This window comes from Pholcus phalangioides, unplaced genomic scaffold, assembly GCF_987345545.1.
Source record: "Pholcus phalangioides strain wild (caught in Gottingen) unplaced genomic scaffold, Ppha-v1.0 ptg000004l_1, whole genome shotgun sequence".
NCBI classification, from domain to species: Eukaryota; Metazoa; Arthropoda; class Arachnida; order Araneae; family Pholcidae; genus Pholcus; species Pholcus phalangioides.
Genome location: NW_028301597.1, coordinates 33,313,042 through 33,434,937, shown reverse-complemented (window position 1 = coordinate 33,434,937; position 121,896 = coordinate 33,313,042). Strand labels below are relative to the sequence as shown.

Sequence of the window (121,896 nt, the reverse complement as noted above, 5' to 3'; positions counted from 1 at the left end):
TTTCACATTCAAAGATCACTTAAAGTAAGCTGCGACACAGTTCCAGAACACTTAAATCATCCGTGGCACATTTAGATATCCTTTGAGTGACATGTGGCACAGTTTTAGAGCACTTAAGCGGACCCCAGTGTGGTTCTACGTCTCTCAAGTTACCCACGGAATATTCCCGGATTACTTAAGTGATGCGTGACATAATTACGGATCACTTGAGTGATACGTGGAGCAGTTTCAGAGCACTTAAGCGGCTCGAACACATTTCCAGAGCACTTTAGTGGCCCGGACACATTTCCAGAGCACTTGAAAGATCCGTGAAACATTTAGAGATCACTAAAGTGGCTCTGTAGGGGACTTGGCAATAGGAAAAATTCAGGTGCCGAATAACTATCCAAAGGGTTTTTTTTCCATTTGGGGCCATTTAAGTATTACGTAAACAGATTTTCAGCCATTTTTGACCCCCTCCCCCCATTGTCAGCAAAACACTGACCCTCCCTCCCTGTCAGCAAAATTTCGTCAGCAGCTTAGAATATTTCATATCTTCAAAAAGGGGGGGGGGGTGGTTGATGACGTAAGCAACCTTCAAACCCCCCCCCCCCCCCGCCCCCTTGTCATCAAATCCGAACCCCCCCCCTCCCCCCGATGCTGACGTAATGACGTAATGTTTCCGTAAATACGGGTTACATGGTCACAATTTCAAAGACGATACCCAAGTGTCCCATTCATCACTGAATATATAGTCAGTTTATTCCCACGTGAAAATTTTGACATTGACCATACAAGTGATATGCATTATATGGATTCATGAAAATAATCTTAAGTTTTCTTAAGTGGGTTTAAAGATTCTGCGCGCCCTTTTGAACAGGTATAGTTTTGATTGAAATCCCAAAAAAAGTCTGTTTTAGTTTCCTTACTGTGAAGTTTACGCCGACCTAATGTGTTCAGTCGGTTTCTTCGGAAACGAAGACTGTTTGGCAAGTTGGAACGAGTGCAAAGTGCTATTTTTATCGCCGTTTATTCATTTATTGAGATGGAAAATAATTAATCGTTAGAAAGGTAAACACTATTGAGATAATTTAATTTTTAAGTTTACGATTTAACTTGTTTTTATTAAAAAAGAACCCGGTTCTCCGTTACAATCGAGTCCGCTTGTAACGAAATCGGGTATTACGAAGTATCGGCTATAACGAATTTCTGTCCCAGTGAATATGCAATACCAAAATTGTGTTAAAATATCGTTTATAGCGAATTGCCTTGCTTATGAATATCAGAAGTTTCTGCCGAGAATGTAATTTTTTCTTATTATTAAGTTCCATTAAAATCAAAAGTTCTTCAGAAACAAAGTCTGAATGTGAAGTACTGCTCAATCATTCCGAGAAAGGCTATGGGTGTGCTCTGTCAGCGCCATTTATAGCTAGAATACAATTTCTAGCTACAGATAGAGGTAGTCACTCGTTTGGCTTAGGACAGGCCCGTCTTAAGAGTATCATGGGCCCCCAAGCCAATTGATTTTTCTGAGGCCCTTACCAAACAAATTTTCCAAAATTTCAACTACATCTCATTTTTGTGAGGCCCCTCTTCACTTGAGGCCCTCGGGCCGTGCCTGGGTGGGCCCATGCCGTAAGACGGCACTGGGCAGAGATGGATTTTTCTCAAGTTTGAGGTGGGAATGCATTCTGATTTCCCCGAGTTAAAAGTCTCACCACAAAGAGCAACAGGCCTACAACGGTACAAATATTCAATCATTACACTCCATCCATAGTTAGAAAAACGACAGCAAATGGCAGTGTAATAACATGCATTACACAGAAACTGCAGTTTGCTTCACAACACATACATGCACATTTTCCAGCATGGTCCAGGTCTTTTTCGACCACATGCTAAAATCTCTTCATTGAGGCAAAGCAGCCTCAATGATCTGGTTGAGAGGAGGAGGTAATTTGTGCTGTCCCCAGACTTCAGTTGTTATGAGTAAAAGAAACAAATTTGGTGCCAACGTCAATTTTTTAGTTGCCTTGGGGCCTGGGATTTGTCCAGTCCCGTAATAAAGAATCATTTCAAAACACTGAACAGGCACACACCAGGACAACCTGCCTCTGATATGGGCGACACCCCCTAAGAGCTGTGATGCATACTTTGTTAACTACTGATTTAATATTTCATTCAAACCCTATTGTGAATATCATTAATATTTATGACATACATGAATAAATTTCATTTTAATTATAATTAAATTCTCAAATCTATCTGAAGAACACCTCTAGTCTGCGGACCATAAGTTGAGAGGCAATTTTTTCAAGTATATATACTTGAAAAATTGTCTCTCATGATAAATACTCATGTTTGAATAAGAGAAATATATTTCTCTTATTTAAACATGAGTATTTATCATGTAATGAATATATATGACAGGGTTCAAGCTGCTGATCGCCATTGTGCTAAATCGTACCAAAGTATTTCATTTGGCAAATACATAAAAGATCGAATTTGCCAAATCATGAGTATCCATTTGGTCTCTTTATGGTCAAATTGTCCATTTTACATAGTTGTTTTGGAATTTGAATTTTGTGACGAGGTCAGTTTGGCTTAGGTTCTCTCTAATTTGGCTACAACTTTTTCCATCTAATCTGCTAAATCACTAGAATTGATAAAAAGTCACGGAGAACCCTGATATATGGGTATACATTCTTTATTTGTAATATCAAATAATCGGGCATTACAGAGGTTTTTCACACGCACGCACACAAAAATTTGTTATATCTGGGCTCCACTGTATTAGCTGTAGATGTAGTATGCAATGGGTTTTTTCATTTAAAAAAAACCATATTTATTTAATAATAATGGACATAATACTAAGAAAACAGGCTAGGTAGCATTTCTTAGCATTTCTGTCTTTAAAATCACAAACTAAAGACAGAAATACTACACAAACCAGACGAAACCATAAAAATGACAAAATAATGATTTTTTGGGTGCTTATATCTTTAGTTAGTCACATACTTCATGCCTTTTTTATGATCCCTCAAACTCATTTTTTCCTTCTTGCAAATTTTGCAGGTCTATGATTTTTACTGGGATTTTGTCATGAAGATTGGGCGGTCATTCCATCAGTCCATGCATGACTTAGGAAAAATGAAGAATTCAAAACTAGTAAGCGAAGTCCACTCTCATTAAAACCGAAATCAAGATCCATGGAATTATTGCGTCTAAGAGAAAAAAATGGGGAATAAAGTTGAAAAGCCACTTGTTTGTTGGTTTTGCTGCTCTATATGTCTCTCCTGAATCATCAGCAGGAAGGTTGGTAATCGTTCATGAAATGATAAAATGTCTGTGTATGTGTTTGATACTTTAATTTATTCTCCTACTTTTAAACATTCAGTATGGTTTTTTTTCTTTGACCATGAGGAAAACTCATTAAGTTATGCAATCGAGCATTCTTTTGTTGATATCAGATTTGTAAAAAGTCCTAAAAAAAACAACAGTTAATGCATACTGGTCAATAAACTGCATCAAGAAATTATTCAGATGGCTTTATAACATATGTATGTGGACCAAATATAAGCCAGAATTTCATTTCAGAAGAGTAGGGGTGTTGATGGTTGTCTCTCTCTGATGGTTACTGCCGCTGGTTTGAATATTTGAAATGTATTACCTTTTGTCTGCAGCAATCCGCTTCTGCACTCAGTAGCACAATGAGTGTAAAAGAAGTATAAAAATATGTTGCACTGCACATTATTATAAAAAAAATATTTCTAAAGAAGGCTTAAAACCATGTGAAATTTTAGGGCTCTATGCAGAGTTCAGGGAAGAAACACTCTAAGACAGTGGCTCCAGGGGTGGGAAATCTGCTCAATTGTTACAAGTTGCTACAATTTCAGACATTTGCTACATTTTGCTACAAAAACACTGAAATTCTTCAATTCGGTGCCACCTTGCGAAAAAAACAAAATTTTCCTTGAAGAAACTGAAGTTGCATCACAATGGACGCTGACTTTTCGATAACATCATTTGTCTTCCCCGCAATTTGATTTTTTGGCCCACAAATGAAATTAGATTGAGGGCCCCCCCTCCCCAGGATTTGGCGGCCCAGGCTTCCGACTAAGTCAAATATGAATTCTATGAAGAAACATTTTTTTCCAAACATTGGATATAATGACCTCCTAATATAACATTCATTTTCTGTGGAATGATAGGGCAATGTCATTGTAATGCACATTGCCTGTATAAATAATAAAAAATGGATGATATCTGGTAGAACGTAATATTTTTATCTTAATATGCTTCTGGCAATCATAATATCAAACTATGCAAATTGGGGTCAAACTAAATGAATTGCGGCTCATCTGCAGAACAATGAAAAGCCTTAAATCACTGTTTCCATCTATTTTTTTATGAAAAAAATTGACTCGTTCAATTTGTGCATTCCTTACTTTTATTATTTGTCTATTTTCCCTGACTGGCTGTATTTGACGAAACATTCGTGTATCCTTTAACAGAATAGAAAAGTTTGCAAAAGAATGTATTATCGCACTGGAAAAACAGATCAAACAAACACAAATCTGTCTTCACGTCAGGAGTTGCGATGCAAAGCTGTCGGTAAATTCAGGGTCTGTGATCATGGAAAAGTTACAGAATCCCTGAAAAGTAACGAAATGAGAAAAGGGTCACGAAATAAGTGAATACCTATAATTTTTAATCACTACATTAAATACCTTAGAATTTCTAATACATATTTTAAGAATGACCCCGCAAAACAAGTAGGTAATGAACAAGAGCAAACTCAAAAAGAAGCACTTATCAATTTAAATATGAAATGGGTAAATTATAGTGAAAGAAGCAAGATCAAACGTTCAAAAATGCTTGAAACTGAAGAGAACAAAAGCTCTGCTTAGACTTATATCAGCGGCAAAAACAAGAAAAATAATTACTTTCCTAATGAGTGTTTCAAGTCTCTCCTGTAGTGATTTTTCTTTAAATTAAGGATTACTAAAGTGTTTACTAAGTGTTACTAAAAACACTGATTTTGAAATTATTTTTGAAATCTGAAATACCATGTGTTAAAAATGTGTCTATGTTAAAAGCCTCTCATTTGTTGATATTTTAGAGAATGTAAAAATATAAATATCAAGAAGTCTCTCAAAATTCTTTTATGATTTAAAAATTAAAAAAAAACAAACAAACCAAAACCAAAATTTATTCTAGGGAGGAATCTTTACGCATTTTCTGTCTTGGGGGCCGCCTTTCTTCTGTTGAGTTGAAATAACACTGTTTGTTAAAGTAAAAAGTAATCCTGTGTACGCTACTGCATATATGTGTATAAAAAGTGTATTTTATTTATATGTATTTATAAGTGTTACAAAATTGATAAATGCTGCTACAAAAATAATTTTTCCTGCTACAAAAATCAAATTTTAATTTTTCATCACCGTGGTTCTCAACCTTTGGGAGCCCATGGCCAGTTGATTTTGTTTTTGTGAGTGCAAGGTCCTGTCATACACATGACTAATGGGGAATGAATGTGTAAAAATGAAACAGTGGACAACTCATGGCCTGGTTTGACTGATATCAGGGCCTGGCATTTGAGGAAACACTGCTCTAAAACACTTAGGTGTAGCTTGATATAAAAGTTTCAACAGGACATGATACACAGTAAAAAATGAGCTCCAGCAAGAACATGAAACAAACAAAACTCTGACAACATAAATACGTTAGGACCCACATATACACTGCGAGCACATAATCTGGAATGTACTGATTTGTCAGAAATTCTGCAGAGGAACTTATTCTGAGTGGGAGCCCGAGAGATTCAAAAATTTTATTGTACAGTATTTAATTTCACATCACATTAGGTAACACATGCACAAAATATTCTGGTATGTGCTGACTCATTAGAAAATCCTTTACAGAGGGGTCTTCAATTGTAGGCCATATATTATGACATTGTAGCCATGCCTGCGGGTGACTAAGCTATACAAAGGTTTCTAACATCTGGCTGATGCGAAGGGGAATTCAGGAACAAAAATTCAACTGTATCTCGAGAGAATCAACCCCATGTCCTCTCACATGCCGGTTGAGCGTGCCCTAACCTAGATCACCATGCTACAAAGGCAGCAAACCTCTTTTCTTAGAGCTTGTATGCGCGTAATGGGACTGTACATGAACAGTCAGACGTAATTCCCCAACAGCTCGTAATTGCTGACACTGCCACCAGATGGCTATTTATCTGAAGATGTCACTTTCCGCTATTTATTCAAAAGTTTTTAATATCTGGGTGATGAGAAGATGAATCCAGGAAAAAAAATTTAAGTGCCTCTACACAAGGAATCAAGCCCATAGAGGACACTTCCAATGTTGATCCACATTGTTATCACCTTCATATATCTAAAAAAATCTATTATGATTCCTAACACTTTTGCAGTCACTAAACTCATGATTGACTGAACTCCTATTATCCCTTCACATTTGCATAGGTGTCAATTTGCAAGGTCTCCAATTTTTCAACCTTACTAAAATCTTCCACTCGGAACCCAGATTCTTCTAATCTTTTGGATTTTTATAAAAAAATTCCTAAAAATCTTCAAATTGTGCTTCACTTGAATGAAAAATGCCTAAAAAAATATTCTTTCTGCCCTTGCAACTCCAGGCTGACCACGTTTTCTCAGGAAAAATATGATCAATTTTATTTGAAGTGCAAAAAATCTGTAATTGTCACAAAATATGATGTCAAAATCAAGCAAATCATTGCTAAAAAAAATCTGAACAGCAAAAAGTACAGGAATATCCCAGAAAAAAAGGGCCATGTGGTCATCAAACGAAATCCCAAAAATCCTCAATTTTCCCTCCTTTTATTTGTATGACATGTTTTCTTCAGTGTGAAATCTTTCATCATATGATAAACTACAGATTTTTCATCTGGGAATTGGCACCTATGCATTTGAGCTTATTCTTTGCATGTCTTTTTTTGTAAGGATCCATCACGTTGCTTCACACCATGACTTAAATGCTAATGTTCAATCTGTGTGACAGACAGATCTCTTGGGAGGGGGGCACATTACTACTGCTTCACAAAGAGACCATGTTTGACCATATCCCCCATCGATTAAAATGTAAAATGTCTTGTTTTAAAACTATTCATGAAGACTGCAAACTTAAATTCCAGAAACAGAATCGGGAGGGGGGGGGGGGAAGAAACTTAGTGACTGATAAATAAATAATTTTACTGGTAATAGAATTCTTTTGGAGAATCAGTGCCTTTCTTTTATGTATGTATATTTAAAAGAATTAGTTATTTTAGTCCTCTTTTATACTTCAGAACTTCTGAATATTATTATCTTGTACCATTCTGATACGTGATGTATTTGTTGTGAAATAAATCAATGTGTTTCAGTCTCTTATAATTTTTCTTCAAGTAAAACATTAACAACTGAATATATATATTTTTTCTGATTTTTATTTCAGTGATAATGTCATCGACAATTAACTTCAGAATCTATTTTCCTCCTTCACGGCAAGCACATTCAGAATCGGATCCTATTTCACATGTGCCAAAAAAGATGGCGGCCATGGCAGTTAAACTTGGTTCTTATGGGTTCATTGTGAAAAGTGAAGAAGTCCTCAACATGAAAGATGACAGATCATTTCCTCAAATCACTGGATCTCAAGTTTCTGTAAAGACCGAGACTTGTTTCCAAACAACTAAAAAAGCATATTTCAAATTGATTGATTTGTGGAAAGACATAACAGAGGGCTTCGAAGCTGATGATATGCCACAGCTTGTTATGTCAGTATTGGAAGCTTTTGTTCGGACATGTGTTCCTCAACATCTGGGTGTTCTGTGCGTTACTACTGAATTTGGAGTGTTGCCATTTAGTGGGACCTTTATCACTTACACTGAAAATATTGCTAATAAATGTCAAGTATGCATTGACTTCTATCATGATGAAAAAAAAATAGAAATAAAACTTTACGAACTTAGCAATCGCAAGAAACAATGCAATTCATCTGAATCAAAAGGATGTGAAAAGATTTTATTGCACTATGACAGTATAAACAAGATTATCATAACACAGGGAAAAACTCATGACCACATGTATCTTGTCTTGATACATCCCCCGCTACTCTTCTTGGTGGAGGAGAAACACAGAAAACTGTTTGAATACAGAGTATGTGAACTGAGTTACCTGCCTGCTGGAATCGTTGGTAGATCAAATGTTGTTCACCTCACTCTGCCCCTCAACCATTCTAAAGAAATCATCAGTCGGATCCGTAATCGGTGTTACGAGTTACCTGTTATGTATGGCCAGATTAAGAACAGGGTTTTTGAAGAGTTGCCACTTGTGCCCAATGTAGAGTTTTCTTATTTCTCTTGCAGTTATATGTTTAGCGCTTTGGTTAACAGAAATTTCTTTGTAGCTGAGCAACTTAGGAGAGAATCACTTAGTAATAATGTTTCTGATTGGCACAACCCATCTTACTTTGCGGATGAACAATGCCTCGAGCAAGCATTGACTGATATTTACTTTGCTGTCGATTGCGGAAATCTCATAAATTTTAGAAGTGCTCTCACTGTATTATACAACTTTCATAGCAAAAAGGAAAAAAATGAGAGGGAGATTTTCAAAAGAGACTCCATGGGAAAACTGCGCAAAATTCGAAGAGTTGTTATCACTCCTACAAGACTGATGCTTTTGCCACCTGAACTCATGTTTGAAAACCGTGTTCTAAGAAATTTCAATTCAGAATATGCTCTCAGGGTTGTATTCCGAGATGATAATATCACTCCTCTCAGTTTTTATGCGACAAATGCTGATGAAGCTATTTTCATAAACGCTATCAAGATCCCATTAATGAATGGTTTGAAAATAAGTGATAGAAATTATGAGTTTCTTGGATGGTCAAATTCTCAGATCAGGGACCATGGAGTTTGGATGTATGCTAAAGATGATAAAGGATATGATGCATATGATATAAGGCGATGGATGGGTGATTTCTCTCACATTCGTTGTGTAGCAAAATTCATGTCTCGAATGGGACAAGTTTTCACACAAACTGAAGACACTGTGTCTGTACCCCTCCTCAGCAGTATGGTGAGAACTGAAAATGACATAGAGTATGGACGTGATCCAGGTAATAAGCCATACTGTTTCTCAGATGGAGTGGGGAAGATATCTGAGAACCTTGCCAAAAAGGTAAAATATGTGTTTTTGTTCTGAGCTGAGCATTTTTTGAAAATCAGAACAATGCTAAGCCTTAAGTTCAAGTGCAGTGGAACCTCGACCTGTTATGTACTTTTGCGAGTGGTCCAAGTTAGAGGAGCAAAAAACCTTTGTTCAATAACTTATGAGCGAATATTCAACTCACAAGCATGAAACCATGAGGAAAATTCATAATAGATTCATTCAAATTATAAAAGATTGAGTGGTTTCAACAAGTCAATGCGGAAAGACAGACTGTACTGCATACTATATTTGTCTAATAATTAATTTCCCTTGACATAGTCTTGGAAAACTGTACTGGTACAAGTATGTATTTATCTCAAACTCTACTTTTATTTCACACAAAATACACTTCCCTCTACCATGTTGAATGATTTTTTTTTTCTGTATGTTTTGGCGGTGTGTATGTAGTCTCCATTATTTTGTGAAAAAAAAGTTCAATTCAAGATACAAGAATTTCGTAATGTGAATAACTTTCAGCGTGAATCAATCCTAAAGGTCGAGGTACCCTGACTTGATTATTGTATGCATATATATATGTACCAGTCTTTTACTGCTGTCAATCGTCATTGCACGAAATCACTAAAAAATGTTTCCTTTGACAAGTAAATGAAAAGCATACTTTTTTGGGTGATTCGCCAATGTTTCAAAAGACCTTGTAAATTTTTTTTGACTAAACTTCTCATTTGGTTTTGTGTTTTTTTTGTCTGATTAGCCTAATTGCTACAATTAATTAGTAGCCAGTGGGAACCCTCATATACTCCTACACTGCTTATATCGGTAGTGATTTTATGCAAAATTTTCAAAAACATATAAAAGTTTGAAAATTCAGTTTATCTCTACTTTTTCTTTGAATTTTATGTCCATTTTAACATTGTTCAACTGGAGTGCATCAAAAATCTGTATAATTTAATCTGAATCTTTTTGTTGTTATTAAGGGCATGGAAAGTATCTGAAAGTTCAGATCATAATTCATTAATGGAAGTATATTTTCTTGATATAGCATAAGAATGCAAGAATGATTAGCAAAATTTATAAAAAAGTTTCCATGAGGGAATGATCATGAACTGTTTCTGTAAATCGGGCTTTGGACATGGTCAAGAAATCCTGAAGTGATGCTGATTCCAGAACATTGAAAATCAGTTATTATAATTATTAAACTTTGGTGAATAGTTTCATAACTGATGATAAAGTTTTAATGATTGATAATTATTATTTTATGGATGTTAATGATTATGTTGCAATTTGTAGTCATTTTACTGATCCAGGATATATTAATAAGATTATTTGAATTTTGGATAATTTGAACTTTTTTTCTAGTGAATTTGGACTTCAAATTAACCAAATTTGACTGCATATTGCATCTATAATGACAAATCCTTTATAACTACATTCCTCTTGTCCCTTGAGTATATGTTTCACTGTATGAAAAATAGAACATTCACTATTTGTTTATAGTAGTGAATATATCAACAGTGTTACTTCACTGGTTTCCATAGCTTAAGCATCAAATGCAAAAGCCATGATAACCATACTAAATGTCAATTCAAAAAAAGGAAACTCATGAATGTGTCAAGTGTCTGGAAAAGTTAAGCGGCATGGAGGAATGATATCCAAAAGAATGATGCTGGGATAAATTTCATGATACGACATGATACCAGGGGTATTTAAGTAGCCAGTCTTTCATCTGTGTGTTTAGGTTGATAAAAATAGTTCAAGATTGCCAATTTGTTAGAATGGAATGCTCTCATGCCAACATTCGCCAATGAAGTTACAGCCAGATCCATTAGCTGACTTAAAATAGGCCGGAAGCAGACAGACGTTGTTTGCTCCTTGAAGAGGGAACTTATAAATTTTTGACACACACACAGTCATGTGTGAACTAGATTCAAAATCTGTGAAGGTCTGTACTTTCATGGATGAGCTACTGTTCTGTTTTGTTGAATTGTTCCTGACATGTTAAATCTAAAGAGAGTCAAATACTTGCTAGCTTCCATGTAATATGCAGGAAAGAGGAACATGTATGAATGGAGCAGTATGCTTCAAATGACTTAGAATGTATGCCACCTTAAAGATATATCCTCAGATGGCCACAGTAACCTCTATGATTTGCCTGCCACATGAAACCCTTGGGAAAGTATCAAGGAGATATTTTGGATCCTTTTCTTCGTCTGTATTTGGCCATAGTTGTCAATACATTTGTATTGCTTTTATATAATACCTATCCCTCTCCCCCCACCTTTGACACAGCTCACCTAGTGGAGCTATATGTTAAAAATAGAACTGCAGGGTCCCTTTGAAACAATATTTTATATAGCATGACAGATGCTCTTGAGAGGGGCATTGCTGACCTATAACCCCCCTCCCATATCATTACAAGAGTCTAGAACTGTTTTAAATGAACAGTGGGATGTTCACATGTTACTAACTGACCACTTAATTAACAGCGAGCAAAATTGCTGTAGGTCTTGTATTGCTATTCCAAGGTGATCACACTCCCTGTTGGAGTATCGGTACTACTTAACTGCACCTTGTATATAGCCTATTCCTCTGCGGAATTTACTGTTGAAGTACTATTTTAACTATACATTTAATTTTGGTATCCTTTTTTCAGACTTTTTATGCTTGTGTTGTCAGTGCAAAATTTAATGGTTTGTTTCGCATGTTTTTCTGTTTCCTATAGTGTGATAAAGACTATCATAAACTTTTATCAAAATTGGATGTATACAGTTAGAGAGTTGGGCCTATAATGATTTTTCTATTTGTTGTTCAAGTTATGAAAACCAGTTTAGTCATATATTCAAGTGAATAGTGGGTTAAGAGAACAATTTTTACTAGTCCTTTTCCATTTCTATACACTGATGTGAGAAAAATCGGACATGTAGATACGTTTTCAGTTGAAAAAAAAACTTTTTAATTGGATGCGCTCATTGTTAGTGAAAAAATCTTCAAACACAATCAAAATGACACAGAGAAAACTGAATATTTTCTTGTCCACCTATTTATGTGCAGAAAGGATGTTCCTTGTGAAATTTACATGTAAGAAGCTGTATATGGGTCATTCCCAAAAAAAAAGTGTACAAACCGTTTCCGAGACTTTGTAATTATTTTTACAAAATTTCAGGGTACTCTGGTTGTAATTTTAATTTTCTTCTAGTTCTTCATTTAATTCTTTCTCATGTGGTACTTCTTAATTTGTTTCAGATGGTATCTGACTTAAAAAAAATCATTGTTTGTAGCAAAAACCAAAATCTGGCTGTCCCAGCTTCAAAAAAGTGTTAAACAAAGAACTTTGGAATTTTTTTTTCAAAAAACTTGGAATCGCGTTTTATATATGTGCCATAGATGAATAAAACTGACAATAAAATTTTGAAATTTTTTTTTTCTTATGAAAAACTATTTTATTGTTTGTGTCCCAAATTTTTTTCCTATTTTAAAATGTCCACTCTGTTATGGTCATTCGAGAAATATATTTTTATACTAGATTAAATCTGATAACACTTTTGAACTCATCGAAAGCTTACTTTTAATGCTTAGTCAACAATTTTGGATTTAACTTTTGCAAAATGACTTTGTTGACTTTCTTTCATGTTGTCTTTAGTACCAGATTCTTCTCTGTCAGATGTCCACTCGGTTACGTCATTATCATAAATAATTACAATTTTTTTTCCATCTATATCATCAAAGGATTGTGTATGGAGATATGCTTCAAAATATAAAAAAAGTTTTCATCAATCATTTAAATTTAAAATGAAAAAAAATAATAATTTATGCTAATTTGTCCACTCTCTGTTAGTCTTCGAATAACTCAAGCAATGCAACAGAATGGAAACTATGATTTAAAGTAAATTTTTTTAAATTAAAAGGTTTTTGAAAGTTTAAATTGAATTTGATAAGTTATCTACTCAATGTAAACCCTTTACCACATTCTCCATCATGTTATTTTTTCATTAAATACAAAAGTAAAGTAGTACAGATCGTTAAAAGCACTGAAAGACACAGATCCAGGGAGATCAGTCGTAAGGGGCATTTTAGTATGAGTAAAGGTCGTTATATGACAATACATTCAGTATTTTATGGGACAGAACCATTATCTTCCTATATTATTTTGGTTTCCAGGTTCTACTCTCCATTCCACTCTGGATCACTAATGTGAGAGGCATAAATGCGAGATTTATACCAAAGTCAAATTACTATTCAATTTCAACAAAAAAACTTTGAAATAAAAGAAAAATCATCCTGATGATATAATGTACAGCTGAGCAAGTCCAGTGTCCACTTTGACCAGGTTTTAATAATTTTACTAGACCAAAATTCAAACTACGAGGGGGGGGGGGTGGACGTGTTTTTAGAATTTGGTCATGTGGGTGGGATGTTTTCCAAAGGTCATAAGAAGAGTTTCTGGGTCACCTATCACATTTTGTATATAATTTTTGAGAAAATAAAAGTGAATTTGCATGGCCTATTCGGAATATTTGAAATAGCTTTCTCTCAGTTAAACATTTCTGTGCACTCTTTCTGCAGTTCCACTGTTACAATGGTGTCCACTCTGTTACGGGAAGCATTTTTGCAGTTCACAGGCAGAAAAATTTAACTACACTTTAAACCAAGATGTTAAACTATTAATAACCAACCCATTGTCTGTCAGAAATAAAAGGTTTTGATTTTAAGTAGCTAAATATACAGGGTAATTCAGAAAAGATGGGAAAACTTTTAAGAGATGATAGTACACACCAATATAAACAATTGCCATCAAAGAATGCGTGGTCTAACATGGAAATCCAAAAACGCTAGCATGTTTTGAAATGCCCGCTCTGAAAATATTGAAACCGCATACTGGTTGAAATCTATTGGGAAGAAAAGAAAACACCATGCATGCAAATATATAACGTGGGGAAGAAGAAACTGTGTACAAATCTATGTCACAGTGAACAAGAGGCACAGATGCCAGTCCTGTGAAGTTATTCCAGCGCGCAACCGTTTTAACAGTTGTAATGTATGGGATAATAGCACACTTTAGTAACACTGAAAAAGCAGACATGCATTTTCATTTATGGAGCTGCAAACAGAAGTACCACAGAGACAGCACGAATGTAAGGCGAGTGTTTTTCCCACAGGCGGTTGCGCAATCCGAAAACATTTGCATGCTTGCATCAGCAGCGGTGTGAAATGGGGGTTGGCATCTGCATCTTTTATTCACCATGACACAGTTTTGCATATGGTTTCTTCTGCCCCAGTTACATTTGCATGCATGATGCTCTCTTTCTCTCGATACATTTAAACAGGAATGCTGTTTTAACATTTGCGGACAGCTGTTTGGAAATGCGCTAGCACGTTTGCATTTCATTTTAGACCATGCATTCTTTGATGAAAATTGTTTTTTAGTACTATACCACCTCTCAAAGTTTTTCCAATCTTTTCTGAATCACCCTGTGTGTAAAAAATAAACTTTTCCATTTCGAAAAAATCATGAGAAACCATCAAAACGACAGAAAGAAAAAGTAAAAAAAAATTGTAAACTGCCTTTTTTAGCATATGTGTGAGAAATAAGCTGAGTTCAATATTTTAAGAGATCAAAAAACAGCAGAAATAATAATAATTTTTTTACAGTCATTTGTTTTCGCAACAGAATAGACAAAATCCATGATTTTCTGTCATAAAACCCGAACTATTGCTACAAAATAAAAGTGAAATATATTTATGAAATATTAAGCTTCAAGTCATTGGCTATAATTTGAGATCAATTTAATTTTGAAAATTCAACTTTGAATTTTTCATTTCAAAAATGTAGTGTGTACACTTTTTTTTGAGACTGACCCATATATGCAATTTTATAATGTGTGGATAAGCAATTTTACTGTATTTTTGCATTTTACGGACATACTGCTTTTATACTACGCTTTCAGTTCACTTTCAGAGGTTTGACTGAATTTTACAAAAATTATATAGTCATGTTTTCCATGTTCAATATTTTCTTCCAGGTCCATGATGCCCTAGGACATGATAAACTTTGTAGTGCATTCCAGATTCGTTATGGTGGTTACAAGGGCATGCTTGTGACTGACCCAACATTAAAAGACGCTGATATAGTTTTTCGAAAGAGTATGAAAAAATTTGATTCACCAAACAACACTCGTTTAGAAATTGCAAGAACTAGCTGCCCAGGTATTTAAATTCAATATGTTTTTGTAGTCTAACTTGCTCTGGCATTTCTTTACATGAAGTCTGCGGTTTTTTATGCTTCAACTTCACATTCATTTTTGAATACAATTGAACCTGTATGTGACAGATGTTGTACGAGAAGGAAATATGCAGTTGACTCTGGACTATCCTGCCTAAGTGTGTGCTGGATGACAGAAAAAACAGATAAGCCAAAGTTTTATAATGCTATAATTCCTATCTCCACCTACATATCATCAGAAACACCCTTTTTATAAAAAAACCTGCTTCTATTCATATTTTCTGACCTCGTAGTATAGGCGAGTACTTAACAAATGTTTGTGTTGTTCTAAACTGAATGTACATTTTAAAAATTTATTATAGAATCAATGGTACAAGAATAAACATATTGGACATATTTTAGGTTTTAGGATAAATTCTTTTGTCTACCTTAATTGCAAGAAGCGTAAAATCATATACACTGTACAGTATGAAGTAAAATGCAAGTTTAATTCCTAAAAAATTTATTTAAATATATTTATCGCAAATTTATTTTGCATAATCATTTAATAAAAGTTTGTTTTTGATGAATGATATGAAAGAGGTCTAATATGAAAGAGTCAAAACTCACAGTTTTTAGTTTTTAAAAATCCTTGTAGATGATCGAGGGCTTCTCTTTTTTCAGCCGTATTCCACAACGTAATGAATGTCCTTCCATTTATGGTCTAATCCACGCGGTTTCGAGGTGTGGCTAATGCATTGTGGGGATATTTTAATGGTTGATTTTTCATAGCCACACCCAAAACTGGTTTTTGTTTTGCTTGGAATCACAACAGAAAATTACTATGTATTAATTTTTACTAGACCGGCTAGTACGGAGACTGGATAGCCATGAGCCGCATAGTCAAGAGTCTTCTGTATCTTGAAACAGGCGCAGATCCAGGGAAATGTGTAAATAAGTGGTGTTTAATTGTATAGGTTCATTGGATCATCCAATATTTTATATGGGACCCACCAATTTTCTCCCATATTTTTTTGCTCTTGGGAGGGGCAATCATGCCCCTCTGGATCCGCACTTGTCTTGAAGAAAATCAAAAGATAGTTCCCATAGATGATTTGTGCTTTGATATGTACCTTTTATAAAATGAAAATCTGTCTAAAATGGAATATTATTTTAGTCTCTTCACGTTCAGTTTCATTCATACAGCAGCGGTTCTCAACCGGTGCTCCGCAGAGCCCTTAAGGCTCTGTGTGCACTCTCCAGGGGCTCTGCAGTCGCTCAAAGAAAATATAAAAACAACAGTTAATTTGAAAAAAAAATTAATATTTTTAAATAATAAAAATGAGTAGAAATGAATAAATAAAAAACTGGTCTATGGGGCTCCGCCACAGAAATTACATACCAAAAAGGGCTCCGTGGGTCAAGAAAGGTTGAGAATCGCTGTCATACAGGTTTCACTGTATTTAAAAAACATAAATATTCAAATTAAATAGAGATGCCTGAGATTTCAAACAGATCATAAAATTTTATTAATTTTCAGAAGTTTTTGAAAAAAAAAAGGATAATTTTTTTGAAAATTTTTTCTGTGCATTTTTGAAGATTGTAATTGCAAGAAGAAATATATACACTGAAGAGCCAAAAAAACTGATACACCTGCCTAATATCGTGTAGGGCCCCGCGAGCCCGCAGAAGTGCTGCAACATGACGTGGCATGGACTCGACTAATTTCTGAAGTAGTGCTGGAGGTAATTGACACCATGAATCCTGCAGGGCTGTCTATAAATCCGTAGGAGTAAGAGAGGGTGGAGATCAGACAGGATGCTTACGTACCTGTCACCTGTCAGAGTCGTATCTAGACGTATCAGGGGTCCCATATCACGCCAACTGCACACGCCCCATACCATCACAGAGCCTCCACCAGCTTGAACAGTTCCCTGTTGACATGTAGGGTCCATGGATTCATGAGGTTGTCTTCATACCTGTACACGTCCGTCAGCTGGAAGCAATCGGAACTGAGACTCGTCAGACCAGTCAACGTGTTTCCAGTCCTCAACAGTCCAATGTCGGTGTTGTCGGGCCCAGGCGAGGCGTAAAGCTTTGTGTCATGCAGTCATCAAGGGTACACGAGTGGGCCTTCGGCTCCGAAAGCCCATATCGATGATGTTTCGTTGAATGGTTCGCACGCTGACACTTGTTGATGGCCCAGCATTGAAATCTGCAGCAATTTGCGGAAGAATTGCACGTCTGTCACGTTTAATGATTCTCGCCAGTCGTCCTGTTCTTGCATGATCTTTTTCCGGCCGCAGCGATGTCGTAGATTTAATTTTTTACCTGATTCCTCATATTCACGGTACACTCGTGAAATGGTCGTACGTGAAAATCCTAATTTCATCGCTACCTCGGAGATGCTATGTCCCATCTCTCCTGCCCCGACTATAACACCACGTTCAAACTCACTTAAATCTCGATAACCTGCCATTGTAGCAGCAGTAACCGATCTAACAACTATGCCAGACACTCGTTGTGTTATATAGGCATTGCCGACCGCAGCGCCATACTCTGATTGGTTCCATATCTCTTTATTTGCATACGCATGCCTGTACCAGTTTTTTTGGCTCTTCAGTTTATATATATATATATATATATATATATATGAAATTGCCAACATATATTCCCAATATATATGTATTGGGAATAAATTCTCTAGAAAAAACTCCAAGCATTAACTTAATTGTGCATCTATATGCACTATAATTTCAATTAACTGAGCATCTGTCAATCTATCTCCATTTACTGAGGCGATTGGCCAGATTAAGGTTGACAGGAGTCTCAAATTCGGGTTTTCGATATGCTTGTCAGTGGGGGCAGCATACTTGAGCTGTTTCATGTTGAAAAGTCAGTGAAGCGAAGAGTTTTGCGATAGGTTGTGTCAGTCCGACAAAAATATTCTTCCTTCTCTCTCTGTTTAATTAGTGTAGTAGACGGAAATAGTGAGAAGGGAAGAAGAATATTTTTCAAACTGATACAACATGGCAATACAAAAACTTGTCATAGAAAATTACAAATTTTAAACATTTTATGAATTGGTGTAGATGATTGAATGAACATAGAATTGTTCAACAGTACATTGTATTTATACAGGTACATATAACATACATAAACAATTTTTAAAAATTGTTAAAGGTGAAATGCAATAAACCCTCACTAACTTGACATCTGCTTATGTGGACATGTTTTTCTATAGTCTTAGGGTGGTGAGTTATCAAGGTTTCAGTGTATATAGTGTAGAACTAATATAAATTAGATTGTTATGTGATTTTGAAGTTTTGAGTACATATGTCCTAATTGTACTGCTGGATTTATTTGAATTTTTTATTTTTATATTTTTAATTGTTTTGTAAAAATTACACAGTGGAACCTCTCGATAATGAAAACACATGGGACCAAAATTTTTGTCATCTAACGGGAGAGTCTGTCAATATATACAGGGAAATACATTCAGGCCCTGTTCCATTGGCTTTAAACTTTTCTGTTGACCGGAGGTGTGAGATAACATTGATTGTCTGCTATGGAAGGTTCCACTGCAATTTAATTATCTTGAGCTTGTTCTGCAATTGCTATTTGCTCATATATCCTTCCTATGTCTGTTTCAGCTCCTCTGCAGTTGAATCGCCCTTTCATTACAATTTTGGATCAAATGGGAGTTAAAACTTCTGTTTTTTTGAAGTTACAAGGTGATATGCTTCGGACATTGACTGATATGTTAGTAGATGAAAAGAAAGCTGCAGAATATCTGCATTTCAAAATGCCTTTGAAGGATTTCAGAATAGATACACTTGCATTTTCTGGATTCCACCTTAATACTGAACCATTCTTTCGAGCCCTTCTCCTTGCTCAACATCGGCACAGTGTTTGTATGTACTTATATGTATGATGTTTTATTTGTCATTTTTGTGGTTGGGAAAAAAATACATTTAAACATTTTTTACTCTGCCCCCTTAATTAAATTTTGAAAGTAAAATCTTATTTCTGTTTCACAACATTTCTCAATTCTTTTTAGTCCTATTATTCGATAATGCAAATGAAAAATCATATTAATTTTTCTAAAATTTTTGTAGGAATTGCTTTTTAGGCCAGCCAATATTGTCTACATTACATTAAATTAGTGTAATAACAAGAGTTTGATTCAAAACCATTTTTTTCCTCTTGTTCTTTAGTGTCATTAAAAACAAAAGCAAATATAGCAATTGATCCTATGAGAGGCCGTAATATGTTGGGAGTGCTTGATGAAACGGCAAAATTACATTATGGCCAAGTGTTTGTACAATTCACCACAGATGTGACAAGTGGTGAAACTACAACAGAGACAACAATATTAAAAGGTGAATAAATATACCTTTTTAATCTCGTGCAGGGTTCCTAGCAACCTGGAATGTCAGGGAAATGGAAAATGGTGGGGGAAAGTCCTGGATAATGTAAAGTATTTGACGAAAAGCAGGGAAAATTTCTGTGGAGGAAAGAAACTGGAACTTGAGATACATTTGGAAGGTTAAGATTTTGAATTTTTTTCTTTTTTTAGGAGTTTTGGTCTGGGAAAATAGAGAAATGATCAAGCAGATTTTTCTGGGAACCCTGTAATATCATGTCAGTAGTAAAAATTTATGTTTAATTTATATTTATTTACATTTTATGTGATATAATTTATAAGTTTTAAATATGTTTAATTTCCAAAGGTGACTATACTGGTATCACTACTCAACACTGATTTTATTCTCAAAGATATTTAATGATTTTAGGATGCTGATTTTAAATTTGGCATTGGTTTTGTCAAATTGGCTCCAGTTTTTGGAGATAAAGTGAAAACTAAGTTTCAATGGTAATACCATAAGCAACGTGCAAATCACAATGAAACTATATGTTATAAATAAACAGAGTAAATCATTTGCGCACAAAGATATTTCAGTGATTTTAGAGTTATTTCGGGGCTCTGATTCTGAATTTCGCATTTGTTTAGCCAAATTGACCCTAGTTTTTGAGATAATGCATACTCTCAAAACTGTGATTTGTATGCTGCTTATGTATTGGCATTGAAATTTTCATTTTAACTTTATCTCAAAAGCAACAGCCAATCTTACAAAACTAATGTCAGATTCGAAATCAGCAGCCCTAATTTACCTTAAAACTATTAAAATTTCCAGAAGAACATGAAAATTTTTTTGCAAAAAAATGGTGGGTATCTATAATCTATAGCAGGGGCGCACAACCTCCGGCATGCAGTTCAAATGCGGCCCAACAAGGGGGCTCCATCCAACCTGTGAAAGGTGTTTTGATAGAAAAGTACCAATGCATACAACACTATAAATACCTGGGCTTAGGTCTGTGATTGGGGGGGGGGGGGGGAGCAGGCCTGTCTGGTACCTCAGGCACTGGACCAGAAGGTGCCGAATTCACCCTTTTACTGCTTCTATATGGCAAGGAGCTTCAAAATACCGGTTTGCCCCAGGTGAGTGTAGTTGGTTGTAGCCCTGGCAGGGCTGACCATATTTTTGTAAAAACATGGGAAATCAAGATCCATGCAGAATATCACAAATTATTGCATTTGTCAAATGCAAATAAAAGTGCTAATTACAGCTGAAAAAATTGTCAAAGGTAATAAAGTTGACATCTATTGCTAAAATTGCCAATTGCGGAAAATAGAGGGTTACTGCAACTCATAATGGGCGAAAATATATTTCACCAAAAAAAATTATGTGTTTGACAAATATGTGAGATGAATATATTTATACGACTATATACATAATCAATTTTTCAGCCTACGAGCACTGCATATTTGGTCTGAAGACTGAAAAAGTTGTGTATCCTTGATCTATAGTATTATGAAAAGAAAGATAATATTGTTTTCAATGTACTAAAAAATAGTTGACAATATATGTCAGCGGTCTTCAACCATGCTCTGTGAATGATTTTGCCCAGTTCATGTAGCTGCTATGTAATTTTAGATTTAACCCAATCAATTCTGATTTAAATAACCTGTGTGTAAACACTGCACTAAGATTTGACTTGTATGCCGTGATGTTCACATCCTTTGATAACTATAACTAGGCCTTTCATTTCGTTGATGTGAACGTCATACACCATGTATGAAGTTGTATATCTTCATGTAACTTCTAAGATGACTAACACAAAAGTATTTGAATGTCACATTTTACAAGTTGATTGAGTTAATGAACAAAATACTGCCTCTGAAATGGGTTTTTATTTGCTTAGCTATTAGCAGATTTTGATGTTCTTGCAAATTAATTTATCCCATTTTTGCCAGAGTCTGGGAAAATGTTCAACTATTTGTGTCAGTCTGCTGTTGTAAAAAGGTTGAAGACCACTGGGCTATATCATGTGATATTGGGTGCAGTCTACCCATATTTTTAGATTTGCAAAATTTTTCAAAAACGTCCAATAATCCATTCACAATTTCGCAAAATTGAATGGATTATTTATGTCTACCGAGATGAGAATTTTGACATTTGATCTTGAGTGTGTAATACTTCAGCTTCATAAGAATCTCTAAAAAACATTCTTTTTTAGCATTAAAATCGGAAAAACCGAATGTGTTCGATAGTTTGTGATGAGCTAATCATTTTAATATATGACATGATGTCGCTCTCCACTTGTTAATGCAAGATATACAGAAAACTGGATGTTGTGAAGATATTTATTGTTTGAGACATTGATTTTTTAAGGAAGGAAAACCTCATCTCTGTCTCTACCGGCAGTCGAACCCGGGTCCCTCGACTGACCCGGCAATCGAGGGACCCAGGTTCAACTCCCAGTAGAGGCAGAGATGAGTTTTTTCCTTCCTTAAAAAATCATCATCTCAAATAATAAATATCTTCACAATATCCAGTTTTCTGTATATCTTGTAATCATTTTAAATACCTTTTAGGTAAACTAGGTTATACTTTAAATTTGTGATTCAGTTGTATTTCACCACATTTCTTGGGCTACCAAGAAAACACATTACCAAAGAGCTTGATAGGCCATGCAAAGAAGCTATAAGTCAGGGTTTCAGACTTACAGCTTTTGTTGTAACAACGTGTAATGAATCTACACGACTTGAGGCTTGGGTATTCTACATTACCTAAAGAAAAGTAATTGCTATTTTATTTTGACGCTGAACATTTAATCACCAGTTTTCAAAATTTTATGTTTTAATTTTTTTTCTTCTGTTAGGAACTGTTCTTGTAACAAAAAATCCTTGCATGTACCCTGGAGATGTGAGGAAATTTACAGCTGTTGATGTTCCTGAGCTCCATCATATCGTAGATTGCATTGTGTTTCCCCAAAATGGCCCCAGACCTCACCCAAACGAAATGGCAGGTATGTGTGTGTGTGTGTGCGTGCACAATTTCCACACTTTAAACTTGACACTTTTAAACTTTCAACTAATTAACATTTAGTGGGTTCTTGTAAGTCCCATCCAAGTTTTTGCCTGATTTTTTAAATGTCTCCAACATTTGCATCAGAACCTGTAACTAGTTTCTGTAAAGACGTAATAAGATGATTAATGGCCATTTTAGTAGCTATGAGTGCAGGGCCATAGCCAGAAATTTCTTTCAGAGGGTGACAACTAATACTACTAAACTGCACATGCACCTCATAAATATTCTTCTGAGGAACCTCTGATGAATTTGCTATGATTGCAACTCCCTCCCTTAAAGTATTCATTCAAAAAATCTCACTTCAAATATATTAATTAGAAGGGAACATATTCTATATATGATTCTTTCCCACACTAAATCTCACAATGCACTAATTTTATGTATATCAGATATAACTTGCTGTGGGACAAATAAACAGAATTGATGCCAATATATGAAGACATTCTCATGACATGTTGCCATGCCATAACATGCTTTGTTTTTCAAAATATCTCTGGCATCAGAAAAGACTCAGACATTTACACTTTATTGAATCACTTCTTTCTTTGCTTTCAAATTGAGCACAACTCAGGTCTATCACCATCTATGGGCGATTTACTACCTAGTGAGTTGTGCCAGAAGTGTAACTCTGTGTGTACCTAACAGTCTGAGTGTGTATGTACTGTTGTGTTTGATTTTTCATTGCCGCCATCTATATTTCAGAAGTGAAGTGAGTTATTTTGTTATGATTGAATTACATTTGTACTGTTTGTAAATCTGTTGCTCTCTGTGGCAAGACTTTTTAAAGGGGAGATTGGTTCCCAACTTCAAAGCGCGAATGTGAGCCAAAGTGATGCCAACAGCATGCAGTGTTCCCAGGTGGTCACCCTCCCAAGTACTAATCGCGCCCGATGCTGCTTAAGTTTGGTGATCTCCTGCTGCTGAAATCCAGAAATTACCTGTTTGAATTCAAAACACCCTTTTGATTTTTGGTTTTTAACTTTCGAACTTATGAAGCGTGGCCCGGTTGTCAGGCAGTTTTGTTCAACCCATCAGATTGGCTGTTTGCCGAACAAGGAAATCAAAAGTTTACTCTCTTGACCTCCTTGTGAGAGAAAAAGAAAGAAAGAGAGAGAGAAAACACTTGAGTAGGGAATTCATTAGACATGATGCTCCTTTTGTGAGCTTGTGAGTGCTCGATGTGCCAGGGTTGGTTTGGGGTCTGAACCTTCACGTGGGGGTGTATATCAAAGACGGACTAGGCACTTAGTGAATTGATGATCCAATTCAACAATGTAGACCGGATAAACATCCTCGGAGGTGTGTGACCCAGATGTTATTATTTCTGTGATTTTCTTACTTTTTATGTGCGGGGTGAGTTGAGAAATTATTTAATAATTAAATAATTATAAGAAAATTTCTAAATAATTAAATAATTATAAGAAAAATTGTGGCACTAACCATGTTTTTTTGGAGTATTTAATTGAGTATTGTTTACTTATTTTTTATATGTTGTGTATCTTGGCCCATGAAAAATTGGTGCATAGGGGAATGTCTGCATCTTGTTCTATTATTGAATCTATGTTAATTTATTTACATTTATTGAGGTTCTGATCTTGATGGAGATGAATATGCAGTTATATGGGACAGTGACTTGATATTTGAACGGGACAATGAACTGCCAGCATATTTTCCATCATATCCTGCTCCAGAAAAAAGATCCATATCTGTAAGTTTTTTTAAAAAATCTTATTTTACTGCAAAAACGTCAAAAAAGATGTGTACATGACGAAATAGGTTCAGTATTTTTAAAAGTTCTATCCCCCTGTTTAATTTTGCTGAAATTAGTAATTTTTGAGATGTTTCAGCTATTGATAGCTTGAAAATCAGTCCTATTTCCATCTATGGGAATTTTTTTTTTAAAAGCTGATTTCCTAAATTGCTCATATTTTTTGTATTTGTAGATCATTCTTTATTCTAGGGGGCAACAGAGTTCCAATAATGATGTTTAATTGTATCGATAGTGTAATTGAATCTAGAAACGTTTTCTGTTCATTTTCAGTCTCTATTGAGTTGGCCATGAATTTAATCGGTCAAATTTATTCATGGAATGTAATATGTATGCTTCTTCGTGTGTGTTCTTTTTGTATGCAAAATGTACAATGGTCCATGATTCCTGTTAAAAATATATTTGAAGCAGTTGACGATTAACTTGTTTTTTATACATTATATTGAATCTTTATACACTACAATTTAGAAATATTAACAGCAATAAGTTGTTGTCAAAGAGGTTTTATATTGATGAAATTTTACAATTTTAAAGTTAGTGGAGCAAACATATTGTAAAAGAAGCTGTGGTTTTGAAAGATTCTTGTGGGGGGGGGGGGGGGGAGGCAAGCACAATTTTGCAGCTCTAACCACTTTTTTCTTTCGTTCAAACCAAGCACAACTAAGGTCTATCACCATGGGCAATATGTGAAGTGTAATGAATGAATATTTGTATGGTTTGTAGGCCTGTTGTTCTTTGTGGTGAGACTTTTTAATGAGGAAATTGGCATGCATTCGCACCTTGAAGTTGAGAACCACAGAAAACCAATTCCAATTGACTACCACTGTGTCGATGGTGGGGTTCAATGGGGGACCTCGTGATGCGAGTCTGTCACTGTGACTACTCGACCACCGCAGCGGCTAGCTCTCTCCATTGTAATATTTAATAATTTTATAGTAGTGTGTTTTTCTCCAAAAATTTGCTGTCCTCTGAAATGTGCTGCCTGTTCACCCCTTCTTGCCTCTAGGTATGACCCTGTACACAGTATATAGAAAAGAATGGCTGGTTGAAAAGAAGGGGGAAACCTGCTTCACACATCTTTTTCCTTCTATTTCTTAAATGTTAACAAAGATACCACTTTCTGAAATTCATTTCTGCTATTTCAACTATACGTCATCTGAATTTGTGTCAAATGTTTGTATGTAAAGGAGTTAAAAGTAAAATTTGTGTTTTAGAGATTTAACTTATGAAATATAACTTTCACTGAAAGGCTTTCAATACAAGACACATGGTCCAAATGTGGCCCTTGGAGCTTTTTACTGTGGCTTGCTGACCAAGAAATGTAAAAAAAAAAATTAATACTGTTCATCTGATATATTACCAGGATCGTTCTAGCTAGTTGACAGAGCCCCAAACACTTTTTTTACGCCTTTATATTTATTATCCCAGGAGGGAAAAGTCAGAATCCCAAAAAAGCATGTGTAATTACACAATCTATAGAAATGCTTGAATACCACCTAATGAAAAATATAATTTCAGAATTCCTGAAAGAAAGAAATAATTTCCGAACTGATGACAGAAATAGTTTTATAATGATTAATTATAAAACTATTTCATAATAGTATAAAAAACTATTTCATTAATAGTGATAAGAATGAATAACTTCACAATTAAATAACTTCACAAAGAAATGATTTCAGAATCTCTGAAAGAAATTATTTCAGAATCACAGAAAGAGATGATTTCAAAATTACTAAACTAAATACACTGCTGGCCACCCAAATTGCAACACCAAGAAAGACAAGAGATATCACAACAATATTTATTTTGTAGATAACATGTTGACCAAGCATCAAATGATTAAATTTATAGACTTCTGTGAAGTGTGGTTCCTGCCAAAATCAGTAGCCAGAGTAGCCGCCATTGTTGGAGATCACCGCTGCCACACGGCTCGGCATTGATTCAAAGAGACTTTGGATGTGTTCTTGGGGTACAGCAGACCAAGCAGCTTCCACGCGTTGTCAAAGTTGATCTGGTGTGGCAGCTGGGGATGTAATCTGGGTCAATCGTTGAGCAACCATGGACCACATGTTTTCTATCGGCGAAAGATCCGGAGAGCAAGCTGGCCAGGGAAGCAATTCAATCTGGCGATTGACGAAGAACCTTTGGACAATGCGTGCCACGTGTGGTCGCGCATTATCCTGTTGAAATATGGCTGTGGGCAAGCCCTGAAGGTAAGGAAGGACAACTGGCTCCAACACCTTTAAGATGTAGCGCTGGCTTTTTAAAGTACCGGCAATGCGTACTAGAGGAGTGCGAGAGTGATATCCAATACCGCCCCATACCATAATACCCGGTGCAGGACCAGTGTGGCGGTGCATAACGCAGCTGTTCAGCATCCTCTCTCCACGGTGTCTCCAGACTCGAATCCGACCATAGTGGTGTTGCAGACAGAAGCGTGACTCGTCAGTAAAGACAATTTCATTCCATTGTGCCGTCCACATCCTTCTTTCATCGCACCATTGGCGGCGGAGACGTCTGTGGTTCTGCGTCAAGGGTAGACGAAGCAATGGACGTCTTGCGGACAGACCACTCTCCTGTAAACGGCGTCGAATGGTGCGCGCAGACACTGGATGATGCGGTACAGACTGAATGTGCTGTGCTATGGTTCGTGATGTGGCTGAGCGATCCGTCACTGCCATACGCACAATACGCCTGTCATCACGTGAAGTGGTGCACTGAGGTGCATGTTGTAAATTTCATATTATTTGCATGCTTCCTTCAGGGTGTTGCATTTACGGTGGCCAGCAGTGTAATTTCAGATTTTTTTAAAAAATAGATATTGAAAGACATAATATCTGAATTATTTAAAGTAATTTCAAAATTGATAAATAAATAATTAAAAATGAATTTCATAATTGGTGAAAGAAAATGGTTTAGAATAAATAAAAATCTTATGTTATATTGGGGGTGGGGAGAGGCTACAAGGCTACTACTCAGCGCATCTGTTTAAACACCACTGTACCTTAAATTATTTAGGTCGTTATGAATCATGAATACCGCGGTATGACATGGCATGATGGCCTGCAGGCTTTATGGGAAGTTAGAATTCAACCCACAATGTCTTAAGAAAGGGTTGAAGACTCCTGTTTTACAGAATAAGCTTGACGAGATACAGTTATTTCTGCGCAGGCAAATTCATTTATCAATTCAACTCTTCATAATATTTAGTAATATCTGTGGAGTAAATTCAGAAAAGATATTTTATTTGTGAACTTTTTTTATATTAATATTTGAATATTTGATTGAAGTAAAGATCTAGCGCCATAGCAATTAATTTTTTTCTTCATTCATCAAGGGCGAAGATATCATCAACTTTCTAATTGAGTACATCAAGAATGATCAAGTTGGAATTATTGCAACAGCTCATTTGGCATTTGCTGATAGTGAAGAGTATGGTATATTTTCTAGACGTTGTTTGAATATCGCCAAGAAATTTTCTGTAGCAGTTGATTTCCCTAAACATGGTGCAAGTACCTCACATTTCCATCTGGAGAGGGATGAAAAACCGGAATTATGCCCAGATTTCATGGAGAAAAACTTGAAAGCCTCTTACAGGTCCAGAAGGGCTCTTGGGAAGATATTCAGGATCTGCAAAGACTATGAAACGGAAAATCAGCATGCAAGCCTTAATTACAGTCACGTAGAGGTATAGCATTCTTTTATTCTAATTGCTTGACCTCTTTACGATCATGGGTGTAATATCACCTCCAAACACCAGTAGAAAAAAATTATGTTTTCTTACCTCTCTCTTCACCATCACGATGCTTTATTAGTAACCCTATCTATACAGAAGTTACCCTTTCTTTCCCTCTTTTCTTCCTAAGCATGGAAAGAGAGTGAAGGTGAAAGGTAGGGTGAGGATGAAAAGAGGATCCTAAAAAAAATCTCGTATTTACCTTATCTATTACACTTTTTCCTTATATGTAGTATATATAGTTTTTTTTTTCTTTTTCTAAGGTGCCATTAGGTTAGCACAAGTTTACTAGATTTATTGCTAATTCATCAAATAGAGATAATCCAAATTTCTTTCCAAAACCTTGTATGTGAAGCGTGATTAATACCCTTAGAATGTTATTTTAAATACATATACTAAAATGCAATGTTAATAGTTGATTACTGTGGAATGTATTTTATCATTAACATACCAAAGAAGAATAATTACATCCCATTTATTATGATCATAACATAATTTAATAACTATACAATTTAGTAAATTGTACACATGATATCTTGAATCAGTAACTTCATCAAAAAGTTTGCATATTTTTCTGAACGAGTTTCAAGAAATGTTTTCCAGATAATTCTAGCTTTAATTTATGTAGTGATCAAAACAACAATGATTTTTTTTGTATCTGTAAATTTTGAATACATGGAATGAAACCCTATTTTTTCATTTTGTGCTGTTTACTGAAATTTTGACATTAGCAATGTTGGTTATGAGTCAATTGTTAGTTTCACATCAGCTTCTGGTTCCACAGATTTGCATTTGAATTCAAGTTGGAGCATGAGTATCCACTATTTATTGCCATTCATTCAAAATATGCTCTAAACTGTAGTTCGCATATAAACAAAGTTTGAGCTCCTACATGTACTAGATGTAATGGAGGAATTTAGCGCCTTGTGTCTAGTTGCAATGGGTGATGAACCAATGTACGCCACTAATAGAAAAGTATTTGATTATTATTTGAGTGACCGTAAGAGTAGCCAAGTGAGTTGGTTACTCATATGGTCACGCACTCCCCGTTTGCTCATACTGTCACTCACCTACTCACTTGTCCACTTATAGTCACTCACTCACTGGCCTTTTCAATTGGTCTCTCACACGGTTGGGATAGGTGAAATGTACCGGAGACAAAACATGCCAGGCGCGACATGTTGAAGGGGGAAAAACTTCCGTAGATCGCTACATTCCTTTTTCACACAACAATTATTAACAATGCAAAACTAAAATTCGACACGAAACGGTAACAACACGCATTACGAAATGAAAACAGCACGGCGCATTACTTTCACTAGAATAAACTTTATGGCACTAAAATACAGGAAACAATAAATTTCATCCATCCCATTAATTTTCTGTGGTTATTGATTCAATAAATTCATGTTTGCCCTGGGTAATGAAGTATATATTTGCAGCTTTGGGTCTGAAAAAAGCCCAGACGGGTGTCACAGCATTTTACAATGTAAAGCAATTCTGTGGTGTTTGGTCAGAACATGATATCTCCAAAAAATGGTTTTTTTGATCTAAAAGTAAGTCTTGCTAATTATAACTAATTAGAAGCGAGATAAATGAGCAAATACGTGCCTACAGCAGACAGCATGCTGATGTATGATATTTTCATTTGTATTTGTGTCTATGCTTTATTTTTGATTTTTTAATGACAATGAAAATGCTTATATCTCAAAAATGTGATTTTGGAGTTATGTTCTGACCAAACACCACAGAATTATTCCTGGGGGAGGGGGCAGTGGCACCCGGATAATAGGGTGTATCCATCATTGACTGAAACCCATAGAACTGAAAGATGCCCATCCATTTTTATGGGCGTCTTTTTCTCAGCCACCTCGTTGGGCGTTTTGCCTGTTGTGGCGTTGTTTTTGTATTTGTATTTGATTAAATTTACATTTGGTGAATCTGAATGGTTTCGTTTTATTAGTTAGACACTTTATATATTTAATTACGACAGTATTCTGGATGTCTGTAGGTGTAGTAAGTAGCACAAAGGTCTCTCACAACGATGGTTGCTGGTTCAAATCCTGCTCCGACGCTCTGGTAATTTTTTCCCCCCTCTCTTCCATTTTCAATTTTTTTTGCCAATCCTTGAGTGATTTTTTTTTTTCTGTTATATATATATTTTTAAACAGAAAAGTACTTGAGTGAAATTTTATTTATATGTGCAAAACACAGGCAGAAGGAGTACTTTTTTGTGAGTTTATCAGGCAATATTTGAGAGCATTTTGGTATAAAAAAATTATTTGCCTTGATAAATGAATTTTCCCAATTTTTTTCTCTCAAACTCTCTTTTTTTTTTTCTCAGCTGCTATTCACATAGTCAGTGCTGATAGTTGTATAACCAAAATTTAATAGATACCATAATTTCATGCAGATAATTCTTGGCAGTATAAAATTTGAAAATAAAAATTTTACAACTTTGAATAAAATTATTCATCATGTAAATGCCATTCACCAGCAATGAAAGTTTAGGGAATGAAAAAAGTTTTTTGTCATGTTTTTGTAGGAAAAAAGTTGATCTTTCCATTAGAATTAGAATTTTTTATTATTTAGAAATCGTTGATGATTGTTTTTTATTAACTTATTTTTTAAAATATTTCTCTTCCAACCACTCAGAAAAAAAAATATACAGATATATAATAGGCAATGGTATTTAATTTGCATCAAGAAATTCAGCTTTTTTTAACATATAAAAATTTATTGCCTTATTGCAAAATTATGCAATTTATGCACATTTTCCCATTTATATGTGCATTCAAGCAACTCCACATAGCATTAAAGACTGCCTAATGAATTATTTGACAGTGCTCAGTTTTTTCAAAAGCTCCACCCCTTGTGATGTCTTGTTATCTTTGTTACTTGCAGCAACCAATCACTGCATTCTAATTCCTCTGGTACACGGAAAAGGTAGAAACACTGTAATTATGTGTCCTGGTCTAATAGGAATGTCCTTGATAGCCAAAAATGAAAGTGGTGTGATTATTCATTGGAAGTGACAAATTGAGTAATGCTGAAAGATTCATGTTCAACTCAACAGTTTTTTGGGTTTCTAAACTTACAAAGTAAACTCCTTGAAATAGTATTCAAGCTTGATTACTCTTAATTGTTCTTATAGCTTGAGGGATTCCATTTTTAAATTAAAATTAAGCAAATGCATTATGCAGTATTTTCTCGAGGAAGAGGGAGGGATTAACATTTTTCCTTCATAGGGAAGATTCTTTTTACATAATAAAAAAAAACAAAAACAATGAAACAATAATCTTGAGGGCAGAAGAGAGGTTTGAATCCTAACCCTCCACTCCTTACATACGTCAGTGCATATTATGTACTAGAAAGTAATTACATGGAGATCTTTTTCCTAAATGCGACTTATAGAACCCAGGGACTATATAGAAATTTAAATTTTGTAATTTTTTGAAGGGTTTTTCTAGGATGATGTCCAACAACATGCAGTTTCTTTGAGACTAATATATAGGGGTTACACTTGGCTCGCTAAAGTTGTTCTTAAACAACCATCAATCCCCACAACAAAATAAACATACCAGTTTGCATCCCACGAGCAGTATAATAGCCATGAGATAATAACCATATTTCATACCTGACCGTTGGACTGAAAAAAGTTGTGCACCTCTGTCGTATACGAATCTTTATTGGAAAACAAAGTTATGCCACAAGAGCAGCTTGTAGCACATTGTATGTCTTATTTGAAAGGGGGGTGGGGAGGGATTTTACAGGTCATTTTTATGAGGCTAGACAATTTCAGTTCAAATACTATTTTATTTTTTTTAGGTAGATCAAGCTCTTGTTTTAGATGGTTGGCAAAAATATGAAAAAGATGCCATTAGAAAAAGAGATGAATATAATAACCTTTTGTCATTCATTCTTCAAACTCGTGGTATTCAACATGAAGCTGAAGCTTTCTCTGGTGCTTTCACAACACTTTACTGTCGTGATCTCGAAAGAAAAAACAAACTAAGTGTGGAGCGAAACATTGTTGAAAGTCTGAACTTACTTCGCAAACATATTAAAGGCGAATTCATGAAGGAATTTAAAATGAATAAAATGGCAAATGTCAACAAAATAATAGATGGAGTGCTTGAAAAGGCTTCGGCATGGTATATTGTCACATACAGAAATCCCAATCCAACGTTTCTCAGTTTTCCATGGGTTGTGTCTGACTATCTGGCAAAAATCAAGAGTAGACCAGCAGATTGTGTTCTATTGACAATGTGTACTCCACTTAATGTGAAGCTTGATATTAACATCAGGAGGTGTGTTGAAAGAAATTTGTTACCAAAGTTTCCAAAAGAAGCAGAGAAAGAGCTGAAAAAGTATAATGTCAATAGGAAGTGCCAAATCCAAGTTCTGCAATCCAGCTTTCGTTTTGTTATGCAGTGGGCAATGGACATGGGCATCATTCCAAGAGACCATTACTACAAAAGAGGCTTTATGTTCATTGATAAATTGGCGCAAATATTTTTTGTCATTGCAGAGAAAGAAGGTTTTGTGTCAAAGAGATCTCAAAATGATGTAAATTTGCACTCTGATCGTACTCAAAAAACAGCAGCAGACATTTTCTTGGCTTTCCTGAGATATTGTTCCAAACTTCATTTTTGTGACCAAGAAGAAGCGAGAAACTTGTTGACTTTTGAAGTTTACAAAAACCGACGTCTTGGTAAAACAGCAATGCAGACATACCACCACATTGCTATCACTGGTTCATATCATAGCTCTGATCGTGCAGACGAATATGACATGTATGAAATGAAACCAGAATACATTGAATGCAGCTCAAAAACTCTGTTACTCAGTGATGAAAGTTTACGGAAATTGGAGCAAGCTCTTCAAAACTATTCAGATGCCGAAAGCGTTTCTCTTAGAATTAATAACACCACAAAGAAAATTATAGCAACTGCTTATGGGACGCAAAGATCACTTTATTTATTGAGAAGAGTTTTGAGAAAAGACTCGAACACATTTATAGATATAATCAAGACTGGAAATGTTAAAGATTGACTCTGGCTTGTTGTTCTTGTTGGTTTTTAATATGTTGGATTTTGGATCTGTTATATTTCGTTTACAAGCATACATAATACAATAGTATCTCTCTATCTCTGAACTATTAATCTTGCAAAAACTCCATACGGGGTGGGGGGTGGAAGAGAATTTCTTTCATTCTTTCATTCGCTGTACTTCACATTTTCATATATCTCTTTCATTGCATTTTTTTACAACTTCTATTTCTTCAAGGCCAAAGCATGGTGATGAGGATTAGACATTTTGAAAAGCGATTGTTTTTCATCTTCCAATACATTTGTGAACTGTGTTACTCATTATCCGAATTTTTATCATATTTACTTCTGATTGTCCTCAGTCCATCCTCAGTCTGATTGTCCTTGTCATTAGTTGGGCCTCAACTAATGGGCCACATTCTTCTTTGTCTATCTATAATTGTTCTTTTTATGTGGATAGTGTCAGCTATGGTGGATGGTGTTCATGTTTTGAAACTAGAGAGAGACAGTATTTGAAATACACCCCCCCCCCATTTTGGGAAAGTATAAGAATATGCGAAAAGAGTGTTTCTCTTCGTCATTTTATTGCTTTCTGGGTTGGGGGGGGGGGAAGCTCTATCACCTTCATGAAATTGGAAAAAAAAATTAGCATTTTATGGAGGGTTTAATTATTTCCTCTGTTACAGTTTTAATGCAGATCAGTGAAACTTTAAAAACTGTGGAGAGGGTTAAAAAATAGTTATAAATCAACAATTTGTTTTGAAATCTTGATGTGTTCAGCAACAAAGGCTCTCGAATTTCATCAGTCACATTGTTTGCCATTTCTAAAAGATCCCATTAGTGATCTCTGGGGTTTCATTATTTTCATAATACTTGTCTCATCTACATGCTCTAATCCAACAGTTTTTACCACTTTAGTTTGTAACTTTGATTTTTGGGTTGAAATCAATAAAATCAAACCGCAGGCAAAGTTTAACAGGCTACAATATTTTTAAAATCAACTTTTTAAAAATGCATGAAATTTTCCAAGGGAATGTTTCTGAGCTCAATGTGCAGTTAAGCATAGTACAGTAGGACATCGATTATCTGAATACAGATCAGCCAAAATATTGGTTAACTGAAAACGTTCAGTTGACAAATTCATATTTGCGCGCCACATAGAAGCTCAGCTAGCGGCCCATAGTGCTCTAGTGAAGTGAAAGAAAATTTTGGACTTTTCTTGAACTATAGGCCTACTTTAATGGCTATTTTGAACTTGTCAAACTAAGCTACTCAGATCTCTGTTTTATTTGTAAGAGTGTGATACAAAATATATACAGTTTTATGTTTAATGTGACTATTTCTGTGTTTCATATTGCTCCTATGAAACTGGTACAATTTTTTCCCGTGAATGATCAGTTATACGAAAAATCAGTTATCCCAACACCCCTAGTCCCCAATTCTTTCAGATAATCGCACTGTAGTTGCAATGCATTAAGTTGAATTGGGTAAAGCCATTGATACCTGTACCCCATGTATACAGGGGAGATTTAGTCCACTGGCTTTGAAACAAAAAGGGAAATTTCTGTTTTATTTGAAAATTATTGATGTTTCTTTTTTGTGTATAAAAAAACTCTATTTCCTAAAACTTTCTATCTTAATAGCTTTTTGTTACTTAGTTTCCAGAAGAGAGGATCTATTGTATTTGAAAGTGAGTTTTTTTAAAATCAAGTGTGTGTTTCATGTAATTTTATTGCGAGATCCATTAATGCATCAGTCAGAGCAAGTGAAGGATCTGAATATAAATATATATCTATGTATACAGTTGAATCCCGTTATAATGAACGCCAAGAGATCGGAGGAATCACTTCATTTCGAAATTTCATTATAAAGGAATTCCAGGCTACCTAACATTGTTCCTGTGTAAACTTATTTGGGGAATTAGAAAAGTGTTCGTTAAAACGAGATTTTCGCTATAACGGTATTTGTTAAAACGGGATTCGACTGTATATCTATGCTTAATATAACGACCCTACAGTATTCAGGGCTGGATAAATCCCAGGCTCCAGATTGCCATGGCAACCAAAAAATTGGTATTGGTGCCTAAAATTTTCTTTGTGTTGTTACTAAATTGCAGGCTGAGAGTAGCACAAAATGTTTGAAATTTAAATCAGCATATCTGCCACCATGAAAGAAACTATGCTCTAGAAAAAGTCAAAACAAGCATTATTTTGGATCTTTCTTCGAGTAAACATTTTTTTTTTTGCCATCTAAAAAATTGCTCTGGTGCCCAGATTATTTCGTGATTTGTCCAGCCCTACAGTATAGCAACCATTCTGCTTCAAAAACCTGTACAATAAGTTCCAAATGTTTTTATGCAATGAATATCTTATGTTTGATATAGTATCGCTCGATATAATGTCGGTTTTTAGTGTAAAGATGGGAATCACATTATAATGAACATCAACTGTAATGGGAAAATACCAATACAGCTCAACCTTTCTAAGTGGGTTTCATATGGACTAATGCATGAAGCTATTTTGTTTGTGCAGATATTTTGAGATTTTCATTTTTATTGAGAAAATTTGTGCCCTCTATGGACTTAACTGAGAACAAAAATAAAATAAGATAATTAGATGTAATGCAGACAGCTTGGCAAATTTGGAAGCCAGTCCTCACCCATAAATCTAGATTTTTTTTTCAAGTTTAAAAACATATTTGCCATAATTTTTCATATGTTCCATCTATTAATAATATTATGTTCATAGTGGGTAATATGTATTTACAGTTGTCATGTGAATTTTTATACAGTGATACCTTGGCTAAAGAACTTTTTGGTTAATGAAGATTTTTTCATGATTTTTCTGCCTGGGCTAACAAATACAGATTCAGCTAACAAACATTTTTGTTGATATAGATGCACACACTAACATAAAACTTCCATGTCATGAGTTGAATTTTAGTACCAATCATAATCAGAATTACCGTCACTAGAGCCCAATAAACTCATGTACACCTTGAAAAATTTTATAGATGTATATACCTCCACTTCTCTTTCTACAAGTTTTTCAACCATTTCATGTAAAATGAAAGATTCAGCTGAAAGAGAAAATGCAGGGCTCCCACTTGTCCTACTTTTTGGTAAAATGTCCTACTGTCTAGTTTTTGTCCTACTTTCCCTGCTTTTGTAACAAATCCTATCAGCAAAATTTACATAATTAAATTTAATTGAAGAAGGAATCATCAATACATGGCCAAAAAATACAAGTGTAGTAGATTGCAACTAATGAGTCTGTAACAAAGCAGAAATAGTATCTTTTTCAAGGTTATTTGGAGGGTGCATATGAACCATTTGGTTTATTAATTTTTCGTTTGCTTAGTTTGAGGGTTCAACAAGTAGAGTAGTTATTAAAAACTTCTGACAGGATGGCAGAAAATAATTTTGTATTTACTACATGGTCATGGACAGTAACTAGCATTCATCATTCAAAATTATGGTTCATATTTTGTGTATAGATTGAACAACAGTTTGCACAACAAAGCAATTGGATACATAGGCCTATTCTAGGGTCGGTGATTCTGATGCTACTCCATAGCATCCAGTTGTCTTCTGCATGCAGAGGCATAAACAATATTTACAATGCTCAGCAAAGAAATAAATAAATGAAAGTGCTGCCATTTGTCAAAAACGACAAATTATACTGGCGGTAAAATGTAAACAAATCCCTTTGAAAGAAAAGGATGCGCAATACAGTAAAATCATCTGGTTCACCTTGACTTATTTACATTGGACCTTGTAATTTACACATTTTGCACTGTGCTTTTGACCGTAATCTCGAAAGAGCATCATTCTTAAAAAACTTACATGCCTTCATAATTTGCTATGCATTGTTGAAGAGAGTGGACAAACTAGACTGTGGAAGACTCCAAAAAAAAGGAATGTAATATATATATATTGTGGAGAGACAGAAACAAATTATCTGTGGTTGCTGGTACAATGTTTTGGCCCAAAATTGTTTTGTTACCGTCATTTCTGTCATTTTGCTTTGGTTTGCGTCAATCATCTTATAGGATACTGAAATAGTGTTATGAATTTTTGTTTTTAAATTTGGAAAAAAAATTAATTTTGTTGAGGGATTGTTTTACTATGTTATGATCATGTTATCTAAGGGTGGGGTTACCCCCTGTACTATTTTTTCTAATTTTTTGAGTGGGAGCCCTGAAAAATGCATTGAAAAAGAAAGGGAACCTATGTTTACAGAGCATGCGTTCTTTCAGTGCAACGCTCTTAGCAACAAGCTCAAAAGTCTGGACATTCTGGAAACTCATCTTTTCCATCTGCATGTATGCGACACAAGCTTACAAACACACAAATTGATGGAGATACCTATTAACTTGTCTCGATTGTGTGAACACCCCCTTTAGTTTTTACTTTGCCTTACTTTCTAAGCCGGTGTTGGTTTTGTACATAGTGTAAAAAAAAGGTCTTCAGTATCTCATTTTCCTATAAATTTTCATTTAACCAATTTTAGATTTCGTCAATTTTTTGTCTTTTTTACTTTGCACCTTGGTATTAAAAAAAAAATGATATTGAAATTTTGAGCCTGGAGCAGCTCGAGCTTACCTGACACCCTTGGTGCAATGTTGAAAGGACTTTTGCCCAGGGGGATTCTGGGATGAACCTGTCTTTATTTCATTCATCCAAAGCTACACACCACTATTTACCCCACTAAATGTTCTTGACCATATGTCCCACTTTTGAAGAAACTCTGCCCTTTTTGGTTGGAGACAGTTATTTCACTGATCTTAATTATGTCAGATAACTTTCCCAAAAATTACAGCTTTTGTTGATGAGCCTTTCTTTATTTTTTAATTTTTTAATTTATTTTTTCCTTTCTTTTGGGGTTGGATTTTTAATTAATATCAAATCTTCAACTTTGTTAACGCCGAAATACCCACTCCAAGATTCCCAGGCCAAAAACTAGAGGAGGGGGGGATTAAGCAGGGTCTGTCTTAAAAGCATCATGGGCTGTCAGGTGAAGTGTTTTTTTTTGAGGCTCCACCTGGCTGGAAATGCCTGCCTACCAATTTGCATGCTTACTCTTAAAATTTTCATTCTGATCTCATTTTTATGAGGCCCTTGGGCCAATCCTGGGTGGACCCATATGCTAGGACGGCGCTGGATTTTGGTGTTCCAAACCCATAACCAGTGAGAAACCGACTTCTTTCTTTTCTTTATTTGACCGTTTCTGAAAAAAATTATTGAGTGGGCACCAATATGTACACATGCCCCTTGTGATAAGTCCATTCTTGTTTCTGGTACTACGGCCTTCGGCCCTGTCTATTCCTTTTTTCATCATTGTTGTCAAGGTATATCTCAAAAGACTGACAGTACTGGTGTCTTGTGAATTTTTATTATTCAAAATTTTAAAAATGTATGTGTCTGAACAAAAGTATAGGCTGCTGCCTCCTTATAATTTGCCACCTGGGTGCACCCCCACTTAAGCTGCCCCTGTTTTGAGCTATATCTGGAACAAATTCAAGAATTTTCCATAGAAACCTCTGAGAAATTGATTTTCGGCTAACTAAGATCAATTCAATTTAATAATTGATTCCGGAATGAGCTGCTTTCGTTAGCCAAGATATCTTTGTGTTCAGTTAACCAGGGAAAGTTTTTGAAATTATCATATTATGTTATTATGTGGGGAACTTTATCATTGTCTCTATGGGAGAAATTTTGGTTTTAGAGGATTTTATTCGTATAAGTGGGGTCCGGTACCTGTTACCTGATTAAACGAGTCTTACTGTAAGTAAATTTTTATTTCAAATGCAATTTCCAAATGTTCTGTGCAAACAAATGGAAAATAAAATGAATTTAAAAATTTAGCATATACTTCGGGGATGTTATTTACATCAGTGTTCCTTTAATTTTTTTACTTCTGTGGACCGGTAAAAATGTGTGAACAATTTCACTGAACTGTAAAAACGAGATAAATTATTCGCAGACCTTACGATCTAAGACAGAAATAAAAACCAATATAGAAACATTTTATTTATTATATTTTAAATTATGTAGCGGCTACATGAATTGGGTGAAATGTTTTGCAGATGGAGGGTTAAGACGATTGATTCTCCCTGATGATTGACCTTCGATGGTTTTCTTAGAATAAGTATTCAGGAGAATTTTTTTTAAAATTTTAAATTCATCCAGTAAAATGGTGTCCATTTATTTAATTTTTCATTAATTAACCTATCAAGAAGAGATTGGAAAAAAGATTACACAGGTGTATTTTCTTTATCTGGCTTCCACTTACAAAGGTTGTGGCTTCATGTTTTTACTACTCTTTTACGACATATCGAAAGTTTCATGACAGTATATGACGTTTGTTCAAAAAGTATCCGACCATAATTTTTCGTGCGTAAAACCAATGAAGCTGGGGGTGGTTTGATGCAGGTACGTGGCAATCCTAGCGTGCATGCTTGAATTTTTTCCTGCGTGCGAAAGCTGCGAGTCGCCGGCAGACCATCTGTGAATGAGAAAGTGTAAGTGAGCTCTGTGTCGAATTTTCGTTTTTGACAAATTGGCAGGAAAAACTTGACTAGAACAACGCTACTGCATTAAATTTTGTATGAAGCTTGGTGATTCCCGAGTGGAAGCGCAAGATTCAACAGACCTTGGAGTGGTATACAGCCGCTTCAAAGATGGTCGAAAGATTACTACCAAGAAGTTTTGCGTCGCAATCGGCAGCTCCATCGCGATTAATGCACCAGCGTTATTCTGCTATTTTGTCAGAAATGAAAATACGACGGTGCTCATTTACGCTTCCTCACTTATCGACGGTCTGCCGGCAGGAAAAAAAAAAAAATTCAAGCACAGCGCAGCAGGGCTGCCTACACACATGCACCAAATCACACTTCCCGAGCTACATTGGTTCACGCGCGAAAAGGTATGGTTTGGGGCCGTTCAAGTATTACGTAAGCAAATTTTTAGCCATTTTTGACCCCCCCCCCCTTGTCAGCAAAACTAACCCCCCTACTTCCCTTTTCAGCAAAATTTCGCTGCCCCCCCCCTTCCTCCTAACGCATATTGGTGGGATCAGAAACGTACAAGGGGGGCATAGGGGGCTCGTGCGCCCGCACCCCAGACGGGGGTGGGTTTTTTTTTTAAAATTCAAAAAATATAAGAAAAAAAAAATTTCGAAATAAAATACCTTTATATTTTGTTATAATCGATTTCTGTTAATTTCAATGCTATTTGAAGGGTAAGAACTCAAAATTTTTCTTTAAGAAATTCATTGTGACCCACCCTTTAGGCCATATATGGTAAACCGTGACTCGCAGACCAAATGTGGCCCTTAAGGTTATTTGATGTGGCTTGCCCTCTCAGACCTAATTTTGTAAAAATAAACTAAGCGGCACATTTACAAATCGCTTAAATGACCCGTGGCACAATTCCAGAGCATTTAAGTGGCCCGTGGTATATTTTCAGATCACTGAAGTAGGCCTCAACGATCACTTTCATATTCAAAGATCACTTAAGGAACCCGCGACACAGTTACAGAACACTTAAATGATCCGTGGCACATTTAGAGATCTCTTGAGTGATAATACAATTGAAAGCCGACGTAGATGAACCCAAAATTGCAAAAGAACCACGGCTATACGCGTTTCGGAACTATATGAAGTTCTTTCATCGATAGCAGAAACAAAGAAAAACTCCTTATAGCGGGAGTTACATCCCTTGAGTGACATGTGGCACAGTTTTAGAGCACTTAAGCGGCCTCCAATGTGGTTCTATATTGCTCAAATTACCCGCGAAGCGTTCCCAGATTACTTAAGTGATCCGTGGTATAATTACGGATCACTTGAGCGATGCGTGGCACAGTTCCAGAGCACTTGAAGGATTAATGAAACATTTAGATATTTGACATGAATGTCGCTCTCCACTTGTTAATACAAGATATACGGAAGACTGGATGTTGTGAAGATATTTATTATTTCAGATGTTTATTTTTTAAGGAAGGAAAAAACTCATCTCTGCCTCTACCGGGAGTCGAACCCGGGTCCCTCGATTGCCGGACGAGTGCTCTGACCACTAAGCTACAGAGGAGATAGAGATTTTCCTTCGTTAGAGCGTATATATGCCGAACGGAACCGTGCAATGGACGGTGAAACCGATCAGCTAATAGCTCATGGACGACGAGCCACCAGAGGGCTATATATATGACATGAATGTCGCTCTCCACTTGTTAATACAAGATATACGGAAGACTGGATGTTGTGAAGATATTTATTATTTCAGATGTTTATTTTTTAAGGAAGGAAAAAAATAAACATCTGAAATAATAAATATCTTCACAACAATAAACCCCCCCCCCCCCCGATGCTGACGTAATGCTTGAATGGGCCCTTTCTGCCAAGTCTTCCTTCTTCAAGCTCGGGAACAGCCAGAAATCGCGTGATGCGACATCCGAACTGCGAGTCGTGGCATAATTTTAATGTATTTTTATTTAAAAAAATAAAATCTATATACAGGGTAGAGAGATACTATCGACCGCCCAATAATTACACACGTGATTCTTTGTATATTCTCCCTTATGTATGTCACACACCCTTAGTATTCGTCCAATCCTATAAAATGGAAAACACTTTTCAATATTAGTTTTTCACGAAGAATCACGTGTGATTTAACGATAGGTTACTTTAAAAGTTCGTCAGAACTGCTCGAATGCCTTCTCGGTCTCAACACTGACTTTTGGAATGTATTACTGTGTGGTCCCCTAACAATGCGTTTTAGACATGCATATGCCTTTACGATGGTTTGTTCTTTAATGTTGCCAGTAAGTACATAGCTAGTGAATAAATAAAAATTTGTTAATGGATTGATATAAAAAGTAAAATACGCGCGTAAGAAAAAGAAAGAAAATTAAGCTTAAATACTGCTGTTATCGATATTTTGAGCACGTGTATTATCACGATATCATTTTATGGAAAAGGAACGTTTATATTCTCCGAGAGAAAGTAATCAAAATTCCATTATGATAATTAAATCAGCGCGCGCGAGTCATGTTTTTTAAAAATTATTTAATGCTGGGGATGGGTGGGAGGGGAAGATAGAATACTTAACTTCGATTTTATATTGCAATGAATGCAGACACGTTAGAATACCAAATGTATAACAGTAACAGGGAGTCAAATCATTATTGTGATGTTTTTATGGCCATTTTAAAATCCGGCTGCCATTTGTTTATTCGTCCTCAGGTTAATAGAAAAACGAAAGTTAACGGGCTGAGATATGTCTTCGCTAATAAATGTCATCGAACGTGTTCGATTTTTTTTAGTTTCGTTCTTAGGATAAGCTAAGCAAAATATTTTTTTTATACATTTTTCCAACATGTTCCACACTTATTTATTATCCATCAAAATTTATGGAATTTCAACCTTTTCAGAACCGAACATTCATTTTTTTTGGAATATTCAAAATGTTTTTGCATTTTTGATACTCAAAAATTCATTAAAAACAAATGTCAGCAAATTTATATTTTTGATTTTTTTTCCTTCAAGTTTTAAATTTTATATTAAATTATTTTGTTTGTGACAAATAATTCACTTCGTTCAGATTTTTCAGCCAAGATGATGCAAGGTATATTCATCTTCACATACAAGTTTTTCCATAATTTTATCATGTGTGAAAATTGCATCGTTGACTTGCATCGTTGCTGATAAAAAAAGAGAGTAAAAAATGAAAGATTTTAAGTTTTTCAGGTTCTTTTTTTGTGTCCGTACCGAGCACGTAGTCGGAAAAAAAAATACCTGCCCCGTACATGCCGGCCAATAGATTTGCCTAACTTTGTTACGTTGGTACTAATCTGTATGCAATTTGTTTTGTTGCATGGGATTCGATCGTAAGGGAGATAAAGGTCTGATAATTTCAATTGCAAAACGAAAAATATGGAAGAAAATTGCACCTTTTTCTAAAGTAATCCAAACTGGAATTAATTTTTTTTATTAGTGTGTAGTTTTTACATAAAAAACCGGATTTTCCCACAACAAACCGGTTATTATGCATAATCGCCGAGCATTTTGGTAAGTTTGATAAATATTTCCCGAAATTTCCCACTCTTACTGCCGATTATGCATGATACCCAAGCGTGGAGGCATTGGTAAACATGATAAATCGTACTACAGTCGAATTCTGTCGAACTCCAAGAGACCGGAGAAATCACTTCGTTAGAATAAATTTCGTTATAAAGGAATTCCAGATTTTTTGCATTATTCCTATGTAAACTGATGTGGGAGATTAGAAAATTATTCGGTAAAACGAGATTTTCGCTACAACGGTATTCGTTAAAAAGGGATTCGACTGTATATGATTCCCTATAAATGATAAATCATATGCATTGTATCATTATATCGGAGTACGGTCGTAAAATTTCTTATCATTATATCGAGGTCTGATTATATTCACATCACATACTAGAACTGCTTGGAAATTTTTTCGTGTTTATCAAATTCACCAATTATACTAGGGTATGGGTATTATGCATAATCACAGATAAAAAAAAGGTGATTAATTTAGTACGATTTATCATGTTTACCAATGACGCTTGCGTATAATGCATATTCGTCGGTAAAAGTGATTAGTTTAGAATGCAAAATAACCTGTTATTATGTGTAATAGCTGATTTTTTACATTTACGATAACATACTACATACTAGCTACAGAATCTACGTTTTTTTTGAAGGGGAGACCGTCTCTCATTAGCACCACTAGATAAAAAACTGATACAGATCATTTCCCAGAATACGATCTCTTTCGGATAACCGATCGCTTACATTACGTTTTCGGTTGTTATCTGTCTCTCTTTCTTACCAATGAAATCTCGTGACTTAAATATAGTTTCAGTTTCAACACTGAAAAAAAAAGAAGAAAATACTTTCATAAAAACATGTTCGACGGTCTTGATTACCGATTCAAAAGATGCTGAATCAAATGAGCATGTGAATTCCTGTATTACATCTTTATTGACACGTGATGTATGAGAATAAAATTAAACACAGGCTCTGACGTATATGCATGGATATCAACAGAAACCGGAATCGTTGGATTGCGAGTAACGACAAACACCAACAAATAACATGCACACGTCTAAGGTGCTGAAGAGAAGTCAAGCCCAGGTCAAAGCATTCCTCTCTCCTTAATGGACCTCGGATGTTGCCTATTATCCCGGCTCCGAATAGCTCCGGTATTCTCGGGAACACGAGACAGAAACTGTTTCTCCTGATATATTCCATCCAAGTCCGGCTATTTACTAAGACTACCTCAGTCTCTCGGTTATACGAAGTGGCAATCGCGAATGCAGCTGGTTGTTGGCTGGCTGCCTTCTACTCAAAGCTAATGTTGGCTTTTGCAAAGATAACGTAATCTTCTCTAACACCAACTACAGAGGCTTTTGTGCGAAATAGAACAGGGGAGAGTGAAAAGTAAAGAAGCGGCAGTGATTTCTCCGAACAGCAATGTTCGTAGCTAAGTCCACAAGTTTCTGGAAGTTTTTATTTTTGCTTTTCCCGAACGGGAGAAATGACTTTGAAATCAGTGTCAGGAAACAACAATAAAGCACTGCTCTTATTAAAACGTAACGTTAAACTAACATATGATGATCCAAATACAAGTAAATCGTATAGTAAGCCTAAAATGTTTTTCAATCTTTTTTAACTGCTGACAGGTAAAAATGATTCAAAAATTTCGCGAGCCAATGGAAATGGAGCAATACAGTAGCACTTGAAAGTCTTTTGACGAATGCAATAATGTTTGTAGCGCCAACTCATTTGCATGCACTGCTCTGACCTTGACATATGTAAAGCCGAATGAAGATATTAATCGACACCCACGGCTCAAATTTGTTTGTTTGGAGTTAGTGAGCTTTCAATGTGTAATTTTTGTTTTCTTTTTGTTGTCTAATTTTTTGTTTGTGATTTTTTTTCAATACGAATAGATATAACAATCAAGATGCAAGCAAAGAGCGATCGTTGAAAAGCCCGTTGGGTGAAAAACCTGATGAATTTTTAATTTAAAAATTTAATTAACTTAAAATTTAATTTAAAACACTGACTGAATGTAAGTTTATCATTTGTAAAACATTGGCTTAATATTATGGGCTTGCTTGGTTTTCTTCCAAGAGAAAAATATAAATTGTTATTACAGAAGGGCAAGGGAGAGGGAGAATTATGTTAATTTCCTCACTGACAAGAGAAACAATCCAAGGCACAAATGTGTAATATATATAATGCGCTCATAAGAGGTATTACAGGCTCCTATATAGGTAGTTATGAGGCAATTATCAAGGTATTATAGGTTCTTACTGTTAAACACGAAGGCGAAAGTGGGAATTTTTCTCTGCTAATGGTTTAGTATTACTTACCTTCTAGAAAAACCGCAATCGGCAGGTTTTGTTATAAAAATATATTTCATAACCACGTGTCATTCTTTTCGACGTGACACATGCCGCTATTACCGATATTCTAGCATGACAATGACCGTAAATATAGCTGAAAAGTTGTTAAACAGTACTTGAAATATGAGAGAATGAGGGTTTTTTTGGGTGGCGAATTCAGAGATGCTATCAAGCATTTATGGATTGAGTTTGATAGAGGGGTCCGAGTCAGAAATTATGAAAATTCGATGGTTTTTCAATTGTGTGAAAAAAAATGCCTACTGCCATGAGACAAACTCATCGAGTCCATACCAAAACATGGCAAGTAGTTTTACAATCTAAACTGCTTCCAACAAAAAGTGTTGACTTATTGTACTTTGTTATACGTACTGTTCAATGCATCACTGATTTGATGATTTAGTAGGTGTTTGCTTTCTTGTTTGTTTTTGTCATAAGACTTTTGAGCCACCCCATAAGAGTAAATTAATTTTTTTCCGAATTTAAAAAGTTTAAATACGCAATTTTCTGTTCATAATAGTTTGTAATGAGTCTCAGCGTTGAGGGGACTTGGGGGTCTAGTCACCCCCCCCCCCGAAATGTGAGAAAATGATCGAAAAAGAGAAAGATGGCCAAATCTATTGTTCTATCACTTTGGTCCCCCCCGAACGAAATTTCTGGCTACGCCCCTGCATGGGATAGATTTGATTAAAAAATTCAAATAAAAATTTTGCAGAGACATTTATGGTTGTCAAAACTTTTGAGAGCTATTTGTAGACATGTGCAATATCTCAAACTTTCTGCGACCTTTATGTATATATGGCTAAGAAAATTACAGTCCTGATCTTTTAGTTTTAGAAAAATAATAATATCGAATATTTCCATAACGGAAATTTTTTCAATCTATGATTTACTTGAGAGAAATTCGGTTAACGTCGATATATGCTATATATATATCCACATTTTCCGACACTTCTTCCACGACGCTCGTTGATGCATTCCAAGCAAAAAAGCTCTTTTCTTCATCTTATTGTTATTCTTTTGCGAAGGAAAAAAAAAAAAAATGAAATCAATTTATTTGCCGTAAAAACTCGAGAAAACTTCGCAATAAGCAAATATTTCCAGGGAATCAGTGCGGGTGTTTCTTCGCCGATAACATAAGAATGAGTTGAAATTGTGTACGACGTCTCGAGCTCGAACATCGATGTGTTATCAAATTTTATTAGTCCATGTGATATTCTTTCCTTGCTGATGTGGAAAAAAAGAAATTCAAGATTTATTGGTGGGAAAAATATTTCTTTCCCTAATGCCAATATGTGCATTTTCATCGTGAAAATAAATATGGTCGCTTATCGCATGGAATATCATATCGAAAAACTTGTTTTGATATTTATTTCGCTATTAAAAATTAATGAAGCGCACCTCTATAATGACGAATAGATATTCATGAATTGTACTTTTCATTCTGGAATTGCAGTTAGAAACAAACTAACCTGTTTGTTGTCAAAAACAGGATGCACCACAAATTCGTAAATAGTTTAAATATTCATAAAAGTAGAAGGAATTGTGAAATTTGAATGCGAAAAAGTTATTCTCGCGAAGATTTTTTTTTTGTACGGGGGGGGGGAATTAGTTAAAATTTTTCGTGATAGAGGGCACTGCACGGAAGCAAATCGCTGGATATATGCAAATCAGAGTCTTATAAAATGTAGGGTGCAAGATTAACAGCTCATTTCTGAATTTTCCTGTTACTGGCGTTTACAAAAGGTTTTCATTGTGATGTTGACATTGTGGTGGATGGAGCACTATTGGTGAAGTTGTTTTACCTCAGCCACTAGTCACCCGCTGAAGATTTACGAAAGTTCCGGATACAGAGGAGATTAAAAAAAGGTTCACGTGCAGAAGTTCAGTGATTTGCTTTCACGTAGCGCCCTCTGTCGACACGAATTTAAACTATTTTTTCCTGTGCTAAAAAAAAATTTAATGAGATTAACTTTTTTTGCAAATCGCATCCAAATACTACCGATTCCTTGAACTTTTATGAATTTCCAAACTATTAACGATTTTGTGGGACACCTTGTGCTTTACTCCGCATGAAATAAGATTCGAAGGAAAATTCTCATAATCGACAATCGACAAATTTCACGTGACATTAAAGAACGCTTTCATCGAGCTAATTCAATGAATAGCTTGACATAGAGACACACACAAGTAAATGAATGCTCAAAGTCTGTGCACTGGATATGCACGGACATTACTTACTTCAATTTATGTACGCTTGAATTCAAAATGTTCCTTAAAAAATGATTTTCATGTAATAAGTCAGTCAAGTAAGAAACATTTTACTGTATATGTATCCTCCGAAATGAATAGCATCGCGTTGTTGTATTCATAGGGTGTAGGGGAAGTTGTTTTTCCCTCCATTTTTGCCTATCTTTATCCTTACAAGTTTTAGGTTGTGTTAACGTGTCGAAATCTTTAAAAGCAGGTACCTATAGTGACCAGACATCAAAGTGAAACGTAGTTTTATTTACTGAACTTTCTCCTCTAACAATAGAAAATTCATTGCTTTACAGTGCCACATTTTTAGCTTTATTATTATTATTTGCTTTCTTTCTTTCTTTCAAACCGACCATAATCCCGATCTATTGCCATGGGAAATTTACTCTCGAAGGAGCTGCGCCGGAAGTGTGCATGTGTACCTAGCAGTTTGAGTGCGTATATAGTGCTGTGTATGCATTATTACAGCTGCCATCTATTTTTTCGAATTGTGAGGATAATGTAATGATTGAATATTTTCACCATTGTGGGTCTGTTGCTCTCTGAGGCGAGACTTTTTGAAATTGTTACTAAAGCTTAATATAAATGAACGTTAACGTAGTAATTCCCGTAACGTAATAAACCGTCAGTGTCGTATTTACCTTTGAACGGGTTATCAAAATCCATAAAACTATGCAGTATGATGTGAACTAGGTTTCTCTCCCAGGATCCCGCACCTAAAATGCAGCTCGGGAATTTCCCGAGATCCCGTAATGGAACACGTCTGGTCTTACAGAGGGGAAAAAACTAGCCGATTAGAGTTGCTATTGCTCAGTGTTACCTAAAGTGGGCAATATCGCCTCCTGGTGGGCGATGGAACGATCCAGGTGGGGGGGAACAAAGAAGTTACGGATTTAACATAGGATCCTATGGGTTCGGTTGAGTTGGGGGGCGATGAGAGAAAAAAAATTTCTGAAGAAAGGGGGCGATGAAACGAAAATTTTGGGAAACTATGCTACAGCTGAACACAGTTATCTTTACCTTCAGAAAATAACTTTCGGATGTCTTGATGCTCTTTTAACCCATACAGGTACATTTTCAGTCTTTGAAGGAAACAGACATTCTCATGAACATATGCAAGTTAATCATTAACAATTGTTGAATCCTGAGAGTGTATTGTGACTCCAGGAGGTGATACATTTCTACGGTGCATAAACAGGGTTCTTACAGAAAAGTTCGGGGGACGACGACGATGGATGGCTGAAAGGACCAGAGAAAGAAATACGGGTAAGCCTTGACAAAATCTAGATACACTAACGCCGGGATCACGCAATAAAAATTTGATAATAGTTTTTTTATGAAACTTAAAAAAATGCAGCCAATAAGACTATCGGTTGCATTTGCCCGAATGTAACCGGTACGATTATTGATTGCATTTCTCAAGTTCTATAAAAGGATTTTTATCAAACTTTTATAGCCAGCGTAAGACAAACATCTGTATTCGAATGTATGAAAAATTCTTCTGTAGATTTCTAGCAATACCGAAAGAGATAGAAATATAGTTGACGGAAAGACAGTCAAGTATAAAGCGGTTGTTTTCTTCCTTGTACTAGACACTCCACAACAAAGTTGGATAAAGTTACCCGGGATTGGATAATCTCAATTCCCGTTAGGGGCCATTCAAGTATTACTTAAGCAGATTTTCCGCCACTTTTGACCCCCCCCCCCGTCAGCAAAAGTCAGCAAAACATTGACACCCCCCCCCCCCCCCCAAGCAGCAAAATTTCGTCAGCAGCTTAGAATATTTCATATCTTCAAAAAGGGGGGTGGTTGATGACGTGTCAGCAACCTTCAAACCCCCCTCCCCCTTGTCATTAAAAGTCAGCAAATCCGAAACCCCCCTCGATGCTGACGTAATACTTGAATGACCCCTTATCCGTGGATTGAAGAAAACCCAGGAAACGTTAAGCCTAATGTGAACGAGAGTATCACATACAGAGATATAGATACGCACATCAACGTGGAATTTCCGCGAAGATGATTATTAAATAATCGCAGAAAAAATCAAGCATTTCTGACGCGTCTATCAAAAGTGACACAAAAAAAAAAAAAATTGCTAGAATTTATGTATCGGTCCATCAATTTTCCTGCGAACACAGAAACAAATGATGTTAAAATGACCGTAAAAGCATCGCTTTAATGGTATAATTCCCGTTATCCATTACATGTTCTTACGTGTTCAAGTCTATCACCAAATATAAAATAACACGCAGAGTGATCTTTCGTTTTCTTTCGACGAATCAGCCAAAAACAAAATGTGGCGCTCATTTAATTATCATAATGGGTTTTTGATAGTCGTTGGAGAACACAACATGAGCTTCTCTTTCCCGTGGAGTTACCTCCTACAGATGCATCGATAATTACGAGTATACTTTAAGAAATACATATTTTTAGAATTATATATATAAAGACCACCACACACCACCTAAATTGTTATGATGCGTTATTGAATTTTCAATCACAGTACTCGGCATTATAAATACGGCAGGCAAACTCCGGGCGTAGGTACCCGTAATAGAGCGGAATTTGTGAGAGTATGTACAGTGTGGGCAAAAAAGTTCGTAGAAACTTTAAAAATGAATAAAAACCGGAAAAATAATCAAAATAAAAAACGGTTTGCAGGGTTAGCATCGCTAGGTCACGGGAAATTTTTTAAAGGAAAGAATAACTCAAAAACAGCCGATAGGTGGCGCTGGTACGATCGACTTCGGTGGAAATATGCAAATGAGACGGTTATAAGAACTTGAGCTCCTAATCCACAGCCACTGTTGTAAACCGTTTATGTGGACCTGCTGCACCCTGCCGTTGCTGGATTTGTGACTCGCCTGCAATATGTTATTCGTTGTGGTGGTGGTCATGTGGAACACATACAGCTGCAATAAACGATTTGGAGGCATTCCGTTCGTTATTTGCGTATCTTTTCTTTGACTTGTGTACAGCGCCACCTACCGGTTGTTTTTGCGTTATTTTTTTCCCTGTCTTACAAAAAATTCCCGTGACCTAGCGATGCTAACCCTGGAAACCGATTTTTATTTCGGTCATTTTTCCGGTTTTTATGAATTTTTAAAATTTTTACGGACTTTTTTCCCACCTTGGATATGTTATAATAAATGTGATAAATCGGTGTCTATGCATAAGGGGGGGGGGGTCATTCAAGAATTATGTCAGCATCGATGGGAAGGGGGTTTAGATTTGCTGACTTTTGATGACGGGGGGAGGGGTTTGGATGATGCTTACGTCATCAACCACCATTTATTAAAATATGAAATATTTTTTAATGGCATCTTACTCGGTGCGCCAAAAACGAGGAAAACCTTTCGATAGTTTGTGGGCACCCGAACTAACATTCTACCTATTGATAAGTCCCCTACACAGCCACTTTAGTGACCTCTAAATGTTTCACGGATCCAAGTGATCTGGAAATGTGTCCGGGCCGCTTAAGTGCTCTGGAACTGTGCCACACATCACTCAAGTGATCCGTAATTATGTCACGGATCACTAAAGTAATTTGGGAATAACTTGAGTGATGTAGAACAACAACGGAGGGTCGTTGTTCACATCACTCAAACTGCTAAGTACGCATGCACACTTCCGGCGGAGCTCCTTCGGTAGTAAATTTCCCATGGCAATAGATCGGGATTATGGTCGGTTTGAAAGAAAGAAAGAAAGCAAATAATAATAATAAAGCTAAAAATGTGGCACTGTAAAGCAATGAATTTTCTATTGTTAGAGGAGAAAGTTCAGTAAATAAAACTACGTTTCACTTTGATGTCTGGTCACTATAGGTACCTGCTTTTAAAGATTTCGACACGATTTTAACACAACCTAAAACCGAACAACACCGGCCGCTGTTTACGTGGTTGCAGAGCTGTTTCTGTAATATAAAGCACTGCATTAACTTCAATTCGATTTCTCTATTTGGTTTATATTAACTAACACGTGAAACAGTTTATTTCTTCTTCACATAAATAGAAATTTTAAAAGCATCCCTCTCAGCCCACAAGTGGCTTCAAGAATTTGGCGAAATGTTTCATGGGTCCGCGGACCAGTGATTAAAGAACACACTCTCTTGCTTAACCATACCTCGTGTTCGTTCCTCTGCGGGATTTCTGAAAAAAAAAAAAAAAATCGGCTCATGTCGGAATGTGTGTTCTGGGCGTAATGTGGATCATAACGTATTTATGTCGTCAGAATTGCGGTTTTTCTTCCGGTGCTGTCACCTGTCTTCCATATTTTGAAGTAAGAATGGTAAACGCTCGAATTTTCATGTTATGTGAGTATCATGTCGAAGGTCTGTCTGCTCTCTGCGGAGAGACTTTTTCCGAATGAGAGACCGGTTGTCGACCACCACCACCGTGGTTCGAACCTGGATCCTCACGGGGAGAGTCCAGCACGATGCTCACACGACAGCACAGCGGCGATCGAAGAACACTGGTTCACATTACTTTTCTTGTAAAAGGAAAACGAAAATCTCACCACACTAATCTCAAGCAGAGATCGACTTCCTATGGGAAAATAACATCGACGGCAACTGGAAATAAGACCCCTCCGTAAAGCATATCCATTTTTAATATAACGCATCAGTAAATTCTTAAAATTGAAAAATAAAGAAAGCTCTCAACGACCAATACTACGTATATGTATGAGTTCGACGAATTTCCAAAATGGAGGAGATATATTTTATGGAACTGCTTTGAGCTTCATATTTCATATTTCTCTGCTTCATGGAGCCTTGAAACAAAATGTTTTCCCTCTTTAGGGAATGAAACATACAGCTGCACTAAGATATGAAAACCTTTCAAATAAAACTTAGAAGGCTTAAATAAATATAAAACATTGCATCGAAGGTCCAGTGATCGTTAACTTTTACTGTTTTCCAGTTATTAATAGCCTCACATAAAAAAAAAAAGATATAATATTAATGGCTGTAAAAATACTATTTTATAACTTTTTGAGATCGTTATATTATGGTGTGTATAAAAATACATAAATCTGTACAGTAATATTTTATCTTAATGGATGCTATTATTTTGGAGATAAGAAATCTTAAATTGTTATCACAAACGTCACCAATTTAAGTGAAAAAAAAAATCCATTACAAATTACAGCAGGACCCGGATTATCGAAATCCTTTCTATAAATTATTTAAAAAATTAGGTGCAGTAAAAACATCCCATTTTCCCCTATTCTTCGAAAGACAGTAGGATATTATTTTAACTCATATTTATTCCACGAAAATTGCTTTTATTTTGCGTTTGCGGTGTTTTTTTGCTGTATTTGACATTCATATTTGTGTGGCCATTATTATACAGTGCACCCCGCATAACCCTTTCAAACCCGAACATTCATGTTTTGGAATTTTGAAGACGTTTTTGCATTTTTGATACTCGAAAATGCATTAAAAATATAAATGCTATCAAATCTCTATTGAAAAAAAAAAATTTTCAAAATTTTTATTTGTGAAGAAATATTTCACTTCGTTCAAATTTTTTTAGCCAAGATGATGTAGGCACATACAATTTTTTTCAGAATTTTATTGCTAAATTTCATGAAATAAGTCACACTTTTCCTAGAGGGATTTTCTCCTTGAAGCCATCTTGAAAATCCCCTGAAAGTTCAACTTTAAGTGTTGTCCTCTGATGAAAGACCCCAAAGTTCATATACAATAGACCTCCATGTTCCCAACTCAAAACTTTTACAATCCTGATCACATCAATTAATGTTTTTGTAATTGCCTTTTTATTAGGGTTGTTGTAATTCTGACATCCATATTTCTATGGCAGCCACCTCGTTGGACATTTTGCCTGTTGTGGTGTTGTATTTGTGTAAGATTCGTTTTTTATCCATTTGTTAATTTTTATAACAACCGATGTTTAACTGTATTAGAAACGAGTTGAGATGCAAATATGATGACCATAAGTCCCGTTCGATGTAAAAAACGGGGGAAACTTTGTGGAAAAACTAGTTGCAATACGTTCAATCGTGTCATTGCGGGCTACTGACTCATTTACATTTTTTCTTCAATTGCACTCTTTTAAAAAACGATTTCTTTTTAAAGCTGAGGTCTTTTTCTTTCCTTGAGATGTTTCAAGGAAAGAAACTTTTTTCTGGGTAAATTATACCTTTGAAGACCGAACACATGCCGCTTCCCAGGGAGATATCGAAGCGTTCCCGAAGGATGGGTGTATCTGGGAAATTTTTATTATAAACAAAAAAACATTGTCGATTCAGATGAAGGCAAAAAAAAAAAAAAAAAAAAAAAAAAAAAAAAAATATATATATATATATATATATATATTATGAAAAGGCGAAAGATGAGAAGTTATTGAAAAATTGTAAAAAGGAAAAATATTTATCAATGAGGAGGTCGTTCTCAAGGGGGAACCCCCCCACATTGCTCCAAACTGCAAAAATGTTTCTAATGATGGTAAGCCCAATAGGCATAAAACTACCATCAGTTCCCCCGACATTTTTGCGAGAAACAAGCTTTGGAAGTCAAGAGTCAAATATGAGAATATACAATTAGAATCAAAATATGAAATAACAAATGAGTTAAGAACACAAAAATATATATACACAAAGTGTGTTAAAAATTGAAAAATGAGAAAACTTGAAGAAAAACATACCAAGAGTAAGACTCTTTTTAAAGCGTGCCGCCTGAATTGACTATAAGAAGTGTGTGGGTGAAATATTGAAACCCCCTTGAAATCCAAGTCAATTCAGGTGGCACGCTTTATTAGTCTTACTCTTGGTATGTTTTTCTTCAAGTTTTCTCATTTTTCAATTTTTAACACACTTTGTGTATATATATTTTTGTGTTCTTAACTCATTTGTTATTTCATTGATTCTAATTGTATTTTGTAATTTTTGCTGTTTGACTTCCAAAGCTTGTTTATCGCAAAAATGTCGGGGGAACTGATGGTAGTTTTATGCCTATTGGGCTTCATTAGAAACATTTTTGCAGTTTGGAGCAATGTGGGGGGGGGGGGGGGGGGTTCCCCCTTGAGAACGACCTCCTCATTGATCCATATTTTTCCTTTTTACAATTTTTCAATAACTTCTCATCTTTCGCCTTTTAATAATATTTAATTTCTCTTAACTTTTGAAATTTTTCATTGAAATCTGTTTTTGAAATTTTTCATGGATATATATATTTTATATATATATATATATTATAAATATTTTATAAATATATATATTTTATATATATATATATATAAAACGATCGTCAATCTGAAATCATATAACAGATGATTAAAATCCAAATACCAAACGCCAATGGGCAATCAAAATCTATATATAAAATTGATTTTCTGTCTGTCTGTGTGTGTGTGTATGTTCTGTATACAAATCTACAATTTTAGATCTGGATGGAATCCGTAAGAAAAGACTTCTGTCTGCCGGGAATCCAACAATCCGGACAAGTGCGTTACAATGTACACCACTGGAGACCCGACCTTGCTTTCCTTATTTGAGGAGTTTTTATCTCAAAAGGGAAAATTTCCACTTTCTTTTTTCCGAAGTGTACTTTTAACGGTTCCGGAATCTTTGGAATGAGCTCTGTCGGATTATTCAATAGGGTTTATTCAAACGCGAATAATTTTGGAAGAAATCCCAATATAAAGTTGGTCATTTCTCCTCATTCACTTCGGTATTTTTAATTCAAAAGGGAACATAACAAAGCGGTTTACTCTACTGGCGTTGAGGGATATTTTCTTTTTCATAACGGCGCATTGTTCAGAAATGCCTTCAAAGTCGCATTTTGAAGTAAAAAATCTCAATAAAGAACACCCATGGGATCGAAAATTTTATCCGCTTACGAGAAACGTGCACGGATGAATTCGTTTATGGATAGTAAATATATTGAGTTCCGTCGATGTGGATTAAAAAAATGTCCGGTAGTGAGTAAGGATGTCCGCTAACGGGAGTGTCCGTTATTTCAAGTTCCACCGTAGAATGATCGCTTTTCTTATGCTTCTTACGAGAGAAGTAAGGGTATAAAGGCGACGGCAATGAGAAGATGTAAATTTCATTTTAAAGACATGAACATTTATTTACACACACACGGACAAGTTATACGCGACATCCATTCTGTACGACGAAATACAATCAACTGATTAAAACGTTCGAAAAACTCTCTGGCGATCCGTTGCTAGGTTACCATCCATCACAAGGCGAAAAGCGCTACAACGAGAAAACGTGACATCGTGACGTCACAGAGTATCGTTTATGATCGGTCACTACACACTCCCCCCCTAGTGTCAACGAAATTTGTGGTCGAATATCTGTCGGGGAAGTGGACGTGACGACCGGAGCGAGTCACAGTTGCTGGTACTGCTTGTGCTGGCAACGCTGTACTGGATGGCTGAATGGGCACTTCTGAAGGTACCTTAAAGCTATCTCCAAGGAAAGCTGGAATCAAACGATCAATGGAGATCCTCTTGCTTGCCCCATTGATGCCAATGTCGAAAAATTTTTCTCTGCGATCTTTCACAGGAAACGGGCCTTGATATGTTGGTTGTAAGGCAGGATGTGGTGCGTCGTTGCGTACGAAGACATGCGACGCGGATTGCAGATCACTGGGAATATACGTCGACGTGTATCCGTGAGTTGTTGTAGGCACGGGCTTCATTGAACGCATTAGCTTTTGGATTTGATGGACGAAATCGGATTGTATAATGTCTGGTGTTTTCGAAAAATACTCGCCGGGCAACTGCAATGGTGTTCCGTAGAGGATTTCTGCGGAAGAGCATCCCAGGTCTTCTTTCACTGCTGCTCTTAGACCCAGTAGGGCGAATGGAAGAGCATCAACCCAAGCAGGATTCGATTGAATACGGCATCTCAGGGCAGTTTTCAGCGATCGGTGTTGTCTCTCGATCAGCCCATTTGCTTGTGGATGATAAGCAGTCGTTTTATGATGTTTAAATCCTAGATATCTGCTCAAGCTTTGGAAAAGCTGGCTCTCGAACTGTCTGCCCTGGTCGGTGGTGATCCTGTGCGGTATGCCGAATCTTGAAAACCAAGTGGCAATTAATGTTTTGGCGACTGTTTCGGCAGTTTGGTCTGGCATTGGAGAGGCTTCGATCCACCTGGAGAATCTGTCTATCATCGTTAGGAGGTACCGAGAACCTTGGCATAATGGTAATGGACCAACTATGTCAAGATTGATATGCTGAAATCGGTTGTTAGGTACCTTGAATTCAGCCAGCGCGGATCGAGTGTGTCGGTGAACTTTAGAGCGTTGGCATGGAATACATGCTCTAGTCCACTCACGACAGTCAGATCTAATTGAAGGCCAAATAAATCTGTCGCTCAGCAGTTTTGATGTTGCTCGGATGCCAGGATGTGATAAGCAATGCAATGATTCAAACGCTCGTCGTCGTTGAGAAATTGGTACAAAAGGCCTTATTTTGCCGTTTGACACATCACACCAAATTTCGGCTGTTGCGTCAGGAAGGCTGAGTTTTTTCAGTTGTAAAGATGATACACTAGAATTTAAGATGGTTTTGAGATCGCTGTCATTCTCTTGGTCAGCTGCGAGTTGCACATAATCTAAAGGTGTGGGTACAGAAATGGTCGATATTCTAGAAAGAGTATCAGCTGGAATATTTTCGACACCTTTTATATGAAGAATTTCTGTTGTGAATTGGCTGATAAAGTTCAACTGTCGTAGCTGGCGAGGTGAGCACTTTTCTGGTTTCTGCCTGAACGCATACACCAACGGCTTATGGTCACTACAAATACAGAATTGTCTTGCTTCTAGCATATACCTGAAGTGCTTGACAGCAGAATAAGCTGCAAGTAATTCTCTATCGTATGCAGAATAACTTCTTTGTGCGCTTGAAAGCTTCTTTGAGAAGAATGCAAGTGGTTGTAGCTGATTATCGTTAGATACTTGATGCAAGGCGGCACCTATAGCAAAATCACTGGCGTCCACATGTAAAACTAATGGTGATGATGCTAAAGGATGGTGCAAAAGAGTGGCATTAGCGAGCTGCGTTTTGCATTTATCGAATGCTTGTCTGGTCTCAAGAGTCCAAGGAATTGATGTCTTGTCATTCTTCTTGGTGCTGGACAAGAAGGAATGAAGTGGTACTTGCACAGCTGCTGTAGATGGTAGAAATCGCCTGTAAAAGTTCAAAGTTCCTAGAAATCTTCGAAGCTGCTTGATGTTTTCTGGGAGAGGAAATTCTTGGATTGCACGAACTCTGTCCGGGAGAGGCTTTGAGCCGTGTTCATTGACCAAATAACCCAGGAAGGAAATTTCCGGTACATTGAACACGCATTTAGATGTGTTGATTGTCAGTCCGTACTTATCGAGTCTTTCAAACACTTCTCTAAGGTGCTTGTGATGTTGTTCTGCGTCATGGCTGGCGATGAGCACGTCATCAAGATACGAGAAACAGAAGTCGAGATTGCGTAGCACCTCGTGGATGAAGCGTTGGAACGTTTGTGCAGCGTTCGAGAGTCCGAACGGCATGACTACGAATTCAAACAAACCAAAGGGAGTTATGATTGCTGTCTTGGGAATGTCGTCGGGATTTACAGGAATATGATGAAATGCTTTGACCAGATCTATTTTAGAGAAAACTTTACATCCATGCAGATTCTGTGCAAAGTCCTGTATATGTGGCACTGGGTAGTTATCGGGCACAGTAATTCGATTCAGACTTCGATAATCACCAGTTGGTCTCCACTCATTCGGTCCTTTTGAAACCATGTGCAACGGGGAAGCCCAGTTTGATTTCGATGGACGACATATACCTTGGTCCAACATCATCTGGAATTCGGTCTTGGCAATCTTGAGTTGAGCTGGGTGCAATCTGCGTGGCTTTGCGAAAACAGGAGGACCTTTAGTTTCTATGTAGTGCAAGGTATTATGGGAAGCTTTCCTCGAAAACGGACGAGGTCTCGTTAATTCGGGAAATTCCTTCAAAATTTCAGTTATAGCACTGTTTCCTGAGATTGTTTTAATCGTTGTCGAAGGTCCATTGTAAGTAAAACCTTTACATGTGAGAGAAGTGAGTGGATCTATAAGTCGCTTGTTTTTGATATCGATGATGAGTCCGTAGTGAGCAAGGAAATCCGATCCGATAATTGGTCTCTCAACGTCAGCGAGGGTGAAATGCCATTTGTAATTCCGACGTAAGTTCAAGTCCAATTCCAGGAGTTTCAAACCGTAGGTAGATATACGGGAACTATTTGCAGCGAAAAGCTCAAAAGTTGTCGGTTTACCGTTGCCTTTGTAAGGTAAAATTGATATATCAGCTCCAGAGTCAATTAGAAACTTCATGCCGCTCTTCCTTTCCATAATGAACAAACGGCTATGGTGAAGACTGCTATCGCCGCCACCGCATGCCGTTACTGCGGGGGGCTTGGACCGTTTCCCTGAATATTCTGAGCGTTGTAAGCGCAGGGGGACTTGCATCTGGAAGCTTTATCTCCGAACCTGCTATGATAATAACACACTTTAGGGTTTTCATCGGAGTCTCGATATCGCGAGCGATTCCTAGAACCAGAATAACGTCGGTCTCGACTGGAGTTTCGATAGTGGTTCCGGCTATTCCTTGGATATTTGCCCAACTGCTCAACTCTTTTAGTCAGCTCCGAGATTTGCAGTTTAAGGTCTCTTATTTCCGAGTAAGACGAGGCTTCTGCTACATGACCGTAATTGGGTTCGGTGAGCTCAGCGACTCGATCAGCTAACTCGGCTAGCTTGTCCAGTTCTTCACTGCTAGCTGCTAACACCGTTTGTATACTCTTTGGTAGCCGTTGAAGCCACAAATTTTTGAGGAAAGTCTCATCGCTAATTCGCCCTGTCGAAAGCTCGCGCATTTTACGTAGCAACGTACTAGGCTTCTGATCACCTAGGGATAGGTCTTCTAACAATATCTTGACCTCTTTCGCGGCTGAATGTTTATACACAGCGAGAAGTCTCTCCTTGAGTTTCGAGAACGGATCCGATGCGGGAGGATCGTAAACAATGTCACTTACCGTTGACAAGATCTCCACATCTAGGCAGTTGACTAGGTAGTTATACTTGGTTCCTTCGGCTGTAACATGGTTGATCTTGAAGGCAGCGTCGAGCTGGACGAAAAAAAGTTTGATCTTGTCCTTCGAGAACGTCGGCAGTTTCGCGTGGACAGCTTGAACTCGAAGATCGCTTTCTTGCTGTTCAGCCATGGCGATAAGTTCTTGGCAGGTTCGGGATCACGTCCGGGTCACCAGTAAAGGCGACGGCAATGAGAAGATGTAAATTTCATTTTAAAGACATGAACATTTATTTACACACACACGGACAAGTTATACGCGACATCCATTCTGTACGACGAAATACAATCAACTGATTAAAACGTTCGAAAAACTCTCTGGCGATCCGTTGCTAGGTTACCATCCATCACAAGGCGAAAAGCGCTACAACGAGAAAACGTGACATCGTGACGTCACAGAGTATCGTTTATGATCGGTCACTACAGGTACCTTCTAGATGGAACCTTCTGGAAATAATAGTTGTATATAGAAATTTCCACTTTTTCAGACTTACACAGCTCCAATTTTAATCAAAAGGTAACACAGTTTCTCTAATTTTACTACAAAACGGAACATTTCCAAAATTTAAATGTAGATAACGCTCTCGAATGTTGATCAAAAAACACAATATTTAAATATTCTTATACCACTCCCTTATGCTACCTGTTGGGCTATTCCCCCCCCCCCCCCGTTTTTTTTGGAAGCAGCCCATTCTGGAGGAAAAAAGTTTTTTTAGTTCTACTGTACATTTAATAATTGTGGAAATGGTCCCTTTTGAAAATAAGCTCCTTATTTCAGGCACTGTGTCATGACGCTCTGGAGTAGAGACTTGGCAGCCTTTCAGCAAACGACTCCCAGGTATATCTTATCAGTTCAGCAAATGGCCCCCAGGTACGATAGTAGAGAGCGTGAGATGAGGATTTCTTCACCAATATATCAAGGAAAGAGAATTTTTTCTGGATATTATGCCGAGACAGAAGACTTTTCTTTCCGAGTTCACCTTGGCATAATATCCAGAAGAAAAAGTCTCTTCCTGATATATTGGACTGAGCAACACCATTTCATCCAATACGATGGTGTCTATTTTTGATTCTGTCACTGTGAAGAGTTAGAATGGAACTGGGGGTAATGTGGGGGTTATGATACCTTTTTAATGTACGGTACCTTCCATAGATCCTTTGAGGAAGCTTTTCGGCTGAAAATTGTGAATCTGGCCAACTGGAAACTGAAAAAAACTCACAAGAACTGAAGAGAGGGTCTATTTTTTTTTAACCTTTCACTTACCACTGGTATAAGAACTTAATTACGTAACCAGCGACGCAGGTACATGGATTGAAGTGGTTACTACGACCCGTCGAAATGAAGGGAACATTAACAGGGGAATGGAAGTTGCCTGTTGTCAAGTACACGTATACGGGAAATTGCCGCTGTTGTGTTGGTCGAGTGGTCATAGCGACGGGCTCACAACTCGATGTCCCGAGGCTTGAACCCCACCGGTGCCACACTGGTGGTCGGCTGAAGTTGGTTCTCTGGGGTTCTCAATTTAAATGCGCGAATGTGGGAGAGCCCATTTCTCCTTTAGCCCCAGACAGCAACAGGCCTACAACGGTATACAGTCGAATCCCGTTTTAATGAATACCGTTATAGCGAAAATCTCGTTTTAACGAACACTTTTCCAATCCCCCACATAGGTTTGCATAGGAACAATGCAAAGACCTCGAATTCCTTTATAACGAAATTTCGTTTTAACGAAATGATTTCTCCGCGATCTTGGGGTTTTTTCTGATAAGGGGCGGGGAGGTCGATGAGGAAAAATATGTTAGAAGACTTTTCTTTCTTTCTTTCAAAATGGCCCTGGCAATTTTCTACTACCTAGTGAGTTGTGCCGGAAGTATAAGTGTGGTACCTAACAGTCTAAGTGCGCATATAGTGTTGCGTCTGATTTTTCCAGTGATGCCATCTATATTTCAGAAGTGACGTGAGTGAAGTGTAATGATTGAATATTTGTACCGTTTGTAGGCCAGTTGATGTCTGAGGCAAGACGACGAGATCTTGCCGCATTCGCGCCCCGAAAACTTTGTAACTACAAGAACACCAACCACCACCGACGGAAAAGGTTTTCCACATTCTCAATACTTTTCGATATCGTGCTAAAATTGGGTCATGGAAAAAATTCAGTCCTTACAGAGTTCGCACGTAAAATAGCATTCCATATAGAACTGAAACTCAGTCGGTTGGTAGTAAACCACGGTGAAGCACCCCAGAAATCTTTTAAAACCACTCTACGCTCACTAGGAAAGCACATCCTTTTTAGTTTGTAGGCCAGATATACGGTATTTTTCTTTTGCTTGCGAGCCAGAAATAGGGTGACCTGCATCTTACGGGACATTCCTGTAATTTTGACTGTCCAAATTTTTTTTTTATAAAATTATTTCTCTTGTTTTCAACAAGGATTACTTTACTATTTAAAATCAAGAACTAAGATTATTTTCATGGCTTTTAAATTATATTATGATGATAATATAATTTATAATTTATAGACGTTGTTTTTTGGTGAATGTTTTACCCATTGCGACTCGTAGTTATCCTCCCATTTCCCCACCATTGGTGATTTTCCAGAAATCCATGCGATAAATGGCAAATTTACTTGCGTTTGATAATTCTTTTGGCTTTAATTAACAACTTTACTTGCTTTCGACAATTTTTTTTGTTATAATATGACTTGCTTTTGATAATTCTTTGTAATTGGCGTTTGAAAATATTTTTTATTATAATTGGACTTGCGTTTGACAATTTTTTTGGCTGTAAAATGCAAAATGCATTTCACAATGTTTTGGTGGTGATTGGCTACTTTATAATTTTTAAACAATTTTTTTTGTTTAAATAGCAACTTTGCTTCCCTTTGACAATAATTCTGGCAGTAATTGGCAACTTTGCTTGTTTTTGCCAGTTTTTTTTGACTGTATAATTGACATTTCACAATTTTTTCTTGCTGTAATTGGCGAGTTTGTTCGTCTTAAATTTTTTTGGCTTAATTTGGCAACTTTGCATGCCTTTGACAATAATTTTGGATGTAATTTGCTTGCTTTTGTCACTTTTTTGTCTCTAATTAGCAACTTCACTTCCAATTTTTTTGTGATAATTGGTGATAGCGGCATGGATATCGCTTTCCCGCATTTTTATAAAAAAAATATGGTCATCCACACCATTTATCGTGTTTTTTGTATTGATACTTTTCTACCGGAACACCTTCCGAGGACCACCTTTGGCCCCCGTGCTCCAAACAACTTCAGATGAATGCCTTTCTCATTGTTACTGCATAGTCACCTTCCCCTGAAATTCTTTGTTATTTACCTTACTAAGGTATTGATGACCTTACTTGCTCCCCTCCTCTCCACCTTTTCGAGAAAGTTTTTCCCGGCAATTCAATTATCCAGAAACGTGAATGAATAAATAACTTCCTCTAGAAACAGTTTCACCATCTGCTTCAGATAATAAGAATCGAAAGTAGTGGGGGAAAAATAAAAATAAAATCGATATTGCGTTAGTTACTGGAAGGCGATCGATTTATTTTTTTCCTTCGGGTCCTAATTTCGAGAATCTCCATTCATTTGCTTCTGGAATGCTCTCATTCTGAGGTAATAAACACTTCGACGCGTAATGAGCACATCTGGATGCCATAACCACAAAACGAAAAGACTCCTCGACTTCCTTCATCCATTCCAAAGGGGTTTCTCCTGATTTTTTGATGATCCAAGCCCCGTGAATGGGACTTCTCCTTAATATATGAATATTTCGGTACGGTATTTGAGTTTGGAACATTGGAAAGAGAGGGGGAGAGAGAGATAAACTTACCGGGACTTGTATTTTTTGGCATTGAAATGCTGGATTAATTAAAGCTGCAACCGCAGATTTTTTCTTTTAATATTCAGATGGATATTAATGTTTTTGTTCACTTGTCCCGCAAGGTGTCCCATAGATTCGCAAAGAGTTGAAAATTCATAAAAATTGAAGGAATTTTTATATTTCAATGCGGTTTGCGTAAAAGTTATTCTCGTACAGGGGGAACTTTTCTTACTACAGAGAAAATTAGTTAAAATTTTTGTTGATAGAGGACATTGCACGAAAGCATATCGCTGGAAATATGCCAATCAGGGTCTTATAAAATACGGGGTGTAGGATTTCTGAATTTTCCTGTTACTGGCGCTTACATAAGATTTTCATTGTGATGTTTACATTAGCGGATAAATCATAATTGGTGAAGTTGTTTTATGTCAGCCACGAATCACCAGCTGAAGCTTCGCGAATGTTTCGGGCACAGAAGAAACTGAAGAAAGGTTCAGGTCTAAGGTTCTATGACTTGCTTTCATGTACCACCCTCTAGCAACAAAAAATTTAAAGTAAATTTTTCCCTGTTCCAAAAAAAAAAATGCCCCCCTTTCGTGAGAATATATTTTTCGGGAACCGCATTCAAATATAACGATGTCTTCACTTTTTATGAATTTTTAAAACTACACACAAGAATTTGTGGGTCACCGTGCATTCATCAAATCACAACGAAAGGCACCTGACATTCAAAGTAGAAACCATCTTGTTGTACGGTCTTATATCATTGATGACACCACTTTGACACGAGTTCTTGTCACTTCAACACAAAGTCATGGGGTTGGAAAATCCCTAGTTCAAGGTAGAAAAATTTTGGCTACATGGGATATGGCATCTGTTTGATTTCCTTAAGTTCCTGGAGTTGTTCACGTTCGAGAGGCACGAGGTTTTGTACATTCATTATCTTTCTGCAGAAGGGTTCTCATTAATTAATGGCGGATATTATTGTTGCACGGAAGAATAAATGTAAATCTTTTCTAGTAGTTGTTGCCTAGGTCATGAAGGTGAAAAAACACAATGGACCATGGGATGCAAAACTATGGCTTGATAATCATCAGATTTGCACCCATGACCAAGTTCATGGTTTCTGAATTCATAGTTTTGGTCTAACTGATCTGGGCTGATCGTCAAGGTTCTATGCAACGCGAGCGGTATTTCTAGAACCATCTGGTTGGTGTGCTGGGATCTACTCCTTCTGAACCTCCTTGTAAGACAAATATTGTGGTTGCTTCTTCTGCTGCGTTATGGCTTAGTTCACAGACTCGGAGCAACATTCTCGAACTTGACGATCATCTGTACACCTCTCAAATCTCATACGGAATTGAACAATGCACAGCATATCAGCCGACATCTACATGTGTACTACTATTACTAACCAGTTCTGGCGACTTGCAAACATTCCTGTCGGGAATTTTTAAAGATTTGGTGGGTGTCGGATTGTGTTGTGTGTGTATATGTATGACGTGTTTATAATGTCCAGGTTATGTGGTTCGTGTGTGTGTGCGAGATGTGCTGCCACCAGCTTTAAATGGTGGAAACGAAAGAGGCAGATGCCTGAATTTCGATGTTTGTGTAACTATCGTGTTGGAAGTCAGCCTGCACTTTGTGGAGTGAGGCTTTAAATGACGAAAATATGAGGTGTCGGATATTAACATGGCCATATTTTCATGTATTTCTGCACCTGTTTTCCAGTACCATTTCTGTATTTTTTTTAAATTTCGAACGGAATTCGAAATTTTATGCTGTATTTATGGTATTCTTATGCTATTCTTAAGCTATATCTTTGGGTACATGACCGAACTTTTTTTTGTCTGGGTGGTGTGTAGTTTCGCGCCAGTTCGCTATGTTGTGCCGGAAGTGTCATTCGGAAAATCACGTTGTTATTTTTCTAACGATACTTTTGCATTTCTTCTCAGGTTCCATTGTTCCACAACTTTTGTTCGTTAATCATGACGAGCAGTTTTCTCAACGCTTTTTCAACCCGTTGGTTGACTGATTGAGGTGGAATATTTGAAAAAAAAAAAAATTAAACTTATTTTTTCGTATTTCCCACTGAGGTATACAGTGGGTTATCATTTCTTTCTTTTAACAACGCTTCAAAGTATTCTTTAACATGATCTGTTTTTTCGAATTTATCATAAAGGCCTCGGCAAAACTCACTAAAGTTAGCATAGCCATATTATCCTTACTTAATGTATATTCTTTCTAGACGTCAACTTTCCAGAGGAGGATTCGCTTCGGTCACATGACATATACACTGACTACTACTACTTAATCGCATATGCACCTCGTAAACATTCCTCTGGGGAATTTCTAACGAATCGATACAATCCGGGACGTGTGTGACTCCCCCCCCCCCCCCAACGAATTTATGATGTCAGTGTTTCGTGTTCTAGCGGTGCTGTCACCTGGTTTTCATATTTTGAAGTGAAAATGGCAGATATCCGAATTTTCGTGTTATGCAAGAACAATGGTAATAGTCTGCCTATTCTCTGCGCAGACACTTTTTCAAATGGGAGACCGGTGAGAGCGAGCTGATCTCCCAATACATACTCGTACGCGGATAATGCAAAACTTTTGACTCGCCTCAATGCTATGTATCTTAATGTGATAGTAAAATAGAATTGACACATCGATACGAGGGTGTCGTTAACTACGATGCCGAAAAATCCCCTTTTTAGTCTCCTCTTAATTTATGAAGACCTTTTGCAAAGGTTATAGCGCTTGACTGGAGTTTTCAATTTTCGAGAATGACGTGATTTATCGAGAAATTCGACTCCTCCTCCCTCTCTCTCTCTGCCACCATTGCCTACGGAAATTCCGAGAACAAGATAAGAGAAGGAAAGTTATGCGGAGAGACCAATGACAAGCAATAATACCTTTAAGCGTTGTGCCCGAGCGAATCTTTTGCATAATTAATCAGTTTTATTCGGGAAACGAACTTGAAACGGGTCCAACACGAAGCCCCTTTCCTTTTCACGACCGAACGTGACGTGACTCAATCACGGAGCCGAAGTGGATACTAATTCCTAATCCCCCGCTCCCTTAATGTCTTTACCTACTAAGTCTAATGATTGGGTCAATTGTTGGCAAAGACCGAATCTTACTGCGAATGTTACCCACTTTGTTCGATTTCACAAAAATGATGTGACATAGATTCCTTGCGAATGACAAAAAATATTTTGCGGACATTATAAGTAGTGTAAAGGAATGGAGTTGGATTAAGTATCACAACTGCAGCTAAATTGCTGAATGCAATTCATGTACAATATGGAAATATAGACAAAATATAAGTCCTGTAATTATCTTTCTGTCTCGTACTTTCCCAAGTACACCGAATTTTGTCACATTAAAAAAAAAAAAATTCTTTGTTCCTATGTAGAAGTTGTTACGGCTGTGTTTACTTTTTTTTTTAATTTCACAAATACAAACATGTAATACACAAATTCAGACATGTGTTACACGTATACAAACATGTGTTACACGAATACAAACATGTGTTACACGAATACAAACATGTGTTACACGAATACAAACATGTGTTACACGAATACAAACATGTGTTACACGAATACAAACATGTGTTACACGAATACAAACATGTGTTACACGAATACAAACATGTGTTACACGAATACAAATATATAATACACAAAAAAAAAAACAACCAAAAAATGGATGCACATATATTACAAACAAACACTTTGTAGCTTCAAGGGACTGAAAAGTCCTTCCAGCAGGCCTAAAGGAGAATAAGCTATAGAATATTTTTTCTTTCTCTTGCAACAGCATTATTATATCTATTAGATATGTGTTCACAAAGGTATTTTCGCTTATCTATATATATCTGAATAATGTTCCCAATTAAGTTGTTGTTCGTGAAGCTCAATATAATACAACCATCGTACACCACTTCTCTTATTTATTATTATACTCTTTTGCTCTTTCAATACTTTCATCTAAATGGTTTCGTAATCTATGCGTCGGACTAAGTCAAAAATCTCATGATTTATGTTTTTATTATTATTAAATTGATTTTCAGTGTGAAAAATGTTTCATATCTTAGGGGCAATGAAGGAAAAGCTCTTTTTATATAATGTTTTATTTGGTTTTGGTACTTGATAAACTCGATTACATCTATTTGTAGTTTTATTTTGATTTTTCATTAAGTAATTTTCATTTAATAGACTGAATAATCATAAAAAATTATGGTTATTGCCCTCAATTTTCTTTTGCGGTAAGGGAATCAATACTTGTGAATTTGTCATTTACCATTGGCTGATTGGAATATTAATAATGACGAAAAAAAATGTTTCTACTGTGATAATAATTTTATAAATTGTATATAAATAATTTTTAAAATATAAATCACGTTTCTAGACATTTCACAGAAAATTTGTAAAAAAAAAATGATGGGGTGTTTCTCATCTTTATTTTCATATAGGGGAAACTGTTATACCTTTTGAAACAGTTTGAATAGCTTTAATAGTATTGAGTTCTAGCTGATGGTTTTGGAGTGTAAGCGATTGGAAATACATAATCTCACGATTGGATATTGTTTCAGCTCTTTGTCTTTCACCTCGACAGAGATTTTGCAAGTAGGCACGCTTTAGTAACAAAATTGTACGATGGGGGCGTGCCGTGTTTCTTCTTAACATTCAAGTTTGATATTTAACATTGCAAGTATAATGAACTATATTTAGTAATTATAATCTATGCAATCATTTGAACAAGCATACCAAGTGTTCAATCATACTAAACATTGCGAATAACGTGACTAATATTTTTCATAAATTATGGAACATCGTGTACCTTGAAACAGTATGAAACTTGAAATATCTTAGTTTAATTTGGAAATTGCAAAGTAATTTTGTTCAACTTACAATAACTTTTAATACTTTTTCTTTTGCGTTTAAATACAGTTTATGCAGAAAGATTCACGTAGAACAAGCCTCCATAGAATGAGGTGTACTACAAAAGATAGTATTGATATAATTACTGTATTAGTGCTGTAATAATACTGTAACCTAGCGCACAAATGTAATTGTAAGCTATACTTTCGGAAACTATTCATTCCGATTAAAGCAGTTGTTGAATGTGGGAGCCATTTTCTTCAAGGTGAGCGGCCATCGAGTAACAATGTGTTGTTACTCGATGTGGCCGCTTACACGTGTGGCCGCCGTGACGTGTTGCTGTGTTCCTTTGGTGTGGTTTTATCCCAATCCCTACACATACTTACTTCGAAAGGTGGAACCATGGGAATGTGCAGCGTTACGTGTCATTGTGCTTAGCACCGTATGTGTTACATTTGTTTGCACCATTCTAAAATTATTCTTCTATTTGACTCCACAAAGCCCACAGATTAATGTGCCCAAAAAAGAACACAAAGGTTACAAGCATCAACTACGGAATTATAAGAAAATGCATTGGACCGGTTCTATGATAATCCCCCTGCAGTTTAAATTTTAGTCCTGTACTTCTTTCTTACATAGAAAAAACTTCAGCTACACCCACATTTCCAATATTCACCACACCAATTGTTCACCACATTCCAATATTAAAAAAAGCTGGTGCCCCCGATTTCTACGGCATGCCGGCTAATGCGGGGGAATACGGTATTACGCTCTCACAAGTATGTTCAAAATCTCAACCTCAGTTACAGCCATTCAATTTCGACGTCGCTTGAATACTCTTCTCGCAGTGACTCTATGTACCATATAGCAACCTCAATGCTGGATTACAGCGTCTTAGTCATTGTGTAGTTGTTGATCTTCTATCATTTTTTGAAAATTAAGTTTTTAGTTTAACTTTAAAACAAGTGTCAGGGGTGAAAGAAAAAAGCAAAAGCAATAGATGCAGTGGTGGCTTTTTGAACAGAGGTTATGTTTTCCATGGGAACATTCTCAACGATCTTTTCTTCGATCTTTACCGACAATGTGTTGTTACCTTCTTCCAACCAGATGGAAATACATTTACTGTTCGCCTTAGTAAAATTATAACTTCCAGCGAGAGAGACAGTGAACCGAAAATTTCAAGAGCTAATATTTACCGAAGAAATCCCGGTGTCTGCGGGAGAGAAGATAAATGGTAGCCGTATTTTTAGGAGATATGATAGAATATACTTATATTCCCTCCGAAAATATTTCTTTTTTCATTTTCCTTCGAAGCTGAGTATCGTGACTTTAGCGCCACTAAAACTTGTGTTCTTCAGCACTAGGAAAGCCCAAACAGGATTAATTCGAGCCGACTGAAATTCGGTTCTAGAGGAAAATATTACCAGAGATTTCATCGTGTTTGTCTTTTGAATTTTGTTGAAATTCTCTCTCTTTCACTTGGGATTTTCAGGAATTACACTTAATCCTTTGCTGAGGGGAAAAAGGGTGAGATAAAAAACTATTTTTTTAGGGAAAATCTTCATTTCTCATGATGATTTTATATACCTTTGCGAAACATGTAGATATTATTCGATCACCATTCATTGCAATGCACTTCAACCTTTTTACAACTGCGGACCGGTGAAATGATTGAAAAATTTCCCCGACCGGCAGAAATTTGAGAAATAGTGTGCGGAACATCAAAAAATACAGGGTGTACCATAAAATCGTGAATATTTAAAAAAATTGAAGGAATTGGTTTATTTGAATGCAGTTTGCGAAAAAGTTATTCTCACAAGGGGAGGTTTTTTTTTGGTAGAACAAAAAATAGTCCAAATTTTTGTCGATAGAGAGAGCGAACAAACCATCTCCAATCTGTCATATAATCTTTCGACAACTCTTCTTTATCCGAAACGTTCGTAAACCTTCAGCTGGTAATTCGCGGCTGAGGTAAAACAACTTCACGAATGGTGTTTAATCCACCAATGTTAACATCCCAACGAAAACCTTATGTAAGCGCCAGTAAGAGAAAAATTCAGAAATGAGCTGTTAATCAGTTTCCCTGCATTTTATAGGACTCTGATTCGCATATTTCCAGCGACTTTCTTTCGTGCAGCTCCCTATCGACAAAATTCGAACTAGTTTTTCTCCTTGCGTCGGGGGAGGGGACTCACACACGATAACATCTCTTCCTGAGAGTAGCTTTTTCTCAAACCCCATTGAAAAATACCGATTCCTTCAACTTTTATGAGCTTTCAGGGTCACCCTGTATATGACAACAGGTTAGTTAATATCTAATTACATAATTCCAGAGTATATTTCAATATATTCGAAATATAATATGATAACACATCGATATTAGAGCTCAGGTGTTCGTTTGGGATACTCTGTAAATAAAAAGGAGAAATAGTTTGAGGACTGGCAAAAATGTAAATAAATAGGAGAAATAATTTACAGACGGTCAAAAAAATACCCAAATAAAAGTAATATTTCACAGATTAGCACAAAAGTACATAAACAGGAAAATAATTTGCAAACCGGCGAAAGTAAGTAAATGGAAGAAATAATTTGTGAACCGTCAAAAAATGATTCGTATATAGAGTGTACTTTACTTATTAAATCTAAAATTATTCAGCGGCTATATGAATCGGGCTAAATGTTTCGCGTACTAACGAGAAATTTCCATTGTTCGGCACTGATCCGCGGGCCAGCGGAAGAACAGTGATTAATTACATCTAATGTATCAAAACTATATATCCAAGATAATTTCACTTTCTTTCCCGAAACGATGCTTACGGCTGTTTATGGTGAAATATTAATATAAAACGTAATATTAGAAACGATATTTTAAATTGATCATAAATCTTTTGATATATGAATAATTACCCTTGACTGTACACATGCATATAAAGAATGCTCCGAAGCTTAAACTGCGTGGGAGGCTTCATTAGTAAATGCGATCGTGCGTAGCAGATGTATCCAAATTTAATGCATAGAATGGTAATAAATATTGATAAAATGATTACATTCGTATTCGGTAGAAAGTTTCGCGGATCTCTTGTTTATTTTAATGAGCTCGTTAAATATATAGTTAATTTTTCTCTTTCTCTCTCTAACGAGCAAAAAAGAAGTTTTTGAAATTTAGGTCTTGAAATTTGATCAAATGGATAATTTTATCGGAGAGGATTTTGGATTACTATTCGATTTTGGTAAAGGAAATTTTGATGTATCTACCGAATGTTACCAGAATGAAAGTGTTTCGCGAGTAGCGAATGCATGTAGTAATTTTGTGAGAGAAAATAAAACAAAAATTGTACAGTACCCAGGACCGTCCATTCAACTTTTTCAGGAGGTAGAGAGGGTATGTTTCTTCTACATACATGATAACGGGCCTGACGGCACCTATCAGAATAAATTCCAGTTGGTGAGTCTTTATTGTATCGAAAAAAATTCAAACTGTGTCATTTCGAGGGAAATTCTCTGAGATATAGGTAATAAAACTTTTTGATTTTTCGAAAAAGTTTAAAAAAGTTTCAGGACATGAATATTAGCAAAAATGAATTCCAATCATCACTATCTCTGAGGATTTTTTTTAAATGACATGGAATAATTTTTTTTTCGGTATAATGGAAGAAAGACGTGAATTTCATGGAAGGACTCTATCAATGATGATATTCCCTTATCGTTTTCAATAGTTTCTAATATTTTATTTTAATTTTAGAATCCATCAGTTGATATTCCTTTCGGACTCTCATCGCGTGAAACACCCCAAGCAAAATACAAGTACAAAGACCAAAACAGGCGATCAACCCTCCTCCTCCTAATCAAATCATGGCCCACCGCTCCGTCTCGGAAAAGATATATAAGGCCTGATGCTTTTCTTGGCGAGACTTTATAACGGGGAGATCGGCTGGCATTCGCGCTTTGAAGTTGGGAACGACAAAAACCAACTTCAGCCGACAACTACTGTGGCGAAAGTAGGGTTCGAACCTTGGTCCTCGCGATGTTCATAATTACGATGCGAGCCCGTCACTATGATCACTTGACCCAGAGCGGGCGGGAGATTAGCCCAACAACTTGGCTGAAAAAGTAATGCAATAAAAATTGTGGATGCCAAGTACATCTAAAATAACGTAACCCAAAAAAAGAACAATTATCACGGAAAAACTATTAATTATGCTAAATTATAATACATAATTATGATATGTTATAAATATATATATTATATTTATCTCGAACATAAGCCTAAAACATTATGCGAATGAGGAAAAACCATGTGGCTGATGCTACTTGAAGAGAAGTGTTTGAGCATAACACGCATGTATGATATCAAAAAAATGAGTGAACTGAAGGAAATAATCAAATGACAGAAAATATTTGAAATACCAGTTTTTGGAAAATCCATTTCCATGTACAACTACTTTCAGCGAGTAACTCAAATTACTACTCACTATAATCGTCGAAATTTTTCTGAATTTTCATGGCATTCCACTGGAATATTTACATAAGTTCGCTATATATTTGGCAACGTAATTATGAAAAAAATATATTCTGCGCATGAGAGTACTTGAAGATTATTTTCTTAAAATGTTCATATCTTATCATCTTATCAAACATCGAATTGCTTCATTCTGATTTTCATTATAGTGTGTCTTATGTATGTTATTAAATTTTCTGTGTGTTTCGTGAAATTTAATGGAAAACAATATGTTATAAACAAAAAAATTGCAATGGAAATCGGGTATTTTAGAAGGAACATTTGTGTCGTTTTGAAAATACGTGCTACTTTACAAAAATACACACGACCATTGCAAACAGCAAGTAAAATATTTTATTAAGTTACGAAGCTTTCGCAGCTTCCTATGATAACAGGCTGTTCAAAAACATACTTTTCTTATTTAATTTCTTGTTGGTTCTCTAAATGTATTAGCGACCGAATCTTCACCGATAAGTATTAGTTCAAGACGTATGTTTACTATCTCGAAAATTAAAAAAAAAAATTCATCAAATAAATTTTCTATAAAGTCGAAAAATGTCTCAACTCCAAAATAAATATATACTGACTTATATCTGGCTATATACAGGCTGCCCCCAATTGTTTGCACAACCAAAATCTCTGCAGCCGTGGTTTTTAGAAACATTCTTTCAACTGCAAAAAGTTCTCAAATGACGTGCAGTTATTTTGAGCTTCAAAATTTGTTTGAGAGGTCGTATAAATAAATAAAAAATAATAAAGAAATCTATTTTTCATAGTCTCCGTTTGCTAAAATTTCAAATTATTCAAATGTAGATCCGGCTCTGAAAAGTCATTTGCAAAAATTTTCATATTTTCAAATGCAATACTGTCGGCCCCGCTTGATCAGATATCGACGATTCCAGCACACAATATCCGCTTAAGCGGGGCATCGAATTATGCGCGGGAAAAATCCAATTGTCATTTTACAACGTTAGTATAGTTTGTATATTGGAAACGTATGAAAGATCCATATTAATAAAGCTTTTCGAATAAATCAGACTTAAAAAAACATTTCCCCCATTAGTTCCAAACATTTCATTCAATAAAAAATAACATTATACGTGTATAGTGGTTAATATGCATTAACAGTTGACGTGAGAAGCATTATATTAAGCGGGTAAAATTCGCTGAAACCAAAATATTGTTATAAGAGAGGAAATTTTGCTGCCGGAGGATTCAAAAAAGCGAGGTATCCGTTTGTCTGTCATACGATTAAGCGGGGTCGACGATATTTATCGAGGTATCAAATATATAAAAAATCACTAGGTTTTAGCAACTTATCAGTGTGCTGGGAAGCTCTTATTGGCTCAAAAGTTGCCATTTTGAAGTCTTTCTCGTTAGCCCCGACGTAAACTGAATGACGTCAAATACAGTGTGATTATAAAAAAACTATCCCGACATATGGGCCCCTAACTGTCATACCATTCACAGAAACTGAATGAAATTTTGGCATAAGGGATTTTGAGGTATGCGCTCAAGAATGATATGGAAAACAACAGTGTCACTCTAACAGTTACGGTTACAGTGAGAAAATTTCGAAAATATCAAATGGCAACACCAAGTTTTTTGTATTGGAATGTGATCTCCATTGTGAAAAACCCTAAATAGCGTTCGAACGGCAACTGTAGCATGAAAATCACCGGCGGTAGATAGGCTAAAAGTGAGGACAACCAATAAGGACAGAGAAGCAGCATAAAATAAAGCATTTTATTGTGTTTCACAAATTTTCCACATGACCTTGTGGAGGACTAATCAGGCTGGGATCTCAGCCGAAGAAACGGTGTGACGAATGAAACGAACATTAATGCTCTGGCAAAGTCCTTTTTCCTTGCCTAGCTCCGGGGATTTTCGTGCTACAGGTGCCTTTCTAACGCTATTTAGTGTTTTTCAGCATGGAGATCGCATTCCAATACAAAAAACTTGGTGTTGCCATTTGATATTTTCGAAATTTTCTCACTGTAACCGTAACTGTTAGAGTGACACTGTTGTTTTCCATATCATTCTTGAGCGCATACCTCAAAATCCCTTATGCCAAAATTTCATTCAGTTTCTGTGAATGGTATGACAGTTAGGGGCCCATATGTCGGGATAGTTTTTTTATAATCATCCCGTATTTTGGTTTTTCATTCTCACACAACAGAAAGAAATTTCAATTTTTTTTACCATTGCTGGATTTTTACGATTTTTGAATTACATTTACGTTTCAAAATTTGTGAATCACATTTCTCAGTCATTGGGAGATGAATGCTGAAAACTACGAAGTTAAATATCTCCGTTAATATTGCATTTATAGAAAATATGCGATTTTTTAAAAATGATATCTCATAGCTGCATTTACATTTGACTAATTGGTAGTTTTTTTCTCACAGTCACTACACGTCATTTGGAACGTTTTTACAACTGAAAGTATGTTTATATAGTCAACGGTTACAGAGGTATCCTCTGCACAAACAATTTGGGACAGCCTGTATATAGTGTATAATATTTAATTCGTATGGGAAACCGATCAAAATAAAATCACACATCTTCGTGAAGTTAATGTCAAAGGAAACCTTATACCTATCTGATAATAGATTTTCTGAAAAATTTTCAAGACTTTTTTATATCGATAATATTCTCATGTTAACATCAGAAAATACAAAAATCCCAGACCGAATAAGAAATCCTATATTATCAGAGAGACAAATCCATTTATTTTATGATTCAAAAATTACTCCACCGCGTAACATAAATATCAATAGGCTTAAGGATTTTTTTTATTTCGTTTTCAGGCCGATTTTCTTACATTCTTCGGAACAAAGAGGGGGGTAACCACTTTCATCTTAAAAGGAAAGAAAAAAATAAATAAAATGAAGCATGAAAAGAGCTCTCGGAATTTCTCTTCCCACGACAAAGGCCTTCTAATTTTAGTTCTTCCCCCTCCACATTTTTATGTAGAAAGAAAAATTCATATACATATATTTTATCGTTAAAAACAGAAACCAAAAGAAATTATGAAAATCGTAAGATATCTGCTCGTTTTCCTGCTTAAAGAGAAGGAAACAAAAATGGGATTCTATCTTAAACTTCTTTTAAAAGGAAGAACTTATTTTTTCAAACTCCCTATTTTTAAAGAGATTTCTTTAATAAATGGTGGCAACCGACCAGAGACAGAGAAAACATAGTTATAGGCCATTGTCAGGAGAAAAAGATTTTCTTCTTCTTCTTGTGGGAAATTCTATCGTGTTTTTATCTTTCTTTTGGAAAACCCATTTTCGGATAATTGGGATTTTATATATGAAATGAACGGGACAAAAAAAATAGAGAGAAAAAAAAACCAACACAAAATAGGATTTATTTATACTTTAAAAATCGTTATTTTCTTCTTCTTTAAGAAATTTAGAAAGCAAAGAAATTTTCTTTTAAATCGTTGAGTTAGTACGTTATTATGATTATTATCAGTATTTAGAATCATTTTTTCGTGCTCAGTTCAACTGCGTTAAATATTTGGTCTATTTATACCAGTGGTTTTCAACGCATAACCTGCTGGCCAAATGTGGATCTCTTATTAGCTTTCCGCTGTAGCCGCTACTACTACGGGTGAAAAACCTTCAAAGACTACTAAATAAATACATTAAATCTGACAGGTTATTAGGGCTGCTTTAAAAAGTTAGTGGGGGGGGGGGAAGGGTGGAAGCAAACACTATTTGAGGTCCTTGAATTCATTTTCTGGGGAGAGAAAAAAGTTGTCCTCCGAAGAACATATACGGTCGAACTTGGTTAATTCGGAGTGCAAAATCACTGGTAAAAAGTTCGAATCATCCAAAGTTCGAATTATCCAATTAATCTATCCTGGATCCGTAAAATGACTACAAATTGCAACTTAATCATCAATATTCATGGAATAATAATTATCAATTATTAAAAGTTTATCCTCAGAAACGAAACTTTCACATATTTTAACAATTTATAATTTTAATATAATTGCAAATTGAGGTAGTTTTTAACGTGAGGATCTACCATTGCATACATTAATTCAGGTTTTCTTAAACCATAGGTCACGACCCAAACGTGATTCGCAGGGACTTCAAAGATTGGTCGTACAAATCCATTTACATCCAAGGACTCTTGAGACATTGATCACGACTCAAACTTCATTCGCAGGAGGTTTTCCGAGGAGGGTCACACACAAATTCACTTACAGTCAATGATTCTTGGGCTACGAGTTCCCACCCAAGCTTGATTCGGAGAGGCTTCCGAGATGGGTCGTACAAATTCACTTTTAGCCAGCGATTCTTGAGCTATGGGTCCCGACCTAAACTTGATTCGCAGGAGCTTCCTGGATGAGTCGTACAAATTAAATTACAGTCCTGTTATAAATGTCCCACAGGGGTGTTCTTGTTCTTGATTTTGGGTCGCCGCTGGAATAGTTTAAGAAACCTAGTAGTTATTGAACTTTTTTATTAATCAACCTTGAATTCGAATGAACTAATTAAATGACTTTAATGAACTAATGAAAATTAATCAAAACTACTTCAATTCCATCAACGTAATTTCAAATCTTTACATTACTTCATAAAATTAATTATAGGTTGTGTGGAACGGTAAAATATGCAGCGTGTATTTGAATTCCAATGTATGATAACTATGTTTTCAAGCAATTTCGAGAGGGGTTGTCTGATGTTAAATACGCCGGTGTATTTCCCAGAGTTGATGGCGTGTTAACGTTGGTGCTTAACCCTTGATGGAAAGGCGTGTTAACGCCTTTCAAGTGATCAAATACAAGCGTTGACTTGTATGAGCGAATACATCGGTAGTTATGAGACTAAAATCGATACGAAAGCATAATGTGCAATCCAACGATCACATTCCGTCCAAGTCTACCAAACGGATAGGATTTAGTAATTTGACACTTCCAATAACATAACACGGAATTTTACTTGAAAATGTCCAGCTGTTGAGTTCAAGATTGTCAAACATTATTAGCATTGAAAAATAATTATGTATAGGGATTATTGCCATGGTTTTTAAGACTGTTTTGAAAAGTGTGATGGTGATAAGTAGCAACAGAGAACGAGAGTTGTCTGTGATATTCGCGAAATATTATCACAATAAATTATTACAATAAATATATAAATGGGAGAAGTAATTCGTGTACCGGCAACAAATAAATTAGAGAAATATGAGAAGAAGTAATCAGCAATAAAAATATGGGAGAAATAATTCGCGGAGCGGCAAAAAAATGAATAAATATGTGATGGAGATGTATGATGGCAATATACAGGGTGGGCAAAAAAACCATAGAAAATTTAAAAATGAATAAAAACCGGAAAAATTACCTAAAGAAAAAACGGTTTGCAGAGTTAGCATCGCTAGGTTACGGGAAATTATTTTACGGGGGAAAAAAACAGCCGGTAGGTGGCTCTAGTACGAGCGACTTCGGTAGAAATATGCAAATGACACTGTTATGAGAACTTGCGCTCCATATTAAGCACCTCCTAGAGATAGAAGGCCTCCGCAGTTTGCTTGTGACGTCAGTAAGTAGTCCATTTTTCCTCAGAATATTCAGGGGGAAAAAAAATTCCCTGCTCGTGCAAGTATCATCGTTGTGAGGAAAAGAAATGATCGGGCACAGAATTGGTGATTTCGATGCCCCCACATGCAATCACAACGCGGTATTTGTGAGCCAATCAGGAAGATTCTAGCCAAAATAAGAAGAAACGAAATAGGACGCTGTGTTTCAAAATGTATAAAACTTGTTGGTAGTCTTAATGACGTTTATGGCAAACAGTGCAGAGGCCTTCTATCTCTAAGAGGTCCTAATCCACAATCAGTTCACAATTGTAAGCCGTATATGTGGACCTACTGCATACACTCTGCCGTTGCTGGATTCGTGACTCGCCTGCAATGTGTTATCCCCATCATGGAGCACGTACTGCTGTAATAAACGATTTGGAGGCATTCTGTTTTGTTATTTGCGTATCTTTTCGTTGACTTTTGTACGTCACCGCCACCTATCGGGTGTTTTTTGAGTTATTTTTTTCCTGTCTTAAAAAACATTCCCGTGACGTAGCGATGCTAACCCTGCAAACCGTTTCTTATTTCGGTTATTTTTCCGGTTTTTATCAATTTTTAAAGTTTCTACGGACTTCTTGCCCACCCTGTATATCTCGTAAATGCGAGAATACAAAGCATCAAGTTAAGCGAGATGTCTCATAATTGCCACCGAGACGGGTGAATGAAAATCATCAAATTTTACGTCACTAATATTGATGTTATTTACATAGCATGTGAAATGATAAATTAAGGCGACATACTGAATATTAGTAGTCCGTCGAATTATTTCACACATTTTAGTGACCCTTGGGTTCGAAAGAAAGAGAGGAAACGTTCCTCTCTATGAGAATACGACCGGGACAGCTGCTTATCGAAGTCATAGCCCACAGGTGTCGCAGTAAACGAGTTAGTATGAATGCATCAAGTGTTCTTACTAAAAATATTGACTCAAAATAGGATTATGAGATCTACTTCGACTGCATTAAACGTCAATCCAATTCAACTGCGATAATTCGATAGAGCGCAGCCTCGAATCACCATTTGGATGTTCGGAATTTAACCTCGAGGATATAAACTTGAAGCCATTTTGGCCAGTGGAGATGACATAGAATATTCGAATAAACATGATCCGATGACCACCATCAAATGCGTGCCCCGGAGAACACTCTCAAACACACGCTCTAATGCGTGTTACGGTAATATAAACATGTCCAAGATCGCATCTGGCTACGTAATTACATCAGCAGTATGGTAATTTCTATAAGGAAATTTCTTTTCCACTGAAGCTTCAATAGATTGACCATCTTCTCCCCGGATAAATATAGGGTGTCCCGTAAATTCGTAAGAGCATAGTTCATAAAAATTGAAGTAATTGGTATATTTGAACGTGGTTTGCGAAAATAAAAGTTATTTTCACGGAAGGGGATTTTTTCTTTTTGGTACAGAAAAAAAATTTAGCTCATTTTTGAAGGTAGAGGGGAAGCCCTGCAGGAGTGATTGGGGATCTGAACTTTTCTTATTCACCAATTGCTGCGGAAGATCTTGTAAGGCTTTTACCTCGCCTTCACAAAAATGAGCTCGATCTGTTCTGTGTCCGAAACTTTCGAATAGCTTCGAAGAGCCGGTGATTCAAGAGAGAGAGAGAGTTCAGGTTAGAAAACTTCACCAATACAGTTTTTTCTAATAATGTCAACATCACAATGGAAATATCATGTAATCTCCAGTAACAGGAAAATAGCGTTCGAGTGGTGCTGTGGTAAGATGCTCGTTTACCCCATGAAGGTTACCGTCAGGATCTACGGGTTCGATAAGGGGGAAGAGAGAACATCGAAAACAGGCTCTTTACCTACCGAGCGTGGGGTGACCACCGATAGGTGGCATTTTCATTTCCCACCCCACTCCATCGGTTGGAATTTGCCGTATGGTGATGTAATCGGAGTTGGTCTGCAGTAAAGTAGTAACAAAAATTAACACCAGATTGGTGCAGTGGTGAGATGCTCGTCTAATACCACGAATGTTCCTGCGGGTTCGATCCTGGGGAATAATTGCAGGTTCTTTCCCAACCGAACTTAAGGACAAACCCCCGATAGATGGCCCCTTCATTTCTGACCCAACTCGATCGGCACTGAATTGCTGCATGGCGATATGACCGGAGATGATGTGCGATGAAGTAGCAGAAATGATCTGTTAATCGTACAACCTGCGTATTATAGGACTCCGATTTGCATATAACCAGATTTTTGTTTTCGTGCAGTGTCCTCTATCGACAAAATGTGAACCGTTTTTCCTGTCTCAAAAAACAACAAAAAATACCCTTTTAGAAATAACATTTTACAAATCACATCCATACCAATTCCTTAAATTTTTTATAAATTTTTAAACTACACCACTCACGAATTTATGTGACACCCTGTACTTTAATCGAATTTCAATTGAGAATTTTCCAAGCCATAATAAATAATTAACCGCACATATAACCTACCCATCACAGTACGTGTTTAACATGAAAAATATTATTTACACCAAGACTCTGAAAATTAATTTGATTTTTTGGAGAAAATTGTCGAACTTACACCATAATTTTCTTGGGAAAAGGAAGAATTTCGTAAGAAAAATAGAATGTTCTCTAGACACAGTTTTTTTTCCCCCTTAAGAAGGGACCTCGGCAGGAATTCTGGAGGGGAAAAAACTTTCCGGACTAGAAAATGTTAAATCTCTTTCTCACATAAATTTCAATTTTTTTTTCTGAAAAAAAAAATAGTTATAAGAAAAAAGTGTTGGACGTGAAAAGTATGACGAATGCCCGAGAGAGAAGTGAATCGATGATGCTTGAAATTGTGTTCACGTGACTTTTTCCACATTCCCCTGACAACTCAATTACCTCATGGTTCTGAGGGGGAAATCCCGGATGAGAGAGAGAGGTGGGGGGAGGGGGGAAAGGACATCTCACTGGAGACTGTCCCGACTTTAAAAATGTTGTCTTACAGTAAAACTACGACCACAGAAAAATTCATAAGCTACAAATCGTTACTTAGTATCGGCCATTTGTGCGAGAAGGAACTTGCTGGTTCTTGCTGTTGTCTGAAATAAGTTGGAAAGTTCTGAATTTTTCTGAAGAGAGAAAAAGGGAATTATAGGATGCACGCGGCGGGGTTGCACCACAACCTTTTCAGTCCACGGGCCAGAAATGTGACATTTCTCCCGCTAGCGGTCCATGAACTTGTGCATTAAAAGTAACCATATCACCCGTAATTTACGGGCTATTCCTGTGTAATTTTGGTCGTTCAACTTTTTTTTAAATAAAATATCTTGTTTTTCCCCTTAGGGGACATTCAAGTAATACGTAAGCAGATTTTCAGCCGTTTTTGACCCCCTCCCTCCTTGTCAGCGAAACACGTGCCCCCCCCCCCCCCTCCCTGTTAGCAAAACTTCGTCAACAGCTTAGAATATTTCATCTTCAAAAAGGGGTGCCTGATGACGTATAAGCAACCTTCAAACCCCCCTCCCCCCCCCCTGTCATCGAAAGTGAGCAAATCCGAAACCTCAACCCCCCCTCGACTGGCGTAATACTTGAATGACCCCTTATTTTCAACAAAACTTTAGGTTTTTGAAATTAAAAATTAGATTTATTTTCGTGGCTCTATCATAATCAATTACACTGATATTTTCCTTTCGAAACGAGCACAACGCTGGTCTATCGCCATGGGCAATTTACTACGGACTGAATTGTGAGTGTGTCTATATAACAGTCTAAGTGCGTATTTAGTGTTGTGTGTGAATTTTCAGTGCTGCCACTTATATATCTCAAATTGTGAGTGAAGTGCAATGGTTGAATATTTGTGGGCCTGTTGGTCGTTGTGGCGAGACTTTTTAATGGGAAAAGATGGACTCGCGCATTCGCATCGGGAGCCACAGAAAACCAACTTCAAGATGATGGAAAATTTGAAATATTTCTCTAAAGGGAAATTAAAATATTGGAAGAAAATAATTTTATCAGATTTCAATCAATTTAAATGCTTTTCGAAAGCTAATGACTAAAACTTTTGCCTGGAAGAATATCCTTGTGTGCAACCCTAAAAAAACCTTTTGTTCCCTCTTTTAAGTCGATCCTGCGTAAGTTCCTGGAACTGATGAAAAACATTATAAAAGCAACGAACAAATCCGGCTCAGGTTTCTCACACTTCAAAGAAAAGAAAAAAATGCTGAAATTGAAACAAAACTAAAAGAAATATTTGTAGTTCCTCAAATAAGGAAAGAGTATCGACTAATTCTGTTTTCGCAGAGATTCTTATCAGAGAATAACTCGTTGCAAGGCAATCATTTGTAATGAAGGGGATTTTAGGGAGCGCGTGCCTCCCCAAACAGGAAAATTACCAACAGCTCGTTGAAGACTATACAGAGTGTACCGTAAGTGGTAATGCGGCCTTTTCCTCCGCCGTAGAGGTATAGTTCCAATTTAAAAATGCTCAAAAGGCATTTAACAAGTACACTGTACCAGCTTTGAGAGTGAACACAGTGTCACAAAATAAAAAATCCAAATTATAATACGGTCCTCTTTTACCTGTAACTTCCTATTAGAAAGTTGTTGCCCTTCATCTCCTGAGGCCAAAAGAAAAAAATTCCACGTTTTTAACTGCAATATTCGCTAAGATATTTGAATTGAAAAATGGGAGAAAAGTTATGAAAGAACAGCAGGAACTAACGAACAACGTCCTTCACCCTTATTTATGCTGTTCTTTCCCTCCTTTCTTTCCTTCTTCTTTCGAATCCAAATATAACTGTGTAAGGTTCAGGAGAAAAGAGGTTGGAAAAAGGCCGAGGAGAAACAGGAGTCGCGAGAGAAAGAAAAGAGAACGATCGAGACATTCGAAAAAGAGAGAGAAGTGCGAAAGTTTGTACCGAAGAGACAGGACGGTTTCGTGGAGGTGTTGGATAATAAATTAAAGTGTTGTTTTCTTCTTTGGGAATCCAGTTATTTCGTCCTGGAATCGTAGTGGAGGTACAGCCGAGGACCTACGACCGATAAGAAGTCGGGGGAAACTTTACTAACTGTGAATATTGCACTTACAAACATGAAACTTTTTTTGTTGGTATCAGGAAAGACACAGGGCAACAACATTCTAATTGGAAGTTAGGCACGGGGGGGGGGGGGGGGTGAGAGTATAAAAATTTAGATTTTTTTATTTTGTTACACACTGCATTTTCACTCTCAAAACGAGTACAGTGTACTTGTTAAATGCCTTTTGAGCATTTTTTTTAAATTGAAGCTATACCTCTACAACGAACGGTTGATGAGATATAGGCCGCATTACCACTTACAGGACACTCTGGATAGCTAGCTCTGTTCGTACAAAATCATGTGGATATCAAATAACCCCAAAATACATTTTGATTTTTTCCCCATTAACTTGGAAGCAGTCGGTGATAAACATGGAGAATGGTTTCACCAAGCCATTCAAACTATGGAGGTGGCGGTGGGTGGATATCAACACAGGTGGGATTCTTCAATGATGATTGATTGCCGTTGGTTTTTGAAAAAAGAAGACAACACGATACATGAGAAAAAATGAATGGGTTTTGTAAAATGCCGGAAAATACGTATAAATTTAATTTTGCGATTTAACATGTGTTCTCTCTTTATATTATATGTATGAATAAATTTTGGTTTTGCTATTTCATATTTTGAGATGTATGAATATGATAAAATATTTAATGTAATAAATGTTTTATAATTCGTTATTTGCTTATCAATAATCTGAATATCAACTGCTGTATCAATAATCTGAATATCAACTGTATCCGAGTATCATCCCGTATTTTTATGAAAGATAATATTTTTCATGTCTTTCATATGGTCACCTAAGTTGACCATATATGATCAGCTTAGATATTGATACTTCTCTAGTGGAAGAACTTTCAAGGGACAGATGGATCTTCTTGGTGGTACGCATTTGGCCCGCTGGAAGGAGGTTATGCCCCCCTCCTTTCCGATGTAAACGGTGTTACACTAAAAATATAGAGACGCATTTATGTGAGTGGATGCGGAATCCACCATTTTCTGAACGCTTTACTCATGTCTCACAGAAGAACAAGTTATGTCTAAGATAGCGAGGAGTAACGAATGCGAGGCAAATAAAGAGAATCACATCTGTATGCTAAAGGCCTCATCTTGCTAAAATATTTATTCCCGTTCATTTATTAGACCCTGAGGTAGAAAGAAGCAAGAGGAACGCCGCATCCACACCATTAGAGGGGGGGGGGGATTGGTTTTCAGCCTCGAAATGGTTGTCGTCTTACTTCACCCGTTGATCTCGTGTATAAATACCAGCAAAATCTTCATTCATGTTTTATCCCGTGGGGTAAGTTCATGTTTTTGAAGCGGTTTCGGATCATCCAAAACATACAGTATCTGAAGGAGGCGAAACATAAAAAAAAAGAAAAGAAGCAAAAAAAGTGCTTGAGACTGGAAATGGAGCCGGTGAAATATCGACTCTACTCTATGGATAGATACCAGGGAGAGCTTTTCCAAGTTTCTAACAAGTAGGAAGAAAAAAGAGAGAAGGAAATCCTCTCTTTTTATATTTATCTTTTCTTATTTCATTTAATGGTTCTTCTTTCGTGTAGCACATTGATGATTTATTTAGAGGAAGTAGAAACCCGATGATCGAATGTATCTAATGCTAGATAAGCAGCTACGGAGTCGAGATGATGCTGCAGCAAAATAAACTAGGAAGTTCGTGGAGCATCCAACCAACTATTGGGTGATAACGCCATCGTGTGTACCGCAAAATAACACGGGAAATTTGTTTCCTTACAAACTATCGACTGTTTTTTTTTTTCAACCGAGCTTTTTCTTCTATTTCTAAGGGAAATAACAACGTGTAAACCAAAATCTGTTTTTTTTTGTGTGTGTGGATTTCCTCAATTGAAAATTTGTTCGACAATTTGAGTTTTCTTCTCTATTGAAAACTTTATTGCGTCGAATATTGCCAATGGGTTTTTCAAAGGCTTATTGGTTATGCCTATACATTTCTGTCATTTTTTTATACATTTACATTTCTTATACGGAGAGTGAACCAAATATGAACTGTAATTACTTTATAATAATTTTTTGAACAAATAAAAAGGTATGAAAATAACACATCATTTTTCTATTCTATCTCCAGATTCTGAAATAAATTTTTCCCAACAAATTGGCAGTTTTTAATCTCTCTCGAAGAAAAAGGAGGTGTGCGCGGGCAGCCAGTTGCGCATAAGCTCCTCTCTTTCTGCATCATCTTCGAATCGCTTTTGTACTTGAGTGGTCTGAATAAATGGCAGTCGTAGGGGGGGGGGAAGGGGGGATTAAATCCGGACGCGTAATTACAAAGCTTACATTCTTAGTTATATCGGAGGGATTGGTTGGTACGAGTAAAGAAGATAGAAAAACGTCACAAGGGGCGGAGCTTTTGAAGAAACTGCGTACCGAATAACTCACAGTAACTTGATACTGTGAAACTGAAGAAATCTGGCGTATATTAATGAAACAATTTTTTATAATAATACGGTAGTAAATTCTTCACTTTAATAAATTCTTTTATACGATAGAAAAATCTCTGAATTTCTCGATGTAGACAAAATACTACTGCCTGTTTTCTGCGCTTTTCTTCTCCGAGAGGTTGAAAGAGAATATTGCATGTTTTTAAAAAAAGTTTATAAATAATAATTAATGATTTCTAAACCAAAAAAAAAAATCAAATCCCAGTAGAAAAATCTACATTTTTTTTAAAAACATGACCAAAAACTTCTTCCATTCCCTGAAATTTCATTACCGGTGAGTGATATATATACATTTGCGAATTATATGATGAACAAGTTTTTTCAAAGTGGCAAAATTCACATCTCCGAACTTTATGAAGCAGTAAGTTATAATTTATATTAAAATTTAATGTTATACAACTGTCAGCGCTGACCACGTGCATAGCAGCCGAGAAAAAATTGAAAAAAAGTTTGAATTTCTCCAAGTACTTTTCTATGCGTGACGTACTCGTTCATTGCGACCAATCATGAGACGCTAAGTTCTTGTATTATATATGATATACATCTAGGAATGTAAACTTTGTTTATACGCAAACCCGCACGCGGACTGTGTAGAGGTTGTTCCAGATCTCTGCAACGAATCGTCTTCAGCTTTTCCGTGGTTAATGTAGCAGCCTTGAGTGTGCGCCTTGAATTGCCGTGGTCAAGAATTCCACGAATAACCCTCCTTCCAGATACTTTTCGGTACTCCAGGGTCGTAGGAGGCATTGGCATACGCAAAGGGGGTTGGGGTTGGGGTTCTAACCCCCTCCCTCAAGCCGAGATTATAGTGTTATTTTAAAGGAAAAAACGTAAACCTCCCTTGAGAAGAAAAAAAAATTGAAACCCCCCACACTTGAGAAAATTTCGCTATTCCGCCTATATGTCCATGGATGTTTCAATCTGATCTGCGGTGTCTGAAAGTATGGAGACCCTTGGTATAGACGGTATACAGTGACGAGATAAATTTATTTGAGATTGAATATCTATTCAGTCGGTGATGTTTTCGAAGTATCTTTCGATCAAGTGATGAGAGTGGTTAAACACAACACTTTTCTCGATCTCGTTCGAGACCAAAGAGATGGGGCTTCTGCTTCCTTGTGTTCATTATCCTCTCAGAGTAAACAAAAGGATGAAAGAATCCGAAGCTATTGGACGGATATTCCTCATCGAAGTGGGGGGTGGGGATGAAATCCTATTTATTCGCTTTAGCCGTGGAATCTGTTGACGACGGTGAGAAAAGAATATTACACAGAGCACACAAATTGCGGTATTAAAGGCTGCGAAATAAGAGGATTCTAAGGAAATCTCCTATCCGCTGGACGAGAATATCGAGAGCTTTGGCTCTCGTCGGAGCACTTTCAAGTGACACTCATTACCTTATTTCAGATTCTGACGAACAAAGAGCTAACGATAAAAAAGCTCCCGCGATACGTATTGTGCTACAGTAGATTAGAAGTTACTGACATGAAAGCTCTTAAGAGTTGCATGAACTTTGTTTCACCGTGGTAATGCCGTTTTCTGTGTGTGTGTGGGTGCATATTTCCTTTTGAACCAATCTTAGACATTTTTATCCATAGATATTTAAGAGAATTCTTGTCAAAATATTATATTTTTTCCGATTGTTTCCTGAAATTATACTGAATCCATCCTTATAATAGGGTACCGAGATAACGCTCTATAAATACTAGTTGACTTGATCATTTTTGTCGCACCAAGATAATTTTCTGTACATGAGGGATAATTAGACCAGGAGCTACAATTTATTGCCGATTCAGAATGGCAGTGTTCGACATTTTTGTCATTTTCTTTATACTCACCGAGAGCACTTCCGAGTGATGAGGTTGCTGCGCTAATCACTCGATGCAAGACTTCCTGCGGTAGCAATATTTTTAACTGAGCACGTTGTCGCTGTTTCTGTTGTACCTCTGCGTAGTTTCAGAAACCAACAAATCAACCAATGTCCATTCTTTTTGTAATATCTCTCTACGGTACATGAATTTCGGTCGATTCTATGCGGAATATCCCTATTCAGTGCACTCTGGAAATCAGAAAGTTACTGTCCTGTTTCATAATCATTTCCAGATACCATTTCAACACTGACCGACCGCTTTTCATTGAGTAAAAACAGGGTAAAAACTTAAGGAAGGGGGAAAACTTAAGGAATAAGGAAAGTGTTTTTTCCGTTCTAGGATCTCGGACGAATATTTCGGAAATCATAACGTTTAACGTGTCGTGTCAGTTTTGTAACGGTTCGTTATGCGCCAAGCACTCAACGAAAGTGAATTTGACCCCCAGCAGCGGGTTGCATTTAATTGAAAATATTTGGTATATTCAATCCCGTTAGAAGTCGAGTTTTTTTCCTTTCACGATTGGCACTTTTTACCCCCCTTCGCATAGATTGATGTTATAACCTTGTTATTAATTGTTACCTTCGCCCACTATATTGTCAAATTTATCACCAGATTTGTAATGTGTTAGTCAAATGAGATCTATTTCAAAAATTGTTTTCCGAAAATCAAAATTTTTTGGCCAAAATGTGGTAAACTTTCTCTCCCTAATGTCAAGTCAAATCTTTTGAGAAATACCTCAAGGAAAAAAAAAACGGGTTTCACATCTTTAGCTTTCTTGATTTCTCTCAGGGTTATATATCATTGTTATTAGCTTCAAAAACACCGAGTTATACGTTTGGTGTACATTAGGTGAATTTGGTAGGGTTTAAAAGTGACGTAATCAATTTTTTAAGCATTATAACTCTATAATTATAGGTCCAATCAAAAAATTGAAACCACTTTGCCATATTAGTTTTTCACAAAAAAATCACGAGCGTATTTGTTGGGAGGTCGATGATATCCAGAACCAATTATTCTTTGCAAAAAACCCAATATTTTGACTATCATGAATGTCATGCAAAATTGCTGCTGTTTTAGCACAATCCACGGAGGTATCTGAGTAGCGATGCTTCGATGAAAAGTAATCGGTGTAAAAGAATTCCACAAAAATGGGTTATACAGTTTAAAAAGAATAAGATGAGCCATTCCTCTTGCATTTACTTACTAGTACATTTTCAATGATTAAATTATTATCTCATTTCTCGTACATGAACTTTATTTTGTTTTCTTTAAGTTGCTTCTCAATGTACACACCGGAAGTAAATGAACACTAAAAATTCAATTCCAGAATACAAAATTACATTTCATAAATATCTATTTGCCATTACATACATACGTTGCACTCGTTTTCATCTGCAAATGAATATCTCAACATTTTTCCAAACGATATTCGATGTAACAAACTCTCATATTTAATTCACAGATGAGGACTACAGATTGTTACTTGGATAAGAATAAAAAATTCTTTTTCTGTTTAATTTCTTTCGAGTGAATTCTGAATATATACATAATATAAGAGAGAGAAAGAGAAAATAACGCGAACTAATAAAATTTAATAACATCGATGTTGCAGCTTGAGAGACGTCGCAGCATAGAAATACCAATTCATTCTTATGTTATCAGCTAAGAAACACGCGCAGCGATTTCCGGGAAATACTTTGATTATTACGAAGTTTTCCGACGCTTTTACGGAAAAATAAATTGAGTCCACGTTTTTTTATTTGTGAAATTCGTGAGAGAACATTAATAATAATAATAATAAAATAACATAATTCCTCGATATTCAAAGACGAGTGTCGTAGAAGCCACGTCGACGAATGGAATTTATCAACGTAAACTAAATTTCTCTCTCAAAACCATCAGAAAATATAATTTCTGAGAAATTTATTTTCACGAGTATTGCAGAATGTTATAGCCATTTTGTTTTGGTGCATTACACAGTAGTGTGTGGTAATCTGTGAGATAAAGATTACAATTTCCATAGGAGAGTGTGCGTGTATATTTATACCTCAACAAAATATGAGCGATTGCGTATCACAGATTATAATAATAACCTAATAAGGATAAAGGATATCAGGTTTTTGAAAAATACAATAGAACTGGTTTTAAAAGAATTTTATCTAGAACATGTTACACACACGTCTGTTCGATGAATTTTACAGGTATAACATTAAAATGACCATACTTATTGAGGAAATACTAGACACACATTGGGATAGTTTATACGGGCGGGGGTCACCATCGATTAACACCGGAACGGCTAGAACTATCAAAATATGCCCAAAATATCCTTAATAAGTTGGAAATAAATGATTAAATTCAACCCAGATTCATCACAGTGAAATTAAGTGGCAAATTTAGTTATTGTTGCTATTAAGTTAGTTTTTTAAAGGTTGAATATTCACATTTGTAAGTTTAATGTTATGGAAATTAGAGAGAGAGAAATTGTTTTTACCCACACATTCATTAGGGACAACAGATCCAAATCGCAGTACGCTTCGTCGTTAAAAACAAAAACACACAGACACGAAATTTTTATAAGAATGTTGAAAAGACAAAACATTTAAAAAAAATAGGAGAATAGGCTATATATTAGAATGTGGGATGTGTGTGGGTGTATTTGTGTGTGTTCATTCCATATATAATGCAAAAAACCTTTAACCGGCGTAGCAAGAATCAGTAAACACCCTGTAAAATACTGTATCTTTTTTTATGAAGTGGGGTTTCTTCAGATTTTCAAAAGGTGCAAAGTAAGGGGCTTGTCTCTTCGAGACATCGGCTTTGAGATATATCTGTGCTTGTCACTGCTAAAATAAAAGGTTTTTAAGGTGATCCCGTCAATGCAATTGAATAACTCTGCTACTGCCAGCCAGGGTGAGCGTTCTGTATGAATGGTAACTGACCAATCCACGAAAGTCAAGTCTAGTCTATCCAAGCCGCGAGTCGGTCTAAAAACGGCAGATCTTTTCCACGATTTAAATTGGTTACCTCTCGACAATAACAGTTTTGATTCTGTTTCGTTCGTTTTCAGTCTAATACATAGTTTCCCAAACTTTTTTGGTCTCCCTTCTCCAGAAAATTTTCTCTCTCATCGCCCCCCACAAGTCAAGCGAACCCATAGGATCCGATGTTATACTTATAGCTTCTATCGCTCCCCCCCCTGGACCATTCCATCGCCCACCGGGGGGGGGGGATTTGCCCACTTTGGGAAAAACTGGTCTAATATCTCCTGATGTTGTCAACCGCTACTGTTGGAATCGAAACGTTGAGTCGATAATTGAATAATATAATAATGTCACGGTTGCCAAGTCTTCGAACTTAAAGTGGAGGTTCCCGAAATTGTACTCCCTTTCACGAATTCCCGGAAAATTATTTCAACTCTCAAATTTTCACCGTGATTACTTCAAGAGAACAATACTTTTGGGGAAAATATTATTCCCAAAGAATTCACCTGAAAACTCTATTATCTGTTTTTTTCCCCTTAAATGGCTTCCCAAGCGTGATGTAAATTGTAGCCATTGCATCAAATCACGCAGAAATTTTTTATTTTTTCAGGGAAAAGTTGAAATACGTCAAATTACCAGGAACGGTTCAGTGTCTGGACAGTCGATTCAGCAAGATTAATTTATACAAGAAATAACCATACGCGTCTCATTGAGTCTATATTTCCAGTTTTCATGGTTCTTTTGATGCGGGTACTCGAGCACCCACGGTAATTTATGACGCGGGTTCGAGCAACCACATGATTTTGAAATCAAAACACTTCCGACGCCACTGATATAATTATGAATAAATGAAAAAAAACCAAGGCATGTCCATTGATTTCAAAAACAAACAACACAAAAGAAATTTTATGAATTGTCCAAGTCATTACTGAGGCATAAATATGCAAATATTCTTGATCTAAATTCGTGTGACAACAAATGCTAAAAGACATCATACACGTGGCTGTATTCAAATAAACTTCGAGTGCCAGTTCGGAAGCTTTAGCATATTCAAAAAGTAAGATTCGATCAAATCTTTGATTAGTTCTTGATAACTATATACTATATATATGTATATTTTTTTATATACAGAAAGAGTGCTTTGATGAAGGTTCTATCTCATGTATGCCATTCCAAATGTAAGTGAGATTCTCATACATGATATTCTATCTCACAGTGGCTGCAAAAGATGCGCGCGATTCTGCTCTGATCCACTTGACGCCAGCATTGAGACCGAGGACCGAATCGGAAGAGCGAGAACCTCTTCTGGGTGGCCCGCGAGCCGGTTCACAGCATCATCCATGGTACGTCATTTTCGTACGCGTATTCGGCGTAGTCCTCATTGTATCGAGTGTTACAGCTCTATCTTTCACGAAGAGGGAATATTGGGTCATCTTCGTTTTGCTGTGCTGCTTCGGGTTCTACATAACTTGCTATTTCATGGACAATCTGTACTGGGCGATAGCTTTGTGGCGCAACTGGAGGCAACAGGAAGTTCGATTCAAAACAAGGAGGTAGGTGTCGTCCTACTCATTGTTAAAGACTTTCATTTGCTCATATTTTTGTCACAATACAATCAATAATTTTACTGTCGGGAGGACGAACTATACCGGGGCTTACAGCTTCCTAATATTTCTCACGTCAATACAGAATAAATAACTGAGTTTCATTACTAGCTGGGATTCGAATCTAGAACTGATGACGCGATTTTTAGTTTCCCAATCACTGACTAACTGCCTGTGTACAGGGCCGCCTTAAGAGCATCATGGGCCCCCGGGCCAATTGATTTTGCTGAGGCCCTACCAAACAAATTCTCGAAAATTTCAACCTGGCCTCATTTTTGTGAGGCCCCTCTTCGCTTGAGGCCCCCGGGCCGTGCCCGGGTAGGCCCATGCCTTAAGATGGCACTGCCTGTGTAGCGTATAAGTTCTCATCATTCACCGATGAAGGTGTCGAGAACGGGAGCATTTTGTTTATCAGGGTGTGCACTTAATATTTCTTTGTTTCAACACGATCATCTAACACTATATTACAGAGTTTCCCAACCTTTCAAGCTTCAAGTACCTACTGGAAATGAGTAGGAAGCTTGTGTGCGTATTCCCCTAGTATTGTACACACGAGACATTTTAAATTTCAGTGCTGTCTATAAGGCGTAAGAGCCACCTTCTCGTCCCAATAGTAATCCAATGAAGTCCATGAGTTTTGCAGCCCTTGAAAATACGTCCAAGGAGTGCCACCGATTCTAATGTGGAAAAGCTTGATAATCCCAGAAATGCGTAGGTTTGTGAACAACCTAAAATGCATAAGAGGATGACAAATCTTTAGAAATACGGGAGTTTTTCTTACCCTAAAATACGCGCAGAAAACATGCGTTTTATTATAAATGAGTGGAGGATATGCGTACACCGAGGAAGGCAAGCTTCCTTTTAAATGATTGCAGGCGAGCGTATCCGTAGAACAGCGCGAGAGTCATGTTTAACGTTCAGACACGCAGAAAAAAACAAGGATTCCCCCTTCGTATACCATGCCACGTGTTATGAAGTGAAACTCATTTAGCCACGGAACAGTGAATTTGTTTCATAAAAAATCAGCATCACACACGGAAATTGGAAAGCTTCCATCACTCCACCTACAACACGAGTCTCTGATGATAAAAAGTTCTATGCGAATGTAGTGTGATGTCAGTGGTAAAATTTTTGTCTTTTTTTGATCGCAAGTGTATCGATGGTAATGCTAATGGGTTCTCATTGTGCGCGCTGGGTAGAAAATCTTGGCATCATTTGAGACTACTTCACAGACCCTGAAATCGCCGGAAACAAAAAGGAGTTAGCGCACCAACCTGAGTATAAAAAAAATAAGCCTGCCGTTTTCGGAATCGGCAATAAATTGTAGGTCCGGGTCTAATTAGCCCTCGTGCGCAGAAAATGATAAAAAGTACTTACCTTTTCGAGCTGTTATGCCCTGTTCCAAACTGTTTTTTAGCAGACGGTTCATCCACTACTGCGTTGGGCATCTTCAGTGCTGTTTTTGTTGAGCGAGGAGACGAAACGACCCCCCTGACCGTTGTCCACTGACGCTCGCGCTGGAGAAGCGGAGAGATCAACTTCGTCGTTGTGACGTCGAGCAAGTGACGTGTTTATGTTGCTGGGACGTGGCGAATTCTGATTGGGTGGGTGGGGATCGGAGTCTTCAAATTTTAATATGGGGGGGTTCTGAATTCAGATTTTCTAACCGTCCTGATCTTGGTACTTCGGATCACCGGGTGCCATATCTTGTTCAAGTGCAGCCCTTCTTTCCTATTGGAATTATTTCCGTGTTTAATGATTTCAATGGCTTCGCGGTTTAGTCGGGAGTAGAAGTGGGTTTCTGAAGAAAGAGAGAATATATCGGTATATCTTGGAAGTGGATGTCATGACCCTTGAGGAAGGCAAGTTCAGCGATTGCAGATTTTTCTGTTTGCGCCAGGTGATAGTGGCGTTGATGTTCAGTGAGGTGAGTTTTTATTGAGCGCAAAGTGGTGCCGATGTAGACAGATCCACATGAACGGGAATCCTATAAACTATCGCCGATGAGAAGGGGTATCGAGGGTCTTTAGCCCATCGAAGAAGAGTGCCTATTGTTCTAGAGGGTTTGTAGATCGTGGAAACGTTGTGTTTCCGATGTATGCAACCAATTCGGTCAGTGACATTTTTTTACATACAGGAGGTAGGCTGTGCTCATTTTGTCTGGAACATTCTGGGATTTTTTTTTTGTTCTTCTGGAGTGGATAGCTCTCCTGATCTCCAGGGATGTATATCCTTTTGATTTTTTTTTTTACTTTTATTACCAGACGCGCCCCACTCCCCATCCGATACAGACATCAGAGCGTTCCCGAAGGTCGGGCACGCCTGGAAAATCCAGCCAACTTTTTGTTGGTATTCTATCCATTTGATTGCAAGGCTCGGTTTAAATGAACCAGTTCTTCGTTGAGGTTAATTGGCCAACAAATTTGTTTGGCACGGTGGATGAGAATTTTTAGTCCCGGATGATGATTCGATGTCTTGTGGAGATACCGATCTGTATGTGCAGGTTTGCGGTAGACAGAGTGTCCCAAAGTACCGTCACGTTTCCTGGAGACGGAAACGTCCAGGAAGGGTAATCGCCCGTTGTTTTCTTTTCAATAGTAAATTTAATCTGATGATGCTGTCGGTTGAGATGTCCCAAAAGTTCACCTAGAGCATAGTCTCCCAAACTTTTTGTTCCATCGCCCCCTTCATCAGAAATTTTTTTCCCTCATCGCCCCTCAACTCAAGTAAACCCATGGGATCCTATGTTAAATCAGTAGGTTCTATCGCCCCATTGGACCATTCCATCGCCCACCAGGGGGGGGGGCGATATTGCCCACTTTGGGAAACACTGATCTAGAGCCTCTTCACCATGTGACCACACAACGAATGTGTTATCGACGTAGCGAAACCAAGTCATTGGACGCTGGGGACGGAATTAGTTTGATTGAGCGTTGGCTTGAATCATCATGATTGCAGGACTGCTTTTTGAATTCACATGTTAAAGATTGATTCAACGTATTTTCCTTTTATTAATTCTTTCAATGATAATTAAAAAATATTAGTTTTAACCATTATTCCATTATTTTATAGTTCGGAAGAGCTGAAATCATTCAGTTAAAAAATCGAAATTTCATCACGACATGCGGAAAAGCTGATCCATTCTGTATTTTTTAGTTAGTTACTCCCTTAGATACACAACACGTTTTAAGATAACCAATTGAGCTAATGCTTTATCAATTAATTCCATTCCTGTTTTGCATTTCACTACGAAGTTGTGTCATTTCGATACCATGTGTTACTTCTTCGCTAATGTATTCACGTCTTTCTAGGGCTCAAGCAGTAGCCGAACGTCGAAGAGCTCGAGAAATAGAAGAGGACATAATACGCAATTCTGAGGAAATGAGAGAGGTTCAGTCTCATCGCACTTGATCGTATCTTGCGAAAGAAGTGTTACTAGTCTCTGTACATTTTTGTTCCTCTTCTGTTCACTTTTCAAATGAAATAAAATCTGATTTCTTCTCAAATGTTTGAGCTTTAAAAGCTTTGAAATTTATACAGTGGAAAAAGGTTCAATAAAAATAGATGCCTCGCCTCCTTCATTTATTATGAATGTTTCTACGATAAGGGATTTCGCAAAACTCTTGGTATATGCAAATAATCAACGAACACTATTTAGAATATTCCCTTAAAGTAAGTTCCATGTAATTGATAAACGTGTTAAGACCCAAGTCATCCACTGATAAAATTCTTCTCTGCTTATCTCGAGCCTAGCTAGGGTAAACGTGATTTGTCATTATGACCTATCCGAAGGGTAGCTTGGGCATTGAGAAACTTAACAACTGATAGCGCTGCCGATTAGCAACAATTACTAATTGTGATATGTTTACAAAACATTCTGTTTATAAAAATACGTATTGCAAAAAAATTCGATACGTTTTGATCCTCACACCCGATATAAATGGAGCCTGGAAGTGGTTTTAAAGGAAGTTTTTCATTATAATTTGTGCCGTTTAACTGATGTTTTAGTTGTTTTTATGTTCAAATTTTGAAAATTTTATCGGTTTGAACCACATTTGGAAACGAGGTGAAAAACTGCTGAACGAACATATTTTAACACCATTTATATTAATCTCGGAACTGGAGTGGCTCTCTGCCTATGAGCTATGGGTGGGGCGTACTTTAAGGAATTTCTGCAGAAAGTCACCAAGAATAAAATACAGTGATACCTCCGCTAACGAACGCCTCGGCTTACGTATTTTTTGGCTAACGAAGATTTTTACCGCGATTTTTCTACCTCGGCTAACAAACGTTTTTGTAGATATGGATGCATACCCTGACATAACACAGCCTTGTTGTGAGCTAAATTTTTACGCCAACCAAATTGAAACTACTATCAATGGATCTCGATTAGCTTATGTCATCCTGGACTTTTATTTTAGAAATCTTTGGAACCATTTTATGTAAAATGAAAAATTGAGCTAAGAAAAAGTGCATAAAATGAGTCTAGAGTTGAATGTTTTCAGTGCAAGACTCTTAGCAATAAAGTGACCGGTCTGGATATTCTAGGCGATTATCTTTCTCATATGCATATATCGAAAAAGAAAAATCAGCTGACCACATCATATAAGGGGACACGTATGAGCTCAACTAGATTATGCACATAATGAAAGATAAAAAAGGTTTCTGACCTCTCTTCCTGTAAACTCACATTTGTCTAATTAACCCCAAGTACGTCTTGGGGTTTTATAAATCTTATCTTAAAATTTTACGCTGAAGCTGAAACGAATTAAACGACTTTCAGTAGAAACCCATAGGAAATCTCGTTTTGGCTTACGAAGATTTCTGCAAACGAATGTGATTTTGAAACGAATTATCTTCGTTAGCCGAGATATCACTGTGTATTCCGTTTCATATTCATCACTCCCATAACATAATGTGGTTTATGTTATGTGGTTTTGCTTACAGAGTTGAACTTGTTTCATGTTCTTGCTAGTGCCGCCTGTCTTCCATAATTTGAAGTGAAGATGACAAAGGTTTGAATTTTTACGTTATATAAGTATTTATGTTGTAGGTCTGCCTGCTATCTGCGGAGTGACATTTTCAAATGGGAGGCTGACTCGCGCGCGTATTTGAGGCTCGAAGTTCGAAAACCCGCAGAAAACCAGCTTCAGCCGGCCACCATTGCTCCGCCAACAGAGTTCGAATCTATATCTTCATGATGAGGGTCCAGCACGATACCCACACGACTGTACAGCGGGTTTTTTTTATATTGAGACTGCAGGATGAGAATGGGGCAAGAATGAGGAAATTGGGGAGAAATGAAACAAACATTCTATTTCTTTCTCTTCCATCCCCCTCTACAGCTTGTCATACGGCAAGAAGTGTGACTGAAAAAATTTATTTCCAATCATTATACATATTATACACATTACAATTATAAACGTATGGGCCTAATTTTTTTTACTGAATAATAAAAACTGAATTTTTTAACACTAAAATGCTACACATATACAGTGGGTTTACGAACGGCTTGGTTTGTGAACACACTAGCCGGCGAAAAGCAAGCCTTACAAACATGCAAAATGGATTAAATCTCGAAATAGCATATTTTAAAAGTCTCTGGCCCACATGCCGGTTTTTTTATTTGACAAAAGAGTTGGTTGAATAATTAAAATTCATCAGAGTAAAGCTGCCGACATTTGGTTTTAACATTTGGTTTGAAACATTAAGACTTAAAAGTAAAAAACGCTAAACCTCTAAGATTAAAAGCAAAATGAAAGATATGAAATATATAAATTAAAACAAAATTTGATCATTTTTGTCGCACCACGGTCATTTTCTGCACACGAGATCTAATTAGACCGGGACCTACAATTTATTGCTGATTCCGAATGGCAGGCTTGCTTTTTTATACCCGTCACTCGTCGAGGTGTTGGTGCGCTAACCCCTCGATGGGGAAAATTTTTTCCTGCGGTCTTGTCGCCGTTTTTGTTGTACCCCTGTGTCAGGTAATATTTCTGACAAGGACGAACCGGGTATCGAACTCTCAACACTTCTAAACATCCTTTGGTACTTTAGGCGAACATCTAATCGACCTGGGCTACCACGCCCTTTAAAACAAAAAAGTTAAAACTTAGAAATCCAAATAAAATTCTTTTAAACATATAAAATTAAAGAAAACACAGAAATACAAATCGACAGATTAAAACACAAAAACCTTATAAGACTTAGAATTAAATTTAAAAGAACACTAAATAAAAATTAAAAATATAAAATAAATAGATAAAAGAGACGAAGAAAATATAGAATATGAAATTGGGACGGTTTGTGTGAATTCTGAACATATACAACATGCATTCAGCCTATAAACGACGTACACACGTCTCTTCTGTATAAACAGGGTATTCTGTTCCTTTTAGCAGTGGAACGCGTTAAACTAGTTTTATAGTTCATTTGCATTACAACGGTTAGTCCAATGGGCTGTTTGCGTCAATGCGTAACTCGAAAGTACGCGCATCTCGACTTTTATCGGATACGTAACACAGAAAACGAAAACATCGCGTGTGAAATGTATTTTCCATAATCGCGCAGGGTTTTTGTTTTCCATGCGCTGCTGACAGAGACAAAACAGATACTTGGCTCGAAGAGTTTCGGTCCTTCATTTTTTTTTATGGCCGTTTTCAAGATTCACTTATGCATGCATGCATGCAGGCGATGCAGTTGGTTTTGGACGTATTTGAAACATCTCCCGTCACATCACGGACACTTGAATAAAATAAGAGCCCATTCTGAAAGAAAATGGCACACATCGGCAAAAGTCAAGCCGAAATACATGTCACGAAAGTGCTGTCGGAAAGAAATTTTAAGACAATTCTCTAGACTCAGTTTCCGACATTTGGCATGAAACGGACGATATAAATATACACACGATAGGCCTACAGCTGACCACGTATCTCGCCTTGGTGGATATTTGATGTAGACCTTTTCATTCGATAAAATTCGAAGAGCCGAAGTAAGACATGATTTAGAGTCTCACTTCTTCCGTGACTAGCTCTTTTTTTTGCTCTTTTTGCCTTTTGTGAAGAAATTCAATCTTATTTTTTACTGATGTTCTGAAACAAAAAATTGCTTAAATAGCAAAAAATATTTATTTTTCTTTATGGAGAATGAAATACGTACTGAGAATCAACATCTAGAAATGAGATCGTTATGCGTAAGGGTTAAATTAACAACAATATTAGCAAGTAGTTTGTAAGTTGTGTTCTACACAAATTTATTCTTAACAAAAATCATTCACTTCAAAAGACGTATTATATTAGGTTGGGGAAAAGAAATCCATTATTTTTACGTGAACTTCAAGATTTTATTTAACATATTTCGGATTACCAATTTTGGTAAATACGCACTGTTTTGTTCTATAATTTGTTGCCATTTTAAAAGTAGCTTCATAATGCCTCTCTCATAGAAGACTTGGCCCCTATTGGCGACGGGTGGCCCCTATTTTGGTGACTAAAAACTCTAGTAATCGATTTTCACAATCTTCTCTTGATGCCAATTTCGTATCACTAAGGAAGTTTTGCAATGCAAGAAAAACATGGTAATCGCTTGGTGCCAGGTCCGGACTATATGGTGGATGCACCAAAACTTTCCAACCAAGCTCCCGAAGTTTCTGGCGAGTCACTATACACGTGTGTGGCCTGGCGTTGTCCTGATGGAACACAACAGCTCTCCTGTTGGCCAATTCTGGCCGTTTCTGGTCAATCGCTAGCTTCAAACGGTTGAGTAAGTTGTAACTACTGTCAACAAAACTGGACCGTTTGAAGCTAGCGAAACAGCCAGAATTGGCCAACAATTGGCCCATTGAGAGGTGTTGTGTGCTCAATCTGGAGCTCGTGTGCATTGAACGGGGCCGTAAATTTCCGAAACCTTCCCGAACTTTCTAAATGTATTTCGAGATTAATTTTTGTTATTATTTCAAAAATATGGATTTATTCATTATAACGTCATTGTTTATGCACCGAATTTTTGTTTCGCATTTAAAATGAATAAAAGTTTAGAAATTTCAATAACTGCAATTTTAAAATATTTTATTCATATTCTTCTATTCAACTCGAGTCGCAAGTTTACGTTTAAAATAAATGTTTCTGTGAAGAATGAAAACTAATTTGAAATACATCCATTTGAATTCAAAAAAGAAATTGAAAAGGCAGACATTCCATTGAGAGATGACCTTAACATTAAATTGGTACTTATGTTTAATGGATTTATGCAAATGCGGTGATTCATAACATTGAGAATAAATGTGTTGTATGTTTGTTTCTTAGTCATCAAAAGACGCAACACACAGACGCTTAAGGGATCAAAAACTAGAAAAAAAAGAGAACATCTTAAAACATTGAATTAATATAAGGAAGGCTATTATCAAATGATAAGCAAATCAAACATTTTCAACGAGAATTCCCTTCAAAAGTGAGAAATTTCGGGAAAAAAATAAAATAAATGCGAAAATACATATTGACCCATTAACTTTGCTCTTTTGGCTGTGAATAAAATAAACGGAAGACAACTGATGTTTTAAAAAGATCACAAAAGCATCGCCTTTTAATGGTTTACTTGCTGTTATCCATTACCATACTGTAGCGTGTCCGAATCCATTACGAAATTTAAAATATATGAAAAAAGATACATATTCATTTCTTAATTTTTTTCCTAACTCGATTATCACTAGATTATCATAATGGAATTTTGATTGCCGTTCGAAAATACGATCATTTGTTTTCCATCGAGTGATCTTTCCGAGATAAACATCCATGTACAAGTTTAAATACATCAGTGTTGATGACGTAAAATATTTAAATATATAATTTTTACAATAAAAAATTAAGTATATTCTAAGTTGTTATGACGCTTTATTTTGTTTTCAAGAGAAATACTTAGGCAACGTAAATTATCTTGCGATTTCATTTTACATTATTTTGAAGTTTTCTCATACATGAATAAAATCATACTTTGTGATATATATTTCTTGGTTGTGTCTTGAAATACATTTATTGACATTCGAAAAAATTATGATTGTATAAAGCAAAAGTCGTGGAAACACTGGAAATTGTTATTCATAAAGAGTTATTTTTTAAATACACACAGTTTTTGAACAGCAAAAAACCGATTGGTGACATCTCAAATATGTTATTTAAGTGTAACCATTCATCATGTATAGAAAAATAAGCTATTTGGTCACGAATTGGAAGAGTGGGTCAAAAATGGGTTATGGGATGAAATAATTTCAGAATTAAGGACTAAAATTATTTCTGAGTTGGCGACAGAAATAATTTCAGAATTGCAGAATGAAACAGTTTTAGAAGCAAAGAATGGGATATTTTCAGAATCAGAGACAGAAGTAATTTCAGAATTAAGGAATGCTATAATTTCAAAATTAAGGAATGCTATAATTTCAAAATTAAGGAATGCTATAATTTCAAAATTAAGGAATGCTATGATTTCAAAATTAAGGAATGCTATAATTTCAAAATTAAGGAATGCTATAATTTCAAAATTAAGGAATGCTATAATTTCCAAATTAAGGAATGCAATACTTTCAGAAGGAAATATATTTAAGGAATTATCGAATTTATCACTCGTAATTATTTCAGAATTAAAGAACTAATAATTTCAAAATTAAAGAATTAATAATTTCAAAATTAAAGAATTAATAATTTCAAAATTAAAGAATTAATAATTTCAAAATTAAAGAATTAATAATTTCAAAATTAAAGAATTAATAATTTCAAAATTAAAGAATTAATAATTTCAAAATTAAAGAATTAATAATTTCAAAATTAAAGAATTAATAATTTCAAAATTAAAGAATGCAATAATTTCAGAATTAGCGCCAAAGAGATAACATCACAATGTGAGAGAAGTATTTTTAGAATCAAAGACAAATCGTTTCACAGTTGATGAAAACTAGTAATTGATAAAAAAAAATTTCAGATCTACTGAAAGAAATGATTTTGGAATTAATGAAAAAATAATAATTTTGAATGACTGAAAAAAAATTCAGAATAACCGAAATATAACATCGAAAAATATAAAAAGTAATTTCAGAATTAATAAAAGAATGAAGGGTCCAGGGGAAAAACGACTTTACAGCAATTTTTTCGAAAATGAGATAGCAGTGTCTTCTTGTAGCTTTCGAGGAATACTATCCCCACGTGCATTTATTGTTGGGGTAAAACAACTTTGAAGCCGTAAAAAATTAGCAATAAAGTTTCGGTTTAATGGGAGAAAACCATTGCATTCCAAACTCGTAGATTTTAGATTTCTCAAAATCTAATTTTTGCTGTAAAGTCATTTTTCCCTTGGACCCTAATTAATTACTAATGGTCATCCGAAAATAATTTCAGAATAGATTAAAGAAATGATATCAGAATAAATAAAAATCTACAACTGTTTGGGGCTCTTTGTTTTTATTCGGGGCTATGTTGGCCAATTCGTTGAGATGCCACTCTGAATATTATATAACAACTTGTGAACCCTCCTTGCATTTTATACGATTCCAAATACAGTACCGCAGTATGACTTGGTGTGGTAGCCTCCGGGCTTCATGGGAAATTTTAATTTGAACCGCAATGTGTCTGGAAGATTGACCACCTGACATAAACCATTCATGCCCACGGACTGCAGATGACTAACTCTTAAAATTGTTTATATTTTAAGAATGAAAAATCTGAATAAAAACTGAAGTGGAGAAAAGCTCTATGTACAGCAAATAGAAAACGCAAATTCTGAAAAAATTTTATGAAACAAACCCTTTTTTTGCAGGAAAAAATATCCAATCGGAAAAACTCTCAATAAACTTAAAAAAAAACAACCAAAAATCTTGAAGATCTTATTGAAGAGGATATTACATATAAATAAAGTTCGAGACGAATTCCAAAGATGGGGGAAGAAATATATATTTTTTCCTATTGTGGGAAAATGCCTTGGGCATCGAATATTTCATTTTTTTACGACATACTTGAAAAGAAATGAAATCTCTTCCTCGTTCAGACTGAAGCGGTAGCAGATGAAAATCTTTCAAGTAAGAGGCATAAATAAATATGAAAAATCGTACTGAAGATTCACTTCACTAATCTTAAAGTTATTAATTGCCTCTCATGAAAGGATATTATATTTAACCGGCTGTGTGCTGTGAAAAACCGTTTTATCACCATTTATAACTAAAGTTACTTTACTTAATCTTATTGCCAGGTGACGGAATGCGTCAATCCAACAAAGTACTTACTTGCTTATCTCGACAAATCTCATGTTATTCGTTCATGCATTTTGTAAATATAAATGCTCTGGAAAGAATGTTCTAGCACTAGAAAGACGGACAGCGGTCTGTGTGACCTTGCACATTCTTTCTACTGCCATATCTCGAATAAGAATGAACCAAAGGCTATAAAATTTCTCGACTTTTTTTGAATTACAATGTTCTCATAGTGCACCAGAAGTTTTTTTGAGTGTCCTTAACAACGGAGATACAAACCGATACGACTGATACACCTAAGGACAGTTGTTCCTACGGATATTTCATTTCAAAATTTGAAAATTGGGGTGATGTAGAGTGTTGGTTCCAACGGATGTAAACTAGTGATAGGCAGTTGGTCACGGGAAACTAGCTTGCGGAAGACTCAAGGTAAGTAAATATGATATTTTACTCTCTTTTTTTGAAGGTCAAAGTGAAAAAAAAAACGCATCTCATTTTTATTTCTTTACTCTCCCTCTATTTTTTTAATGATTATTTGTTATAGTTTATTATCAAGTTTTTTTAATTTTTAATTTTGAAATCATATCGAAATATCAACCACTTGTTGCTATCTCCCTTTAGAGTACAAAATAACTTACGTTGTACCTTTGGACACTCTAAGGGGATGTACTGTACTTTACTAAACAACATTACCTGCTTGGGAAAGCTTTAAACTACGTGAAGTTGTTTTCTGTGTGCATTAACTTATGCTGCAGTGAAGCCGATGGTTCAGTCGATTTTTTTAATTATTTCTGGGCAAAACTACTCCATTATGCTGGGTGACTTTGCGCATCCTGTTTTTATTTTCCCATAAACAGCGGGAGAGACCCATTAAAATAAAAACTACATAAATCATAATGATCTACGAACCATTAAATGAACATAAATTTATTTCAAACTTTTAACTAACGGGTTGAATGAAAAATTTTAGTTTCGATTTTAAAACTGGGCGAAGCCATCTCAGTTAACGGTGTATAATGGCATCATATTATTTTATATGTATACTTATACATGAAAACTTTATGAACGAATGAAATGTTTATTAACAACTTTTTTTAAATGAAAAAAAACTGCACTTTTTTATATTACTTTCGCAGGTGCATCCGTAGGTACATCAGGTTGTTGTACCTAAGTAAATTTTCACCAGCAAGTAAATTGAACTTTTAAAACGCAATGTTTAAAATTTTTGGTTTTAAAAAATATGATTTTATTTACAAAGGTTTGGAGTGTAAACTGAGTGTTTTATTAGGCAAAAATGTGTTTCCCAAGTGGCTGAGAAAAATTAAAATTTGAATTTTTTTCTGTAGATACAGTGGTCTTCCCTATAACTAGAAAGACGAAACGGGGAAGGGGGGGGGGATGTCACACTGACCCTCCCATATATTTTAGAACATATTCAACGTATGAAACTACCAACATTGTGACAAGTGATTTTCTGGTGACTTGTTGGTCACAAAGGATTTCAAGCTCAAAATTCTTCTGATAGTTTCTTTGTGCATCTAAATACGGTGTAATCCCCATTCGTGAGACTTTCTCTTACCTTCATTCTTATCTGCAGATGTCGGTCAGTAGGTGTCTCAGCTTTACACTGTTGTCAAGATTTTTTACGATTTTGTCCGATAAATTTTTCGTTTTGTAAAATAGAAACATCCACGTGCTTGTGATTGTTGTACAAATGGCAAGAAGACGTACATTCACCGAAAAGGAAAGTTTTCAGCAGTTGGCAAAGATTACGTGAGAAAAACCCAGAAGCAGTGGCGCTGATAATGATAATCCAGAGGAGAATGAAAACTACAGCAGGGGCAAAATATTTGTGAAGCAAGCAACAATATTGATGAAATTGATTCATCGGGATTTGTGAATCAGAATGAAGTTATGCATGCAACGGTGCTTCGGCTGATGCAAAACAGAATGCTACTAGAAACAATAAACACAAACCACATGGGAGCCATAAAAACAACCTTGAACTACATCCAAACATCAACTGATTTCTTCATAAACATCTATGATATCTGGTCTATCGGCTGCAAAGAAACTACTGCAGATTGAATTGTAAGAAATATCGTGTGTGTGACCCTTCTTCGCCAATAAGAAGTCAAGGATTCGAACATATTTTACAAGAAACTCATTGGTTATAGATGCTGATTCCACATGACTGGGATTATGCGAAATTTTTCATATCGAAATCGACAAGCTTGGTTGAAACCCCGCGGAAAGATCATCGTCAGGTGCTTCCAAATACGAAAAAAATAAAGCAAGATCACACCTGGTTGATCCTATTCAAAACTTAGAAGCAAGTTAACACTGAAATCGTATCGGGAATATAGTCTCGAGTTCCCTCCACACTAACACACATCCAGAGAGATCGTTTGCACCGAATGCTTTAAAAACTAAATAAATAAAAAAAAATAGAGAGACATATGCCTTTTTCCCAGCTCAATATATCAAGGAAACGGATATTTTTCTGGATATTACGCTGAGGTGAACTCGGCAAGCAAAATCCCGGCGGAGACCAGATGACTTTTCTTTCCGAGAGTTCAGCTCGGCATAATAGCAGGAAAAATATTCGTTTCCTTTATAATAAAAACAGATTAATAGATTAATGGTTTCACCGTTAATTCTCCGTTTGTAACTCTGTATTCTGTCACATAATTCTACTATGTGAACAATATTATACCAGGCTTTAAAATATTAAAATGCTCAAAAGTGTTTTGCTAGAAAAAGTTATGTGGTCACTCATGGCCTGCCGTCTTTCCAGGTATAGGGATCATTCAAGTATTATGTCAGCATCGATAGGGAGCGAGGGGGTTTCGGGTTTCCTGACTTTTGATGACGGGGGGGGGGGGCTTGAATGATATTTACGTCCTCAACCACCCTTTATAAAAATGTGAAACATTCTTAATGGCATCTTACTCGGTGTGCCAAAAACAAGGAAAACCTTCCGCTGGTTTGTGGGCACCTGAACTAACATTCTCCACATTGATAACTCCTCTACAAAGACACTTTAGTGATCTTCAAATGTTACGCGGATCCTTCGAGTTTTCCAGGAATGTCGCGGGCCGCTTAAGTGCTCTGGAACTGTGCCGTGCTTCACTGAAGTGATCCGTAATTATGCCGCGGATCACTTAAGTAATTTAGGAACGTGCTGCTGGTAACTCGTGTGATATAGAACTGCACTGGGGGGCCATTTAAGTGCTCTAAAACTGTGTCACGTGTCATTCAAGCGATCTCTAAATGTGCCGCGGACAGCTTAGTTATTCTGGAACTGTGTCGCGGGTCCTATTGAGTGATCTGAAAATGTGCCACAGGCTGCTTAAATGCTCTGGAATTGTACCTCAGAACACTTGAGTGATTTGTAAAGATGCCGCTTTGTTCATTTTTACAAAATTATGTTTGAGGCACCGGGTCATATCAGATAACCGGGAGCGCCACATTTGGTTATACATGGCTTAGAATGTGGGTCGCAATGAATTTCTTAAAAAGAAATTGTGAATTATCAGCCTTTTCAAATAGCATTGAGATTAACAGAAATTGATTATAATATAGCATATAATCTTATTGATACACCCCTGGCCATCCTTGAGTGTATACAGGCTAATTGTAGTTCGGACGCCGCCATTCTACTCAGTACAGATCTGACTGGGCAAGACTCAGGGTTTAGTGCGACGTGCATCAAGCTGAAGCTTAACCCCACTGTATTGACCTGGAAAACCCACACAGCCCACAATTTAACATATAAAAGTAATTTCCGAAATATAGTTTTTCAAAAAATATTTTTTCGATCAAAGAAATAAATTTTTGGTCGTCTGGGAGGGTGTGCCCCCACCCCGGGTACGCCTTTGATCCAAATATTCGTTAGGAAATAAGAGAGCAGAACTGACGAGATTTTTCTGACGGGAGGGGGGAAAGCGGGGGTCAAAGATGGCTAAAAATCTCCTGACGTAATACTTGAACGGCCCGCATAGTGCCCCGGCCCGTCTTTCTAGTGTTAATGACATCATAAGAGCACGAGATATTCACGGACGAGTGTCGTCGAAGTCACGTCGACGAATGGAATCTATTGACGTGAACTGGATTTCTCCCCCCCCCCCCCAAAACATCAGAAAATATAGTTTCTGTGAAATTTACTCCTACGAATACCGTAGAATGCTAAAGCGATTTTGATTCGGCATATTAGTGGGTTTTGTTTGGGATGTCAGGATTGTAATTTCCATAATTCCTATATAATGTGCAAGAGAAATTATGCATGAAAAATTAAGTTTTTTAATTCGACACATACGGACATTACTAGAACAAATGATGCATCTAAAGATGGGCACGTTGTTTGAATACTTTTTTAAATTGAAAGTATGTTTCTCTATAGTCAACGGTTTATGAGTTATTTTAGATGAAACGGATTTGAGTTTTCACCCAGAGTGTCCGGGATTAGCAGAAAAGTAATAATGGTCTATAGTGAAAAAATCCCCCTTGATTCGTTATAAATTTTAGATGCATTAAAGAGGGCAACTCCTCAAGTTCATTTGCGGGTTAATAAAGTTCAATTTGAGCTCTTTAAATGGCTCCGCAGATGATCAAACGGGTACGCGATCTCTTGCCGAGTGTTTAGTTGAATTTGGGTTGTCATTAAATCAACTGCCTCAGGCGCTGTTGCAAATCACGTGGGAGGTTTCACATTCCGCTCAGTTCGTACTCGGCGTTTAACGTGCGTCACTGATTTGAAATCAGTTAACCGAAAAGCACACACACACACTAAATCTCACGTCGTGCCGTCTACATGCTGTCTACTACATATACTACTAAACCACACATGCACCTCGTCCATATTCCTTTGAGGAATTTATAAACAATTGTTTGCAGCTTCCATCAAAAACATCTAACTGCAGCTGTCGCAGTGCGTATGTGCAACCCTGGTAGGAAATGAAGCAATCCCCCCCCCCCTTCCCCCATCGACGGTGCTGCATTTTCCATAACTAAGCATGTGCCGCTAAGATAATATTATTGCAATGCCAAAAAAAACCCCTGCCGATTTCAAAACTGTTTATTTTGCCGAATCGGCTCTAGTTTTTGAAAACATGCATACTCTCGATATTTCAATATACAGGCAATTCCTGTTTAAACGAACACTGTTATAGCGAAAATATCGTTTTAACGAAGACTTTTCTAATTGCCCAAGTTTACATAGGAACAATGTAAAAATTATAACGAAATTTTGTTATTACGAAGTGATTTCTCTGGTCTCTTGGAGTTCGTTATAACGAGATTCGACTGTAGTCTGCAGCTACTAATTTCTGCTTCCAATTTTATATTTATTGTCCTATTTTATTCATCACATCATCACATACTTTTATGGGCATCTTTTTATCAGTCACCTCGTTGGGCATTTTGCCTGTTGTGGCGTTGTAAATCATTATCAGACATCAGTGATCATTATGTATTGATATTGAGTTTATTAATGATTTACATTTCGCAGTTTCAATGTGATTTGTACGCTGTTCCAGTATTACCATTCAAATCAAATCAAATTTATTCATTTCCAACACACAGAGATTTAGATTAGTTTAAAAAAACATATTTTTAAAACATTCACATATAGTTTTCCCTTTATCTGAAAAACTGTAGCTAATGTGATAAAACCAATGCCAGATTCGGAATTATCGGCCCTAATATCACACTAAAATCACTGAATTATCTTTGGGAACAAAATCAGTGTTGAGCAGTGTCGTTATCTGAAAGAAAACAAAAGTTTTTGAAACATGTTAAAAATTTGAATTAAGCATGCGTGGTTCTTCCAGTTAACAGCCCTGAGTTTTGAGCACCTTGTATGTAAGTAGATTTTTCAGCAAAAATAACATTCATACCATGCAACATGATGTGATGCTCCTTGATTAATCACCCTAAAGAGGTTCTGTAACATCTACACCATACAGTGTTACCCACTTAACAGAGCAATTTTAAACTTTTCTTGCTTATCTGGAAAAGATGTAGGAAGATAAAATCACGGATGTGGCAAAGTGATTTAGGAAGCTCTCCGATCAGGCAACATAATTCTACTTTGCCGGAATGAATAAGCTCGAGAGGATAAAATTCTACAGAAGCGTCAGACAACCACGGAAAATAATATATACATATAATTCCAATTCATCTCTCGTAATGTCTGGAAAATAAATCAGTCTGGATATCTAAGGGACGTCCAAAGTTTGGTCGTATATAGTGGAGGTTTTATACATATATTCGTTACTGAATAAGTGTGTCTATATTTTCAGGGCTCTGGAGAGTAATTAAGCATTTAATTTGATTTGGTTCAAATTATCCAGACCATGAATAACAGACAAAAAAAGTTCAAGTTTTCTACACATTAGATGGTATTTTTAATCGTAAATTTACGCAAATTTCGAAGAACAAGTTTTGGATTTGAAATGTGGCGAGGCAGGATTAAAAACAAGCCATTTAGCTTTTGATAAATGCATTTGCATAAGTAAGTATGCGCTCCATTCATGAAGTAGCATAATGATGAAACCAGCAATGGCTTCTCTGTATTCAGACAATGTCGTCGTTAAAAAGAATACTATATCAAAACTCTAATCAACGGAACGCCCTCTAGAGGCCTCCAAAAATAATAAAAAAAAATTGCAGTAAAACTTAATGCTGATGATCTGTAGTGCAATACACCTTTCTGTTCAATTTATACAACGGTGTACTACTTTCCGGAGAAACGGCTGAACTTGGACAGGTGGACAACTTATGGAGATGAACAACTTAGCAGATTTTACTGTTCATTATTTTGAGTCGTGTTAGTAATAAAAAACCAAACGGAAAATGGGGAGGGGGGGGGGGTTTAACCGCATGAAACGGTTTACCCGCATTTAATGCTGTTTTTTCCCAACTTTCCTTCGTTTTTCGAATATCTCAGTGAATATTGCCTTTAGAAACATGGAACTGTTTTTTGTTGACATAAGGAGAGACATTACTTTACCGCATTGCAATTTCCAACTAGTGGAGTTGGGTGGAAAATGAAGACACCATTTATATAGCTGGTCGCTCCACGCTCGATAGGTAGAGAACTTTCTCTGATGTTCTTTTGGCTGGATTCGCGTGCGAACTCATGGATCTTGACGATGACGGAACCCATTTCACGCTTGCCATATTATGAATCTTGAAATTATTCAAAACAATTTTCTAAGGTATTTATATTTCAGAAAACATGGTCCTTATAACAATATTCTATCTGCTACTCATCTACGAAACAGTTTCAATGTTATGAGTTTACAAAAACGCAGAGATTAATTGCTCGTTATTTTTTTCAAGGAACTGTTGACTAACCAAATTGATTGCATACCCATTCTTAATGAAATCTGTTTCAATATTAAGTACCACAATACAAGATCTAATTGCTTATTTGCCGTCAAATCATACAATACTAATATTGGTAATTAGTGTGCTGTAAAGAGATTTTCCGAATTTTATAATGAGCTTCCCCGACATCTGGATATTTTTCATTCGTCTGTTACCGACTTTAGAATATTTTTGCTGTGATTGCGTTGTATATATCTTTGTGTGGAGCTTTGTATTTTGCATAATTTTTGTTACTTTTTATTTGTCTTGTGTACTTTATCATGTAGTTGTTATTTTATATTCTGTGCTAATTTTTATTTTTACTATAAGCTGTAATTGGGTTTTAAACCTGTAGCTTTGTATTTTAAATAAATAAAAAAATAATAATAACCTTCATATAATTGAATAGGAGCACCTTACCACTGCGCCACTCGGGAGCTGTGATGAAGAGAAAGAAGGCAACAACAACTCTCTAATTGTGTTTTTGGGCACGGTTTCCGTATAAAAAAATTATTTTTTAACATTTTAATATATATATAACTATACACCGTCTCCCAAGATGAATGACGTATCTGAGATCTACACGTTATTTGGGTACTTTTATAATCGGAAGTATGCCTCTTAGGATCAACGGTTCGCAAGTAAAAAGAAAAAACTTCCAGTCACACTTCGTTCAGTTGGGGAACATGCCATCTTGCGATTTTAGATGGCAGATGAAAATGATGGACATCGCGTCGAACATGTTATGCTATAATAAAAATTGCACAAGTAAAAAGTGTGGCTAAAAATGTGCAATTAATTATAACACGCCCTCAGGGGTAGCGAGATTTGGAACTATCATTTTTCTCGCTGACAGAAATTCCCATCCCTTTATTTTAAGTCATCCAAAAATTTCAGAATTTTCTGATGACTGATTTCTGCTATAGCCAGCTTTAAAATAAATAGGGTTCTTTAATAGTGGATATCCTGCACATTTCCACCCCGAAAGTTACCAGATCCGACCTTTGGGAACTAAATTAAAAACATGGGATAATAAAAATGCAGATATTGATGCTACATCAATAAAATGCTAATGTCATAATCATAAACTGTTGCTTAGAACAGTGATGAATGAGCTCGGATTCTATACGCTTTTCTATTCCGATATATTTGTATGGAAAGGAAATGCACAAAATGAACAATATGTGGTATAATATTATGCATAATTAATATTCATGCTCCGTACCGATGTAAATCTTATGTGCTATAAATACCTGTTGGTTTCTCTTAATGTTTATCACAATGCCATTTTGTGGTGAACACAAAAACGTAGTGACCGGTATTACGGTGCATAACATTTACACTCATGTGTAGCATGAATAGAAAATATTACCATATAATATCTGTTTTCATGCTCCAGACCGGTTTAAGGAGAGAACTAATTTTACTTGAAGAATCATAAAAACTAGTTTTTTTTCGATAGATGGCAGCAGGGCTCACAGTCACAGTGAAACTATGTTCTTGCTTGTATGCCAGAAATGTCTGTATGAAAACATGATAAAGCCGGTGTTATGACGCTTGAAATTTTACACCGGTATGTATCATGAAAATAAAAAAAAATATGTTATCATATCACATAATATTTATACCGTTCACCGGTTTATTAGAACCAGCAACAAAATTTATTTGAAGAATAAGAAAAATACTTTTGTTTTTCATTTGATAGGTGGTAGCATGAGTCCAACATCAGAGATATTTCTCGCATGATAAAATATAATAAAGCTAAACGGTTAGGAAATTTTCCCTCTTATTACTGTTTTCTTACCAGTCCGCAAACTATTTCTCCACTTGATGCCGGTCCGCGAAATCATTCACTTGAGGTATCTCCTACCTTTTAATATGGTAAAGAACTTTCTTACGTAGAGAAATATTATGCATATGTAGAAATACAATGGATAAAATATTCTATTTATTTATTGATATATTTCGAATTTTTACTACATATATTTGATTGTGTATAGTATCCTATATGCCAATACAAACTTTTACATATCTTCAATACTTAATTTTTTTACAAATGTTAAAAAAATGCATTAAAAACAGCTTGCACGGTTGATAAAATTGCATTAAGTTGCTGTAATTGAATATAAAAATTATTCAAATAAAGAAAACTGTTAAGTTCATAAAATAATGAGAAAGATTGGGATTTTATCAACTCAATCATATTGAAAATTGAATTTTAAATTTGTTAAACATTTTTAGCAATCCAAATATTTATGAATGGATCTCATATGTTTTTCGTCATTTTAAGAACTGAACAGTTTCCTTTATTTTAAATAGATATTTATTCAATTTCGTTGATTTCATATTAATTTTATCATGCGCGCAAGCATTTTTTAATAATTTTTTTTTTGAACTTGTAAAAAATTAAGTATTAAAGATATGTAAAGTTTTTTACTGGCATAAGATAGAATACTCAATCAAATATATGTGGTAAAATTTGAAATAAATCAATGGATAAATTATATTTTTAGTAATATCTCTACATAAGAAAGTTTTTTAGTATATAAAAAGGTAGAATAACCCTTATTTTACCGATCCGCAAGTAAAAAAGGTTGAAAAACACTGTTCTATATATCATTTTAATCGGTATAATATTCAGATTAAATCGGATAACGTTCCGGGATAAAGAAATTGCTCAATCCGTTGCTGCTTGATATTTGAAAGCCGTTTGAGAGATCAAAGCTGGACTTTCCTCTATCTCCTATTCAATATCATGTCAAAGTAAACAAAACGATAGGAAAATCTCCACTATACGTGAATGGGTATAATAAGGCTTACGGATAAGAGGATATTCCTCAACTGAGAGGAGAAAATCCTATTCATTCGCTTATAGGGCGAATATGTAGTCGAAAAAAGGCTGTTAATGAGAGATGGTTGGAAAAGAATATTGCTTTGAGCACGAGTTTTCGCATTAAGGGGGCTACAAAGTAGGTTGTCTTCTAACGTGATCTCTCCCTAATACCATGGAGAAAAATATATACCTCGTATATACCCATGCTGGTGGTATTCATTGCGTTAAAGAGAAACTCTTGGATCTCTTTTCGCGATACACGCAGTGCTGTTGATTACGGTATTTATTTAAAGTTATTCATACGAGCAAAGAGTTTTTGAAATTTTCATGAACTTACATATTGTTTCCGCGGATAATGTCTCTCATAAATATGGAATGCAATTTTAGACGTTGTACTTTCTGTCCGCAAGGAAAATCGCAAGAAAAATTCACCGTAACGGAATTTACCCGCTCAAAAATTTATCCAGGAGATGATTCAGCGAAAGTAAATTAATCGAAAAAGGGGAATTAACCGGTTATTGGACATCAATACTTACATTTTTACGTGAGTAAGAGTTAACGAAAGAGTCAGTGAATTGTCACTTGCTTCAGAATACTAATAGTGATGAACTTTCATCTCTCTCGGTTAATTTTTCTCTTTGTTTTCAGATGAATTTTTATTTTCGGTGAACTTTACGGCTATGAATTCTTGTCAGTATTGATGAATTTCACCAATGGAATTATATCGGTGAATTTTCCGGTGATGAATTTTCCACCAGCGAATTTTTAGATGGTATCGGTGAATTTTCCATTCGTGAATTTTTTGTCGGTGAAATGTTATCGGCGAAAAATCTGTTAATGAAATGTCATCGACGAATTTCCCCAGCAATGAAATCTGTGGCGTCGCCGCCGCGACACGTGCGGAAAGAAGTCGCACCCCAAGAGCTGTGATTGATGTACGCGCTCGAAGGGTCATCGTGTGATCATACGAGTTATCACTCAGTTCGTTTCTTGTCCTGTATATAATATGTTGCGTAAATAAAGTCCGTCCCTTCGTGTGAGATAAAATGCTTGTCTGTCTTGAATTGAAACTACACGCAACTGTCACATACGTCCCAACAAATCTTATCAGTAAATTTTCTTTTCAAAGAATTTCGGAGTCATTCTGACTCGAAATCATAGCCAAATGGCACCTCGAATCAATCACAACGACTTTTCCACAAAAGTCTTTTCTGGTCGATGAACTTGTTTTCTATGAATTGTTGGTGGTAAATTCACCTTTGGTAAGTTGTAGTCAGTGAATTTTCCGTGAGTGAAACATTATTGGTGAATTTTCCATCACAGAAATTTAATCTGGGAATTTGCCGTCAATGAAAAGTTATCGCTGAATTTCCCGTCAGAGAAATATTGTCAGTGAATTTTTTGTCGCTAAATTATTGACAGTAGATATATCGTCAATGAAATTTTATCCGGGAATTTCTCTCGTATGTGAATTGTTGCAGAGAATAAGGAAAAGTATTATGTTCAGCCTTACAAAAAACTTCGAAGAAAATCTTAATTTCAGAATAATCTAAATATATCATTTTCCCTTTTTTTTTAAACGAGCTCAAGTATTTAACCCTCTCGGGGAATTCTCAAACATATGACCCCCCCCCCCCCACCCCCCGAGTGATTTACTACAAAAAAGTAACATTTGTTCCTAAAAGTCTATAATATCAATATGAATCAGTAGATACGTATAATACTATCCACCCTGAGTAATTGAAATGACATTTCAAATGGAATTACATTTCCTAAACATAACATGGATTGGACGTTTTCAGCGAAGAATTAGTAAAATGTCGAATCCATTTGTGAATGAAAAAAAAAGTTTATAAGGATTTTATCAATTCTCAAATACCGAGAGAGTGAACTTACTGAACAAAGATAAAAAAAAAACGAAATAAATTTTTAATTTATTTCATCCGATCATCGTATATACATAGTATTAATATATAGAGATAGTATTAAAAACGAAGACAAACTTCATTTCACGGTAAGTAAACAGTTTCAAATTGAAACTAATTGAATTTTTTTTTCCGATTTCCCAAAAACTGATGTTTTTCTCCCACCTATCGTAATGGAATTCGAAAAAAAAAATGTTTGTTTCTCCAAAATATATTTCTAATATTTCAATCACAAATTAAATATTTATATGGAGTTTTGAATATTTAAGCACGGAATATTCACGTGTGATTTTTTTTTTATCATGTTGGATGTTTTTAGAATGAATAGCGGAATATTTTTTTTATGGTAAAACTGCAAGGTCCTCCTCACACGGGAATACTGAAATCGAGAACTCGAGTAGCCTCAACTTGAGAGTTGAGTTAACAACATCCGTAGCAGAAAGGCCTCCGCGCGGAGCTCGTGACGTCACTGAAGAAGGTCATCTCACCTATAGCCATTGGATATACAGTCGAATCTCGTTATAATAAAACTCCAACGGAGAAATCGTTGGAGACCTGAGAAATCACTTCGTTATAACGAAATTTCGTTATAAAAGAATTCCAGGTCTTTGCATTATTCCTATGTAAACTTATCTGGATATTAGAAAACTGTTCGTTAAAACGGGATTCGACTGTACTACAAAAATGGGTAAAGTTGGCACATGCGTAAGCCTTCTATATCCAATGGCTTATCTTGCTGCACCTCATAAAATGGGATAGAAAAAAGAATCAAATTTCTAGCGATTCTAGCAGCGATAAAGATTATATTATTTTAATATGAATAATTTTTATAATTACAATATTATCTCCGCTATGAAAGACGAATTAGGTACATCCATACATTGAAAAGATTATTCATCGTAGACTATTCGTTTCAGCAAAGGATCGTCTTAAGAACATCGTGGGCCTCCGGGCAAATTGATTTCTCTGAGCAACCCTCCTTTTCTAGAAACCTACCTACAAATCTACGTACTAACTCGAAAATTTGATCAAGTTTTCATTTTCAGGAGGCCCAATTGGGCCCATGCGTTGAGACGGGACTGTTTCGGTCACAGAATTACGGGAATCGTATTTCAAATTTTTCGTATTGTACGGAATGAGGAAATAAGAAACACTTACCTGGAATTATTCTTGACATACCTGCATCAGTGACACCACAATTTAAGAAATATGTGAGCCCTGATGAACGAGTGATTGCCTAAAGGTAAGTCAAATTCACGAAGTCTTCGCTATATGCTTTGACATGCACGTGTGTTCGTGACCCATATTTTATATGTCACGCATTCCAGGCGAGGGCGGTTATTGGGGTCTGCATCATGGAGCATTTATTTTAAAAATGCAAGTTAAATCAGATGAGTGGTCACCTCCATCGTGCAACCTAGACCGAGGAAAATATGAAGAAATATGGGATAACGCTACAGATGTTTCTTTCTACTAGAGCATGCCAAGTCGCCAGTGACTTCGTCGCGTCGGCAATATATTTCGTCGCCAATACGATAATATCTTAGTGCGAGGATTCCCATAGAAATATACGTGTCCGATCCTCTGGATACGGAGTCTCTTATCAGTTGCACGGCTTAGTATCCCCCGTGTGAGGAGGCCCCTAAGGGGACTAGAAAATTAGGAAATGAAAATTCTAAACATTTATAGAATATAATTTTATTACAACCATAACTGGTTGAGGAGGGTTTAGGCAGGTCTGATGTCCCGTAAACAGAATCAAGAAGCGTCGAATCCTCATGTCGCCAGGATGCAGAGGATGTCGCCAAAGATACATGACTGCCGATGCTCACTGTTGTGTAAAACTGACTGAAGTACAATTTGATTATGTGGATACCTACTTAACTACTACAGCCATCCCTACGCTTGATACCGGCCTTGACCAGCTTGTGGAAATGTGCCGGTGGTATTGCTAACTAAACACAATATACACGGTCGTCCATAATTCATTAAAGTTGACTTGCGAGTAATACGTTCTCCTCAGTGTCATGACCGTTCTTCCTAGGATTAAATTCTAGGCTTCCAGGTGGCTAATTCATTACACAAGAATTCACGGAATGCTCATCTAACTTAGGCCCAACAACGATCAGATGTGAGAGTAGCAGCGTGTCTTGCTGGTGCACTTCATGTCTATCGGGGATGGAGAATAGAGCATAAATATAAGTTAAAGGTTCAACGACAGTGCGGACCACTTAATTGGTTTGAAAACATGTAGCGGGCCACTTAAGTGCTCAGGATTTGCGCCGCGGACCACTTCAGTTATATACAAAGAATTTACAAATATGCTGCTGGTCACTTCAGTGATGTGGAATTGCACCTGTAAGGTTCAGGAGATAAAAAGGTGGAAGAAGGCTCGGGAGAAACGAAGATCGTGAGATCGGGACCAGGATGTTTGATAATGACTTGGAATTGTAAAGAAGTTTGTAAAGTTTGAATCAGGACAGAGTGCCGTGGTGGTGACTTGTATTTATGAATGAATAACGTGTTGTTGCTCTTGGAAGTCGAGAACTCAGTGATTTAGCCCTGAACTCGTAGTCGACTTAACCTTAAATAGTAGAGAGGAAAAAGCAAGTTTTTTATTGCACCATGGGCCGCTTCATTGCTTTGGAATTGTGCCGCGAGTTATTCAAGTGATCTGTAAATATGCTGCGTGCAGGACCGTCTTAAGTGCATCCTGGGCCCCCGGGAGAAGTGATTTTTCTGAGACCCTTACCTGGCTAGTACCGCTTGCCTACAAATTTGCATGCTTAATCTCAAAATTTTCAATCTGATTTAATTTTCACGAGTCCCTCTTTGAACTTGAAATCCCTGGCCGCACACGAGTGGGCCCATGCGTTGAGACTGCACTGGCTGTGGGGTCACTTGAGTGATCTGGAACTGTAACACGGGCAACTTAATTCATGTGGAAATGCACTGTGAGCCGTTTGAGTGACCTGGAATTGCGCCACAGGTAACTTCGGTGATAAGAAACTGTGCCGCGGGAAACTCCATTGATGTGGAACTGTCGCAGGTAACTTGAGCGATGTCGAACTGCACCACGGGCCGCTTTTGTGCGCTGGAAATTATGTTGCAGGTCCCTTAAGCGATCGTTAAATGTACCGCGGGTCACTTACGTGATACGTAAATGTGCTGTTTAGTTCATTGTTTGAGAATTATCTCTACGTTTGAGTTGGCGGGCCACATCATATTACTCCGACCGCCACATCTGGCAAGCGGGCGATGGGTTGAGCATGTATGATATAGGTGAACGGCCGGTAGTTTTATACACCGGAATACATTGAGATAACCAGAGGCGTAGGCAAGGGATGGAGGACGCTCGCTCCCCCTCCCAAAGCGATCAAAAATTAAAAATAATTTTGTAGGAAAGAAAAAACAATTTCTGAAACTCTCATCAAAAGAAAGATTCAAAAATCCTTCTGATATCTTTATGAAAGACGTTTTTAAAGTTTCATAATTTTATAACAGTCAGTTGAGGGTGTAGACAGCTCAGAATATACGTTATCTTTAATTATAGAGACAACCCTGCTTTTCTTTGGAAAAATAATTTTATTTTTTGATCTATTATATCATAAACCTCGTGTGATATTAATACTCAATTTTTCACAGATAAAAATGAAGTTTCATTAAGTCGATAAGCCCGTACGAATCTCCGAAATGAATAAGATGAAGAGCTTTTCAAGACTTAATCTTTCACGTGATTATCATACACCACGCTAGAGAACTGATACGTCTTCTTTTTTTTTTGTATCTACTGACGTAACACCCGATTTTTCTACATCATGAACTTCTTCAAATGGATCACGAATGATTGATCTTGCACAGTCGTGGTTTAAAGCTAGCTTATTCTTCAGGCCTGTATACAGTATGAGGCATATCACCATACTCGCACGAATGAATAAGATGTGCTCCAGTAATTCTGATTACAAGACAAAGAGATGAATATGGTGCCTATCCCCCTTGGTTGGAGCGATCGGATCATTTAACCCGTTCACCAAAAAAAGAAAAAGAAAAAAAAAAGCCGTCTTCTTTGGAATTGCTTTCTACTATTTATTCCCGCTATCACTTCAGGAAGCGGAATAGCATTTATTAGGTGTGATCAAAGAGAGAGAACAAACAACGGACTTCCTTTCCCGTGTTTCAGCCTGGAATGCCTTTTAGATTCCGGATAATAAAATACGCTGTATGCATGTATATAGAAATAGAGATTGCATCTCTCCCGAGAGTGAGAATTTACTTCCCATTTCACTCTGAGATGCTCATTGATCAGATATACAGTCAAACTTGTATAATTCGAAGGATAATTCGAAGCTCGAGGGGGGACAGCAAAAAAATCTATCCAGAAATCGAATAATCCAAAACATACAAAAAAATTATCACAGTCATTAATATAGTAGGATAATCACACTTACACAAGAAATCAAATTCTTAATAGTTTTAATAATATAATTGATCGCTATCACTTTCTATTTCAGTTTCCTCGCTGTTGCAATCAGTATTTGCATGAAACGTAAACGATCACGAAAACAATTTCATTTGAGAAGAAATAACTAAACCTGTTGCTTTCTTAAATTAGTTTTCATCCATAAAAAGATTCAATATGTGATTTCATTCTCCACTTCTTCACCAATGTGCGCATCTGTAACTCAACCGGAATTTTTTCTCTAGAGTTGAGTGAGCAAGCCTATGAATCTCGTTTGGACATAGTGATAGTGATAGGAACCGAGAGAGAGACACCCAAGCTCTGTCACACTCAGTGATATAAGCACATTGTCAAAGGGGATCGTGAACCTCCGCATAATCGCAATTAAACGTTGGACATGGTGTAAAATAATATTTAGCCGCATTGATTTTTCGAAACCAACGAACAACTAAAAGGAAACATGAATTTCCAATATATTTTAGCAATAAATTGGGATCTCTCTCTCTCCCTCCCCCCCTCTCACACGCACGCACGCACGCACGCACAGAGCACTCTAACTAAAAAATGCGTATTTCTTGAGCAGCACATTTCCATCTGTATTTCCATTGGCAAGTGGCAATGAAGACATACAAGGTCTGGTAAAACTCCAGTAGATCGTAAAAAGTAAAAAGCCAGCGTTTCAAACCTGTAATGAAAATGTTTCCTAGGTAAACAAAAAAAAATCAGATTTTAATGATTGTAATATGTTTAATGTTTTAAATAACCACACAGTAAACCCCAGAACAAAGAAACCGATGGCTAAAAGCACTCATCAACAATTTATAACTCGTTTGTTTTGTAACATAAGTGAAATAAGCTTTTAAACACTAATTCTATGGTGACGAATATGATTGTAAAAAAAAATATCCATCACATACACTTTTGCATAATAGTCATTTTTGGAAATACATATGCACAATGAAGAACTTACACATTTTGAGAATAAAGATTATTAGCACATGCTAATTAATAACAAATTAGCAAACCATTTATTACGTACGTGATAGTTATTTTATCATATTCATACATCGTTATGCATGAAATACCAAAAAGTTTTTTTCTTTATACCACATACACATGATATCTATAGAGCATATATGTATATCCTT

General features: G+C 36.4%; 2 protein-coding genes across 2 annotated transcripts; one reads left to right on the top strand and one right to left on the bottom strand.

Annotated features, from left to right (window-relative positions):
• Positions 1–931: 931 nt before the first annotated feature.
• LOC149087112 (uncharacterized) lies at positions 932–34,691 on the top strand. The gene is made up of 10 exons (XM_089231353.1): positions 932–1,050; positions 3,052–3,291; positions 7,453–9,182; positions 15,191–15,374; positions 19,023–19,283; positions 19,587–19,751; positions 22,597–22,743; positions 24,392–24,513; positions 27,911–28,261; positions 32,138–34,691. Exons 2-10 carry the CDS (start codon positions 3,264–3,266, stop codon positions 33,362–33,364), a joined length of 4,215 nt encoding a protein of 1,404 aa, XP_089087479.1. The 5' UTR covers positions 932–1,050; positions 3,052–3,263; the 3' UTR covers positions 33,365–34,691.
• A 24,759-nt stretch (positions 34,692–59,450) lies between these two features.
• On the bottom strand, positions 59,451–60,272 carry LOC149087111 (uncharacterized). Its single transcript, XM_089231910.1, has one exon. It carries the CDS (start codon positions 60,270–60,272, stop codon positions 59,451–59,453), a length of 822 nt encoding a protein of 273 aa, XP_089088036.1.
• Positions 60,273–121,896: the final 61,624 nt, after the last annotated feature.

Coding starts and splice junctions, on each gene's coding strand:
- LOC149087112 (XM_089231353.1), top strand. CDS start 3,264: ATGTCTCTCCTGAATCATCAGCAGGAAG. Junction 3,292..7,452: donor CCTGAATCATCAGCAGGAAG/GTTGGTAATCGT, acceptor TTTTTATTTCAG/TGATAATGTCATCGACAATT. Junction 22,744..24,391: donor TCACCCAAACGAAATGGCAG/GTATGTGTGTGT, acceptor ACATTTATTGAG/GTTCTGATCTTGATGGAGAT.
- LOC149087111 (XM_089231910.1), bottom strand. CDS start 60,272: ATGGCTGAACAGCAAGAAAGCGATCTTCGAGTTCAAGCTGTCCACGCG.